The 144,179-nt window shown below is 38.1% G+C and overlaps 8 protein-coding genes across 13 annotated transcripts in view; 6 read left to right on the top strand and 2 right to left on the bottom strand.

Moving 5' to 3' along the window:
• Window positions 1-17,284: 17,284 nt before the first annotated feature.
• Window positions 17,285-18,136, top strand: LOC306869614 (GS homeobox 1-like; the record flags this gene model as incomplete). The annotated part of the gene is made up of 2 exons (XM_079416420.1): window positions 17,285-17,663; window positions 17,784-18,136. 2 exons carry the CDS (start codon window positions 17,285-17,287, stop codon window positions 18,134-18,136), a joined length of 732 nt encoding a protein of 243 aa, XP_079272546.1.
• Window positions 18,137-25,169: 7,033 nt separating this feature from the next.
• LOC306869610 (palmitoyl-protein thioesterase ABHD10, mitochondrial-like) lies at window positions 25,170-33,075 on the top strand. Of its 4 annotated transcripts, none has more exons than XM_079416414.1 (6): window positions 25,170-25,344; window positions 25,563-25,691; window positions 26,025-26,208; window positions 27,287-27,398; window positions 27,871-28,008; window positions 30,345-33,075. In XM_079416414.1, exons 2-6 carry the CDS (start codon window positions 25,613-25,615, stop codon window positions 30,684-30,686), a joined length of 855 nt encoding a protein of 284 aa, XP_079272540.1. In that variant the 5' UTR covers window positions 25,170-25,344; window positions 25,563-25,612; the 3' UTR covers window positions 30,687-33,075. The 4 variants fall into 4 exon arrangements, with proteins under 4 accessions (XP_079272540.1, XP_079272537.1, XP_079272538.1 ...); XM_079416412.1 differs by having other exon boundaries at window positions 25,281-25,457; XM_079416411.1 differs by lacking the exon at window positions 25,563-25,691 and having other exon boundaries at window positions 25,197-25,344.
• Window positions 33,076-33,526: 451 nt separating this feature from the next.
• On the top strand, window positions 33,527-40,854 carry LOC306869619 (uncharacterized protein C3orf85-like). Its single transcript, XM_079416426.1, has 6 exons — window positions 33,527-33,546; window positions 33,910-33,989; window positions 34,123-34,247; window positions 39,557-39,642; window positions 39,729-39,765; window positions 40,730-40,854. The coding sequence occupies exons 2-6, from the start codon at window positions 33,944-33,946 to the stop codon at window positions 40,781-40,783; spliced, it is 348 nt and encodes a 115-aa protein (XP_079272552.1). The 5' UTR covers window positions 33,527-33,546; window positions 33,910-33,943; the 3' UTR covers window positions 40,784-40,854.
• Window positions 39,820-48,103, top strand: LOC306869617 (transgelin-3-like). Its single transcript, XM_079416423.1, has 5 exons — window positions 39,820-40,996; window positions 41,478-41,707; window positions 42,487-42,661; window positions 44,213-44,315; window positions 45,700-48,103. The coding sequence occupies exons 2-5, from the start codon at window positions 41,528-41,530 to the stop codon at window positions 45,881-45,883; spliced, it is 642 nt and encodes a 213-aa protein (XP_079272549.1). The 5' UTR covers window positions 39,820-40,996; window positions 41,478-41,527; the 3' UTR covers window positions 45,884-48,103.
• On the bottom strand, window positions 47,883-78,628 carry LOC306869600 (uncharacterized protein). Of its 3 annotated transcripts, none has more exons than XM_079416395.1 (19): window positions 78,529-78,628; window positions 76,563-77,103; window positions 75,904-76,003; window positions 75,162-75,208; window positions 74,959-75,075; window positions 69,769-69,894; window positions 69,496-69,663; window positions 66,459-66,580; window positions 60,314-60,614; window positions 57,018-57,096; window positions 56,811-56,827; window positions 56,570-56,692; window positions 55,781-55,906; window positions 55,084-55,227; window positions 54,602-54,732; window positions 53,100-53,187; window positions 52,746-52,875; window positions 52,274-52,395; window positions 47,883-48,204 (listed from the first exon to the last, which is right to left on the bottom strand). In XM_079416395.1, the coding sequence occupies exons 2-19, from the start codon at window positions 77,094-77,096 to the stop codon at window positions 48,154-48,156; spliced, it is 2,526 nt and encodes an 841-aa protein (XP_079272521.1). In that variant the 5' UTR covers window positions 77,097-77,103; window positions 78,529-78,628; the 3' UTR covers window positions 47,883-48,153. The 3 variants fall into 3 exon arrangements, with proteins under 3 accessions (XP_079272521.1, XP_079272519.1, XP_079272520.1); XM_079416393.1 differs by having other exon boundaries at window positions 53,076-53,187; XM_079416394.1 differs by having other exon boundaries at window positions 53,076-53,187; window positions 76,563-77,136; window positions 78,529-78,625.
• Window positions 78,629-82,441: 3,813 nt separating this feature from the next.
• Window positions 82,442-94,318, bottom strand: LOC306870513 (cationic amino acid transporter 2-like; the record flags this gene model as incomplete). Its single annotated transcript, XM_079417820.1, has 11 exons — window positions 82,442-82,599; window positions 83,002-83,110; window positions 83,759-83,925; window positions 85,016-85,143; window positions 89,219-89,321; window positions 89,503-89,639; window positions 90,119-90,341; window positions 91,587-91,723; window positions 91,923-92,085; window positions 92,198-92,353; window positions 93,949-94,318. 11 exons carry the CDS (start codon window positions 94,316-94,318, stop codon window positions 82,442-82,444), a joined length of 1,851 nt encoding a protein of 616 aa, XP_079273946.1.
• A 23,673-nt stretch (window positions 94,319-117,991) lies between these two features.
• On the top strand, window positions 117,992-121,465 carry LOC306870515 (eukaryotic translation initiation factor 4E-1B-like; the record flags this gene model as incomplete). Its single annotated transcript, XM_079417822.1, has 7 exons — window positions 117,992-118,068; window positions 118,360-118,384; window positions 119,463-119,554; window positions 119,648-119,743; window positions 120,791-120,854; window positions 121,054-121,167; window positions 121,322-121,465. 7 exons carry the CDS (start codon window positions 117,992-117,994, stop codon window positions 121,463-121,465), a joined length of 612 nt encoding a protein of 203 aa, XP_079273948.1.
• An 11,580-nt stretch (window positions 121,466-133,045) lies between these two features.
• LOC306869438 (extracellular calcium-sensing receptor-like) overlaps window positions 133,046-144,179 on the top strand; it is a gene marked incomplete at both ends in the record, with an annotated part of 11,531 nt that continues 397 nt past the window's right edge. The window contains 6 exons of the mRNA XM_079416217.1: window positions 133,046-133,242; window positions 137,841-138,147; window positions 139,348-140,187; window positions 140,322-140,549; window positions 140,738-140,861; window positions 143,432-144,179. The exon at window positions 143,432-144,179 is cut by the window's right edge and continues 397 nt beyond it. Coding sequence (XP_079272343.1) covers window positions 133,046-133,242; window positions 137,841-138,147; window positions 139,348-140,187; window positions 140,322-140,549; window positions 140,738-140,861; window positions 143,432-144,179 — 2,444 coding nt within the window. The remainder of the gene's footprint in view (window positions 133,243-137,840; window positions 138,148-139,347; window positions 140,188-140,321; window positions 140,550-140,737; window positions 140,862-143,431) is intronic.

The raw sequence follows: 144,179 nt of genomic DNA on the forward strand, positions 1-144,179 counted from the left end.
ATTAATATTTAAATTGCACTGTAACAAGGACAATTTAAAAGAAATAGTCAACTTGATTTATTTCCAAAATTGCACTGACTGCTCTAAAATATGAGACACCAATGTTACAGGAGTTTAGGACACAGAATATAACTGTCACGAATCTGGTCCATGCTCTCCTGGTTTACCACCACCAGAGGTCACCCGTTCACCAAGGCAAGGCAAGGCAAGGCAAGGCAAGGCAAGTTTATTTATATAGCACATTTCATACACAGTGGTAATTCAAAGTGATTTTCATAAAAGAAAGTGAAATAGACATTAAAATCAATAAAAACATGGAAATAAAAATAATAAAAACAAGGAATTTTAAAATGATATAGAAAATGATTTAAAATAAATTTAAAGAAAATGATTATACATAAAATGTATTGCAGTCAGTTCGGACATATAGCACAGTGCTCATTCAACAAATGCACAGTTAAACAGATGAGTTTTGAGTCTTGATTTAAATGTGGCTAATGTTTTAGCACATCTGATCTCTTCTGGAAGCTGGTTCCAACTGCGGGCCGCATAATAGCTAAAAGCAGACTCCCCTTGTTTTGTGTGAACCCTTGGTATTTCTAACTGACTCGATCCTAATGATCTGAGTGGTCTGTTTGGTTTATATTCAGTGAGCATATCAGCAATATATTTAGGTCCTAGGCCATTGAGTGACTTATAAACGAGTAAAAGTACTTTAAAATCAATCCTAAATGTAACTGGAAGCCAGTGTAAGGACCTGAGGACTGGTGTGATATGCTCAGATTTTCTGGTTCTAGTCAGAATCCTGGCAGCAGCGTTCTGGATGAGCTGCAGTTGTCTAATGGTCTTCTTGGGAAGGCCGGTGAGGAGACCATTACAGTAATCCACCCTGCTGGTGATAAAGGCATGAACAAGTTTCTCCAAGTCTTGACTGGAAACAAAACATCTAATTCTTGCAATATTTTTGAGATGATAGTATGCTGATTTAGTTATTGCTTTGACATGACTACTGCAACTAAGGTCTGTCTCCAGAATCACCCCAAGATTTCTGACTTGATTTTTAGTTGTTTGACCCCTAGAGTCAAGGTATGCATTCACCTTGAGAACTTCATCTTTCTTTCCAAATGCAATGATTTCAGTTTTCTCCTTGTTTAACTGAAGAAAGTTCTGGCACATCCAACTGTTAATTTCATCAATGCATTGGCAGAGGGAGTCAATGGGGCTGTAGTCATTTGGAGATAAGGCTAGGTAAATCTGGGTATCATCAGCATAGCTGTGATAGGCAATTTGGTTCTTCCTCATTATCTGACTTAGTGGGAGCATATACAGGTTAAACAAGAGCGGTGCAAGAATTGAGCCTTGTGGGACTCCACATGTCATGGCCGTCCACTTAGACTTATGCTCTCCTATACTCACATAATAACCTCTCCCTTCTAAGTATGACCTGAACCATTTGAGTGCCATCCCAGAAAGCCCGACCCAGTTTTCCAGTCTCTCTAGAAGTATGTTATGATCGACAGTGTCAAACGCAGCACTAAGATCTAGTAGTACCAGCACTGACATTGACTCTCACACTACACAGCACACTGGACTACAGTTCCCACAATGCATTGCACAGATCACAGCTGTCACCATTCACTCATCACACACACCTGATGCTCATTTCACAATCACGCACTCACTATTTAACCTGGGACTTCCTCTTGCTCTAGGCCGAGTACTGATCTGCATTTAGTGCTCACCTAGCGCTAGCTGCGTTACCGTGCCATTCCGTGTTTCTGTTTTGTTCCTGTAATTGTTTTAGCATTTATCACTCTCCTAGCGATAGCTACTTTACAGAGCCATAATCATAGTCTTAGTCTTACCTTGTCTTTCTTGCCGTGTCTGACCCTGCCCGTGTTTCCTGGATTTACCCTTCGCCTCTGCCGTTTGGACTCTGTTCGCTCCCCGTTTGGATTATTGCTCTCGACTCTGGATTATCTCTCTGCCTTGCCCCTTTGGATACTGTTCGCTGATCGTTGACCCACGCTTGCTCCACGGATTGCTCTGTCTTGCCTCCACCATACCTGTTTGCCGATCTCTGACCCTGCCTGTCTTGACCATGTTGTTTAATAAAGCTTTGCAAATGGATCCGCACGTCTCACGTCTCGTCAGCCCCGTAACCGAATACTCGGCCACACAAGGATCCAGCGGCTTTTCAAAAGGACAGTGGCCAGGTATGGAGTCTGCATGGATGCTATTAACCCTCGAGCAGGGCTCGCGACCGCTCGAGGTTTATGTACAGGAGTACTTAGACCTTGCCTATTTTTCTGATCTGCCGGACTATGCACTCATAGATTTTTTTTTGCGAGGGCATCGTCACGTCTCGTCAGCCCCGTAACAATAACAAAAGCTTGTACAATAACTGCTTTATTTTCTATTTGGGTTTATGTATATACTTTATTTTTGAAGATTGTTTTTCCAAAGCCATTGTAATCCAGCAGTTTTTCCTGTCATAGCTATGCAAAGATTTGATTTCAAAAACAGTATCATATCTATTAGACTATATCTTGTTCTGATTTTAAATCAGTATTTAACTTCAGAACAATGTCAAAGTAAAATGAGATGCTAGAGTCTGATTTTGTGGTGGCTGTGCTTTAAAGAAAATTACTTTTTTTTTTTTTTTTTTTTTTTTAAATACTAATTCAAGTGATGAAGGATTTTGAAAGTCTGACAGTAATCAGTGTTGAGTACTACTGTAAGGTTAACCCTGCCTGTTTTAAATGTTTGAAAGTGAAAAACAGTTGAAAACATTCATTATAAACTTAGAAAAGTAATGAAATGTAATCAGTTACATTATTTATCTACTTATTACATTTCAAATAGTGTAACTTGTAATCTATTACATTTAATTCATCTTCCCAACACTGAATGTATGCTGAATGGCAATGGAACATTATTTCACCCATATTTTGACATAATTTTCACAAAAGTTATTTGTTACATTTAAAGTAGACATTTTGCTTGCATTTAGTATGCTTGTGTATAAAATCACTTTTCTAAAAATAGGACGACTCGTCTTTGACTTACACAGGATACAAGTAGGAGTCTGCAGGATACAAATTTTCTATTATTTGACCATGTTTTATTACATTTTGGTCCAGAAAACCATACTTTTTGTGGAATCCTGACTTTTTGGATCAAAGGTATTCCAGTCTTACTAAAATGTTTTGAACAAAAAAACAACAATCCATTTTCAACATTTGATCCAATCTGATAAACAAACTCTGATCATATTTCTTCTGAATTTGTATGGTAAGCCGTTTCAGCTAAATATGTGGTGATGGAAATACTCAAAGAATGCATGCTTAATATCTTTTTTGCACATTAAATCAGGTGAGTGTCAATGGTTTAATGGTTGGTTTGGTGATTGTTTTTTAAAAATCTAAATCAATCATTACCAAATCTTATGAGTTATATATGATATATTCCTGTATAATAATTTTAGGAAAGGCCAGTCCTTTGCATTGTCTTTGAGACCAGGCTTCTTCTTGTTTGTTGCTCCCCAACTCTTGCCCATGCTTGGTGTGTGTGTATGTTAATGTTTTGCCAATCTGAAGCGTGATTGCTCAGCTCTTGGTGAGAAGGGATTGGTGGATGTATGTTTGTGCATATTTAAGTGAGTGTTTGGTCAAATTGTAGGGAGCAGGTGATGGCTTTTTGGAGTGCACCCTTTCACACCCCTCTTATTTTGTGGTTGAGCAGCGTGAAGAGGTGGGAGAGGAAAAGGGCCTCCATCCCTCTCTCTCAGGGGCTGCACCTGCCCAGAGCCTGTGTGTGCATGCGCGTGTGTCTGTCTTAGACTAAGTGTGAGAGAAATGGTGATCTCTGACCAAATGACCTCAGGGCCTTGCAAACGGCAACTTGCCCTGCATAACTGTAACACACACAGATGCACTAACTGATGCCTTGTGTTACAATGATTTTACATAGGCCAGAGATGTTAAGTACAACATGAAGCAAAATAAATCCATGGTAAAGTGCTCATAAATCTATGATAAAACCATGTAAAATACAGCATCTCATAGGATTATTGCTTTTATTAAAAAAAAGTGATAGCAGCAATATGTAAAAAATGGTCACACTTTATTTTAAGGTCCAATTCTCACTATTAACTACTATTAATTAGCTTGTGCCTCAAAGTCCTAATTACTGCTTATTAATAATAGTTAGTAAATAGTTGTTTCGTTTAGGTATTGGGTAGGATTAGGGTTTTTTTAGGATATGGTCATGCAGAATATGTTCTTTATAAGTATTAATAAACAGTCAATAGTAATATGCATACTAATAAGCAAGTCGTTTTTAGTGAGAATTAACTAGATTAAACAGAAAAATGCACATAATAACAGAAAAAGACAGTAAACCCATCTTGATAACACTTTAGAATAAATAACACATATTTACAATTTTTTTCTTGAACAAACTAATCCTAATTTGTGGTTTATTTATCATTAGTAAGGTAGTTGTTAAATTTAGGATTAAGGCATCTAAAATATAGTCATGCAGAATAAGGCATTTAAAAAATGCTTTATAAGTACTCATAAACAGCCAATATGTTAGTAATATGCATGCTAATAACCATTAATTAATAGTGAGAATTGGTCCTTAAATTAAAGTGTTACTCCAAAGTCAAGCCCGCTAGCCGCTCCAGTGACAAGCCCGCCAGCCACCCCAGTGACAAGCCCACCGGCCGCTCCAGTGACTAGCCCTAGGATGACAGCAGGTCTCTCCTTCACACCAACCCAAAAAAGGAGAATGCGAAGGAAGAGACCGCTCCAGTGTCAGATCCAGACCCTGGCCAGAGTTGAGAGATGGCTCTAGCCCCTGACCACAGTTGAGAGATGCCACTAGCCCCTGACCAGTGTTGGGTGTAACACGTTACTTAGTAATTAAATTGCTGAAAAAGTACACTGAAATAATCCACTGAAAAAAGTACACTGAAATAATCCATTGAAAAAGTAAAGTAAGGGATTACTGTTAATTTTTAGGTAATTTAATTAGTTACTTATAAAGTACTTGCGTTACATACAGTAAATAATTTCAACAGTTCTAAAATCAATATTGAATTTGAAATCTAAATTTACCATCTAAAGATAAAATTGAATACAGCGGCTTTAACCCTCTGCGCACCGGCACGTTCACTTTCAGATTTTCCTGATTCACAGAGAAACCTTAAATACTCAGATACATATAAGACTAAAATCAATATAATCGAAATAGCTGGAAGTGTCTAATTTTAAATGAACAAATTCAAATCAAATACGAATATTCTCTGATTTTGTAATCCGTTTGAAAGTAAAGCGAGGTACAGTCTTTCCCGTAGGCTATAAGAAGCTTGAAGTGTCTACTTTTAAATGAACGAATTCAAATCGAAAACGAATATTATCTGATTATGTAATCCATATGAAACTAAAGCGAGGTACAGTCTTTCCCAGATCTGAGCTCATATATGTGTGCAAACGCCCTCATCTAGATACAAAAAATAAAGAAAATAGATAAAAAAAAAAAGTATCTAATTTTCATATTTTTTTAAAGAAGACCTGCTTTACCTCAGAAGAACAGCGTGATCTGACATGGCTTGATTCAGCAGAGAAGATCATTTCTGTAATTTATTCTTTAGCTACATTAGTTAAGGTGTTATTTTTACATAAACCTGTATGGATTTTACTAGTTGAGTTTTTCCTGAACATCTTGCCAAACTGAAATGTATTGTTTAACTTTTAAGCTTTTTTGTTATTTATTTGACTCAAATTGAAAGAATAAAGAGTTTAATTTCTATTAAGGATTACAGGGATTTTAAGATGTAGCCTAATTAGCATTTTGAATAATTAAGTTACTTATTGAGTAACTAAGTTACTTTTAGACAGAGTAATTGGTAAAGTAATTTAAATACAATATTGAATATGTAATTATTAATAGTAATTAATTACTTTTTGAAAGTAACTTACCCAACACTGCCCCCCTAACCACAGTTGAGAGAGAGCTGCTGTTCCCACGTTCTGCCCGGAAAGGGCTCCTGCCCCCACGTCAAGCCCGAAGAGGGCTCCTGTTCCCCAGTCCAGCCCAGAGCTGGCTTCTGCTCCTACGTCCAATCCAGAAAGAGCTCCAGTTCCCATGTCCATCCCACGGAGGGCCTCTAAACCCAAAATTTTGCCCAAGGAATTTTTTTTTGGGGGGGGGGGGGCTATAGAGCTCTGGCTGTAGAGGCCGGGCCGAGGCCAAGGCCACGGAGACGGCTCTGCCATGGCCCCCTGAACGGCCTGCTCCACCATGGCTCCCCGAGCTGTCTGCTCCACCATGGCCCCCTGAACGGCCTGCTCCAGGGCGCCAACCCCTGGTAATGTCACGCCTATGGGCCCGTTTTGTGTTTGTTTTCCTTCCCACGTGATCTCATGATCCCCTCGTTTCATCGTCCGGTGTTTATTGTCATTTCCCCATGTTAGTTTGTATTCCCTTTGGTGTTTGTTATTAAAAGTCTGTTTTTGAGTAATCTCCTGCTTCTCCTCGCTCCACACTCCCTTTGATGTGTGACAATCTGTAAACGTATACTACACAAAAAAAAAATGTCATGGAATTAGATTAAAATATCAAAACAAGTGATGTTTATTTAAAGGAACATAGCATAAGCACTTATAAAGGGAAGCTGGCTGTGACTGTAAATTTAAAAAAACTATAGAGCACTGCAGTGATGATGCATTTTTCATTTTTGTCGCGACAGCAGAAAGCTAAATGTAGGCCATAAATGGAGTCGCATGACTTTAACGTCACCACCATTAAGCTTCTGATAACTCTTATGGTATTTACTTAAAACATTCTCCCTGAACGTTTGAGTTAGAATAGTTTGCAAGTGTGTTATACACACAGTGAGGCTGTGAAAGTGACTAGTTAGTTAGTAATTAGTTTATCTGTTCAATGTGAGGATTTTTAATGTCCGACAATCTCTGTAGTCCCATTTAGATGCTTGTTAACAACCACATTTTTCAAGACAAGTAAAAGCTTTTCAGTATTACTGGTGTATTTTATGTCCTATAGAATAAAACATTAGAATATATTGAGCTAGTGTTCACTACAGACCTTATTTCTTGCATTTAACCAAAAACCCAATCAAAAAATCCATTGACTTCAAAATAATAGAACTGGAAGTGATAAAATGCTAACTCGTTTTTGGGTTTTTGCTTACAAAAATATGTAATTCCTGCAGACAAAAAAAAAAATTGGACAATTTCTGGTTGTCAGAAGTTAGTAAAACATGTCCACAGAAATGCGATAAACCACACCTGTGGTTAAGATACCTGAGGACCACACTTCCACTAAAAATCTCTTGGGACTAGTTGGTTATCACTTCTGAGGAAAGGTCTAGTATTAGTTTGGAGATGTGACCTGTTTTGATATTTTGTTATCCAGTGCAATGACAAACACTTTTTGTGGGCACAGTTTGTGTGCTATATTAGTGAATTATGATCTACTGTTGTATTCAGATAATATATTAAATAACCAGATACATTTTGTACTAATGGTTTAAACATTGAAATATAGTCATCAAAGTGTAAGTTTCATTTGTAAATTGAACAGTATGGTCTGTGTGTTGTTTCTCTGGTGTGGTCTATGCATGAGAACGCTGGCCGCGGGATACAATACTCATTTATAAGGTCTGTCGTTCTCATGACGAGCTGTCATGGCGATGCCGGCGGCTCTTGTTATGTCAGACAAACTGGGTACAAATGGGGTATTATTTGCCACACAGAAGTCTGTTCGAGTTTCATCTGGATCCGGGTCTGTGTCATTGCACCCCTGGTCTGCTCTGGTCCACTGAAAGCTGGTTTCCAGGGTGACAGAGAGGAGGAGGGGGTCGTCAGCGGCCCCTCCTCAGGACTGCGTCCCGCCGCGTGTCGACCCCTCAATAGAGCGCATCTGCAGAAAGGCAGGGAGCCTCTGCTTTTGCCCACTGACCCGTTCATACTGCAGCCACACAAAAACACACCCAACAAATTTTATACCCCAAGCACAGGCCTTCTCTGCAACGCCGCCTGTTGTCATAACTCAACACACACACACACACACAGAGTGAGAAAGAGAGAGAGTGAGCGAGAGAGCGGTTGCCCTGGTCATTAGTAAAGGGGAAAAAGTCAGATGCAGGAATGAAAGAAACCAGGGAGAAAAAAAATCAAAGGAAAAGTTAAACAAAAGGCAGCTCTAAAACACAAAACACTCCATGGAGATTTGGGAAGAAAAGGGGATATTTGGTTATGAAAATGAATCAGGGGGCTTTTATCGCACATGCAAATGGGGCTTTTTAGATTTCTCATTTATTACCCTGAGAGAGAAGCTTTCAGCCCGCTGTCCGTACAACCATTTCTATATAGTCTGATATATGCAACCCAGCTTTAGCTCTGCCCTGTGATAGCGCAGCATTACCACACAGTTTTTAGTGTGTTTTGTAATATTTAGTCTGTCATTTATAGCTCATTTCTTTCACATTTAGTCAAGCAAAAAGTTATCAAATATAAAAGGCTATTATACATGAAAAAACAATAAGGCAAATAACATATTACATGTTTGTTAACATTAATGATCAGCCTGACTGCAAATGATAACTTAATTTTCAAAACTTAGTGTGAAAAGGGAATATTAGATAATATGAGAAGAATAAATCTGTTTTAAAATCTTGAAGGAAACAACAACAACAACAACAAAGAAATCTGTCATTTACTCTCATGTTGTTCAAACCTGTATGAATTTCTTTTTTCTGTGGAACGAAGAAGATATTTTAACAAATGTATCCATTTTTCCTTTTTTTTCCACAGAAAAAGCAAAGTCAAACAGGTTTGAAACTATGAGTGTGAGTAAATAATGACAGAATTTTCATTTAATTTTTCTCATTAATAATTCTCATTAATCATCCACTGTTTAAGGCTAGTTCCCCCTTGTGTCATTTTCAAAATATAGGTAACCCTTTATTTTAAGGACCTATTCTCGCAATTAACTAGTTGCTTATTAGCATGCAAATTACTATATTGGCCGTTTATTAGTATTTTTAAACCACATGTTAATGCCTTATTCTGCAAGACCATATTTTAGATCCCTTAATCCAACCCCATACCTAGACTTAACAACTACCTTACTAATAAGCATCAATTGACGAGTTTATTGAGGATAAAGTCATAGTTCATAGTGAATATGTATTCCCTATTCTAAAGTGTTACCAAAATATGTCATCAGGCATATCAATGTATACTTAATGTTTTCAAATGTTTATGTACAATTTGATATCAATAAATGATATAATGTCACATATGTATAATATACTCTATTATTCAGAAGTATATTCACCCCCTCGCTAGTAGATATCAGTTGCAGATGACTAACTTCTTTAACTTGTTTTTTATGCAACTGGCCATGTAACAACTGGCATGGGCCACTGATACACCCATATTTTATCAAGTTTAACTTTAATATAAGAATTCAATTATGATCCTTTTATTAATTTGGCATTGGAACAGTAACAGCTCCCAAATCTCTCAAACGTGCTTCATGTGGTAACAGCGAAATTAAATGATTTTATCCCAGTCAAATAATTAGTTGAATTAAATAGTTCATTTGATTAAATCAAGCTGATACACTGAGTTACACCAACAATATAATTTTTTGGAACTATTGGAAACAACTCTTTAAGTACCAACAGCACATTTTTCATGTTACATAGTAAAAACAGTAAAATCGATTGATTTAAGCGTGGACATCAACTAGCAGGTGATTCCAATCAAACTCCCACCCATCCGTCATCCTTTAATCCTATCCTGTACCTCCCTTTTGATCCCTCTCTCTACTCCTCCCACTATCTCTTCCCAAAAGATGGACAGAACAAGTGAGAGGCAGATGCTGCAGGACAGGCCATTGAAGGGGAGATTTAAGGGAAAAACACAGAGGAGGTGGAAATATAATAAAAAAAGGAAATGAAAAGTCAAACACAGCTTTCTGTATGCTGCAACCATTTGAGGACCTTCTCGAACCGGTTTTGCTTGGGCAGACACTCTGAGAGGTGGAAAATGTGGTTTGCATTCCTTGACTTTTGTTGTCCGGGAGTGTTTTGGGCAGTGAAAAAGGAACTGGCTCAAATTGGGAGAACAATAGCGAAACCTTGGATGACAGGACCATCACTGCCGTCCTCAACACTTTGAACAATCTTGTCAATGGGGACTCTGAAGAGGTCTGCATTCTAAACATTGTCACATATGTGTACAAACCTCTTGAAAGAACTTTGCTGACCTGCCTATCTGCCTTTATGGGGGTTCAAATGGCAAAACACTTTCTTTGTGTTGGAGAGTTCATTAAATTCATTGGTTTGACCCACCATTTTTTTAAAGACCAAATGTCCACTGAATTGGAAACTAACTTCCATGGATAAAGACAAACCCCTTTTGAAGCATATGTCAGAGCTTTTAACACAAAATGGGGGGAAAAAGATGATTTCTCAATCCTTGCTGTACCAGAACTAATGGATTCACATCAAATGGCAATTCAGATTCACAATGAGATATTAAAAATCTTAGATATCATCTATCAATCCAACACTATAAAGTAATGATGGTTCCCTGCTTGATTTCATATTGGTTTTATAACAACACTAGTATGGATTTCTTACACAAGTTTATGAGGAAATTTCCACTTTAGCAAAGAAACTTTGGCATACAAATTATTTACCGAATTGTTTAATAAATATTTATAAAACAGTCCTGATGAATAAATACTAATCAGATTTATTTAATTATAAGACATACAGACTTACATTATGAAAACCAGTTTTACTCTTTTATTTTGTACATAAAAAAAAGAACATTTGCATAATGTTAGGGCTTATTCTTCCAAATCAATCCTCACAACTCCTGTTTTATTTTAATGCAATTTTGTACAGATTCAAAATGCAAATAAATGTTTGTTTTCATGTGTTTCAGAAAGTTTTTTTGTGTTTCATATACAATCTAAAAAGTATTGGGACATACAAAAAAAAATGTCTCATGCATTCAATAGAAAATATCTGCAAAAAATTCTTATAAAACATTTCTCAGAGCTATATCTTTAGTTTTCTGTGCCATTTTTGCAACTGTTTTTAACCGACTAGTCTCAGTGTGTCAGTGGATGTATGAAGTTAGTTCTCAAGTTTGCACAGGTGTCAGAGTATGACACATTTGATGACCATGCAGGAAGTGTCCAAATACCTTTGTCTTCAGCATATGTTTTTTTTTTTTTCCATGCTCGAAAAGTGTTTGTGCCAGGGGTGCATTTCCCAAAAGCATCATTAGCTAACTGTGGTTGCATGTTCCATCTAGCTCTTTTGGTAACAACAACTTGTGATCACAGTCGCACCCCAGGATTGGAAATTATATATCGTTGAAAAAAAAATGCCCCTGTACGAGTTCTTGTTTTTTACATTTTAAACAGACAGTATAGTTGAGCAATATCACAAGCAAATGCGCTGTTTTCCCCAATAGCAGCACAATTAAAACGTGATATTGCTTTTATACATCAACTAATATTAAGTGACTTACATTTTAGAGACAAAAATGATGTTTCGCCTGTCCCATGGCATCACTATCCCGTGATGCCATGGGACAGGATTTGTGAATAGCACTGAAATGAAGCAACTGACACTGGAAGGTCACATGACAATCACAACATGATGAATGTATACGTCCTGATTACATTCATACTTACACATGTTCATAATCTATAAAACATTTTTTAAAATGCATTTTATTTATGCATTTTTAACTGCTGTGTAAATGCATTCATGTCCTCTGAGCTAAACAGCCAGTGTAAATACATCTAAATGCAACTTCTGTGTCACCTCTGCAGCACAATAATGGATTTTGTTGGTGGTGATTTCATTTGATTAATAACAGCCCTATAATGTGTTATTTTACAAAATCAATTGTATTAAATTTAAGAATTTGACATAAAAGATTGCATATTTAATAAGGTAAAAAGTAAAAGGTATTTTAAAAAATCCATTTAAGGGCCAGATATCATGGAAAAGTTCATTTCTCTCAATCTCGGAAATAAATGTCATTTGGATTGATACTATATTATCTTATTCAGTGACACTGAATGAACAGTGAGAATGCACATGCAGGGTTGCATTTTTCATTGTGGTTTAAGTGTCCAAAATACATGTTCGCACAACAGTATGCCTCATGATGATCACTCTCCCAATGCTAGTGGAATTGATGAATAATAAACAGAATAATAAAGTATTGCATCTGCATTAGCTTGTTAAATAAAAATGGTATAAAATTATTCCATTCCATCAGTATTATTTTAATGGTATGTAATTAGCTCAAAATTAAGGCTACATTTGATTACCAATAAATGAAAATTTCATTATTTTGATGTACTTGAATGACACTTCAATAAGGCACCCCAGAAAAAAAAAAAAAAAAAAAAAAAAAGTGAGTATTTTTTTTAAACACGAAAAATTCATGGATGCACAGAAAGAAGATTATTTACATATGTATGTGTTTTCTTGCCATCTGGTGTTTAGTTGTGATGTCTGGTTGGGACTCCTAAGCATAAAACACACATTTAACAATGTAACACCGGTCTCAGTTAGCTATAATGAACTGCAACAAGGGCTGGTGGCTCAGCAGCATATGAAAGATACTTTTCAGAGCTTTTCAGCATCCATCCCTTATAAAAGCAGGGGAACCTGCAGCAGTCTGTGTCATAGCCCTAGGGGGAGATCTAGGAGGGGGACCCGCAGACAGCCACAGCGCCCCGTCCAGCTAAGGCAAATCCCAGTGGGACTCTAAATCCTGTTTCACTGTTAGCTCACGACAGATCCCTCCATACAGACAAGAGGGGGCAACAGGACCAGCATGCACTTCAACCTGTCTCTAACCAATACAGTCTCCAACCATGAATAATTCACACCATACGGAAGCCATTGACCCCCAAACCCAATGAACTTAATGCTCACTTAATTTTATTTTATTACTCACAATTGAGAGGAGAGAAAACAAATGGTGTGAAAAAGGAGCCCGGTGAATCTGGCAGCTGCAGGCCTGCAGAACAAAACAACATCCCAGAATAGCCCCAGGCATGACTTGAGTAGCTAAATGGGTTTTTATTATTGATATTTTAAACTTTTGTCAAGAATGAGGTATAAATTCATAAGCATAGAGATTATCAATGATCTGTTTTTTATTCATACTGTTGTCAGTTTGAAGTTCTGACCATGAACAATTTAACTTTACAGCTTTAACTGCAATCAAAAAAATGGTGTATAAATCATTTTCACTCAGAAATTGCTAGTAAATTTCACAAACAACTACAAAGAAAAAGCAATACATTAAATTAAATGTGAAATTTTGAAGTAGATCAACAGAAACAGTAAAAATGTATGTCCTACTATACACCTTTGATTTTCTATTATTATTATCATCATTTTTTTACAGTGTATCCACTTGTTTTACTAGTATTTCATTTCAAGTTAATGAAACTTTATAAAACATATTTTTTAAATGTCTTATATCTGATCAAATGTGAGTATATGCATTGTAGCACTGTAGAATACATGGTACATTTTGTGCTCTTGTGCAGATAGATTATAAATAGCCTATTATAGAACTAAAGTAATGCAACAATCCAAATTAGATTTAATAATCAGCTCATTCATCACAAATATTTAGTTTACTTTTATAATACAGTAAATTAGTCAAGAAACTAATTTATCCAATTCCATGTCATAACTGTACGAAATCATTTCGTGCCTCCTAGAACTGATGCATTTGATTAAATACGCAGATTAGCCAAACGCACTCCTTGGTGCGCGTCCTAGATGCAACATTTTTACAAGAAACAGTTCGCTTGCGCTTAAAAAGAACACCTCTGGAGGGCAGTCTCCATCTCCTCCGCGGAGGTCAAAGTTATTTGTCGGTCTCCAGTCGAGAGTACAAATGAGGATGAGCTTCCCTGAGCAGAAGCGCTCACTGGCTGATAAAGAGATTGCAGGTGCTTCGCCATGGGAACTACCGTGACTTATTGTCGATTTTCACTATAAAAGGTAATAAATTATTGAATGTGTTTTATTCAGTCAATTTCAATAATTAGACTGAAATACAAAGCCTGCCCGCATCAAAACCACGAATGAGAGCTTTTAATATCTCAAATGTTTCTGCAATGACATTAAGAAGAGAACAGAAGAGGTTTCAGAACCATGTCTCAAGCTTATAGGCCTGCCTTCCAGTACCGTGCGCTCTTAAAACGAACTCAAAACATTTCTCATCGAATTCTTTAGAATGAGACCTGGTCTCATTGGTTTCTATTTGTATTATCCCTAAGGAATTTAGGAGAACTATCTCCTGAGCTATGACACGAGCAACCTCTGAGCAATAAAACGATCTTCTTGTGGGGGTTTTATAACCTAACAAATCCCCAAGGAGACTCTAATGGCTGTAATTGATGTTATCAAAATAAAGCAAAATGTCTTTATATTAAGTCCGCTTTACATTATAATAACATCATCAAGCCATTTGGTAATTATTGACTAGGAAAAAACAAGGTCTGGTGGTGGGTATGGAAGCTCACTCTCCAATTAGTTAATGGTGAGCGCCTGGCACGCGGTGTCGAGGAAAATGAAAGGCTTAATCCCCCTATCTCACCATTCCTCTTTCACTCCCATAACAGGCTCTTGTCCGTGTGACTCTGTACCTGCCGCTTGTTTAAGGGTTTAATTGCTCCTAATTTGTCCGGCAAAGACCTGCTATTACGGTGCTGCAAAGTTGCAACCAAATTATACCCCTTAGACGAGTCGAGTGGTGATTCCAGTGGAGTGAGGTTTGGTGGGAGGGAGGGTATGGACGAGGGTCCCTCGTCATTTTCCAGAAAATAAAACAAATGGCTGGGCCTATACAGTCCATTACCAGGCTCGAGGCTTGGTTCTGAACACAAGAGCTTTCTATTAAGCGAGCCGGCTCGGTTCCGGGGGTATACAGAAAGAGGGCAAGAATAATTGTTGCATTTGTCAAGAACCATCAGTGTTGCCCGGACTGATATCAGCCGTGTTAGACGTATGTACAGGTCATACGTATACTCACTGAGTAGCTACGGTCCAATAAACTGCAGAGTTGCACGATCTGGTGTTTTGGTTGCCTCCATCATCCATCCATCCATCCATCCATCTATCCATACCCACCCATCCGTGGCGCGCATTAGCGATTGTCAAAGCTTTCACTGAAAGCTGGTTTGTAAATCTGTCATTCCGATTTTTTTTAGCAGGTTAGACTATTCTAGTGTTAAAAAAAAGTAAACTGTCCGTGAAAGAATTAAAATGACGTAAAAAAACGCCGATTATAACCTTTCAGATAATGTCTAATTTAGCCTAAACAGCAGGTAAACGCAACATGTTTTGTTGTCATGAAAATGATGTAGGCTATAGCCTACGAATGTATATATAGGCCTGCTGAAATTCAATTTACTTTAGTGACGTTTGTTTCTGTTTTAATTATCTGTTGTGTTACATTCGGTGTCTATGTAATGTGTTAATGACTAGAGTGATTTTGTCGAACTTTAAAATATAGCCTATTCCAAATAGAACGTTAAACGCACGTTTCGCTGTTTACTCACACATTAGTATCTCTTTTTCCTTTGAACATCTTGTTTAGCAAACCTAAAGTGAAAGAAAATGTTTTCCTATTACTTAATTCAATCAGGGCGCGGCGGGCAGGGGCTTTCACTCGCCGTGCATTCGGGCCCTCACTGACAGAGTCGGCTTTGTGCCACTTTGTCCGCCGCTGTCACACACTTTAATTCGAGCCTTTCTCTCTCGCATTGAAAACTCTCCACAATGACATTCAATAAGGGCTGGGAGAGTGAAAACCTGGTTATTTTTATATATTCCTTCCCGGACTCTGCGGGGGCCAGCGCGAAGGAATTAATCACTGTTTTTTAACCTCGCCGCTTTGAGGTTGTGACGCGACGCGTCTTTTTTCTTCTTCTTCTTTTTTTTTTTTAAGCTATAGTGGAAATGATACATTTCCCTCAGAATGGATACACGCCCTTAGAACTCATATTTAAAATAAATCTTATTGTAAAAATATGGTTAAATAGCCTATAGGCCTACTAATTGTAAAAAAAAAAAATTCAATAAAAAATTAAAATAAATAATAATAAAAATACTTTCTGTGCGTATGTGCACATCCAAAACAGAGATTTGCATAATTTCATTTAGCAACTGTAATGATAGATTGTCTATATGTGTGTGATGGTGTTTTGGTTGTTTGCTTTTATGTAAAGCACTGTGGGTAACCCCTGGGGTTCTTTTAGTAGTGCTATATAAATAAATAAACCAAACCAAACAATTAAGTAGGCTATTGTAATATCCTTAAGTAAATAAAAGTACCTGCATGTAGGTAAAACAATATAAACTGATACAGACTTAAGGGGGGGGGGGGGGGGGGGGGGGGTGTAAATAAACCCTTAATGAAAAAATACAATAAGATTAAAAAAAACAGCAGAAGAACCTAGCCTATCTGAAGAAATAAATTTGGTTCGAGAAGGGAAAGAGTTCCTGTTCAAAAACAAAACATTTATCAGATATTGACTGCTGTGTTCTTTCTTAGCTAAATATTATGTCAGTATCTTAGTCCTATTTATGAAACTCTCTCTCAGAAACAAGTTGTTTAATTGTTATAATAGTTAACGGTGGGCTGAGTTGCAGGTGGAACTGGGCCGATGAGCCTTGCGACATACGTCACATGCACCGAATGTCTAATGAGTTCACGCAGAACAAATGACGAACCTCTTTGAATGAAATTAATTAAAAGAGCAATAGTGTCCATGTGATCGCGTGAGAAAGAAAATAAAGTTTAAAACGACACTAAAGAGTAATGGTATAAAAGGAGTGGAAATTTTAAAAGGGAGAAGGGGCAGGACCGCCTCTTGCAGTGTGGGTGGGGCTGACAAGAATAGACTACATTATGCAGTTCATTTAGTTAACAAGTGAAATAATAGGGAAGCGTGCAGAGTGAATGCCGAGAGAAAAGGCACAAAACCCTATTGAGAGCTCTCAGCCGCTAGTAGCGTAACCGTCACATGGACACACTGGCTCTCCAACTATTTAAGCAGGAACACTTTCTCTTCAGCACCATTCCGCCATCCAGCCTTGGGTACACATCCTGGTACGAGACTGACAAAGAGACATTTTTACGAACTCTCAGACATTAGGTGAGGAAAACACAGGGCAGCCAAGATGCCAAGATCGTTTCTTGTGGATTCCTTGATTTTGAGGGAGAACAGCGAAAAAGGAACCGAGAACACCCCGCCGTTATTTCCTTACGCCCTGCATCCGTCTCATCCTCTCCACGGTCTCTCCGCCGGCTCCTGCCACTCTCGAAAAGCGGGTTTGCTGTGCTTTTGCCCGCTGTGCGTCACGTCTCAGCTTCACCCGTCGCCTCCAGCTCTCCCACTCATCAAGGCTTCCTTTCCTGCCTTCAGCTCCCAATACTGTCACACGGCGCTATCCAGACAGCACTCCGCGTCTAGCGGCGTAAACCTCAACGGCGGCTCAGGGTTATACCAAGCCACATACCCAGTTCCAGATCCACGACAGTTCCACTGCATATCCATAGGTAAGTAGGTTGTGACTGACGTCAGTCACCATAAAAAGTCTAATTTCGTAACTTAATTTCTGTTTTAATGTCACCCGTATCAACAAATGTAATTGAACTCCTTTCTTGTCTCTTCTACAGAGAATAACAGCAGTCAACTTCAGAGCAGCAAGCGCATGCGCACGGCGTTCACCAGTACGCAGCTCCTGGAGTTGGAAAGGGAGTTCACCTCCAACATGTACCTATCGAGACTTCGGCGCATAGAGATCGCGACTTACCTCAATCTGTCCGAGAAGCAAGTCAAGATCTGGTTCCAGAACCGCCGCGTCAAGCACAAAAAAGAAGGCAAAAGCGGCTCCCACAGGACGGGCTCGCACAACTGCAAGTGCTCGTCGTCCCTGTCCTCCGCCCGGTGCTCTGAGGAAGAAGATGACCTCCCCATGTCACCTCCGACATCAGAAAAAGAGGACGCAGATCTGTCCGTAAGCCCATGAACTCTAGCGCATTGCTCATGACCACCACCTCAAAAGACTCTGTATGCCACACCTGTGGAATCTTGAATGCAGCCAAAAATCGACGGTATCTGCGTGCGCCGTCACCTGTAAATAGCAAGAAAGAAAAAAAAAACTTTATATATGTTCGGGGTCTGCGTATCCCTTTAATGTTGTATATTTGTATACATGTTCTATGTTTGTAGTTTTTTTCTGAAAACAACTTAAGTCCATAGTTCCGCATCCAAATTCCTGTCACCAAAAGTTTTTTTATTTTTTAAATCTGTGTTATCAACGGTTCAAAATTAATTTGTACTTTATTTTTTTATTTTTAAGATATTCAGTTGTTTTGTTTGTATGGATGATGAGTACAGGGTAGCTTTAAGCACATTTTGGGGACGGAATGGAAATATGGGATGTATCCGATGTATAGTCACTTCAATGCCAGAATTTGTTATTGTACTTTTATTGTAATGAGAATATTTATTTATTTAAAAAACCTTAATGCTGAAAATAAAGAATATTTCTTAGTGACAAAATGTCTCATTTCAGTTTGTTTTAACCATTACACCTGAAATACTGAATTTTTAATGTTAGAAAGCAGCAAAAGACAAAAAACAAATGACTTTGTCTTTTTACTTCTAATAATACTGAGCCTTCCAAGGTTATGAGGCTTAATTTAAGGTTTTATTGCCTGTGCAATTCTTTTCAGTATTGTAATATTCCGCTAAAAACGTTCGCTAACATGGTATTTGTAAGAGCGCACTGCCCAAATAAAGGATGAACAGTCTGGAAAGGATGCAAAAGATGGCATGCACAAGTTCTGCGCATCTTCGTGCAATATTAAATATAACTATATTTTCTCAAAGAAAATTGAATTACAAAACATATACGCAAAACATACACACACACACACACACACACACACACACACACACACACACACATATGTATGTATATATATATATATATATATATATATATATATATACATACATATATATCTATATATCAGCATATGCTCAATCATGACTGCAAGAATAAGAGACACTTTGTAAACCCGATGGGATCACGTTGCTTAAGTACGATAATTGGGGAGAAAGCATCAAAAAAACGTGTCCAATAAAAGGTGTAATATCCTGCCTTTTCATATTAATGTATTTCATATGTAAGACGTATCTCTGGATAAAGTCTTCGCCATGGTAAACCTTGGGCGTAATTTAATAAAGCTCACCAAAATGACCAGCGCGTGTTAAGAGCGCGCCAACTCGTTTTAATAAACGTTTTTAAGCTCTTTAAAGGGATGAAACAGGAGTGTTTGTGACCGTCTGTAAAAGATCACTAGGATGTCTGTTTAAGTAAAGATAACAACTGATAAAAGAGAGATATAACGTTTACCCAAAATCCTGACTTTTAAAATACTCTAGTTTGGGAACGCTGAGAGTATGTACGGCTTATCTAAATCACAGATTCTCCGTGCTTCTATATTTACAACTCTAGTGCATCGGTATAGATCTCCGTCAAGAAGTCCAAAGAAACGCGTATTCATCGGGTTCCCTGTGGCATTCCCTGGGGACGCAGCTGAAAGCGCCTGGTATCCCCCAGGCGCGGGGCCTCTCCGTTAAACACTGAGCTATTTAGCGCACGGTTCTTAACAGTCTCGTGAGAGCGGGTTAATAAAACCCAAAGTAGTGTATTAATACACAGACAATAATGCGCAAATGAATAAAATATGCGAGTCAACGAGACAGATTAATCGATGTATGTATTTAAATTTATTTAAAGGGATCTAGACGGACACTTGGCGATGACGGTGATTATTGTGTTTGCATGTTGCGTTTGTGATCGGTGCTATAAGCAAAATAATTATTTTATCATGTGTATTTCAGAAAAAAAAACCGTGTGTGTCTATGATATGAATTGATAATTTACTAAATAATTAATTAGTTCATATAACTTTTTTGCTCAATATCTCTTAAATGAATTAGGCTATCATTCGAGTCGACTTTAGAAACTGATTCCTTTAATAATTTAAATAAATTGCGTGTGCTCTGTGGAGAAATAAATAAATAAATAATAATACACACTATTTTATTTACGTGAAAAAGGGCATTCCAATCATTCCATCCTTTTTAATTTTTCATCTTCTTTTTGCGCACCAAAACTGGAGCTCAGATTGAATTTTTAGCAACGCACTCCCACATTCTGTGATGCAGGTCTAACGCGCCCTACTCCATTAACATGGCGCTTTAAATCTTCATTGAAATCATTGAAAATGGTTTTAAATGTTGTTTCCTTTGCTGGGAATTTATCGTCAGCCATCGGTGTCAACAAAGGACCTGGTAAGATCATCACATTTACTAAATTATTCCAGTCATTGTGTCCTCGGGATACTGCACTGCTCTTGGAAACGCTCGTTTAATTGTTCACTTAAACATTTTAACAAAACTCTAATATTTGCATTTGTGAAGATACAGGATTAGGCCATTTTGTTAATTACACCATACAGTCTCATTTTGCACCGTGCGTCCTCTGCAAAGCGCCCTTTATCCATTCAATAGCCCGGGGTACGCGCCCTGGGGGAGTTTTACGCCTGGTGCTCAAAATTCCCAATTTATTTATTCTTAATTTTGCGCCGATCAATTCATTGAAGCAAAAAGGGCTACAGTGTCTGTTTAGAGTAAGAAAAGCGAATTGTTGACGTGACACTGACAGGGGCTGCTGAGAGGGCTTGCCTGACGCTCGAGGGCCGCTTGAGTCAACAGACCCCCATCTAGCAGACTCGCCCTTGTCTTTCTTCCAACTAATTTTTCATTTACGGCTTTTCTTAGACTTGTCTCTTATCTATCAGATTAAAAGAGCAGCTTGTAACAAATCAGTCTGCCTGATTTACAAGAGCATTAAAAGCGGACAAAAGAGGCAGGCCGTCAGTACCTGAGTCTGGTAGACGGTGAGGCGCTGCAGCTGATTCGATGAGTTGAAAATGCGCACGAAACAAAATACTTGAATCCTGAAAAAGAGCCTTTGTATGTTTCTTTAGAAATCAAGCAATTCTGCATGACAAAGGACAATTAATAAGCCGTCTTTTCACGACCAGCAGCTGGTTTCCCTGTCAAGGAAAGTTGGAAAAAATTCGGACTGAATGCGCGCAAAAGCCCTTTGCGCGCAGACAGCTACCCAAGGTGACCCATTTGGCACAGTTAAAATAAGCAGGCTGAGGCAAAAGCGAGGGAACTGTCAAAAACATTTAAGATGGAATATCTTGAAATTGCAAATCCCTTTATGTGGAGGGACGCTGCCGATCTGGGTTAGACGTACAATGGAGGTGGTTAAGTTGGAGAGGCTTTGGAAACGGACACGTGGCCTCTCAATGAGAGCTTCTTGGGAATCGCGTGGCTCGCAGCGCGTCTACAAACTTTAAACGAGATTTAAACTTGATATTTTCCCAGATTCTAAAAGAAAGATTTAGTTACAGATGGAGTTAAAGATGATACGATAATAAAAAATAAGTAAAAAATATACTATGTTAACTTTAATTAATGTAAATTTACTTATTAATCCGCATGTGGCAGTGACCCGCTGTAGCTTCTCCCTTTATCAGTTTCTCTGAAAAATAAAAATAAATATACATACATATATATATATATTTATATATATAGTACAATTTCAGACTAAAAATCAAATAAAGTTAGGAATTCGAGCAAAACACTACATCAGTTATAGTCCCCATTCGTTAGGGGTATAATATTTTAAATGTGTTAATAATGGACCTTTTTCCTACTCTGGAAATCTGTCAGTTTCTGGATACGTTTTGTGTAGATAAAGAGATTTTGAAAGTTTTAATATTTTTTTAGCATGTCTCTCAAAAGACTTGTCATATAGTGTTTTTTGGCAATAAACAGCATTTATTTTTCTCCACTGCTTGGTAAGAGAAGAAAATCACCAATACTGTTTTCTTCTTCTTCAAACTTTTGAATAAATCTGCTTTTTAACTAGTATGATATGCCTATAGGCTGCATTTGAAATAAAGTTTAAAATACAGCGGGCATAAATTATGATTATGTGTCCCTATCCAGTCAGGAAATTCAATAGCATCCAGCTGACCTTGTAAGTGCAGCTTTGTTTACCAGCAATTTATCTTTTACCCAAGTTTGCGCATACAGAAAAAAAGGAAAATAACCACAGGAAACATCTAATAAAATATTCCTTACTCAATATGGTATCGCGACTACAGTTCTCAGAAAGAGAGAAAAGTGTGACAAAATGAACACAGCTAGGCATTCGAAACTTAAAATGAATTCAGTGTTTGTCAGTGAGCGTTTTACTCAGTATCACACAGTTTGATGTTGTTCATGCAGAACTGAATCACTCCATACCACAGAGACAAAGCGAGGGAGAGAGACTGCTATTCGGATCTGCACCTGCAATGTCAAGAGGTCGAGAAATAATGAACAGGGCTGACTTAGAACTGTGCTTTCAAGTGTTAACTCTTGTAAACTGATATAAAGAGACAAGACATACAATAATGCAAAAAAAAAAAACGCGCACACACACTCACACTCGCGTATCCGCCTGTATGTTTTCAGCGGAGCTGTCCAAACTTTCACAGCCTTCTAAATTCTCTTTTTGATTGAATTTTGCACAGTTAAACAGTTCCAGCCACCTCCTACCCCCGGTGCCATTGATGTCTTTCTGACCTGATAAAATGCGCTTGGCTGCCGTCAAATGGGCCAGCTTTGCCTGTTCACATTTAAATATGGGAATTAGTCATGAGCCCTGTCACAAGCAGCAGAAATTGCTAAATTGTTGGCCTCTTTTCAGCGACGAGAGCGCTGGGGTCTGCATTCATTAGATTGAATTTAGCGTCGAGGTGAGAGACCTCTGTGGCTGTCTTTTACCGGGATGTCATAACAAGGAATCGTTCTGGAAATGAGGGGGCGTGCGCAAAAGAGAAGAGGAGGGGGTCGTCCTCACCGGTTGGAAGCGGCATCATTTCGGTTTTATGCGGATTCTGTCATTTAGTTGAACAAATTAACTCACAAACACTTCTGAGGGTGGGCACAGTGTATTAGTGAGACATGGAAACATAATTAATGTAGCTCATGTCACTTTCAAGAGCTTTTGATAGCCGACCGACAGTTAGATATCATCGACTAAATCGCAGAAACCACATTTTTAATGACAAAATGTATATTCAAAATTGCAGAGCGCCACGCGTCACAGTTGGCCACTTCAGAAGAGTCTCTCTCTCTCTCGATTACGCCCCCTTCTCTAGGCCTGAAGTTAATGTAGCAACTTTTAAAAACACATAGCCTACTGATACGAGGTATTCTTCAGTATAACCTTAAAGACCTTTCTGTCATTTTGTTGCATTTCTTTTTTGATGTTAGGAAGTTACCAAAGTTGTATTATTGTGTCAATATTATTTTGTGTCAGTATATTATTTCTCTCCTGCTGACTCATTGTCTGTCTACCATTCATAAAACAACTAGGTAAAATAATCATTTTTTAAACCAATTTCACATGCATGTAGAAATACGTATTTCTGTATAGACAGAAATGTAAGTTTATTCAGATAATGACTACAAATTGTAACCTCCAAGGCAAGTTGTGAGCCACACCAACAAATGAGGATGTTACAGCCTAAATGTATCTGCCAACCACTTTATTTCTAACAGGGAAATGTAGGTGAAATCATTACCTGAACTTCCGTTAGTAGGCTTCTGTCATTCTCTCTGCCCAGTGCCCATGTATCTCCTGGTCCATCAGTCTTCAGGCGCAGTGCCAGCTCAAGCATGAGAGAGGAACACTTGCTTTTTTAGTGGAGCTGCAGCGCCATCTGATGGTAAACACAAAAACATCTATCTATCTATCTATCTATCTATCTATCTATCTATCTATCTATCTATCTATCTATCTATCTATCTATCTATCTATCTATCTATCTATCTATCTATCTATCTATCTATCTATCTATCTATCTATCTATCTATCTATCTACACTATATTGCCAAAAGTGTTGGGTCACCCCCTTCTAATGAACATGTTTGACTACTTTAGTCATTTCCATGAGTACAAATCTTAATGTTTAAGCATATAAAGATATTCTAGGGAATTGTGTGCTTCTAATTTTATAGCAACAGTTTGGACAGGACCCTTTTCCATTCTAACATGACAGTGTCTCTATGTATCAAAGACACAGTTAAAAAAAAACTCATCCCCAAACACCAATGATTTGTATAAGGGTACAGTCATTTTAGACACTTTCAAAACAGTGGAACAGAGATGGAAATACAGTTTTTAAATACGTGAATTATGCTTCCATCTTTGTTGCCACGGTTTTGTTAGTGCCTTCTTCTGTACTAAAGAAGGGGGTGTCCCAATACTTTTGTCCTTATAGTGTCTATACAAGTCATTGGTGTTTGGTGATGAGTTTTTGGCTCAAGGTCTGCATTTAAAGTCACACCAGAGGTGTTCAGCTGGGATAAGGACTTGGCTTTCTGCAGACCAGTCAAGTTCTTCCACACTGACTGAATCAATCATGTCTTTTTGAACCGTGTCTTATACACAGAGGCTCTGTCATGTTAGAATAGAAAAGGGATCTGTCCAAACTGTTGCTATAAAATTAGAAGCACACGATTCCCTAGAATATCATTGCTTAAACATTAATATTTGTACTCATAGAAATTACAAAAGTAGTCAAACATGTTCATTAGAAGGGGGTGACCCAATACTTTTGGCAATATAGTGTATCTATATATAGTGATCCAACACTTTTGGCAATATAGTGTATCTATATATAGACAGATTGTTATATATATATATATCACATCCACATTTACACAGATTTACAAAAAGCTAAAATATTAACAATGTTTAGGAAACGGCAACAGTAGAGAGATCTGATTCCACATTCACACAGTTTTACAAAAAAACCCTAAAATTAAAACTAAAATAAAACGAAATTAATATAATAGCGAGAAGAAAACTGCCAATCTAACTGCTGATGTATCTCTGCTCCGCGGCAGTAGGCGGCAGTGCTGTGCAGGCAGTGCTCAGATTATTACAGTCTATTCGGATTGGATTCTTGTGTCAACCTCTGTGTCTCCGCAGAGAGCGGGGCAGTATGGCGTTAACTGTACTCAGAAATTGCTCAAAGGTTCTTCAAATAAACGTCCGGAAATTCACCGGTCTCCAGCACGTCTCTACGGGTAAGCTGAGCCTTTGCAAAACGTGATTATGCAAGAACTTCGATGTGTTGCGGCCAGGGGGCGTTATTAATGTGGAAGTGTGGCCAGTGTGTCTAGTGTAAGGATCAACATAGGTAGGGAAACGGTCTTTTGTAGTAGTTTCAGTTTTCCCATTGCACTGTAAATGTTAAGATTATAACAGTATGGTGCTTTGGTGTAACTCACTGTTTTCGATTTAGTGATTTCTGTGTGAAGTGGAGCTAACAAGGCGGAAGATTGCAAACCTGCTATGGACATGGCTGATACAACACAGGAGAAATCATTTGTTTTTGATGTCCTGTCTAAGCGCCACCAACGACAATTATCAAGTTAAATCGTTGTTGTTGTTTTTTTGTTTGTTTTTTACCAGTGCTTTTAAGGAAGAAAAATTATAGTGTACAAATTAATGCAAGAGAGCAGATCAATCCCAATTCGTTAATGTATCTGTTTTGGCAAACATTACAATATAGGATACTTTGTTTCAAATCTTTGTTAAAAATGCTTTTTCAGAAGATATATTAGAATCAATATCAGTAGAATGTAAAAGAATGTCACTCTCAACTCAAGCATTGCCTTGCATGTACAACCACTGAATCTCATGGATATACATGATACACCATAAAAAAGATTATGAAACCATGAATGTTTTTGCTGTGTTTTAGGTGTTCGACACAAGACCACGATTCAGTATGCTACACGGCCTGATTTACCAAAGCTGGGCTACAGGAAACTGAAAGGGAAGAGTCCTGGAGTGGTTTTCTTGCCTGGGTTTGCCTCTGTCATGGGTGGACAGAAAGCAGAAGCTTTAGAAGAGTTCTGCAAGTCTTTAGGTCACTCATACCTCAGGTAATTATCACTAGAGATAAACATAAGTCATTTGTAATCAAGTTTAGTTCATTTACTTGCCCTAAGACTGAATCTGTAACTTTTTTTTAAAGGTGTGGTTGATTATAATTTCACTTTTTCACTTTAGTTGGTGTGTAATGTTGCTATTGCATGCAAAGTTACAACGCTCAAAGTTCAGTGCAAAGTAGGGATGTAACTGTATGAAAATTTCTTATCACGATTATAGTGACCAAAATTATCACGGTTATCCGTATTATCACGGTATTGTTAAAATGTGCTGGAGATATTCAATAAGTACCGACACATAAATCACCAAGTTTTATATTTAAAAATCAACCAACAACAAATAAAATGACTTTTTGTTTGCATAATCACTAAAACAATAACATTACCAATAATGTCTGGATTTTAAATGACAATTTGACTGACAAATGTTTAATAGGATGTTCAAATATCTAAAGTAAATGTTCAAATAAAGCTTTGAAAAAGTTTCATAAAAAGGTAAACCTCACATTTCAGCTTTTAAAGAAAAGGGTTGTCAAAATGATAATTGATTAATAAATGATTATATGTATTTTATCTGCTCCATAAATAATTCTACATAACTTATCTTGCCCCTGGGAGCGACTATCCGTAATGGTATGACGTTTCCGGACAATGTGCACTGGGTGGTTAACGAATCACAACACAGAGGACCAGCTAACCAATCTGAGCCCGATTGCGTATTTCTGAGGGAGGGGCTTCATAGAACCAGGAATTTAACAGACTGTTTTGATGAAAACAGAAACAGTGGTGTAGAATAAAGGTAAAATATGTGAAAATAATTATTTTTTTCTTTTTTAAACGAAACATGAACACATGTTTTACTGCACCCCATAAACACAATCAAGCCTTTGAAAAAAGCTGATCAATCACCTCTTTAAATACGGGTAGAAAAACTTACATAACCATTTATTGTCAAGAATGGGAAATGCTGGAAATATTGGACCAGAATTATTACAGTGTCACTATAATCAGTGTACAGTGTCTTCTTGACGTTTTAACTCTTTTGCTGTTGTGATAAATGTACTTCCTCTAGGTTTGACTATTCTGGCTGTGGGTCATCTGAAGGGGAAATGGGTAACTACAACATGGGTGCCTGGAAGAAAGATGTCCTGTATGTACTGGATGAACTAGTAGAGGGGCCACAGGTGAGTGGATTAACAGCATGAGAAACACTGGATAGTCTGGACAAATTGAATTTTAATTTACATTTAAAAATTTAATTTGACCTAATATTCCTTGGATTACTTGAATACAAATTAATCAAATTATATACATAACCAAAGTAAAATCAACTCTAGCCTAGACTTATTTTGCCATGAGATGATGTCTATATATGCGGGTGAAATCGGATTTTCTCCAGTTATTGTTGAAAAAACAAACTTCATAGCTAGCGTTAGTGAAGCGGTCAGGGGAATCTTTCTGCCTCCAGCTAAGCCCCGCCCACAGAAAAACGTCACAAAAACAGAAAAAAGGGTCTATAGCACAGGACTGATATGACAAGTATCCCATGTTCACATTGCTGTTTTTCCGCTATAGAAAGGTTCTGACAAGTGTTTGGAAAGGACTTTTATTTTTATTTTTCCCCTTTTCAAATTGAGTTTCTCTTTTGTGCTCAAGATTCTGGTTGGCTCCAGCATGGGTGGGTGGCTGATGTTGCTAGCTGCTCTTGCACGGCCAGAGAAGACAGCTGCTTTAGTGGGCATCTCAACAGCTGCAGATCACTTCGTCACAGCCTTCAACTCCCTACCAATAGAGGTACGAAAATCTTCAATGTCATCTTGTAAACTTTTGAACATTTTGAAAATTGGTAAAATAATAATAAAACCAGTAATTTGTTCCAAATTGTGTACTTATGTAAATTTACTAATGGCGCTTTACAGGCACATATCACTAATACTGTTCCTCATATTTAGAGCATCGGCATGTGAATTAGTTTTACACTTTTTTTTTTTTTTTTTTTTTTTTTCTTCTCTCTCTCTCAAAAAATGTCTATTTCCCTTTCTACTCCCTGAAGGATGTAGCTCCACAGAAATGATCTGTACCAGACAACAGTTCAAAAAACATTTGATCTTAGCACTAAGAGTTCACCTAAATAAATAGTGGTTCAAACCTATTCACAAAGCTGCTTTTGGGTCTCTCAATGATTTAATCATAGAAAAGGACTATACAACTAAATTTACAAATTGAATTGAAAATGGTCATTTTCAGCTTTAAACAGTTTATTTTTCAATATGAAATGAAATTAGATGAAACAAAAAAAGACTCCATTATTACCTTATAATATATTTGATTGTCACATGTGGGCGGGCATGAAACATCCCTTTCCACAACCAAAGATCCTCTGTGTGCTGTGTAGACTGTCATGCACCTTTGCCACACAGATTTTGATAGCTGGACAGCTAAATAAAACAGGGTGTTTGTCTAACCGTAAAGGCCGATTGAACATGTTAAAGTGGTGGTTGATTGCGATTTTACTTGTTTAACATTAGTTAGTGTGTAATGTTGCTGTTTGAGCATAAACAATATTTGCAAAGTTACGACGCTGAAAGTTCAATGCAAACGGAGATATTGTCTTTTAAAAATTATGGCAGTTTAATGCCTACAAAAATGGCTCTTAGGGACTACAATGAGTTACTTCCCTGGTTTGTGACGTCACAAACCCTGATAAACCCAGCCACCAGGAACATGCAGCAAAGGGAGCGAGGCCATTTTGCGCTGCTTTAGAGAAGAGGAAGAGTTGTTGCCATGCCGTCAAAACTAGGGGTGCACGAAAAAATATTTTCATATATGAATCGCGATTCTGTCTTCTAACGATTCTAATAGATTCGCAAGTTTCAAAATCAATGTTCTAAAGCAGAGGTTCTTACTGTTCCTTGTGTCCCCTGCTCCACACACGCTCTGCATTTCTCTCTCTCTCTCACCTGATCATCAGCTCGTCAGATCCAATAAACTGTATTCGATTTATACACTTTGTGTATAGACAGGTATTTTTCACATAGCTATGAGACGCGTTAAACATGGCATGCGGTTGCAGTGCTGTGTTAAAGCTTTAATCAGGATAAAACCATATATTAAAAATTAACATAAGCAGTAGCATTTACAAATAACAGCGTATCTAAAAGTATGAGACAACAACAAACACAAAACATACCAATAAGAGCTACCATTGTTTACAATACAACCGGAGCGCATGCCACTGAGGTGAGGGGCGTGACGTTTAGATGCACAATGTCAGTTTAGCGAATCACAACACTGGGCCAGCTAACCAATCTGAGCCCACACTGTAAAAAAAATAAAAAAAATTTACCAACTTAAAATTTTAAGACAACCAGCTTCAGCAGATTTTTGAGTTCTCTCAACTTGTTGTTTTACGTTTATACAACAAAAAGTTGAGAATCTCCTACAAAAATAAGTTGAGAGAGCTCAATCTGCTGGAGGTGGTTGCCTTAATTTTAAGTTGGCTCAACTTTTTTTTTTTTCTTTTTTTTTTTTACAGTGCATCGTGTGTTTTTGAGGGAGGGGCTTCATAAAAGCAGAAAATCATCGGAGCGTTCAAAGGAGAAGGCGAGATGTAGAAGATCTTTTTTTTTTTTTTTTACGAAGCGCTAACACATTAGACTGCACCACGTAAACAAAATCAAGCCTAGAAAAAAACTAGTCAGTCACTCCTTTAAATCTGCGTTTGTCAGCCTTGGAACTTTTGAGATGTGATGTACTGTACTCTGTCGGTGCTGTGTGAATTGGCCTTATAGCCCCCACAATCACTCATTTCTGCTTATTTCATTTCAAATTGATAAACTAATTATCCAAATGTACACAGACTACATATCTAACATTACTTGAGAGCAGAAAAAATATACTGTCAACTTAATAAAAAGTAAACATTTTAAATGATATTTAGCACAAAGTACCTAGAGATTATATTTAGAACATTGACAATGAAGACCAGTTATCTAAATTTAGAAACTATTTTATGCCTTGCAAGGGGATCGAAGTGTTTTAAAACCTCTGATATATAGACTTGCCATATAAAAATAATTCTGCCATGTCATATGACTCCATATATCCATAACTTCTTTTCCTTTCTTTAGACAAAGAAAGAGATAGAGGAACAGGGCTTTTGGAAATTCCCAACCAAGCACAATGAAGAGGGTTTCTACACTCTTAGCACTGACTTTCTGAAGGAGGCGGAGAACCACTGCATACTCCAGAGCCCCATCCCTGTTTCCTGCCCCGTTCGTCTGATTCACGGGATCAAGGACTCTGACGTTCCCTGGCATGTCTCCATGCAGGTCGCAGAGCGAGTACTCAGCAATGACGTAGATGTCATTCTACGCAAACATGGGAAACATCGCATGTCAGAGAAAGATGATATTAAGCTCATGGTGTACACTATTGATGACCTTATCGATAAATTGACCACATTGGGGTGAGAATGGGTGTAAGGACAGTGTGAAAGATGGACTAGTTGGGATGGGGAAAGCAGTGTGTACAGGTATCAGATTTGGAGGTTAGGCTTTTAAAGAGAAAGAAACCAAATTAATTGAATGAGAATCACCAAAAAATTCTAATTTCTTTCCAGAGCCATATGACTAACTTCCATGGAACATTATACAATGTCCAGGTGCTGGCATGCTCAAAAAAATTAATTTGGACTTGTGTGCTATATTCCTTCTATAGTGACCTGAAGCCGTACAAAACCTTTGTAAAAGGGACAGGCCAAAATTTAAAAGAATAGTTCATCCAAAAATTTACATTTGCTGAGATTTTACTCGCCTTCAAGCCAGCCAAAATGTACAAGAGTTTGTTTCTTCATCTGAACAGTTTTGGAGAATTGTAGCCTTACATCGCTTGCTCACCTCTGCAGTGAATGGGTGCCGTCAGAATGAGAGCCCAAACAGCTGAGCAAAACATCACAATAATCCACAAGTAATCCACACCACTCCAGTCCATAAATTAACATCTTGTGAAGCAAAAAGCTGTTAAAATAAGAGTTTTTTTTAATCTGTAATATTGCTTTCTGAAGTGAAAAATAGTAAATATGCACAGATCAAGCACTATTTTCCACCGAAAAGGACAACAGGGGATGGACGTTTTCACTCTGAGTTTTGGACTGAAAGTTGAAATGCCTTTATGATGTTTATTTTTTATTTTTACTACAAACATGCATCTTTTGGCTTCACAAGATGTTAACTGATGGACTGGAGTTGTGTGGATTATTTGTGAATTATTGTGATGTTTTGCTCAGCTGTTTGGGCTCTCATTTTGATGGCACCCATTCACTGCAGATACATTTTTCCAAATCTGTTCTGATGAAGAAACAAGCTCATCTATATTTTGGATGCCCTGAGGGTGAGTAAATATTCAGCAAATGTTAATATTTTGGTGAACAATTCATTTAAATTGTGATTCACTGAAAATCTTGCCCTCTGCAGTAGCTCTCAAATATAGTGAAATGCATTATGCCAAGTTTGAATATACATTATTGAATTACAAGCATTATTGAGATTTAAGAGCTATGACAAGGCAAGAATTTCAGTGATTAATTGCTTCAGTAACACTTTACAATAAGGTTTAATTTGTTAACATTATTCAATGAGCAATGAGCAATATTTTTTTTACAGAATCTATTAACCTTGGTTAACTTTAAAATAATATAGAGTAATAAATGTAGAAGTATTGTTTATTATTCATGTCAACTAATGTTAACAAATGAAACTTTTTTTGTAAAGTGTTACCATAAGTTCAATTTCATCACAAACCAAAATGCTAAACCATTGTAGACAGTAATGAGAACTCCACATCCAACTTGCCTTGTTTTTTTTTACTATTGTTTCCTGTTACATTTTAATGTGATCATAATTGTAATTCTGTCACGTAGGGCCTATCCCACTACCAGAGGGATACACTTCTGAAGAACATAGTTAGAAAGCTATTGACAATATGCAGATTATTGTGAGCTGCTTACTCTGACCAAAATTATGCGCAATCTTGGACAAAGAAAATGTTTTATAGATTTTACCATTGAAGGAAGGTAGACCAAAATAAGGCCAAGATGGGACATATCACTTGGTGTATTTCTGTCTTTTATTTTGATCTCTCTTTGGGTGTATTTGAAAGAAAAATCGCTACAGGCATTTTTACATGCAAGAATGGCTAGAAGATGCTATTAATATAAGTAGGGATTTGGCTAATGGGACAGAGAATATTTAAGCATTTTGTATCACTTTGTGCACAAATTATGAAAAATATGGTAGAAATGTTTGTGCTACTTACTAAAATATATCAGGCTGGATTGGTGAACCACATAGTATTGTTATATAAAGCCATTTATTTGGAATAGATGTGGAATGCTGACTTACTTTAACTGGTAATTCACTGTGATGGTGGTGGTGTTGTTTTCTTCCTATGACTTCATTGCAGCACCTGGTTTTTCATCATGCACTAGTGCAAGGATGCAGCCACAGAACAATAATAGAGATGTCAGTGTCTACCTTTCAAGAATCTTGTTTTTTTTTTTTTAAGGGGCAACTGTCATTTATGTGCTAGTCTGATGATGATTCTTCTGGTTACAAAAGTTGTGTGTTCTTTTTACTTTTCATTTTTAGAACACTAATGTTCCCAGAGTTTGATTACCACAAGTATTATCACCTTTCTCTTCTCTTTGTCAGCATTAAATGCTTTATTATCTCATTCATTTGTATGCCTTCCCAATTTCTGTTAGCTCATATTAAACATTTCAAAATGTATCACGTCATGTTTTCAAATATGTATAAATCTATGTCGTATAAAAATAAGTCTTTTTATTATTAAACTGATGGTAAAAAAAACTGCTGCTTTTCTTCGGCATTTGATTTTCTATTTTGAGTTTGCAGCTGCACAGTGTTTCCTTTAAAAGCTTCTATAAGCATATGGCTGATATGAAAAAAGCAACCTGCTAACCATGTTTTTTTTAAGTAAATTATCTTCTGGTAAAAAGTTTGGAATAATTATGATTTATTTCTATAGAGTGATACTGTGACATTGTTTTAAGAGCATTTAAAAAATCAGAAATTGTTCTAAACCTTTGGCCTGTAGTGTATATTTATGCTAAACTGATATATTTACTTTAAGATATGTGAATGTTGATGCTGTTCTGGTTGAATTGTTAATATCTGTGGTCACATTTCCCACAGAGTTGTGTATTCAGATCTGTGCTGAAAGTGCTCTATTTGCTCTCACACCACAGCTCCAAATTCTACTCACTGCCTCTCGTGATCATTGCTCTTCAGACTTCAGCCTCCAACAGCACAGGTAAAACTCTGAACTCTGCAATACTTCAAAACTACCCAAAACATGGGTCAATTCGGGTTGCTTTTTATACTTTTTTTTTTTTTTTTACCATTTTCGTTTATGTGTGCCTTTTTTTAAAATGAGCTTGTGACTTTCAATAGTTGTAGTCAGTGTAATGTTGGTTACTTATGTTCTTGGGAGCCAGCTCTCCAAAATAATTTTCAATGTGCATATCTTGAGGTTTACATTTTTTTATACTTTAGTGATATGACTATAGTGTAATTTTATACAATAATATGTTTATGATTCCAGTTAGACAGTGTGCTTTGTCATACAGAGTTTTAAAATGTGTATTGATAATGTATATTGATTTTATTTACGTAGAGACCACAAAGACATTTTACTTGCTTGTGCACAAATGAAAAGCATGAGGCATATAGTGATTCTGATGACTCTCATAAGTGGTGAGTTAATCAGTGCAATTTAATTTTGCCTGTATATAGTAAATAACATTACAAAGAACTTACTGTGTGCATGTAAATGGGAATTTTATTAAACTTATTTTGTTAACAAATCAATAATCAAGATTTCTCATAGGTGCATTTGCTGCTCCATTTGTGAAGGGGGAGCAGGCCAAGAAATTTTTACATCTAAAGAGGCAGTCTGGCTACTGGGACCCCAGTTATGCCCAGAACCAATCGGGTTACACCTTACAGGAGCAGGTGAACACTAGCAACACTAGCCTCAGACTGAATGTGTTTGGTAAAAGCTGCTTGTATTGATCAGCTGATTATAGTGATTGTATGATGTGATGAGCGAAATGAATTAGTGAATTGGACCTAAAATACCCTTTACTTGCATCATATTTCGATTCTCTAAAAGCTATAGCACTATTTAGCCTGGTAAAAAGGTTCTATTTGTTCCCTTTCAGTCGGTCACTCCGAGTCACATCAGTGACCGATGAATTGGGATTCCCCCAGAGAGACCAATCCACTTCTAATGTAACTAAACGAGCCAATGGACATTGGTATGCGGTATTTCGAATCTGGCTGCCACACCCCGCAGCGCGGGTATAAGACGCAGCAGGTGCACCGCATTAATTCATGTGTTCGTTGAGGAGCCGAGCCGGTGACCCAGCAGCTCAGCAGTGGTACAGCGACTGTGGCGATGGGACATGACGCCTCCGTTCCCTCCTTCAGGGAACGAGGGTTACATACGTAACCAATACGTTCCCTTTCAGTCGGTAATTCCGAGTCACGTCGGTGACCGACGAATTGGGATCCCTACCAAAGCGCCAGAGGAGCTGCCCCCTCCAGTGCCCTGTGTTGGCCACCTGGTCCTTCCTATAAGGCAGACGATAGGACCGGGCTCTACACAGAGAAGGTCGACTACTGCTGTTCCTCGAGCAACCCAAACATGTGGAACTTGGATAACACTGGGAAAGCGTGCACTTATGGCCCTAGTAAGTGTACCGTGGAATAACATATGGGATCCCAACAGAGTCACTCACATAGGCACTAGCCTCACACCAGATTTCAATAATTCATTGGCTGAAGGTCTGGCGCCCGACACTCCGCCACATTTGGCCGCCGGAGTGCTGGAGGACTCGACAGGGTTTGCCTGGTCAGGGAACTCTCTAGAGATTTTAGGCTTTTAGGATGCCGCAAACCAACTCTGAACCGGGACTCTCAGTGCCACTACCTATTTGAGATGAGAACACAGGAAGAAATCGGTTCGACACGCAGGCTATAGAACCTAGCGAAAGTGTTAGGAGTCACCCAGCCCTCTAGATGTCTGCTAGCGAGGCACCATGAGACAGCGCCCAGGATGATGTGACACCCCTAGTGGAGTGACCACACAGCCTGAGCGGGCAGGGCACACCTTGTGCTTCATAGGCCAAGGTGATGGCACCCACTATCCAGTGGGCCATCCTCTGCTTGGAGACAACCTTCCCCTTCTGCTGTCCTCCGTAACAGACAACGAGCTGTTCTGAGGTCCTAAAGCTCTGAATTCTATCCACGTACTGTCGCAGTGCACGTACAAGACAGAGCAAAGTTAGGGCTGGGTCTGCCTCCTCCAGGGGCAGCGCTTGCAGGTTCACCATCTGGTCCCTGAAGGGAGTGGTAGGAACCTTGGGCACGTAGCCAGGCTGGGGTCTCAGTGTTGCACTGGAGTCAGCCGGCCCGAACTCAAGGCATGATTCGTCGACCGAAAATGCCTGCAGGTTCCCAACCCTCTTGATTGAGGCCAATGCAGTTAGGAGTAGGGTTTTCATAGAAAGAAACTTCAACTCGACTGACTGCAAAGGCTCGAAGGGGGCAGTTTGAAGGGCTCTAATTAGCACCAATGCCAAATCCCAAGAGGGTAGGGTATTTAACCTCCTGGCCCCCCTAAGGAACCTGACGACCAGATCGTGCTTCCCCACCGACCCACCGAGGAAGCAGGTGCACCGCATTAATGAATCTTTTTGCTTCAGAGCCGAGCGGTGGTGTATCACTACTGCTCTCCTGTCCTGCGAGTGACTGAGAAAGCAAGCGAGTGCAGGCGTGACGGCAGTTAGCAGAGGTGGTCACTGTCTCACAGGAAAAAAGGAAAGATTGTTTTCCGTGTAGACAGCCACACCAGGAGTATTTGGTGACCAGTTCTCCTGCGTGCTTCAGCACTAAAAAAGCATTATCTAAAAGAGCAACATGGGTGATCACGTCTTTTTAAAGATGTCTTATCACCCGTGCGTTTCTGGGTGTGGTCGTTTCCTAGCGTTTCGATCGCTGCCTCACGTGTCTGGGCATTCAGCATGCTGAGGAAGCTTTCGTGGATGGGTCATGTTCGTCTTGTGGGAACATGACCATCTCGGAGTTGCATAAAAGACTCCGCTATGTCAAACATGGCAGAGTCCCTCTGCCTCTGCCGCGATCCAGCGTTTGTCCCGGCACCCAGGGCGGTGCTACGTCCGGTGGAGTCAGAGGTGATCTTCTGGCCTCCACACCATGGCGTTACTGCAGGTCCACCAGGCTAAAGCCCTGAAAGACCTGCACAAGGTAGGTCACGACCTGGAGGTTCTACATGAACTGCGTGCTGCGATGGACCTCGCGCTACGAGCGACGAAGGTGACCGTATAGACTCTGGGACATGCGATGTCCATGCTAGTGGTACAGGAGCGCCATCTCTGGCTGTGTCTAGCTGACATGAAAGAGCATGAGAGGGTACAGTTCCTGAATGCTCCCGTGTCGCAGACCGTCCTCTTCGGCAACGCTGTCGAGAGCTTTGCCCAGCAGTTGCCTCAAGACTTTATCAGGCAGGACGGCTGTTCCACTGAAATAATTTCAGAGGCTCCTGAGGCATATTTCGACAGCTGTGGTGATAGTTCCGCTTGGTCTGCTCCATATGGCGACACGGTACTCACCGGGTTTAGATTACACCGGCCTGCCGCTCCCTTGTTCTTTCGTGCAGGAGTGCCCCTGTAGCAGGTATCCAGGCATGCTGTGGTATTCATGGATGCCTCGGCCACCGGCTGGGGTGCCACGTACAATGGGCACGCAGTGTCAGGGGTATGGACGGGTCGCCAACTGCGTTGGCATATCAATTGCCTCAAGTTTCTGGCAGTATGTCTTCCCCTGAGCCACCTCAGTGGGCGCCTTTGGGGCAGGGACTTTCTGGTCTGCACGGACAACACTGTGACCGTTGCGTATATCAACCAGCAAGGCGGTTTACACTCCCGTCGCATGTCGCAACTCGCCCGCCACCTCCTCCACTGGAGTCAGAAGCATCTGAGGTCCCTTCGTGCCATCCACATCCCAGGAGTGTTCAAACGGGCAGCCGACGAGCTGTCTTGAGCAGCACTTCCAGGGGAGTGGAGACTCCATCCCTAGGCGGTTCAGCTGATTTGGAGGCGGTTCGGAGTTGCTCAGGTAGACCTGTTTGCATCTCCAGAAACCACCCACTGCCAGTGGTTCTACTCCCTAACCGAGGCAACGCTCGGCATGGATGCACTGGCACACAGCTGGCCCCAGGTCCTGCACAAATATGCATTCCCCCCAGTGAGTCTACTAGCACAGACACTGTTCAAGATCAGGGAGGACGAGGAGCAGGTGCTGTTAGTGGCTCCATATTGGCCCAACAGGACCTGGTTCCCAGAACTCATGCTCCTTGCGACAGCCCCTCCTGGCCGATTCCTCTGAGGAAGAATCTGCTTTCTTAGAGACGGGGCACCAGACTTGTGGAAACTCCACGTGTGGTCCCTGGACGGGACGCGGAGGTTCTAGGTGACCTACCCAAGAGGTAGCACTTGCTATCGCTTCAGCACGAGCACCGTCCACTAGACAGGCCTATGCACTGAGGTGGAACCTGTTAGTCAAATGGTGTTCCTCTCACCATGAGGACCCCCGGAGATGTTCGATCAGAGTCGTGCATTCCTTCTTGCAGCAAGTATTGGAGCATAGACTGTTCCCCTCCACCCTTAAGGTTTACGTTGCTGCTATTTCCGCCCACCACGACCCCATAGAGGGGAGATCGGTGGGGAAGCACGATCTGGTCGTCAGGTTCCTTAGGGGGGCCAGAAGGTTAAATCCTCCTAGGCCTCCCTCCCTACCCTCTTGAGATTTGGCATTGGTGCTAAGAGCCCTTCAAACTGCCCCCTTCGAGACTTTGCTAGTTGAAGTTTCTTTCTATGAAAACCCTACTCCTGACTGCATTGGCCTCGAACAAGAGGGTGGGGGACCTGCAGGCATATTCATGTCCCATCACCACAGTCGCTGTACCACAGCTGAGCTGCCGGGCCAACAGCTTGGCTCCTCAGCGACAACATGAATTAATGCGGTGCTCCTGCTGCCTCTTATTCCCGTGCTGTGGGGTGTGTCAGCCAGATGCAAATGTCCATTGGCTCGTTTAGTTACACTCGAGATCCCAATTCGTTTGTCACCGACGTGACGTCTCTGTTCCCTCCTTTAGGGAACGAGGTTCTAAACATGAAATATCATTTTCTGGATTTAGACTTATCCTGGATGTTTGAATTAAGATGTTGCTTTATATAGTTGTTATTTAATTAGCCTACTTAATGAAATAGTTCTTCAATAAAATGAAAATATGTTGACAATTTACTCACCCTCAGGCCATTCAAGATGTACAGTAGATGAGTTTGTTTGTTCATTTGGAGAAATGTAGCATTACCACACTTGCTCAGCAATGGGTCCTCTGCAGCGAATGGGTGCCGTCAGAATGAGAGTCGAAACAGCTGATAAAAACAGAACATAAATTCACAAGTAATCCACATCACTCCAGTCCCTCAATTAACATCTTGTGAAGTAAAAAGCTGTGTTTGTAGGAAACACACCCATTGTTCATGCATTTTATCTTTAAACTGGACAAAATATGAGTCCATAAAAACGTCCTCCAGTGAAAAAAAAAATCTATCCCCTGTTGTCCTCTTACATCAAAATCCACCAACATGTTTGTAAAGAACTGTTTTTGGACTGGTTTCGCTTGTAAACAGTGCTCGATCTGTGCAAATGTCTCTCCTAATTCAGATAAAACTACTTTTTCAATGGAGAAAGCAATGTTATGCATGAAGGACTTGTATTTTATCCAATTTAAATGGTTTGTAAAATGTCTTAAGCATTTATTTCTCACAAACACAGCTTTTCGTGTTATAAGACATTAATTGGTGGACTGGAGTTGTGTGGATTACTTGTGTGATGTTTTTATCTGCTGTTTGGACTCTCATTCTGACGGCACCCATTCACTGCAGAGGATCCATTGGTGAGCAAGTGATGTAATGCTAAATTTCTCCAAAACTGTTCCCATGAAGTAACAAACTCATCTATATCAAGGATGTCTTGAGGGTGAGAACGTTTTAATTTTTGGGTGAATTATTCCTTTAAGACATAATCAGTCTTACATTTTTAAAAGCCTATGTATACAATAGTAAAATGAATGGAAAACAAATTAAAATACAGTGCAACACATGAATGAATAAATTCTCCTAATGACATTAGGCAAATTAGTATATCACAGCATCATGTTGTCTATGTGGCAGGCAAATGAATACTGGACTGATTTGAGAACAAATGCTCAGTATTACATGGACATGGGAAACCTGGTGTTTGACCGTTCTCTGGCTGAGTGAGTATCCTAAATAGTTTAAATTATGGTATTGAGAGCAATTCAATAAAATACCAAGGAAACAAATGTCTTCTTTCTCTCCTTAGTGAGACCAATAGGCTCTACATGGACATGCTGAGGGATGTAAGAGCACAGCTGGATGCACACACAGGCCAACAGTGATTGATATGGACGAAAACTATCGACTGATTAAGTCAGGGGCGAGTGCTGAGGCTGCTTTGCTGATCTCAGGGTTGTGAGCAGAGCAGCAGCCAATTTTTAGCAAAGACTTCTCTCAGAGATTGCAGTTAATTTGCGGCAATGCTTTTCAGCATAGTATAAAGCGCTTATACAGTATGAAGGACTAGGGGAGAGCACTTACAGTAAAAGTGAAATGAAGGAATCAATTATCATTGTATTAGGTAATTATTAAATATGTATCAGATAAAGAAAAGCGTTTGGCAAATGCTTTGTGAAAAAAGTAGTACAAAGTCTCTTTAAAATTAATTTTCATTTAAATTTTTACCACAAATCAAATAAACTAAAAACATAGATTTATTTATATTTGAACATTTATTTATTTACATTTGTATTTTTTGTTGGTTTAAATTTTAAGTGGCACTTAAACAGGTTCCATAGACGGCACGACATGCCAATCAAAGCAAATTATTTTAAACTATTTTGTACTGACTGATGGTTAACTGTAAAAAATCTAAAAAGGTTATTACAAATTAAAAAATAAATGACTAGAAATCGTTGTCAGCAACTAAAACACGCATAGGCTGTTTTCTTGATGCTGAAAAAGTTTATCTCTATTAGGCCTATTTGCCAACTTCCTATTTATATGATCAGTTATGTAGGCTGATATTTGCATTTACTTAATAAAGAATTTTGCATTTGCAGCTTAAAATATAACTAAAGATCAGCATTTCAAAAGCCTGTTGTTCATTAGAGGAATGTAGCCTAAAGATTGCAGCAATTGATACGCGACCATATTATTGCATCATCCCCGACTTTATTATAATACCGTGCTCTTAATCATGGCCTGTTTTTCTGTGTACGCACACTGATGTTTTCATCCACACAATTCTGCCATTCTTTCGAACAGCTTTCAACGCCTTTTTGGCTAGACGCGCTTTACTGCAACATGTCGCGCCAGTGATGCGCGCAACCTTCCGTGTTATGTAACACTGTAGAGCTCCATCAGCGAGGATGATGCGTGATGCTCTGCTTGGGCTGTTTCCACGTAATGACGGATGCTGAGCTGCGTCACACCCCCTTCTTCTGCCCCATACATACGAATGGTCCTCCATGGTGCCAACAGACGGACATTACGCGGCCCAGGAAAACAACAAACAGCCTCCCTCCATCACTAGTGAGTAGATGCATAATATCTCACTGCATTGTGGATAAATTAGGGGATATTAAACAATCGGTTAGCGATGTAGTTGCCTGTTGTCATTTTGAACTAGAGTCTGTGGGACACAAGTTGGCGTTTATGTCAGTTTCGTGATCAAATGGATACGCGGTCATTGTAGTCTATTTAACAGCGTCAATATCACTGTATTGCTGTTTCATGTCTAGGAGGGACTCACTCGACGTTTGTTGCATATCACCCACTGGAGGACAAATAGCCCGTCAGTTTTTGTATGGCTAAACAAATTAAATCTATCAATACTTGATATGCAATTAAGTTCTAGTTAGAAAAACAGGAACGGGAAAAAATCATTGGAGATTTAGTTGAACTCTCCTGTCAGTATGGTTAGTCACAGAGTAAGCTGTAGCCAATCTGTTTTAGTCTATTGGCATATAGTGCTTTAAAATAAGAAGTGTTGTGTTGTGTTTCCACCCTATAGGGGTTGAGATTTTTACCAGTGTAGGTTGGTGTTAATGTCCCAGTGCCGCCATGGCAAACAGGGGACCAAGCTATGGGCTCAGCCGTGACGTCCAAGAGAAGATTGAACAGAAATACAATGCGGATTTGGAGGCTCGGCTTGTGGAATGGATCCTGGCCCAGTGTGGCGATGATTTGGAGCGACCTGAACCTGGCAAACAGAACTTCCAGAAATGGCTCATGAGTGGAACAGTAGGTGTTGAATAACCAAGGAAATTATAGGGAGGTGTTTAAGAGGTCATTTACAATTGAAATATTAATGTCAGCTAATTTTTAACATGGGGAACTTAAAACAATTTAATTAACCTTTCCCTATATTTTACACATCTGAGAGCTGGAATCATAATCTGGAACGATAATCGCATTGCAGAATAATATAATAATCATGTGGCATGATTATGACACTGTACAACGGCATCGTGAATGTGGGAAAAATTTGAAACAATTTTTCACTCAGAAATTACTAGTATTTTAGAATTAATTACAAAGAAACAGCAATTAACAAAAATGTTGAAGTAGAATAGCTAAAATAGTATTTTCTTGTAAAATATACTTCAGTAATATTATTCACGTATTCTGGACATTTTGTATCAAATGAAGTGTACTTCACTTTGTGGAAAAAAAAATGAATCCTTGCCACTTTTGCATTTTTGAAAAAAGTTTGGGTAATATTAACTGAACAAGTATGCATGGATACACACTTCATAGATACACAAATTCACCGGAAATAGTTTGGCATTAATGCATGTCTGAGAAACACTGTACTATAATTTGTGAAGCACTAATTGTAAATTTGCTACTGCTATTTTAATAACATGCAAAAACTGAGATGGAGTTATTTTACAGGATACACCTTTCTGTCGCTTAGTTATTGTTTTAGTAATCACTAGGATGCATTATTTAGAATCTGGCAGAACTTAAATGAAATATGTTCCTCCTTTCACTCTTCCTGTCTCTTAACCCCTTCCCAGATTCTCTGCCGGCTCATTAACAGTCTGTACCCCAGTGGTGAGGAACCAATTAAGAAAATTTCAGAAAGTAGTATGGTCTTTAAGCAAATGGAAAAGATTTCTCAGTTCCTGCAGGCTGCTGAAGACTATGGTGTCAGTAGAAGAGACATATTCCAAACGGTTGATCTTTGGGAAGGTAGCACACGTGCACACACACACACACACACACACACACATACACACACAAATGCATCTTCCCTCCACTACATCTAAACCAGCACCCAAACTATGATCAGTAGATTTAAAGATGAGCATCTTTTTTAAACCTGTTTTACTAGTGAGGTTTCGCTCACATGTTTGAAAGGTTTCACTTCATTAATTCATTTTGAAATAGTGAAGACATTTCGGTCCACAGAAGTAAGTGCTTTACCTAAAGTATGATTTGATTTGATCTGATTTTAACTTATTTGGCAAGTTTACAAAACTATACAAGAAACGCACAAATATCCCATACAATTAAAAAATTGTTGAGGATAAAATAAACAGAATAAAACCTATGGCTTATTTCCATTGTGGTGTTCGGTGTTATCACAATGTCCCTATCCTATACTAATTTTAAAATAACACAAACATCACATACTATACATTTTTAAAAATGACCAAAACAACACATACAAAAAAAAAAAAAAAAAAAAAAAAGAACTCAAATGACTAATTTGAACAACTGCTGTACCAAAAAGGCTGCATAATTGAAGTGTAGTTGTATGGATGCACCTGACAACAACTTTAGGTATGAACATCCAGTAAATCCAATTGAATTCTACCGCATATTTTATTAAAAGCATTTCTACCTATAAATCCACCTGTTAAATTATTATCAAGAAGACATCCTCAATAATTCACACAATTCTCTGATTCTATAACCTTATCATCGAACTTCATCATAAATCAGCATTCTTATGCAGTCTCCCTCTTAAGGCAAAGATAATGACTGAGTCTTACCTAATGTAGGAAATTTAAGGAAAGTTTATTACCCAAAAACCAAGTGGACACCTCTTGTAACTGACAAGACTTTCTATCCTCAAGGTGTCTTTTCCTTTGATGAGACGCTAAAATTGCTGCATCATCTGAATGAAGAGTTCTGCCAAATATGCTTATTTAAGATAATTTATATTAGAAAAAATAAAGGACTTAAAACGATTCCTTGAGGAACACCACAGGTAATTGGTAACAAGCTAGACAATATACCTTTAACATCTACTCTCTGGCTTCTATTTTCAAGATAAGATTGTACCCACCAAATAGCCTCTTCATTGCCCTTAAATTATACAATAAAATGGAATGATCTATTCTACAGTATCAAAAGCCTTCTAATATCTAACATAATTGCATAATTTACCACTATCAACCATTGTTCTTATCCTATCAGTCATATAACATACATGTCTACAGATCATGCAGTTCATATTTTCAGTATTTTTTTTTAAATTATTTTCTGCTTTGCATTTTCATTATCTCTGACAACATGCAAAGGATAGAAATGGGCCTATTATTAACAATATCCACCTTACTGCCCCTTTTATATAATCTAAACTCTAAACTCTGCAGGAAAGTGGACCTCCAGGGCCAGAGTTGAGAATTCCTGATTTAACTATTGTCATTAACATGGTGTATATAGGACTGTACAAAATGGCAAGCACTGTGTCACAGGTATCATGTTCATAAGGCTTTTTGCTCTGTTTTAAAGGAAAGGACATGGCTGCAGTCCAGGGGACACTGATGGCTCTGGGAAGTGAAGCTCTGACTAAGGATGATGGACATTACCGTGGGGACAAAGACTGGTTTCATAGGTGAGCTGGACAAAGAAGGGTGTCACCCATTTGCACTTTGCCCATAGATGGACTGAGACCCCCGGTCAGGAAACTCTCTGGGTCTCTGCAGCAAAGCCGCCTTTCCTGGTGTAAAAAGTCTAAAAATAAATTTTGTTTATCTTTAATTTCCTATGTATATTCACTTTCAGCTCCTGATTATGTCCTTTGAGGCTTTGTCAGTGCACAAATGAAAAGTGGTGAAAGGTTATCTAATCAGAACTTAGCCATCACAGCCCGTGCAGAATTGCCAACCATGCAAACGAATAGAATCTAAATTCAGATTCTTCAGCCAATCAAATTGTTTTATTTGTACCTGGTGGGTGCAGTCTTTGCAGAGGCTATCTAGCTGGCTTTAAGTCAGTCATGCATTAAGTGATGTAGGTAATTAGAGTTTGAACAGTGCAAGAGACCTTCTGTAAGAACTGCTGATTCATTACAAATGGATTATTTTCATTTCAAATAATCATTGGTAAGTGCTTTTGATGTTATCTAAATTGGCTATTGCCTATATATCAATTTATGATTTATTGAAGTTAAAATACGTAGGCTTTCGTGACAGATCCATAGCCTTGTGGGCAGCAAAACAACAGTGTAGATGCACCTTTGGGAGACCCTCATCGAGCTCGAGGTCCTCATAAATATGAGATAAAAAGATGCGAGGATGACATAAAAAGCCAAAATAGATAATTTTTACGTTTCACCTCATAATTTCAACTTTTTGTCATAATGACTTTTTATGTCATAATTATGTCTTTGTATCTCATAATTTCAGCCTTTATGCCAATAATTTTTTTACCAAAGCATGATTTTTTTCTTATGTGACAAAAATGAGCTTATATACCATTTTCATGTCTTGAGCATTAGATTTTTTTTAGATAACCAGTGGCACCGCATTGGCTTAAACTAACTTAAAGGCCAAAATCAGTGACAGAAAATAAGAAAAAAAGCAGTTTTAATTTATACTTAAAATTCAGTGTTTCAACACAACATCTGCACTTTATGTGGACTATATAGGGCACAAGACAGTAGAGTGTCTGCAAGAGTCACAACTATGACATTACAAAATGCCAATGAGCACGTATGAAGAAAGAATTAGTTGCGAGGTTAATGGCTTTGGATCTTTGAAATACATTCTGAACATTCTGTCATGTTATCAGTGACAAAAACAATCTTTTTGTTATTTTTCAAAAGAAAGACCAGAGAAAATCAACACATTTATTTGCTGTTGTCTGAAAATTGGACCAGACTTTATGCCAACAGTCAGAAGTCTGGATCTACGGGACTAAATCAAATACAGCTACTCCAGCTCATGCAACATCTAAGCACAAAGTTCCTGCATTTTAATGTTTTTATTGTGTTTTAGGAAAGCCAAGGTCCACAAGAGGGAGTTTTCTGAGGAGCAGCTGCGTCATGGTCGCAGTCTTATCGGCTTGCAAATGGGAAGCAATCGTGGAGCATCTCAATCTGGCATGGTAGGGTACGGCACCCCACGGCAAATCATGCGGTATGACTCTCCTCGACACAATGGACATCAGAGCAATCCCTAAACACCATACAGTTTGGTATTTAAAATCTGTACTGGAGCCAAAAGCCAAATCTAGAGCTCCAGTAGAAGGAATGTGTGTGTATATAGATAAACTGTGGACTGTTGCTGCTTACAGCAGTCCTTGAATAACACACATTAGAGAGTTGTCCCTTTACCCACAATGCACCTGTGCCATGTGCAAAATAAGCCATTTAAATTGAAAATAGTATCAAAAGGCTCAACTCTTAAAGATGAAATGTGCATTTCTGTAAACATGTAGCTCTTTAAGAATGGTAATCTTACAATCTGGTACTTGAACGTTTATTTATAAATACGCATTTGGCTGATGCTTTTATCCAAAGCAACATAAAAGTCCATTTAAGGAATTGTGTGAAATTAAACCCAGAATATCGGCGTTGCAAGCCCATGCTTTATGAGTCGGGCTGAATTGAGTTGTGCATGCTGTGCAATAGGAACATTCTGAAAAAATGTCTACTTTTACTTAAAGCCATATGTAATCAATCAGTGTGTCAAGATATACAAAATAAACAGTGCTTAAAATATAAATGTATTTGAGTAAAGTGATACTGTGCTCAGTTGCTACAAAATGTACATTATTGTTGATGTATACTAACTATAAAGGTTCCTATTCCTGCTAGCAGAACGCGCCAAACTAATCGACTCATTCAATAATGTCTTCAAAAAATGTCATTGTTGTGCTGAAAATTCTGATGTCACTGCAACGAACTGATGCTATCCACCTTTTTCTTGCTGTAAAAATGGCTGCTGCCATTTGTAAATTCTATGGGTCTAGCTTCCAGTCTCATTCGCGTCCAGCTATTTTTAGCTGTACAAAAGTTTGTTTTGCTGCTTGATACTGAAAATTGGTGTCTTACCATATTATTTTAATGTATTATCTTAATTATGAAGACACTGATTTGTAGTGCAAAGTGTTACCGTTTACTGCACATTGTTATTCTTCTCGTTATTTACCTATAGCAGCTAATGAAACGGAAATCTCGCCCATAGGTTTACTTCCGCATTGAAGAAAAAGGTGGATACATTCCAGTGATATGAGAAAAGAATCGTGTGTTTAAGAGTTTGAATCAAGTAAAGAATGTGGTATTTATTAAAAGTCATTTTAAATGCAGCTATTTTCAACTTTTGTTAATTTTGTGCATGTTAAGTAAATGTGCTTCCGATGCTAGGACTGTATTGCAGATTATTATATTTATTTATTGTGAAGTTTCACATTTGTATCTATACACAGTACCTTTGACAATCAAAATACTTTCCAATTGTCATGACTGAAATGTTTGGCTGTTTAGATCTGTTTCTTGTTTTTATTTTTGTGGTTTGATTTTAAATCCATTACTTCATTAGAAAAAAATGTATTAACCAACATTTTTGCTATTTACTAAATGTCTTAGTTTAAATTTATTGGAATGTAGATATATTTTTTTTATTCAACATTGTTTGACTATTGTAAAGAGAGGACTAGATATTATTCTCAATTTTCAGTTACGTGCACAAATGTATCATTTCGATAATTGTTGCAAATATATCTTACTATTCACTGGTAGTTGTGTATGTGTTTGTGGAAGGTAAACTCTTCACCTGACCATTTTGTTTAAATTGGAACATTGGTTGATATATTTACACAAAAGTGAACAACTGTATTCACAAATGTGCCTCTACTTGTACACATCATTACACGTTCATTTAATTCTGACCTTCACAAACTGCAAGGTATAGTATATTAGTTTGTGGTGAGATACATTTGTAATGTCTGCTGAATTTATGGTAAATGGTAAACTCATTCATACAGTTTCGGGGCCAATTTCTTTACAAATAATTTAATACTGTGAGGTTTAGATTTCAGTGTTATGTCAAAGTAAACCTGCACTCTCACACACAGTGTATTTCATAACCGGCCATGACCACTGAAGAGGCCTGCATAACAAAGTAACCTGCTCTTGTCAAGGTAGAAATGGAGACGCTTTCATACAATGCATACAGGTGACAGTAAACAAACGTGAGTTTATTTCAAGAGCTCAGCGTAACATTCTCATTCAGCTGATATACATGTTCGTTCTGCTTACTGTTAAACATCCAAACCATCACAATGGCTTCACAATTTAATGCACAAAATCTGCCTCTCACACACACTCAGTCACTCTTGTAACACGTTGAAAAAAAAGATTTGAACAGAAAGAATATGGAAACTAACTGGAATGAAAACAAATAAAAAAAACAATGGATCAAAAGTACAATGTCTTTGTCGTCTTTAACTCAGCCATCTGGGTGTCCATCAGCCTCTTCCAACACTTCAGCATGTTTAAGCTGAAAATCAAAACAATATGTAAGTTCATCCACATAACCAGGACGAGAGGCATAGGAAGCATGTTGTTTCATTGGCTGGAAGATTGGATGCCAGCTTGTGCCATGCAGAGTTTCATGACTGGACTTAATAAATTATGGATGGCACAACACATACTAGTTATAATTTTGTTCAACATATTCCTTAACAGAACACTACTAAAAGGATAGTTCACCCAAAAATGAACTCATCCTCAGGCTATGCAAGATGTAGGTGTTTTTTTTCTTTAGTAGAAGAGTAAAAGGAGGTTTTTAGCTGAAACCGTGGTCCTTGGTGATTCGTAAAATGCAAGCTTATGGCTGCCGTCACTTTGAGAGTCAAAAAAGCATATACAGGCAACACAAAATGAATACCCGTGGCTCTTGATGATATATTGAGCTCTTATGAAGTGAAATTATCAGTCTGTGCAAGAAACTGAATATAATTTACAATATTATGTGTATATCTGTAATCCAGAGCCTCAGAAAAACGGGGAAGTCCAATTCTTTTTCACAAACTGGTTCTTTCAGACAGTTTGTTTCAATGAACTGGTTCAAATAACCGATGCACCAATTTATGTAATCAAGCAATGACTTCATATACACAATTATATTACTAAAGCACCCAATAATGATGCAAAACTTTAATGTTTGTAATGTTGTAAATAATGCCTCTTGCACAGACCTCAATATACAGGTCCTCCTGCATAAGACCTAAATATACAGGTCCTTCTCAAAAAATTAGCATATTGTGATAAAGTTAATTATTTTCTGTAATGTACTGATAAACATTAGACTTTCATATATTTTAGATTCATTACAACACAACTGAAGTAGTTCAAGCCTTTTATTGTTTTAATATTGATGATTTTGGCATACAGCTCATGAAAACCCAAATATGATGGGTTATTAACCTAATCATCTGAATCAACTAATTAACTCTAAACACCTGCAAAAGATTCCTGAGGCTTTTAAAAACTCCCAGCCTGGTTCATTACTCAAAACCGCAATCATGGGTAAGACTGCCGTTCTGACTGCTGTCCAGAAGGCCATCATTGACACCCTCAAGCAAGAGGGTAAGACACAGAAAGAAATTTCTGAACGAATAGGCTGTTCCCAGAGTGCTGTATCAAGGCACCTCAGTGGGAAGTCTGTGGGAAGGAAAAAGTGTGGCAGAAAACGCAGCACAACGAGAAGAGGTGACCGGACCCTGAGGAAGATTGTGGAGAAGGACCGATTCCAGACCTTGGGGGACCTGCGGAAGCAGTGGACTGAGTCTGGAGTAGAAACCTCCAGAGCCGCCGTGTACAGGCGTGTGCAGGAAATGGGCTACAGGTGCCGCATTCCCCAGGTCAAGCCACTTTTGAACCAGAAACAGCGGCAGAAGCGCCTGACCTGGGCTACAGAGAAGCAGCACTGGACTGTTGCTCAGTGGTCCAAAGTACTTTTTTCGGATGAAAGCAAATTTTGCATGTCATTCGGAAATCAAGGTGCCAGAGTCTGGAGGAAGACTGGGGAGAGGGAAATGCCAAAATGCCTGAAGTCCAGTGTCAAGTACCCACAGTCAGTGACGGTCTGGGGTGCCATGTCAGCTGCTGGTGTTGGTCCACTGTGTTTTATCAAGGGCAGGGTCAATGCAGCTAGCTATCAGGAGATTTGGGAGCACTTCATGCTTCCATCTGCTGAAAAGCTTTATGGAGATGATTTCATTGTTCAGCACGACCTGGCACCTGCTCACAGTGCCAAAACCACTGGTAAATGGTTTACTGACCATGGTATTACTGTGCTCAATTGGCCTGCCAACTCTCCTGACCTGAACCCCATACAGAATCTGTGGGATATTGTGAAGAGAAAGTTGAGAGACGCAAGACCCAACACTCTGGATGAGCTTAAGGCCGCTATCGAAGCATCCTGGGCCTCCATAACACCTCAGCAGTGCCACAGGCTGATTGCCTCCATGCCACGCCGCATTGAAGCAGTCATTTCTGCAAAAGGATTCCCGACCAAGTATTGAGTGCATAAATGAACATAGTGGACATTCTTTTATTGGTCGGATGAAATATGCTAATTTTTTGAGATAGGAATTTTGGGTTTTCATGAGCTGTATGCCAAAATCATCAATATTAAAACAATAAAAGGCTTGAACTACTTCAGTTGTGTGTAATGAATCTAAAATATATGAAAGTCTAATGTTTATCAGTACATTACAGAAAATAATTAACTTTATCACAATATGCAAATTTTTTGAGAAGGACCTGTATTGTGAGGAGCCACAAGTTAAAAATCATCTTTAAAGGGGTCATGACATGGGAAACCAATTTTCCCTTGATCTTTTAATACAGAAGAGGTGTTTGTATGCTTAATACATCCTGCAAGTTTCATGACTTCAAATGGCCTCATCATCAATAAAAAAAGCATTTATGTAATAATCCTCAGAAAACAGCTCGTTTTGGATCCATAGGAACAAGGTGACGTCAGCTGGGCACAGTCATTTGCATAAACACTACCTGCTCCAGAGCAACACATCGACACAGGCCCCGCCCACTGGCATTCAGCTGCTAACAGAAGGCACTTGATCACGCTGCGAGTGTTGCATTGCGTCAAAAGTAAATAGAAATTACAATCACTGACGCTATCTTGTCCACACTGGATACAGTATACAGATGCGCGTTCACTTTCTGACACACTCGAGTCTGTCATCAGGACAAATGGAGAGAAAGAACGTTCGCTTTAAAGTTAGTTCTCGTCTTTGTACAGATATCAGAAGGTTCCCAACGTAAGGAACAAGTGGATAGTTTGCTTTAATGACATTGCGGATCATGTCAGAGGACTGAGTATATGGTTTTGTAAACGAGACACGTGTCATGGAGAGTTCACAAAGAAACATTTGTTGTAAGATGAAGCGGTACTATATCTGCAGCTGCATCAACTATAAGTAGATGATTTAATAATGCTTTGTCTGGAAATGACGGCTTTATTTTGATTGTTGTCAAAACACTCACACGTAATAGCGAGGGGGCATCGATACTGACATTAGCTAATCAGAACAGTGGCAGATTAATGAGAATCATTAAAAGACCCACCTCTTAAAAACAGCCTGGTGTACCGACATTATGATGTTCATTTGTTTATTTTGTGCTTTAAGTAAATATGAAAAGACGTTCGGTTCACGTGTGCCACTTGAACTGAGGCAATACAGTGATCTGTCACAACACAATAAAGAGCCACAAAACGGTATTTATTGTTTGAATTTCTTAAAGATAACATTTTAAAGCTGAGACCTTGTTTCATACCAGAAGTAACCTGCTCTGTCTTGTCTGACGACTTGTTGCCAATTTCCTCTTTGCTCCGCAATGTATTTTTTACTGCGTGAGAACATGGTGTGTATAGTGTGAGAGAGGCATGGCTTGTCGGACATAGTAACTAAGGAGGGCGGGTTTTTGCAAAGGGTCAAATTGAGCATGTTTTAGAGCGAGATCCAATTCATGGACCAAAGGTGTGAATAAACTCTACTGAGATCAGGACATATCAACAATAAATTTCATTTCCAGTAACAGACAGTAGAAAGTTCAGGAATGAATGGCTTTGGTAGTAACAATTCACAACTGACAAATTTCTAGTGACTGGATTTGGCAACTGGAAAAAGGAGACGGAAAAATTAAACGAACATCAGAAACGCAGCATGTACATCTCTGGTTAAAAATTAAAGGCCATCAACAGTAAACACTTAAAAATGAAAAAAATATTACCATTTAAATCAACAGCAAGAGTCAAAGCTATTCTAGTTTGGTAAACGTTGGCAACGTTTACTGTTATTCTTGACTGTGCCGTATTGACAGCTTTTATGCTGAGCTATAAGGTATTGTTTTGATACTTGTAAGACTTTTTTGGTAAAGAAATTTAGCAATTTTTTCAGATGACTCGAGTTAAATGTCACCCATCCTCCCAACCTATTTTACTTTTCTATATTCATGTTAACCTTACCATACAATTCAACTGACATGTGGTAACAGGTGTCATTATTTCATCGCTCTTCTAACACTATTGCAGTCACCTTGAGGTTGTTGTAGTGTTCAAGGCTGCGACAGTGCTCTGATTTTGCTCTCTTCTCATCAGTGTAGAATGTGTTACACAGCTTGCAAAAGAAACCAGTTACTGGGATGACGTAGTTCACACCTGAAATAAGAAATACAGTTTTTTCTTAATTGCTTGGACACTAAAAATCACAATCCATTGGCAGAAGCATTTTAAACACTACAAGCGTTTTCACAGGTTTTCAACATGCTGAACCTTTTAGAAAACATTTTAGAAACTGAAGAAACAGACATTAAAGGCAATACAAATTCAAATTCTTTGGTCATTTTTGTTGTTTATGAAGCACAACATTTTAGGAAGTTACCACAAATTTTTGTGTTAAATGCATGTAAAGCAAAATTGTGAATAGTCAAATAATTATAGCCAATATAGACCCTACTCTGAAGTAGGAGCTAATTTAGTTCCCCGAAACAAGCAAGTGATGGACTTACCCACAGTTTGGTCTGGTTGATAAGGGTTCAGAGGGGTTTTGTCCAGTTCACTATCCTCTTCCGAACCTTTATTTTCACAAACTGGATCCCTACCAACAGCTTCACAATCCGGTAAAGAACTGTGCTTGTTCTGCACACACACATTTTCTCTTATATGATTTTTACCGACAGAGATATCATACATGCCTGACACTTGGCTACCTTTCCTTCAACTCACCCATTTAAAAACGTTTTAGTTCTGCATTTAAGCATGACTCTTTAAATCAAAATGTTTCTATTTAAAGCACAAGAGCAGATTTAGTCAAATGTGTCCAAGATGTTAATGTTCACCTCCTTTGCACCAGTCTTGATTACCTCGTCATTTTCTGTCCTTTCAGTGCTTGGTTTAATTTCTTTTGTTTGCTTTTTTAACTCTCTTTCCTCTGCATTTTCAGGGTATCTCCTATAATAAAAGAGCATAAATCGAAGATGTCACTACAGATAGAAAATAATCATTTCTTTGTTACTTTCCCAATGGTTGTTACATTACATGCACACTCATGCAAAAGCAGCACATCAAAAATGTTCCTGCACTAAGATGGTTTTCCTAGTTTCAAATTTTATATGAAAGTCTGTGTCTGCATTTGGCTCAAGTCATTTTGTAAAATGTAGTTAAGCTAGTCAGTTACAAAGAATGTTTATAAACACCTGAAATCATATTGCTGATAATATATTTACATAGTAGTTTATAATGTTTCCTTATTTCTGATGTCACCTTAAATGGCACTTAAAATGTCAGTGGCATTTATTAAAAAAAAAAAATAAATAGCAAAAGCAAACATATGTATCAAAAAAGCATTCTGTTATTTTCCAAATAAAACAACAAAACTAGTCTAACTAAAGAAAAAATATCTGAATGTGTCAAGTTGAAGGAAAAGCTCAAAACTGAAAATGTACTCACCTCTCTGACCATCCAAGATGTAGATTAGTTTGTTTCTTCATCAGAAGACATTTGGGGAAATTTAGCATTACATGATTTGCTCACCAATGGATCCTCTGCAGTGAATGGGTGCCGTTCAGAATGAGTCTAAACAGCTGATAAATACATCAAAATGATCCACAAGTAATCCACACAACTCTAGACCATCAATTAATGTCTTGTCAGGCAAAAAGCTGCATGTTTTTTTTTAGAAACAAATTCATCATCTAGATGTTATTAACTTTCAATGGTTGCTTCTGACAAAAACAAGTCCTCTAGCGATAATATTGATTCCTCCAGTGAAAAAGTTCTCTCGTCTTAATCAGGAGGGAAATATGCTTATATTAAGCAAATACGTCTGTGGTTTAAATACAACAGGGGGATGGACTTTTTTACTAGAGGAAGCATTTAATTGATGGACTGGAGTTGTTTGGATTACTTGTGGATTATTGTGATGTTTTTATCAGCTGTTTGGACTCCTATTCTGATGGCACCCATTCGCTGCAGAGAATCCATTGGTGAGCAAGTGATGAAATGCTTAATTTCTCCAAATCTGTTTTGTTGAAGAAACATTTACATCTTGGATAGCCTGAGGGTGGGTAAAGTTTCAGCATAATTTCATTTTTGGGTGAACTATTCCTTTAATGACCTGTTCTACAGAAAAGTGAAGTTAGTTCTAAAAACTGCTCCAGCAGGAATTGTTTGCAGATTTCTACTTCAATGAGATTTTTAAGTGTGCCCAAATACTGTCTGGGGCCAACTGTACATTCTTGCTATTGCCTCCGAGTCAACAATGGAAATGTATTTTCTCATTTGTGTATCCACTCTACTTAGCAATGGTTTTAATGAGAACCTGATTTCAACACTGCACTGTAATGAATGATCCACATGTACCTACCAGCGAATCAGAGAATCCCCTTTCCTACACATCGCTATCTTCAGCACCGACCCCCAAAATTTGCAAGGCCTCCGACTGTACTGTGCAAGCATTTTTTCAGCTGCCTTTGTACTTTCCAGTTGCATGTAACACTGAGAAGTAACAAGTAGAGGCACAGGAAAAACAAATAACATGAAAAGGTTATGATGACACTCAAGAAAAAGTCAATATTTGCAAATTTTGCTCTGCTGCTCATCACACATTTTTTGCGGAGCACAAAAAAAAAAGACTTTGCTTACTTAGTATTTTTGTCCAGTTTCTAGTCAAAATATCTAAAAAGTCTTAAATTAAGAGGCATTTACTAGATAAGCAAAATGACGCGGGGGGAGGGGGGGGGGGGGTATTTTACTTTTTGCATCAATTTAAGAATGTTTAGGTAATTTGAAGATTTTTTTTTTTTTTGCAGTACAGATATTGATGAGGAGAAATGTGTGTATACGTACCGTTCCTTGATACCTGTGCAGAGAGTAGCCAGTCAGTTTTCCAAAAGGTTTAGTCAGTTTGAAGAGGGATTTTTCGGTGTATTTCTGTCGTTGGTACCTCTGGTTGGGAAGACAGCTGATGAAAACGGACCTCCCACTAGGGCTCTAAACATGGTGTGAAGGATTGAAACCACCACAATCATTTTAATTTAATTTGGTAATCATTTACATTTGGAATAACAATATTCTCAAGTGTTCACAAAATATCCTTATCTTTCAATTATTTTGGCCATTACATTTTATATGGCAAGTCATTTCAAAACATATTGAATAATTTGTTTTTTCCCTACCGCCCAATATCTATCTATATATTGACACTTTTTTAATTTGTATTTATTTTATACTTTCTATTCATAACTTTTCCTGATGTTGCTCATGGATGTATAGCAGTCTTAACATTCCTCTAAATAATTTTTTCTGTGTTCTTTTGAGAGCACATGAGGGAAATGTTAGTTTTTTTTCTCTTTTTTACTTTAGTGAACCAAGTTGTTAAGGGAAGCAGTGATACAACTACCCTGGCAAACAAAAGTTAGAAATAATTATGATTTTTGAATGTTTTTGAAGTCTGTCATGGCTGCTCACCAGTTTTATTTTATTTGATATAGTAAAAACCATAATATTATGAAATCGTATTGCAATTTAAAGCACAAACACATACCTCTATTGTTTTCATGGTAAGGCACATGGAAACAGACACCGGCCTGCCACATATCGTTGCCTTGTGATTTCTGTAGAACTGCACCATTTCCTGGGCTTTTTCAGCTGTTTCCAGTTCAATCATAGCCTACAAGAACACAAACAAACATACCAGCTAAAGCCAAAACCTGAAAATTGTGTGAGAACTGTGATTAGTAAAATTGAAAGCATATAATGTGGTAGCATGGTTAAAAACATCTGGATAGAGGACAATAACTATCAAGAGAACCAACCACTGCTGTTTTGGTTTTAACTGTTTCAGTTATTGCATGATTAATTGATAGATACAGGGTGGTTTTTATATCAACTTTTTAATAATAGAATTATGTTTCTACTTCAATTTTTTGTTGAAATATGGCTGTTAATTTTTTTTAAATAAGTAAAGAAATATAATAAATATATAATAGAGTATAAACACTACCAGTCAAGATTTTGTTATTTTTTGAAAATATTTTTGAAAGAAGTCTCACCAAGGCTGCATTTTTTTAATGATTTCTGAAGGATTATGTGACATTGAAGACTGTGAGTAATGGCTGCTAAAAATCAGCTTTGCATCGCAGGAATAAATTTACCTTTTAAAATGCATTCAAATATAAATTATTTAACTGAAATTTTAATAATACAAATGACCTATTGTACTTTTGCTCAAAAAAACGCAGCCCTGACATGCAGCCTTTTTATATATCAGAAAACAAGCCCCCCCCCCAAAAAAAACAATTATTTGGTTATTTCATGCATCACTAATTTTTACCTCTTGTTTGAATGTGGATAAAGAATGCTTCACCATACTGCCAAACGGTGCAGACAGACTATAAAGATCCTTCATCAAGTCAGGAGTCTTCTTTACAGGCCACACCACCACTACTTTTCTATCCTGTGATTGTGCAATGAAAAATACACATTGCTATTGCTCATACTGTTGAACTGGAAAGATATATATGTTTATTTACAGACATCCAACATCTGATGTAAATGAGAGATGTGATGCTTACCTTTGGCACAGAAGAATCTGGAAAAAGGGAAAAGGTCTTACTGTCATAGACTTAAAGTACATCATAGGAGAAATGTACATGATTTGTACATGATTAAATTCGGCATGAAATGTAAGTTCACTGTTTTCTAAATGCACGTTACTGAACAATTCATAAATGCATACGTTTCTTTTTTTTTGTTGTTCATATTTAATCAAAATGAATCACCTCCTGCATTGTTGTCCAGCTCATCTAATGTAACGAAATCTTCTATGTTCTCTGGAAATTCTGCATCATCCATATCACCCTAAAGAAGTAAGACATAAAAACATTGCTTTTAGTCAGATGCCATCAACATGTTAATGTTGTTTCTGCATATTTTTCAAAAAGCCATATGCCATATGTGGAAGTACCAAGTGTGGAAGATGTGAGGTGTCAGTTTAACAGATGTAAGCTGGGCAAGGCCCTGGGTCCCGACGGCATCTCAGCACAGGTGCTGAAGAACTGTGCTCAAGAGCTCTCACCTATTTTTCACTTACTCTTCAGTGAGGCCAATTCACTGCCACCATACCTTCCATCTGGAAAATGTCCATCATAATCCCTGTCCCTAAGAAGCCACGGCCCACGGAGCTCAACCACTACCGACCTGTTGCACTTACATCTATAATTGTGAAATGCCTGGAGAAGCTATTGCTGAAAACTATCTTGCCAGCTGTCTACTTACAACTGGATCCCCTCCAATTTGCCTATAAGGCTAAAAGGGGCACAGAGGACGCTGTAGCCTGTCTGCTGCCTGCATCTCCTCCTTCAGCACTTGGATTCTCCTGGCAACTTTGCTCGGATACTTTTTGTGGACATCAGCGCTGCTTTTAATTCCATCCAAAGCCATCTGATGATTCAGAAGCTGTATCACCTCAACATCACCACTCGGCTGATCCATCTTATATACAATTTCCTCAGCAACAGGCAGCAAGTAGTATGGTTGTGTTCAACTACATCTTCTGCTCTTACTTATCAACACTGGAGCACCACAGGGCTGTGTGTTAAGTCCTCTCTTGAGCCCCTTTCACGCAGAGATTCCGGAAAATACACAGGTAATGTGTTCCGGCAATTGTTCCCGGGTCGTTAGATTTGCTGCATTCACACTGCCACTGATTTTCCGGAATCTGTGCGTGCTTTCACACACAACCCGTTAATGTTCCGGAATGACACGTGACGTCATCATGTGACGTATATAATATACTAAACTGGCGATACTAAACCTGTTAAAAGAGTTGCATGATAACACGCGTCATCAGCCTTTATGGCATTGATCCGGCTTTTGTTCACACAGCGCTCGTTCCGGGACTGAACCCGGCAATGTTACTAGGTCCCCAACCCGGGATTGATCCCAGAATCAATCCCGGGTCGTGGTTGCGTTCACACAGAAGGCACTCTGGCAATTTTCCGGGACCAACGTGCAGTGTGAAAGGGGCTTTGTATACACTTTACACAAACAACAACATTAGCCCATCACCCAGCATAAAATACTTAAAATATTCAGACGACACAGCCACTCTTGCCCTGCTTAAAGATAATAACTCCGTTATGGACTATCACACCACTGTCATGCACTTTTCTCAGTGGTGTGAGGGTAACTACTTGAATCTTAATGTCAGCAAGACAAAAGAGCTGATAGTCAGTTACTCTTCACCCCAGCACCCTATTGTTATTCATAATCAAACAGTTGAAATAGTGGACAGTTTCAAATACCTCGGCGTAACATTGGACAACACATTTACCTTTGATCAACACATTATGGACATCCAGAAAAGAAGTCACCAAAGACTGTCAGTTATTCATAAACTTAAAAGGACTTAATGTTGCTCCTCGATTATCATTGCTACTTTATCAAAGCATTATTCTGCCAATTCTATTGTATTGTTCTATTTGTTTTTACAATATGCTTTCTGTTAAATATTACAGAAATATTGTCCAATATTGCTGCAAAAGTTATTGGTCTTTCAACACCCAACCTCACAGAACTCAATAAAAGGGCTATTACACGCATTGCAATTTCAATAGAACAGGACTCCACACACCCACTTAATGAGTATTTAGTCCCACTGCCCTCAGGGCGCAAGTATAGGGCTATGAGGTGTAGGAGGGAAGAAGCCTGATTCCTTCAGCCATAACATATCTCAACAACAGACATTGCTGAAGTTATCTTAACTGTTTTGTTTTGGGTATATATAATATAATTGTATTATGTTTGTTATGCTGTGTGTCAAATAAGTGCAGTGCTGTGGAAAAGAATTTCCCTCTTGGGGGACAATAAAGTTAATCAATCAATCAATCAATCAATCAACCATAACACTAGAAAATATGGTGAAAGAATTTTATTTATTTTTTTGTCCCTTTCAAGCTTGATACACTGTAGGTAAATCTGACTGAATCCATATTACTGAAATTTACAGTAAGTGGTTGTTTGGGTTCGATTCTGCATTCAGAATTATTGACAGTTGCGAAACTAGTGAAGTTCATTCACATGGGTCAATAATTCAGTATATCATTCTTAAGGGTAAATAATGCAAAATCTTAAATGTAATTTTTTTTATATATACTTTGTTTAGACTGACCTTTTTCACTCCATTAGTACAAGTGGTTTCGGACTTTGTACTGACTCCTATTGGCCTGGATGGATTTGTTTATTTGTATATTTTACTGCTGCTGCTGTTTGTTATGTTGCTTTATGTCTATGGCTTTTGGTTAAGGCAACTGAATCATATAAGGATCTAATTTGAGTTAATAGTAACCTGGATTTGTGCAACTTTAAGAGAGAAAACAAGCATTTTATTATGTTGCTCAAGTTTGAGGTCAGTAAGATTTTTGAAAGAATTCTCTTCTGTTCACCAAGGCTGCATTCATTTGATCAAACATCTAATATAAACAGTAATAATGTGAAACGTTATATTAGAATAAATGTATTCTGGTTTAACATTTTAAAATGTAATTTATTCATGTGATGCTAAGCTGAATTATCAGCATCATTACTCCAGTCCTCAGTGTCACATGATCCTTCATTCTAAATATGCTGCTTTGGTGAGCAAACAATGTTTCTTACCACTGAAATAGAAATCTTTTGTAACATTATGTTGTTTGATGAATTTAATGCATCCTTGCTGAATTAAAGTATTAATTTTTAAAAAAAAAAATATCTTAATGACCACAAACTTTTAAACAGTGATATTTGCTGCATTTTTAAAAATTTTATTATTTATTTACTTATTTTTTACTTTGCAGTTAAACAAAATCCAGCACTTCATTTGAGAACGATAACTGCTAATGGACAGTCTCTCTCACATCTAAAACATTTTGTGGCACCTACACAACTGGTTGCAACAACAAACAGTGCACCATGAGCAACAGTGTTTACACTCCCCAGGTGTTTAAATCTATCTACGAATGGCTAACTAACTGTTTCTGCAAATTGCACTGGGATAATAGCATTTTAAAATGACACACTTCAGCTTCTATCAACTCACCTCTTCCTCTTGATTCTGCTCTGAATCTCTCTCTCTGTTCTCCTCCTCAGCAATGGTAGGTTTCTCCTCTTCCATCTTTTCCTCCTCTTCCTTTTTTTCTTTCTCCTCAGTTTTAACCACAATGCCTTCTGACCCCTCATCAAGCAGCCCAGGTTCATCCTCCAACTGAATTCCCTCCTCATCATTGAGAACCTTGTCTTTACTTTCCATCAGCTCTTCTTTCTCTGTGGCTTCCTGGTTTGAGCTGGTGCTTTTGTCCTTGTTGCTAGATGTAGACTCTACTCTTTGCCTGCTGTACTTGCTTGAGGAAAAAAAAAAAAAAAAAAAAAATCACTTATTTACTAATTTTCCCAAAAATACAACACTTATAAATTATATGAATCATGAATAAATTAAAACTAAAATTAAAATCTTGTTTACAATCGTTGCCATATAGAAATAAGATTGCGTGGATGTTTGAATTGAGATTGCAATCTTTTAACAATTAATTTTGCAGCTCTAAATTTTTGTGAATTTTTGGAGACTTTTGACAGTTTTTTCATAATTGTTTCAGAATTCTCAGACTTCACGAATCGCAAATGACTACGGTTTAACACTTTCATAATGACCACACAAATTACATAAATTGAGAAGTTAGAATTGACATTTATATGCCTTTATGCAAAACACTGGTTAAATTAGGCAAGGGAAGGCAATTTATTTCTAAAACACGATTAAAACAACAAGTTGACCAATGTGCTGTACAGATTCTAAAAACATAGATAAGCAGACAATATATGCACATCACTTACACAGCACAGAGCATCAGACCATTCAAAATAAAAATAAAAAAACAGTTAGTTTCCAACAACATGTCACTGAACAGCATTTTGCAAAAAAAAGCCTGGGAGAAAAAATTAGTCTTTAAAAGGGACTTAAATGACACCAAGGTGGAGGCAGTTCTTATGTACAAAGGCAAATTGTTCCAAAGCCTAGGGGCCAATACTGCAGAAGCACGGCACCCCCACAGTTTACGTCTGGTCAGAGGACCTAAGAGATCTTGATGGAGAGTATGGTTGCAACAAATCCGAAATATAAGATGGAGCAAGGCCGTTTAATGATTTAAAAACAAACAGCAAGATCTTAAAATCAATTCTATAACGGACCGGCAACCAATGTAAAGATGGCAAAATGGGAGTGATATGGTCCCGTTTCCAAGAACCTGTTAACAACCTTGCAGCGGCATTCTGGACAATCTGTAGTTGTGACAGGCCGGACTGACTAATCCCTACATACAGGGAATTACAGTAGTCCAGTCGAGAAGACACAAAAGTATGCATCACTCTTTCAAAATCACTAAAGGATAAAAACAGCTTAATCTTTGCAAGTGTTCTTAGTTGAAAAAAGCCAGATCGAACAACACTATTGATCTGTTTGTCAAATTTCAAGGCATCATCAAAAATTACACCACAATTTTTTACCATTGATTTACCATAGATAGATAAAGGGCCTAAATCAATATTAATAGACCCAGATGCATTGGAGGGTGCAAAAACAACAGTCTCAGTTTTACTTTCATTTAGGAAAGTAAAACCATGCCAACCATGTTTTCAAGTCCTTAAAGCATGCAAGAAGAGGTTCTAAAAAGTTGCCTTCCTTCTTTACAGGTACATAAATCTGTGTATCATCAGCGTAGCAATGAAACGATACGCCATGTTTACTAAAAATAGATCAAATTGGCAGCACAATGAAAACAAAATGAGTCCCAAAATGGATCCTTGCAGGATCCCGTATGTATGTATGAAAATTGATGATGGAAATTTCCCCAGGGTAATTGAAAAGCTCCTATTAAACCAGTTTAAAACAGTACCACGAATCCCTACCACCCATTTAAGTCGAGCAATAAGAATTTCATGGTCTATGATGACAAAAGCTGCACTGAGGTCAATTAACATCAAAATTGCAGTATCACCAGAGTCTACTGCTAGCAGAATATCACTGAGAACTTTCAAAAGTGCAGACTCTGTACTATGATGCTCCCTAAACCCTGACTGGAAAACTTCAAATAAAGAATTCTTATCAAAAAAAGACTGCAATTTAATAAGGACAGCTTTCTCCAACACCTTTGACAGAAAAGGCAGTTTTGAAATAGGCCTGTAATTTGCGTAATCCGTTGGATTCAATTTAGTATTTTTAATTAAAGGTTGTACTAAAGCATGCTTGAAAGATGCAGGAACAATCCCTGATGCAAGACAGCTATTTATTATTGATAAAATGCTAGGCCCAACTGCATCAAAAGTTTGTTTGATCAGTCTTGATGGAACAACATCAAGAGGGGAATCCGATGGCTTCAGTTGATCAACCATTTTAGCCAAGGTAGAAAGTTGAAGAAGTTCAAACCGATGAAACACAGCAGGGCAACAAGAAGGAGCAGAGGGATCACCAGCTACAGGATCTTTGACATAAAAAAACCCTCAAAATTCTCACAAGCCTCCACTGAAATCTCAGGTCCAATGCTATTTGATGGATTAATAACAGAATTTATAGTATTAAACAATACTCTGGGTCTATGACAGTTATTTTCAATAATAGCAGAGAAGTACTTTGCCTTCGCTGCCTTAACTGCTTTTTGGTAGGAATGCAAAGAGTCCCTCAAAATTTCAGAAGACGCATGGAGCCTGTCCTTCCGCCATTTACGCTCTGCTCTTCTGCAAGTTTGTCTAAGAGCTTGTGTAGTATCATTAAACCAGGGCTCTACCTTAGCTTTTACATGTTTCACCTTCAAAGGTGCAATAGAGTCTAAAATAGTTGAACAACCAGAGTTAAAAGAACTCCGTACAGGCTCAGGATCTAGATATAATGGAGGATTTTCAACGGTAGAAATATTATGATTTTTCAAAAATGCCCTTGGAAACTCACTAATAACACTAGAGTTCAACATACCACACAAACGCGTCAGTGGGCAAGACCTATCAGACTGACATGGGAGAGAGACACCAAAAATAACTGGATTGTGATCAGAAAAAGTTGCATCATAAGCATTCACATAGCCCAAATAAATACCATAAGATAAAACTTAATCCAATGTATGTCCATATTCATGTGTAGGAACCTTTACAGATTGTTTAAGATTAAAAGAGTCAATAAGATTCAAAAAGTCTTTCACCAGGGGGTCAGCTGGACAGCACACGTGAATATTAAAACACAATTAAAAACGTATCAAATTTCAAGAAAATGTCCCCTAAGAGTTCAGAAAAGCCATGAACAAAGTCTTTATTGAATTTCAGTGGCTGATAAACCAGCACAATTAGGAAGTATTTTCAATTGTTTTTGATCTGAACTAAACCAACACTGAACTGATTTGAGCTAAGTGACACTGTTGTCTTGAGCTGCTTTACAGCAGAATCTAAACTGACTGTCTAAACTAAAGCAGTACTTTAAATTTAGCACCATTACACTTTCACAGACTTTTTGCTCCACAACTAGGCATGTGCCGGTTTTCAGTAATGTGATACAGTGGGTACGGAAAGTATTCAGACCCCCTTACATTTTTCACTCTTTGTTATATTGCAGCCATTTGCTAAAATCATTTAAGTTCATTTTTTTTTCCTCAATGTAAACACAGCACCCCATATTGACAGAAAAACACAGAATTTTTGCAGATTTATTAAAAAAGAAAAACTGAAATATCACATGGTCCTAAGTATTCAGACCCTTTGCTGTGACACTCATATATTTAACTCAGGTGCTGTCCATTTCTTCTGATCATCCTTGAGATGGTTCTACACCTTCATTTGAGTCCAGCTGTGTTTGATTATACTGACTGGACTTGATTAGGAAAGCCACACACCCATATAAGACCTTACAGCTCACAGTGCATGTCAGAGCAAATGAGAATCATGAGGTCAAAGGAACTGCCTGAAGAGCTCAGAGACAGAATTGTGGCAAGGCACAGATCTGGCCAAGGTTACAAAAAAAATTCTGCTGCACTTAAGGTTCCTAAGAGCACAGTGGCCTCCATAATCCTTAAATGGAAGACGTTTGGGACGACCAGAACCCTTCCTAGAGCTGGCCGTCCGGCCAAACTGAGCTATCGGGGGAGAAGAGCCTTGGTGAGAGAGGTAAAGAAGAACCCAAAGATCACTGTGGCTGACCTCCAGAGATGCAGTCGGGAGATGGGAGAAAGTTGTAGAAAGTCAACCATCACTGCAGCCCTCCACCAGTCGGGGCTTTATGGCAGAGTGGGCCGACGGAAGCCTCTCCTCAGTGCAAGACACATGAAAGCCTGCATGGAGCTTGCTTAAAAACACCTGAAGGACTCCAAGATGGTGAGAAATAAGATTCTCTGGTCTGATGAGACCAAGATAGAACTTTTTGGCCTTAATTCTAAGCAGAATGTGTGGAGAAAACCAGGCACTGCTTATCACCTGTCCAATACAGTCCCAACAGTGAAGCATGGTGGTGGCAGCATCATGCTGTGGGGGTGTTTTTCAACTGCAGGGACAGGAGACAATCGAGGGAAAGATGAATGCGGCCAAGTACAGGGATATCCTGGACGAAAACCTTCTCCAGAGTGCTCAGGACCTCAGACTGGGCCGAAGGTTTACCTTCCAACAAGACAATGACCCCAAGCACACAGCTAAAATAACGAAGGAGTGGCTTCACAACAACTCCGTGACTGTTCTTGAATGGCCCAGCCAGAGCCCTGAATTAAACCCAATTGAGCATCTCCGGAGAGACCTAAAAATGGCTGTCCACCAACGTTTACCATCCAACCTGACAGAACTGGAGAGGATCTGCAAGGAGGAATGGCAGAGGATCCCCAAATCCAGGTGTGAAAAACTTGTTGCATCTTTCCCAAAAAGACTCATGGCTGTATTAGATCAAAAGGGTGCTTCTATTAAATACTGAGCAAAGGGCCTGAATACTTAGGACCATGTGATATTTCAGTATTTCTTTTTTAATAAATCTCCAAAAATGTCAACAATTCTGTGTTTTTCTGTCAATATGGGGTGCTGTGTGTACATTAATGAGGAAAAAAAATAACTTAAATGATTATAGCAATTGGCTGCAATATAACAAAGAGTGAAAAATGTAAGGGGGTCTGAATACTTTCCGTACCCACTGTATATCACGATAATGAACACGCATGATATTGTTATTGTGGGCACTTCAAAATACTGTGAATAATTATTTATAACAAATTATTTTGATTTTTTGAATGCATTAAAAGAATACGCTTCTCATCAACCGGTTAAAATGCACAACACCGAACTATGTAGCATCAAATAGGTATGCGGATCAGAACACGGATGAGAAGCACATGGTAGAACGAGTGAAGGAGGACTGAATGAAAATGCATATTCTCTCTCTGACAGCAGATGGTGCTGTTGGAACTGCAGAAATGCATCCGTTACCTCAGTAACCCCATAAACAAAGCAGCTGCACTACTTTCTGAACAGGATTTAAATGTTTGAAACAGCCATTCAGATTTATGTATTTGCAACGGTGCTCATAACAGATACTTACATGCTTAGATTTTAATAGGCTATTTATTTTCAAACTTGATTACTTTTTAATCTGGACTACAGCATGCCCTAGATATTGTTTGAAAATGTTTTGATTCTTTAATATTCAGTCAACCTTTACATTAAGGCTCCATTATTTAACATTAGTTAATTCATTAGTTCGTATAAACGGCAAATGAAAAATTATTCTAAGCATTTATTAATCTTAGTTTAGCACGTTGTTAAAATCAAATGTTGTAACTGTATTATTTAATGACTGATATGAACTAAGAGTTGTATTTTTTAACAAAGAATAATAACTTTGTAAAAAAAAAAAAGTGGCTATTGCTCATTCTTAATGTTAATGCGTTAACTAATAAAAGCTGATTGTAAAGTGTTACCTATTGTTCTTTATAATTCTTTTGCACTTTAATCCGTTTAAATCATTTGTTTACTTTTTAAATTTTTGTGTATTGCTTTATTTTATTTAAATGTTCAGTTCTTTTTGTTATAAGAAAAAAAGTTATTACACCTAAATTTCAATACCGTAAAAGCTTTAGCAATTATCGCAACATGAGAATTTGATACGGTCACAAACCTACCCACAACACACAGATCTAAGTACCTGTTTAGGGCTTGGGATATCAGAAGTCTCTTACCTCAGGGTTGTGATGTGTGACATGGACACTTTAACACTTTTACCCTGAATCCTCAGTGGGTTACTGTAGTAATACTTCACCATGATGTCAGCATCACGCCAGTCAACCATTTCAATCAAGGCCTATACACACATTGTTTTACAGGGGAAAACAAACAAAATTAATGCATACAATTAATTGAAAAAGTTTATTTAATAAACGGATTAAATTTAACAGTATAATGTCAGTGAAGTATCAATATACATGCAATGATCAGCAAGAACATTTAAACCACTCACAGGAGAAGTGAACAGCATTGACTATACTGTTACAGTGGCATCTGTTATGGGGCATGATACACTGTATTAGACAGCAAGTGGTCAGTTCTTGAATTTTGCATGTTGGAAGCAGGAAAAATGGGCAAGCAAATTATCTGAGTGACTTTGACAAGGGCTAAATAGTGATCGTTCGACAACTGGGTCAGAACATCTCCAAAACAGCAAATCACATGGGCTGTTCCCGGTATGCAGTGATTAGTGTTTGCCAAAAGTGGTGCAAGGAAAGATAAAGGAGCTACCGTAGCTTAAACTAGAAAGCTGTCAGAACACAGTGGACCACAGTTTACTGTTTATGGGGCTGCGTAGCCGCAGACCGGTCAGAGTGGGCATGATCAAAGCATCTACGTGAGCGTCAGAACTGGACCATGGAGCAATGGAAGAATGTTGTCTGGTCTGATGAATCACATTTTCTTTTAGATTAGACGGATGGCTGGATACATGAGTGTTTATCTGGAGATGATGGCAGCAGGATGCACTATGGGAAGAAGGCAGGCTGGCAGCGGCAGTGTTTTGCTCTGGACAATGTTCTGCCCGTGAATACTTGGGTCCTGACATTCATGTGGATGTTACTTCGACATGTATCACCCACCTAAATATTACTGTAAACCATAAACATTTCTTCATGGCAATGGTGTTTCCTGATAGCAGCGGCCACTATCAGCAGGGTAATGCGCTGTTTCACACTAGGGTTGTGACGGTGAGGAAATTTTCCCACTGGTTAATCGACGTGTGACAACACCGGTAATACCGGTATCACCGTCGTGGTCGTGGGGGAGGGTCAATTGAGTTTTCCCTCTTTTCCTCGCTTTCCTTCGGTTTTAAATAGCTTGTAAAAGCTTGGTGTGCGTTTAACTTTTGAATTTTCAAATTAGCAGCAATTCGGCATCAAGCAGTTTGTTTTTAGTTCGTTTGCGCTTTCCCACTTTCCCTCACTTAACTTGTAAAAGCACCGTGCACATTTTACTTTCACTTTTAAATTAGCGACAATTTGGCATCAATTGCTTGAATTCAATTCGATTTAGAAAACGATTAAGAAAGTTGGGAGGCACGGACTGCATACACCTTGATGTAAAATAATGGTGGGAAAATCACACAGTTTAAAATAAAATAAAAATCAGCAAATACTGTGGAACCAAATAAATGAGAAACGAATGCTAAAAAAACCTTCCAATATCACCTTAGATAAATGGCAGGTCAACAGGCTTTTCAAAATCCAAAATATTTTTTAAAACAGGCACTTTTACATTTAGTTTTGAAACTCTTCTGCCATCGTCTTGTCTGTCTCAGCTCACTCTTCTTGTCAGTCAGCTCAACTCTTCACGTGATAAATGAAATCTGATCTGATGCGCGACTGTCGTTCGTTCGGTGTGCTGCATCGAGCAGCAGCGTTCAGTTTTAATTGTAGTGTCTGTTCTCTAACTGAACTAAATTAATTTTATTGCCATTAAAAAATCTAAATGATGGTGAGGGACGGTGCCGCGGTGGGCAAGTGGCGTAACCGGTGTTGCGGCTTAACACCGGTATCACCACCAACACCGTCTAATCACAGCAAGCCTATTTCACCCTGCAAAAATTGTTCAGGAATGGTATAAGGAACATACAAAAAAGCTCAGTGTTGCTTTGACCTCCAAATTCCCCAGATCTCAATCCAACTGATTATCTAGAGCAGTGTTTCTCAAACTGGGGTACATGATGCAGGGGATACGTAAACAAAATACTGAAATGTACCGTACAAATTAAAGGGGTCATATGATGTTTTTTTAAAGATCATTATATTGTGTATTTGGTGTAACAAAATATGTTGACATGCTTTAATGTTCAAAAAACACATTATTTTTCAAATACTGAACATTATTGCCTCCGCCTCTCTCGCGTCGTTTTCTATAGAGCCCCTCGTTCCGACAAGCGCAAGTCTGCTCTGATTGGCCAACTGTATTTGTGTTACATGTGCACGTTTTCAAAATACTATAACTAATTTTCCTGCGGCTATAATAATTCTCATTGTATGAGAAATTGCAATTTATAACCACTAATTGGCTTATGAAACACTAAAACAGCAAGGTTAATGGGTTTTCTTATGGAGATATTATAAAATCACTGTTATAACATTTAAAATCACATTTAATTCAAGTTTACCATTTTGTTCATACAGATATGTCAGTTTTTACAATTTTGCCATATGATCACAGAGAAACCTGAAAATGACTATATAAACTCATTTATATTATATGACTATATAAGTCATTTACTCCCATCATCTGAGCTGCTGAAGAGGATTACGTTTGTTTTTGAAAGGAATGCATCCTCGATCTACCTAAATCTACCTTGCTCTGACAAGTTTTTGACAGGGTAACAAAGGTGTTACCAATGAAACATTTTAACCAAACTATGTTACACACTTTTCATTAAGACCCTAAAGAATAATATAAACTTGTGGAAAATGGGCATTACATTACTTTAAAGGATCTGCTGTCCATGTCTTGGTGCCAGAGGGCACAGGACACTTTCAGAGGTCTTGTGGAGTCCATGCCTTAACGCATCAGGGCTGTTTTGACATTACGAGAGGGACCTACACAATATTAGACTGGTGGTTTGAATGTTGTGGCTGATTAGTTTACATTTTCCACCGCCCTAGTTTGTACATTAAAAGATCCCACACTGTCTCTTGAGTTTCACTACATAAGTTGACAACACAAGTTCTTCAAGATTGTAATCCTCACCTTACAGTCATTGAACTTTGACTGCCACACCTCACCAAACATGCCTGCAAGCTCCAGCACTTCAGCCTCCACGCCCTCCCCCGTAGGCAACCGTGAAAAACGAACCACCGAAGGTGCATTTGAACGTTTTGTTCGTTTTGGTGAAGGCATATCAAACTTGGGTGGTGTCTGTCAATCAAATATATGCCAAGGAAAATGTCAAGGAAATCCATGATAAATGGATAAATTGTTAAAATAAGTATAGAGGGTGTGATTTGTAGGGTTTCTACTCACATAAATCCCTTCCACTGTTGGTGATAAGTAGACGATTATTGGGTTCTCCTTTATGAAGGCTGGTTTCAACTGGAAGTGATTGACCATATTCTGAGCCTCCTTGTGAGAATTAAACTCCAAAAATCCCTGTTACCCAGCAAACAAAATTAATGCACCTTTAACACCCATAAAAATAAAGATTAAAAAAAAAAAAAACAATGAGAGGGTTTTTAAGACCCGCTTCACATATACTAGGTGCATATGAGTGTGACTGGAATGTGAATAGGTGCCGTGCCGCCGTCAGAATGAGACTCCAAACAGCTGATAAAAACATCACAATAATCTACAGGTAATCCAGATGACTCCAGTCCATCAATTAAAGTTTTGTGAAGAGAAAAGCTGTGTGTTTGTTAGAAACAAATCCATCAAGACATTTTTAACTTCAAACCATTTAGCTTCCCGCTAACAATTTGATCCTTTATCCATAATACTGCTTTCTTCTGTGAAAAACTCATCTTGTCTGAATCAGGAGAGAAATATGCACAGATCAAGTATTGTTTACAAGCGAATACGGTCCAAAACAGTTCTTAAAACAAATATGTGGGTGGATTTTGATGCGAGACGACAACAGAGGATGGACTTTTTCAATAGAGAAATCATTACTATGGATTATGGACCTTTTTGGCCATAAGGGATGGTTTAAAGTCATAACGTCTTAATAATGGATTTGTTTCTTCATCGTGTGGATTACTTGTGGATTGTGATAATCATCTCATCTACTGTACATGTAGGATGGCCTCAGGGTGAGAATTTTCAGCAATTTATCATTTTGAGTTAACTATTCCTTTAATTTCACTCAATTCGAGTTTAGTCCAAATCACACAGACTATCTTTACGGCGCTATTTGCTAAACTTCACCTTTCACATTCCACAGAATAAAGTCAGTCATGCAGATTTGAAACAATGTGAGTGCTAATAAAAGATTTTTACATTTTGATGTACAAACCCGATTCCAAAAAAGTTGCGACACTGTACAAATTGTAAATAAAAACAGAATGCAATGATGTGGAAGTTTCAAATTTCAATATTTTATTCAGAATACAACATAGATGACATATCAAATGTTTAAACTGAGAAAATTTATCATTTTAAGGGAAAAATAAGTTTATTTTAAATTTCATGGCATCAACACATCTCAAAAAAGTTGGGACAAGGCCATGTTTACCACTGTGTGGCATCCCCTCTTCTTTTTATAACAGTCTGCAAACGTCTGGGGACTGAGGAGACATGTTGCTCAAGTTTAGGAATAGGAATGTTGTCCCATTCTTGTCTAATACAGGCTTCTAGTTGCTCAACTGTCTTAGGTCTTCTTTGTCGCATCTTCCTCTTTATGATGCGCCAAATGTTTTCTATGGGTGAAAGATCTGGACTGCAGGCTGGCCATTTCAGTACCCGGATCCTCCTCCTACGCAGCCATGATGTTGTAATTGATGCAGTATGTGGTCTGGCATTGTCATGTTGGAAAATGCAAGGTCTTCCCTGAAAGAGACAACGTATGGATGGGAGCATATGTTGTTCTAGAACTTGGATATACCTTTCAGCATTGATGGTACCTTTCCAGATGTGTAAGCTGCCCATGCCACACGCACTCATGCAACCCCATACCATCAGAGATGCAGGCTTCTGAACTGAGCGCTGATAACAACTTGGGTTGTCCTTGTCCTCTTTAGTCCGGATGACATGGCGTCCCAATTTTCCAAAAAGAACTTCAAATTTTGATTCGTCTGACCACAGAACAGTTTTCCACTTTGCCACAGTCCATTTTAAATAAGCCTTGGCCCAGAGAAAACGCCTGCGCTTCTGGATCATGTTTAGATATTGCTTCTTTTTTGACCTATAGAGTTTTAGCCGGCAACAGCGAATGGCACGGTGGATTGTGTTCACCGACAATGTTTTCTGGAAGTATTCCTGAGCCCATGTTGTGATTTCCATTACAGTAGCATTCCTGTATGTGATGCAGTGCCGTCTAAGGGCCCGAAGATCACGGGCATCCAGTATGGTTTTCCGGCCTTGACCCTTACGCACAGAGATTGTTCCAGATTCTCTGAATCTTTGGATGATATTATGCACTGTAGATGATGATAACTTCAAACTCTTTGCAATTTTTCTCTGAGAAACTCCTTTCTGATATTGCTCCACTATTTTTCACCGCCGCATTGGGGGAATTGGTGATCCTCTTGCCATCTTGACTTTCTGAGAGACACTGCCACTCTGAGAGGCTCTTTTTATACCCAATCATGTTGCCAATTGACCTAATAAGTTGCAAATTGATCCTCCAGCTGTTCCTTATATGTACATTTAACTTTTCCGGCCTCTTATTGCTACCTGTCCCAACTTTTTGGAATGTGTAGCTCTCATGAAATCCAAAATGAGCCAATATTTGGCATGACATTTCAAAATGTCTCACTTTCAACATTTGATATGTTATCTATATTCTATTGTGAATAAAATATAAGTTTATGAGATTTGTAAATTATTGCATTCCTTTTTTATTCGTAATTTGTACAGTGTCCCAACTTTGTTGGAATCGGGTTTGTAAAAACTAACCCTTTAAATATAACTGTAATAAAATTCTGTTTAAAGAAGTCATTAGTAAAGTGTTATAACGCTACAAGACACTGTTAAACATTTTTACTACTCAATCACAATACAAAAATAAACAGGGGTTAAAGTAAAAAAAATTCTCAACCATGAACTTTTTTTCTGTAGAGAGTGGACAGCAAAATAACACTACACAGGGTTATTTTGCAAACAAAAAAGAACATAATTTGAGAATAATTTTCCTTGAAACTAACTAGTAACTAGTAAACAGTATCTGCCATTGCCATCAGCCCTAGACAGGCACAGACTACAGATTATGGTGGGCTATTTGCAGAGGCGGACAGTAACTAAGTACATTTACTTGAGTATTGTACTTAAGTACACTTTTTGAGTATCTGCACTTTGAGTAGTATTTTTTCTGGAAACTTATGACTTTAACTTCACTACATTTGAAAGACAAATATTGTACTTTTCACTCCACTACATTTCTATCAACGTCCTTGAAGTAGAAAGTCGTTACTATGAAGCAGCTTTGAAAGGCAGAGGGTGATTTTTTCTTCTCCAAAACTTTCTTTTTTTCATACAGTTTATCAGTAATCACTCTTGTAGGGCTACATGAAGTGATTTCCCAGCATTTTTGTGAACACTGACCAGTTGCAAATGTGATATTTATTTACAACAATTCAATAATAAAAAGTTAATAATGTGGTACATCGACACAATATTGTCTGATTTTGCTAAATTGTGTACGTGAAAATATTACCTATAAAGCCACCGAAGAACTGTAGTGTGTCTCCTAATAAAATACAAAAGGTGTTGGACTAGAAGCAGCACTGCACGGACTGTTCTGTGTGTGACATCAAAGTACCGCGAGAGTGATTAGACAGCATTTTTGTTTTGAAGTCAAATAAGTTTCTGTTTTGCTTTTTTGTTAAAGCAGTGTTGCTGTTGTAAAGTTATACAGCTACAGTTGTGGTTTTAAACCAGGTTTGATTTTTTTTTTTCTTCTTCCGTATCACTCTGTATTTACAGGATTTCACTGTCCACTGTTTTAATGTGGATGAATGGCTACACATAGATGTGTGCACTGTGTGAGATCACTACCATCCTGCTTTTGTGGGGGTGGGTAGGGGTCTTAAATATTTAAGTTTTTTCCCCATGGGTTTTTAGCATTCTAAAAGCTCTTTATTCCAAAGATACTACAAGCTAGTCAGTGTATTCAGTAGGTGTAATGTATTGTAAGTTGGTTCAGAGGTATTGCAAGTATTACGTACAACAATAATAAAACAGTGCATTTATATAAAAAAGGAAATTTACTTTTGGAACTAAAGTACTTTTAAAAGCAAGTACTTCTGTACTTTTACTTAAGTAAAAATCTGTCTTTACAACTTTTACTTGTAATGGAGTAATATTTGATCAGCAGTATCTGTACTTTCACTCAAGTAATGGAGTTGTGTATTTTGTCCGCCTCTGGCTATTTGAAACCGCAACACCAGGTTATTCACTACAACAGGGGTACCCAAACTCGGTCCTGGAGGGCCGGTGTCCTGCAGAGTTTAGCTCCAACTTGCCTCAACACAACTGCTGGGAAGTTTCTAGTATGCCTAGTAAGAGCTTGATTAGCTGGTTAAGGTGTTTAATTGAGGTTGGAGCTAAACTCTGCAGGACACTGGCCCTCCAGGACCGAGTTTGGGCACCTCTGCACTGCAATATGGTGCAAACACATGTAACATTTAGGATGATTTTGATATCAAGTTTTGCCCTTGACAGGGTACAAGATGACCTACAATCTAAAACATGAAATTTCTGAAATTGTTCTGTTCAAAAGAAATAATGGTAAATTAAAAACAAGTAAAATTAATATAGAATAGGAAAAAGGCAGAAAACTACAGTTCAGTTCAATTAACAAAAACATTCAAATGCTCGAGGAACTGGTAACATAAACAGTGTTCATACAGATACTTCAAAATGAAATTCCAGGACTTTGAAAGAACTTTTCAAGCAATACTTTTTTGGTTTTCAATGACTAAAATCAGAGATCTCACTTATCAAACAATATTGTTATATTCTTTCAAATTCTAATATATAAACAAATAAAATGGAACAAACAAAGTGCAGCACATGCAAAGCATGCAATGACTGTGGCAGGTTTAACATTTGAAAAGATACTATGGCAAAGTTATCGCTTTCCTTATTCAAACTGATTTTGTTCCCATGAATGTATGATTGACCTCATAGATTTCATACACTTGGAAAATTATATCACCGCAACACTAGGGGTGTGACAATACACTTAGCTCACGCGACTCTGCAATTAGATACTATGCGCGTCTCTTGTTTATAAGATCAAAAACTTCTGATTGACTAGTAACGTATAAATAATGAGTGAAAGCTGTGTTCCTCTCATACCATTGGTAGGTGAACTCATGAACTCAAATGTGATATTAACAAGTTTTTTTTTTTTTTAAATGTAGGACTATCTTTTTTTTTCCCCACAGCCAAACACCGTATGCCGGAGATCCGGCACAGATTGTTGCAAATTTATCATGAAATTACAAACTGGTTCACCACTGAGAATAAATGTATAATGTCTTTCTGGTGTGTAATTACCTTTGCTGGGAACACCAGGTGTTTCACAATTGTGCCGAATGGTTTGCCAAGCTCTAAAAGCTCCCCCACGGCCACAGCACCCATAGGAAACTTGGCAACTACCACTCTTGTATTGGGCTGAGGATAATATAACCACATGAAAAAAGCAATTTGAGTGCAAAAATAACTGAAATTAACATAAAACAGCATACAACTTAAATTACCTTAGGAGGGTAGAGGTGGTCTGATGTGTTGGACATGTACTGATCCCCTAAAAAAAAATAAAAAAAGAAGTTAAATTTATGAATCTTGTGTAATTTAGTTGTTATAAAAATGTATACAGTACTATATATAAAATAACTTGGACAAGTGAAATTTAAAATTAAAATAAATTTTAAAACTTAAAACACCCTATGAATTGGCATGATGAGCCAGTTTTCTTTCATATGTTGATGTATTTCCTGTTCAGGAAGTTGGAGAAAATGATACTTAAGGAATTGGCATTTTATAAATAGCCAATAGGTTTTAGCTTATGTCACAATCACAGGGGCATTTAAATGGACAAAAATGAACCTATACAGAGGCATTTACAAGATCAATATTTTTGGTTTATCTCTTCTGTGAACACTAATAAATAAATAAATATATATCTATGCTTTCACTTCCCCTTAATCCCTCTCTGTTCTAGCTTGTACTATTCTAAACAATGTTTAAAAGTTTGTATTACAAGCACTTGTGTTATTTGCCTCTTTAGGTTGAATCACTTGTATTCCTCATTTGTAAGTCACTTTGGATAAGTCTGCAATTGAATAAATGTAAATTGTGGTTCAAGTCCATGAAAAAGGGGAAAGAAATTGCATATTTTCTGTAATTTCCTACATTTGTCAACTTCTAGGGGTACGCTAGCTTGTTGCAGATGTTAATAGGCATAAACTAAAAGACACAAAAACACAGAATTTTTCTTACATTCAGAGTTGAAGGGTCTTTTAGGGGGTGGAAATGAGCGAGTACTTCGTTCTGATTCACGTAGTTTGTGGCGGACACCTGAAAGATGGTCTTTCCATGTCTGACAGTCAAGAAAACAAAAACATGAGCATTTAGGATTATGATACAACAGATTATGATAATCACTTTCATCCAGAAAGAAAATCATACATCATGGGACGAGTATAATATATTTATCTAAATGAAAATGCCTAACTTTGGACATTCTAGTAAATTAAATACTTTTGTTTTTGAAATATTTTGAATTTATTTGGACCCAAAGAAAAACATTTCAAAATTATGATCGAATGAGTCAAGTCTGAAACCTTAAATTCTCCAATATACATACAATATATCTATGAGGGAACCAAAATGAAACTCCACTTCACATCATCCCTGTTTTGTCTTGACTTGTTTGGGTATTTTTGTATTCCCTCACTTCCTAATGTTAAGCAGTACTACCCGCTGATAGCAGCATGGATAGATTTACCTATAAAGTAAACTCTTTCGAACCACTGGTCACAACGCCCAGCCCTAATATGTGATTTTACAAAATATGAATCATTTCTAGGTATTTTTTGTTGTTTTACTTTAATTGTGGTACTCAATTTACCATGTGTCTTTTTATTTTTGCTAGCTACCTTCATGGAATTCAGCACACACTTGCAAAGAGTGCATTTGTGAGGGAAAACCATTGGGATGTCACCAGACTCCTTCTCCTCAGTCACATGATCCCCGCTTTGTCTTTCTCGGGATGACTTCCTGTAACCCTGGTCTTTTCTTCCTCCTGTGTACCTCTCAACCTTCTTATGCCCATCCCCTCTCCCATGATGCTCATGGCTCCCGTGGCTTCCAGAGCGCCACGCTGATCTGGAAGTCAAGGGGCTTTTGCATCTGTCACTGGTGCATTTTTCGGGTGTGTTCAGCTTGTCTTGTGAACTTCTGGACTTGTCTCTGTAGTTAGTGTCTGCGGTAGCTGACTCTTTATGGGCTCTCTTCGCCTTGAGCTGCATGATTAGATAAGGGAGGGTTTCTACACTGATTTCACTTTCAGGAATCTGAGCAAGTGCATCCACATCTTCTGATGACAAGCCAAGCGTCGCGTACAGGCTCGGCGCACCAACAGTCTCGGCTTCATTTGTGTCTTCACTGGCACCGCCATCAAATGTGTCCATCGCCAACCTTTACAGACAGTAAAGAGAATCAGACAGCAGTCTGAGATTTCACACAGTCAGAACAGAAAAGGCAAATCTATTACGTTTGATTACGGATTTCTTAAACTGAGAAGATGGCACCAGAGATGATCATTATACTACAACATCACATGGATGATATTATTATATAAAATATTTTATTATATAACATGTATATAGTTTTTGCACTGATTTACACAGAATGGGACAAAAAAAGAGCCAAGAAATATTGATGTGTTAACACTTGAAGAATAGTGTTACCAATCTGACCATATAATTAATATTACTTTGTTTATATTTATTGCCATTAATGTGATTAGGCTAACAGTGGCACCAAGTCTTTACAGAGTTCTATTCAATCAAACCCTTCCAAGGTTTCCAAGATTTTCATTCTATATGAGAATTTTTTCATCATTGTGATACTAGGACTTCTGCATCACCATAACATAAAAATAATACACAGTGAAATTAATTTTAATTCAGAAATTAAAAACATGTACGTGCATTGAAGAGGCGCATTCGCTGTATGTATTAACTACAAATTAATTAATAGAATCACATCACAAACGCATTTGAAACTAAATTATTTCATTATCACTTCACACAGCTGGTAGAGATTAACAAACTGACACAAGTGAAGTTAACGCTCATGTTAACTACACATTGCTTATTAATCAATGTTGATATAATATTAAAAGGCCAGATATATGCCGGTTTGTTAATATATATAAACGTGTCAAGATTAGAGCTATTTACAACAGTATAAAACTGGCCTAATATCACAAGTTTAAATGATACATAAAGTACAGCTTTCCAATTGTTGTAAAATAGTAAATCAATCAGACAAGAAGTGCTAATTGCATGGTCCCATCTCAGTCTAAATTCATGTGAAAAATACTAAATTTGGATATTTTTAACTTAAAAATGGCAGGATCTCTCTGCTAACAAAGTCATGGCCCAACCCCTTTTATGTGGCAGGCTTGAGGAATGTTCTTAGGTTTTGTGTCTAAAAGAATTTCTAGGATTGGCTATATGGGCATTATTATTTTGTTAAAATTGCACTTTAACATGAAATATATCTTGCAATGGTTTAGAATAATAAACCATCAAAATATGACCGTAACCAACCAGTTAGCCGCGGAGCTAACCCATAGCTAAATATATGTTTGTCAAAATCATCTTCAAACGCTAAAACTGCCGGAAACAATTAACGTTACATTTGTCGTGATGGCCCAGATGTAAACACAAACACGAAACGTGATAGATAACCGGTAACTTCGCCAAATGGTTTGATTAACTTTGGCACTGTTGATTATATTTCATTACTTTACACCTAACAAATAAAACGACTACAAAAGAACATTCTATAATTGCTCTTACACAACAGAACAATACAAACAGTTTTAATAATCACCCAAATATCCGTCAAGAAGCGCTCCTTGATCAATTCGTAAATATCGACAGGACCCCTGGATTTCTTCTGAAATGTGTTGGTTGCGACTCACTCGAATGGTGCAAACACTGCCACCTACCTCTCTGAAGCAACAAATAACAGAGGGACCAAAGGGTCAAAGATGATTTAATATGGGCACCAGTAACTTATGGAGTTTATGAAGTATTTACAATGCACAATATAGAATGGTATTAAAACAATTAAGGACAGAAGAGAATTAAGTGCAAGGGGCAAGTAAAGTGTCACAAGCAGCATAGTTTTAATTAATGTTAAGCCTATATCAAGCCTTAGGGCACCACAAGACATGTGCAGGTATTTGAACCCAGCAATGCTTAGGTAGGAGCTAAAGCAGTTTAGGTAGTTCTGTAATCATCAATCTTGTGATTGTAGGTCAAATGCAGCGCTCAAGGTCTAGTGAGCTACAACTGACAGGTTTTCGAAAAGTTCTTATTAACTTGCTGATTAATTAAAACTGTTAGAAGGGTCATTTCTGCTTGATTCTTCTGGGAGTTTGACCCTAGAACCAGATTTGAAAGTTTTAAGATTATAGTTGGTCTGTATGGACATCCTGTTCACTTACTTTTTTTTTTTTTTTTTTTTTTTTTTTTATAATTTCTTATTTTATTTTTTTAAACGGGAAATAAGAGACCGGGTTAATTCCTGAGCACAGAAGCAGATTGCTTCAGATTGCTTTTTTCAGAAACCAAAACCTTAACGATTGTCATGACTGCTGTGCCAAACTTTGGAAAATTTACCTGCAGATGGACTGATTAACAATAATTATGATGTATGGTAATAAAAAACAACACTGTTTTAAGGAATTTAGGTGCTGTTGTTGAGATAATTATTTCACCATGTAGTGGTGCTATTACATTTCCTATGTCCTACATTATCACTTAGGGAAATAAAGGTAGAAACAAAAGGGTTTTTTAACCATGGATATCATTAGGGTGCTTCTCAGTACCATAATCGATGTTCCCTCATTTAAATTCTGAACTGCGAGAAGGAAAGAGAAAGCATGAGTTTGAAGATGCTATAAACACATGCTTTTATGTCAAAGCACCTGATGTATACATACATTCTCCTCCTCATTCACATATTTCTCGATAGTTTTAAGTCATGCTTTGTGGTTTAAATAAACCAACATGTTTATTAGATCCTGTACCCACTAAATTACTGAAAGAGTTGTTACATGTAGCAGAAGAACAGCTTCTCAAAATTATTAATGCGCCATTATCTCCTTGTCATGTCCCAAAACCATTCAAGCTGGGGGTTATTAAGCCTCTTATTAAGAAACCACAACTAGATCCTAGTGAACTGGCAAATGAAAGACCCATTTCAAATGTCCATTTTATGTCTAAATTTTTTTTAAAAGTTGTGTCTGCTCAATTGTGCTCCTTCCTCCAGAAAAAAATATATATCTATGAAGAATTTCAGGTTTCAGGCCCCATCAGAGCACAGAAACTGCACTTGTTCAAATGACAAATTACTTGCTTGCATCAGACCAAGGCTGCATCTCGTTGCTAGTTTAACTTGATCTTAGTGCTGGTTCGATGCTATAGATCATGACATACTCATAGATTGATTACAAAACTATACTGGTATTCAAGGGCAGGCTTTAAGATTGTTTAGATCCTACTTGTCCTACCTTGTCTATTTAAACAGGGAATCCTCTCAATTATCACCAGTAAAGTATGGAGTACCACAAGGATCTGTCCTAGGCCCTCTGCTATTTTCAATATACATGTTGCCCCTTGGTAATATTATTAGAAAATACGGTATTGGTTTCCATTGTTATGCTGATGATACTCAACTATTTATTTCAACAAGACCAGATGAAACATCTAAATTATTTAAGTTTACAGAGTGTTTTAAAAATACAAAAGATTGGATGACAATTATTTTCTCCTATTAATTCAGATATTACTTATTGGACCAAAAAAACAGTACACAGAATCTCTTAGATTACAATTTGCATCTAGATGGATGCACTGTCACTTCCTCTACAGTCAAAAATTTGGGTGTTATAATAGACAGCAACTTTTGAAAATCATATTTCCCATGTCACAAAAACAGCATTCTTCCATCTTAGAAATATTGCCATGCTAAGGAACATGCTACCTGTTTCTGATGCAGAAAAGCTTGTTCATGCATTCATGACCTCTAGACTGGACTATTGTAATGCACTGCTAGGTGGTTGTCCTGCATCTTCAATAAACAAGCTACAGGTAGTCCAAAATGCATTTGCTAGAGTCCTCACCAGGTCAAGAAAATAAGATCATATTACCCCAATTTTACAGTCTTTGCACTGGCTACCTATTAAGTTTTGTATCATTTACAAAATATTACTACTTACTTATAAGGCCCTTAATGGTTTAACTCATGTGTATCTAATTAGTCTTCTATCACGCTACAATCCATCTCGCTCTCTAAGGACTCCTGGTAGTGCCTAGGATAGCAAAGTCCACTAAAGTAGGTAGAGCTTTTTCACATTTGGCCCCTAAACTCTGGAATAGCCTTCCTGATAATATTTGGGGTTCAGACGCACTCTCTGTTTAAATCTAGATTAAAGACATCTCTTTAGCCCAGCATTCACATAATGCATCTCATAACCTTGTACTTCAGTTATATCTGATCGAATATACATTATAATTCTTTTGCTTGAGTTAAACATCATTTTTGATTGGTTGAAATAGCAGCTACGCTAATTTTGTTTCTATTTGCTTCTCTGTTTTTGCCACGGGATTGGCATCCCGAGGTAAATGGGAATTAAACAAGCTTCTGTCCGGATCTAGCCCTTACAAAGACCTGAGATGACCGAACACCTGAGAAGACCATCAGGTGGACCTCAGATGATTTGTGGCCTGTTCCAGTTGGTCTGAATTGTTCCTGTTGGATTTCTCTACAGATTATTTGTCTAGTCCTGTTCTCTTCTCTTCTTTGGCTGTCAGTCTGTCTAGCCCAGATAAATCACCTTCTCTCCAGCATAGTCCAGTTGAGTTGCTCTCTTGCTCCTGCTCTCTGCCATTGTCTCTATTGTCAAAAAATGGCAGTTCTGTATCTGGGTCCTCCGTTACACACCCTGACAGCTGAGGCTTATGAAATCCTTTTTTCACTCCGAGTGTAATATTAAATCTATACTCAGTTAAATTTTCCACAGTTAAAAGTATTTATTCTAAAGGAAATTAATTTCTACATATTGCAGTACACAACACTGAATGGCATGCTGAAATTTTTTAATTTTCAACATTGTTCAGTATGCGATTCAACAGGGAGTACACTCAGATGAGATAACAGTCATAAAGGCCTGGAAAAAGTTTGTATGCTACATAAGACAGGTCATGCCCACAGTAGAGCCAAATGAATAAATTTGACAACCTCTTCAAGCTCAACTAGAAAAAAAAAATCATACCATTTTTTTTTTTACAGATACAAAATATTATTTTCACAAAGCATAATAACTAACTGAAAATAATGTGGTGTGCAATGATATTTTGATGCTAAGACCATTTATATAAATTTACCATTGAACATATCAGTGGTAGTAAAGAAAGATAAATGTCATTGGTTGATGCATAGTGGTACCTGATTTTCTGTGTAATTGATAGGCCTTATGATTAGTAACAACAATAATAATAAATATATAATAAAATAAAAGCTCATTAATAACTACTGACACTGGGGCAGTACTTTCAAAGGTACCAATTCTACTATATATAGTATATATACCCTTACCCTTAAGTTTCACACTTTCCTCACGTTTTATAATTTGTTACGAATTCATCATTATACTAATTCAAATTTCAGTACAAAACAAAAATCATATTGTAGTTTTTCTGTCTCAGCAACAAGGCACTAGGTATTAATGTTGGCTTTAAAACTTGGTTTGTAGCGATGGTGTAGTAGATCCCATGTTTTTCTTGTCCTCCATTTTAACATCAGTTGTCTCAACAGTGACGGGATGTTTGGAAGACTGGTTCCGTTTCTTCTGTACACTGAAGTGCACTCCATAACAGAAGTAGATGAGCAAGCCTGTTTTGTTAGAAAATACAATTGCACTTATTATATACAATGATTGGTTTAAGCTGAATGCATACATGTCAAAAGTTTGGATAATGTTGGTAAAACACTCCTGCCAATGATATTAATTCATCACATGGGTCCTGGTACAGTGAAGTTTGTGTTCATAAATGCAACAGTTGTATGTGTCATTAACTTGGAGATTTAAAATGTTACAGTACATGGTATATTTGTCTATTCATAACCTTGCCTTTTAGTTTGAAGCCTATTAAATAATATTTCAACATGTTTGCTGGCTGAATTCTGATTGAAATAGTTTCATAAGATTTATTTTCCAAACCACATCCTCACACACTCATTTCCAGACAGTGCTATATAAACTGTATATAGGACTCTATAGTCATGTTTTCTTACCCACTGCCATCCACACTGCATAGCGAATCCAGGTTTCACCCCCCAGCTGGACCATTAAGTAGACATTTATGAATGTACTTAAAATTGGGAGTAGTGGCAGAAGTGGGACCTACAGAAAAATGTGAAAATGTTTCTGAAGACCAAAGACCAAAGAACTACTTCTACATAGAACATGTCAATGTTCTTAACAACAGTAGTTCTCAATTTTTCTATGGCAACCCAAAAATGTTTAATGTCTCTGGTGAAAAAGTACACTTTAGCATACTTAAAATAAAAATAAAAATAGTACTTTGAAATAATATACTTTACATACAGTTCGCACTGAATTATTTCCTATTAATGTTTTTGGATACTGAACTGCATGTTAATTGCAATTAAATTAAAATTAGTTATACTGCCAGGTTATGGATAAATTTAAGAAAAAAGAAAAAGCAGCATAGAGTTTCATTATTTGGCCCAGTGTTCATTTCATGTTAAATTGATGTAAAGCACATTTCTGCTGTAAGCAATGTTAATGTAAAATTGATCATTTTATTATTTTGACTTATGCATGGCAATATTAACACATTCAAGACTTAAGTTTAATGAAATGTTTGTTCTTGATAAATTATTTTTGTGTTGGGCTGTTGAATGTAAAATCTGGGCTCCGAAGCAAAACCACTTGAGAACCACTGTTAGAATACACATCTATGCACATTTTATGCATTACTTGTTGCTAAAATGTAAAAAAAAAAGTAGCTTTTTTCATCCAGCTTACCATAAATGCAGCTTTGGTTCCATTCTGTGGCTGTCGCCAAATAATAATGGTAGTAATGACAAACGCCACCGAAACCAAAGTGATAATCAGAATTATCCACCATTCCTCAATCAGACCAGCTTGAACACCTTTTGTGATGGTCACGCTTAGGATAACAGCAAACACAACTAGAAATCACATTAAAAGTAAAAATGAAGTGGAGAAGAAAGAGTTAGCATGAAATCATTTTAGCATACATTTAGGTTAAATGCACTTGATTGTTGATCTGGTTATGTTTCACTTTCTTGTCCTGGTATGACATTGGCTATTTATGATAATTTGCTTTCATTTTTTACTGTGCACCTGCTCATTTGATCAAGAGTTGCAGTGGCTTTTCATTTGTAGCATAAAATTGCTAAAACTATTGTTAATTATTGCCATCACTGGTGCATTTATGTCGAAATTATTTTATTTACAAGTTTAGCACCCCCATGCAGTCATAATTTCCAGAAAAGTAGTTACTTTAAATTTTCTTTAGGTTTGAAATTTCCATTAATTTTAAGGTATTTTCCAAAGAATTTTGGCTGCAGCAAATTGGTAATAATTAATAAAAACATACTACATATGCTACTATTTTATTTGCGTGCTACTTTTAAATGATAATGCTTTTTAGAATAAACTATTTATGAGAAGACAGGCTTGTACAATTAAACAACAGGACATTTCCCACCATTCACTGTGACTGTGCAAGAATGATAATATTTCTAGATACAGCATATAGTCAAACCAAAATTTATTCAGACACCTTCAACATTTCTCACAGCTTATTTGCTATAGTTTAGAAAATGGTAATAAAATATGAGAAGAACTATGTCAGAAAAAAATTTAGCTTGATAATGTCAGATAACTTTGATAGATAGGTATGTAATGAATAAGGTTGAATAGCTGCCAGCTGTCAAATTGAAGTACACAATTAGTACTAATTTAGGACAACCAATTACCAAGCAATGCTTAATTTTGTGCCCTGCACCCACTAGTAAAAAGATAACAAAAATTATATCTGGTGTCTGAATAATTTTCGGTTTGCCTGTCGATTACATACTAATTTGCATCGTTTGCTCTTTTTTCTAGTTGCATAGACCTGCTGTCGGTTTTAGACCAGATGAAAAAGAGAGAAAAAATAAATGGTGCCAGCATGTCCAATTTATGCATGCATTAGCTACACTTCCTCAACATAATCATACATTGATAATAAAATGATAAAAAACTGAAACTCACTGGTAAGTATGGTTAGCACAGACACAGCTTTAGAACTTGTAGCTGAGGCATATTTAGGGGGGCGAAAAAGATTCCATTTCTTCTGAACTTCTGGTTTCTCATTGATCTCAGCTGTCTCTGGTTGGTACCTGTGTGGACAAAAATCGTTTCTTTTAGTTCACAACTGTTATTATTGTCAGTAATGTATATCAAGCACTGCTGCCTGAACATTTGTGTTTTCTCTGAATATTGTGAAAATGTATTTGTGCATTGCACATTGTCAGTACAAAAAATCTTTTGGGGGAAATACTAATGTAATATTGTAGGAAGGGAGGTGAAGGAGAAACTGAGGTGTGATTCAAAACATAGCTTGAAAGATGGAGATAATTCAAATAAATGTAGTCCAAGAAAAAAACAGCTTGTGAAAGAAATACAACTGACAGAGGAGCATAAATATACAAGATAATAATTGACTAAACTAGAAACAAGTGACAAACATGATCAGAAATTATAGAAACAAACAAGGGCATACTGAGAAACCAGTGGAAGGTAGATTGAACCACAACTGGGGAATCACTGATCAAATGCCCAAGAAGTAGCTGCTGGAGAAGGCGGCAAAGGTGGAGCCAGTGGGAGATCAATGGCAGAGACAAAAAAAAAGACTACTGTGACAAAATGATGGAGGGCCAAGGCACATGCTGCAAGACTTAAATCAGTGGATCAATAGACCATTGCAAGGCTGGAAGTACAAGGGTCCCCAGTGGAAGGACCACAGTGGAGACAAGGGACCAGACAGCCATGGTTGTGGTTGTGCCGATTGAGCCGGCGGACTGAGGAGCCAGTGAGAAGTAGTCAGAACCAGTGGCCCTGGACATAGCCAGAGAGGCTATAATCAGGTGTAGAAACCGCAGAGGAGAAAGGGCCATGGACCTGAACAGAACTGGAGAGTCTATCGTGCTGGACAGAACCAGTGGAGGGGATAAGATTAGGTAACTGGACAGAACCAGAGAGTGTGTAGAGCTGGACAGGACCAGCAGAGAAGGTGGCTCCAGATGGAACCAGGGAATCCAACAAGCTGGATAGGATCAGTGGATGAGGAATGGCTTTAAGGCTTTAGGAGTCCAGGATGACCAGGTCAATTAGCGCTGGCTTTTGGATGGCAGGTGCTGGCTCCAGGACAAACTGAACATGGGCACTAGCTCCGAGATGAACCGAGCAGCGGGTTCTGGCTCTTTGATAAACTAAGCAGCAGGCACTGCTTCCAGGACAAACTGAATGGCAGGACAGACTGGACCCTCTGGCTGAGGGTCCATAGTCGTCATAGGTGTATGCTCAGATTCTGTCTATGATGGGGGAGGGGGGAGGGGGTACAGGGTGATTGTGTTCCTTTCCCCCCAACAGTGAAATGCTTAACTGGAGGGCCAAATTGGACAATTAACACAGCGTCCCTCAAGGAGCATCAGTGGACAGCCATGATTTGAGAGGCTTATTAAATCCATCATAAAAATCTAAATGCAGCACTTTATTAACCAAACAAGATGAAACTAATCCAAATAAAAGTAGTCCAAGAGAAAACCATATACAGAAGGAAGTAAACACAGAACACAGGAGGAAAGGAACAGAATAAGCTTTAATAAAACTCAAATAAAATTCCTAGAACAGTAATAAAACCAAAATCAGATGTGACAAATTATTGATTACTGCTGAGGAATAGCTGCTAAAACTTTTTATAATATGTCATCAACTCTGTCTTGAAAATATGAACATGAGTTTAAAATGAATGTGGATTGTCATTAGCATCACTCCCGTAATGTCATTTATTTTGATATTACATAAGTTCAAAATTAATTGCATTGTAGTAATGACAAAGAATAAATGCTTACTCAAGGAAATGAGGTTTACTTAATTATGTTTTGTTTTCTACAAATCTTTTGAAATATTGTTTAAGCAGATTTCAATTGTCAATTGAAAACAAAGCGATGACATAAAATTTTGGCAATTATGTAATATTTTTCATATTGTGTGTCATGTAAATTAAAGGGTTAGTTCACCGAAAAATGAAAATTCTGTCATTAATTACTCACCCTCATGTCATTCCAAACCTGTAAGACCTTCGTTCATCTTCAGAACACAAATTAAGATATTTTTGATCAAAACCTGAGAGCTCTCTGACCCTCCATAGCCAGCAAGGGTCCTTACACGATCAAGGCTCAGAAACGTAGCAAGGAGATCGTTAAAATAATCCATGTGACATCAGTGGCTCAATCATAATTTGTTTCAGATCAAAGTGTAAACAACGTAAACAACATATCCGTGTACATAAGTTGCATACGTTGTTTATGTACAGTGCCCTCCAAAAGTATTGGAACAGTAAAGACAAAAATGAGTCAAGGCATTTGCAAATATGATTAAAAGATGAACATGAGACAAAACTACAGAATGTCCCATTTATTATTAGCCGTTTCAACATGTTTTACCAAATAAAAAGAACAGCACTTTTAGAGTTCATCTCACTCATTGATGTGAGCATAAGTATTGGGACAGTTGAACATAATGCAGATATAAAAGATTAAAAGCTATTATTTAGTTGCAGATCCCTTGCGCACAATCACAGCAGTGAGTCTGTGACCCATAGACATCACCAGACTCTTGGTCTCATCCTTTGAAATGCTTTTCCCAGCCTTTAATACAGCCAATTCCAATTGTTGCTGGTTTTGGGGAGTTTCTGCCTTTACTCTCCTCTTCAGCTGGTGAAATTAATGTTCAATCGGATTTAAATCTGGAGATTGACTTTGGCAATCTAAGACTTTCCATTTCTTTGCCCTTATAACTTCCTCGACTGAATTGGCAGGGTGTTTTGGGTCATTGTCCTGATGCAATATGAAGCACTTCCCAATTAATCTAGTGGCATTTTCTTGAATATTGGTAGGCAAGATGGTTTTGTACCCTTCCAAATTCATTCTGCGACGGTCATCATACATTAAGTCATCAGTAAAGTTGAGAGGGCCTGTTCCAGAGGCAGCCATGCATGCCCATGCCATGACACCACCTCCACCATGCTTTACAGATGAGGCTGTATGCTTGGGATCATTGCAGTTCCCTTTTTTTTCTCCACATTTTTGCTTTCCCATCACTTAGATAAAGGTTCATCTTTGTCTCATCGGTCCATAAACACAGTTCCAAAACTCTTCTGGCTCACCTTTGTGCTTTTTTGCAAACTCTAATCTTGGCTTTCTATTTGTGGTGCTGGTCAGAGGTTTGCATCTTGCTGTGTAGCATCTGTAATTATGTGTCAAAGTCTCCTGAGGACAGTAAATTGTCAGAGCATCACCCCAGCTTTCTGGAAGTTGTTGGGGATTTTACAGACACATCTTTTAGGATTAATTTTCACAGCTTTTATGATTTGTCTGTCATCAACTTCTATTGTTTTCTCAGCCGATCAGGTCGTTGTTGGTTGCTGGTGGTTTCCAAACTCTTGATTTCTCCATGCTCTTTGTTTTTTCTAGAGCTCTAACTGACTTCCTCTTTTCTTTTAGCATCCATGCTTGCTTTTCTCTCAAAGTCAGCTCCCTTCATCCTGGTTTGTGGGAGTCATCATCGAATTCAGGATTCAGAATGCAGAAGTAATGGATATAACTGATACAACACATTCTCTGCTTTAAATATCTGAAGAATGAATGCAACAGGACACAACTGATCACTTAGAAAGCCCTGTGAGGCAACTGTTCCAATACTTTTGGAGGGCACTGTATGGCACCAGGGTGATGCGGAGGAGACGAATTGTTGAATAAAGTCATTATTTTAGTATTTCTTTGCACACAAAAAGCATTCTCATAGCTACATAAAATTACGGTTGAACCACTGATGTCACATGAATTATTATATCTCCTTGCTACGTTTCTGGACCTTGATCGTGTTAATTATATTGCTGTCTATGGGAGGGTCAGAGAGCTCTCAAAATGCATCAAAAATATCTTAATTTGTGTTCTGAAGATGAACGAAGGTCTTACAGGTTTGGAACGACATGAGGGTGAGTAATTAATGACAGAATTTTCATTTTTGGGTGAACTATACCTTTAAGGTGGCATTACATATTTCGGTGTGAATGTAATTTTTTGTGTGTGCTTTATAAAATTGGGAATTAGGCATAAACAATCATAAAATCTACAATACTGTTCATTATTCTTTATATTCTTTAAATTATGTATTGTGTTGGAAGCTTACCGAAGAATTAAGATGCAGATGGCTACAAGGGTGTAGGCAAAGAGCGTTCCAATAGACATCATGTCTACTAGAGCCTTCAGGTCAAACACCAAGGCCATTATTGCTAAAAACACAAATAGTTCACTAATAGAATAACAGAGGCAAAAACTAAATGAAGAAAAGAGGGTGGTGTGGTTATGACAATAAAGAGATTTGATTTGATTTGATGTTACCTAAGGTATGTCATGTAGATTAGTTACTTTTATCATGGTGTATCACTGGCATGTGTTCTCAAAGAGAATTACCTGCTATTATTCCAGAAGAAATTGTGGCGATGACAGGGCTCTGTCTGGAACTCATGTTGCTCAATGGTTTGAATAGCAGTCCATCTCTGGCCATAGCAAACAGCACACGGGGCATAGGAAACATGGACCCCAGCAGACTGTCGAGTAGTAAACAAATTGCATTACAATATTTTTTCTTTAGTTTAACCCTGTAATTTTAGTATTTTGCACTTTTTGAGAAAATTACTTGCTACTTTCTCATATTTGCTCTTTTTACTGTGTACAGTACTGTTTTAAGCTAAAAAAAACTTATCTTCCATAGAGAACCTAGTGATCCTGGATGTACAATAAAACAGATTGTTAATGATAAAAAGGCCTGTTTTGACTATATCCACTACACATGTTAAATAATTAACTTCTGTTCTTATATATCCTGCATCAACATCAATCCTTGACAACGGTGTTTGACAATAGAGTCCTGCATTATGTACAGTACATTTGATTTTGTGATGTCAATTTCACCAAACTGATGAACAGCTTTCCTTTTTAGTTTATGAGCATCTTCTCTTCTATCCTCTTACTGATCACACAACGCCGCTTTTTATAGTGCCTTATGGGTCAACATGTGTTGCATCACCTTGTTGAGAGAGCACACAAAGATCCGACAGCCACAGCATACTTTGCAGGATCCCAGCCCACATAGGTGAAGGCTACAGGTAAGGGACTCTGAAGACTTAGTTGGTAGTAGGGCATCATGAGGGTGAGAGCAGCCGAAACACCGAAATAAGCCAAGAAACAGATGAGAAGAGAAGCCACAATTCCTATAGGGATAGACTTCTGAGGGTTTTTGACCTCCTCACCTAGATAAAGGAGACAGAGATTTAAAAAAAAAGATAAAACATGCACACACACACACAATATTGAAAAGGTATTGAAAAATGTACTTTAATACTATTATGCTCCAAGACTTCTGAAGCGGTTGTTGTAAGTAACTATCCAACACCAATGACTTTCTATCTAAATATTCCTTAATCCACAAACAGAAATATCCAGGATCACCTCCAGGAGGACATACACACAATGATAACTGACCAGGAACTGAACTAAACAGGGGTGTAAATACACAGGACCTAATGAGTAAATTAACAAGAACAGGTGGAAACAATAGGTAACCATGGAAACAAAGAGGCTCACACTAGGAAACTAGCCCTGCATCCCAAAGTTCATGCTATCCATCCTAAATAGTATGCGAGATTGGAATAAGTGTGTCCCAAAGCATAGTATGTCGAAGGATTTGATTCAGAATTACAAAAACAAAAAAAAGTGTTAAAAAAAACTACAAACATGGTGTGACCAATGGATGGTTTGAGTAACTAATAATCAACATTTAACCCAGTAAAACATATTTATTTAATGTTATCTGTGTTATATTTCATCTGCAACAACAATGTGAACTTTTCTAAGCGTCCGTTCGGCCATTAACTTTTAAATGAATCATTATGCAGAAAATATGAGGAGAGTTCTCCACATGAAAGACTCGCAGCTGGCAGATCAGCGTGCTACTTTTCTTTCCAATACGGTAGAAAGTTAAATAATAAATTAATTTAATAAAGGAAAAGAAATGTGGAAACTGTGACAGGCCAGTTTACAGTGACTGTGCGTGTAACAGGTGCGACAGAGCGTATGTTAAATACGCAATTGTAAGATGCGATAGTATGTCCAATGCTTGCCTACACTTCTGCTACATACTCAAAAGTGTGTACTTTTTCTTCACCAAAAGAGTATACTTTAAGGTTGTAGTAGCTGAGGGGGTGTTTATAAAGAAATTTTAGGGGCCTGGAAAAAAAATGGTTTCAAAGTGCAAGTTTTTGAAAACTTGTTGTCTCTGTTTAAACTACAAAAACACGATTTTGTTAAAACAGTGATGTCATTTGCATGTGTATTACGTGTTCAGTCTACAGGAATGTGTATGTGTGCAGGTGCCCAGTGTTTCTCTACTTTTCATTTCATTTAATTAGATATTGCTATTGTTGCACTGCTGGTTATACTCTGTATAATTGTGTATGTGACAAATAAAAACTCTTGAATCTTGAATCTTGAAGTACCTGTGGTTGCAATGCAGTCAAATCCCACAAAGGCATAAAAACAGGTTGCGGCTCCAGCAAAAGTTCCCTCAAAACCAAAGGGAAAGAATCCTCCAGCTCCAAAACTGGATAAAGTTTCATTTGAAGTTGAGAGATTTCTAAACAAAAGAGCAATGTTAAAAACTTTTTCAATGTATTGTGGTAATTAAAAAAACAAACAAAAAAACATTATATATAATGTGTGTTAAACAGTCTCTCAATTTCCCAGTTTAATTTTTAAAGCTGTTGATCTAAAACATGCATTCAACGGTTTTACCATTACCACAAAAGCTCGGTAAATTTTATAATGCAACATACGCAGTTATTGTGTAGTTCCAAATTTCCTCCTCTGTTATCTGCCAGTTTCCAATGTCACCCTTGATGAATCCAGCAATGATAACAAAAACCAGAACTACCATATTTATAGCTGTGAATATCTTATTGACAATGGCAGACTCCTTCACCCCAAATGCAAGGATACCTAAAAAATTGAAACCGTCAACGTAAATCTAACTCATGCCGATTCAAATGACTGTATCTTAACAGAACTAATTTACTGACACTACAACAAATTTACTTTAAATCTTACTTGCCTGCCAAAACCAGGATAAGGCCAGCAGCAAAGAAGTCTGGATAGGGAGCGAGGCCAGATAGATTCATTGGTATATTTTCTCTCAAATAAATGGCAATCTTATTTCCAATCAAGTCATCAAAAGTGCCACTCCATGCTCTTGCCACACTGGATGTCCCTGTCATAAAGTCATTCAGAACAAGCAATTCAGTTATAGAAATTGATAGTGGTTCTAAAACAGGGTTATAGGGCATATAATTATAGGCATAATAATTTAGTGAGTCATGCATAAAATCATAAAATAAATAAATCTTTTAAGATTCATATCACTGATTAAAATGATTGGAGAATGTTAAATAGTTTATGGAAAATCTTATTTGAGCTGAGCTGCGTTTGCTAAAGGCAATGCGAGTTCATCTTTTTTAGACTAAAGCTACACTATGTAACTTTTTGCCCACTAGCAGTTAAAAACTAGAAAACTAGAACTGCTTGCATCCACCATTGTTTTTGTTGTGCTCCGGCTCTGCTTCTCTATTCGGATGAATGTGACTCGAGGAAAAGTTATACATTAGTACAGGGAGGAAGGATACATAAATATCGCTTTCGTGATCTGTGGTATTTTTTGACAACCGGAGCCGGAGTAGTGCAATTTCTTACGAAAACCGTTCCGACTGCTCTGAAACAAATTATTTAAAAGTGTATTTGGGTAAAGACATGTAAATGATACTTATTATTATTTATTCATTCTTTTTTTTTCCAAAAAATATATAGTGTAGCAAGTCCTATATTATTACATCTTTAAGGGACAGTTTGCAGAAATATATACATTTTAGTCTTAATACACTCATGTATTTACATCCCTTTTTATTTCCTGCTGCAAAACACAAAAGGAGATATTAGGCAGAATGTCCACACTGCTCTTCTCAGTTGACCCGTCGCAGGGTGTTTGATTGACAGGCGATCTGAACAATCATAATGCTGAATCTGCCATTTTTGTCTGACAAACAAACCAGACAAGATTAGATTAACATCGGTGGACTTGAACTTGAAAAATAGTGTGCATTGACATCTCTCCGTGGTTGAAACGTGAAACCTTCTGATGTTCATTCATGTTTATTTCATGCTATAACTAGTAAAGAGGAAGAGATGATCGGTTCATGTGTTGCTTGAACTGAGGTGGTACATCGATCTGTCACGAGACATTTATGAATTTATTGTTTGAATTTCTTAAAAAATGTCCAAATTTGAAGGCTGAGACTTTGTTTCATACCTAAAGTAACCTACTCTGCCTTTTTTGTCGGTGCATTGTCAGTTTTCTCTTTACTCCGTGATGTATTTTTTACTGCTTGAGAACATGATGTGTGACGTGAGAGCGCCATTGGTTTGTCGGACATAGCAACAGTAATGGGGGGGGGGGGGGGGGGGGTCTTTGCGAAGGGTCAATTCAGAGATTTATGCTTCCAGTCTTTAAAAAGGGCAAAAACAAAAAAACAAAAGTTGTTTGTATGACTTTTGTGAGTTTTTTTTTTGTCCTTTTGGCAGTTTAAATCACCATTTTGTCTTGAATGGAAGAATTAAAGTCAATAATGTCTGGAATGGCATGAGAGTGAGAAAAGTGGAGCCAGAATTTATTTTGGTTGAATTTTTGGTTAAATTCCTTCAAATATCTAGGTAACAGGCATTGTTAATATTAATGAACAACAACAGCCAGCTCAAATAAAGCATACTGTTTGAATGGACTGTTAATGCTGGGCATTAAATGTTTGTTCTTGCCTATGATGTATGACAACAGTAAGTTCCAGCCGGTGATGAAGGCCCACACCTCTCCGACAGTGACATAGCTGTACAGGTAGGCAGAGCCAGTCTTGGGCACTCGGGCGCCAAACTCTGCATAACACAAGCCCGCAAACACAGATGCCACTGCTGCAATGAAGAATGAAACAATGATGCTGGGACCAGCTACTGTTCTGGCAACCTCCCCAGAAAGGACATAGACCCCAGCACCAAGTGTACTTCCCACCCCAAGGGCCACTAGGTCTAGTGTGGTTAAGCAACGCTTGAAGTTGGACTCTTCACCATCAGGCTCCAGTGGCTTTCGCCTCGATAGGCTCTTCAAAAAGGACAGCACCTTGTTACAGAACATCCTGAGACAAATAATATAGGTGATTATATAATATTTCATACATGTCTGTTATATGTTAATAAGAAGAGAAACACATTTCTCATCCTGTGCAATCTGTAATTAAACAGTTGCACTTCAGACATTTGCTTTTCATTATTTTTTACAACGTAAAAGTTATTCATTTGTTATTCATTCAAACCCATTTGGTCATTTCATTTTTATCAGTTATGTTTTTAAGTCCGCTAATTAGTAACTTCTCAGTGTATGAAATGTGTTATGTCAATAAACATGCCTTGCCTTAATTATTCAGTGTGCAGCTGTGAAAGACTTAAATGTGCACATGTGCAGTGCTTCCTTGATCAGGAGATAATAATAATAAATTTTATTTGTATATAACTTTTCGCATATAAAATGCAGCTCAAAGTACTTTATAGATCAGTAATTATTTATAAGGAAATCATAAAATCAAAACAACATCTATGGCAATAAAAAAAAAAAAAAAGAAAAAAAAAAGAGGAACTAAGGGGGAAAAAAAATTAATCATAACCAAAGGGATGTAAAATATATAAAGCATTTGCTCTTTGTTTTATTACAATGTACATCTTTTTTATTTATCTATTGTATTTCGTTATTATTAATTCCTTTAAACCCATGTTAAGAATGTCCAGCGCTCTCTCCACCCTCAATACCACGACTGAGGTGCCCTTGAGCAAGGCACCGAACCCCCAACTGCTCCCCGGGCGCTGCAGCATGGCTGCCCACTGCTCCGGGTGTGTGTTCACGGTGTGTGTGTGTGCATTTGTTCACTACTCACTGCTGTGTGTGTGCACTTGGATGGGTTAAACGCAGAGCACCAATTTCGAGTATGGGTCACCATACTTGACAATACGTCACGACTTTACTTTTACTTTACTTTTACTTTAAGTTCATTTCCAACCATTAGTTTTCCATAGACCCTTTTAAATAATTTTTTATGTTTAAAAATAATCTGCCTACTTAAAACACTCAAAATTACACACTTTGTATGAAATGTGTTTTATGCAAATAAGTTAGCAGAGGGTAAGAAGAAGAACTACCTATCGTACATAAAAATGCAGCTCTAAAAACTATTTAGAATAAGGCATAAACCATAAAAAATAAAAACAGAATGTAAAAAAGTGAAACAATAAATAAATAAATGACGAGGAGTTGAGTGGGAAGAAATACAATGAAAACAAGAGTAATAAAAATATAAAGAACAAAGCTTTTATATGCTTAGAGCATGTATCATTTCATTTAGTTGAACATTTTGGGGCATAATGGCTACAAACAGCTGTACTTTTATGGTTTACATCAGTACATTTTTACTGTAATTTTATTCATCTTTTTTTTTGTCCACTAAAATGTTCAAGTCATATAACTTATCTCCACCATTTCCTTATATGCACAGAATATCTGGATACTGTTATCTTGCTTTTATGATGTTCTCTTGAACAGACTAATGCATGTGTTCCCTAAAGGCAATCAGTTCACTCAGTGAATGCAACATTTCTTTCTTATTAAAATCTAAAGGGTATCGTGAAGCATAAAATACTAAAACCCTTGCCAAATATTCAAATATAAGCATATTTATCTTCACATTAATCGCAGTATCTTTTCGTACATTAGAGATTAAGTGCTTACCTGTCTGCTCAGAATCCAGGCGTGTGTGAAGGCGTGATTATGGTGTGTGAGCTGTGGTCCAAGTGTTCCTGAGCACAGCCTATATCAGAGGGCCCCTCCTGTAAACTCTCACATGTCCAAAACGCCCATGTGTAATTTTTGACAGACTCTGTTACATTTAGAAGAATTGTGTGATTTCTGGAGAAGAGATCACTCATAAAAAAGAATTTTCCAGTTGTAAGCCCGACATATACGAGGTATTTAACAAAAGAACTCTAAAAGTGTATCTTGAGGAGGTTATGATTTAAAAATCTGTAAAAAACATTAGCTATTAAAAAAAACAACAGTCATGACATTGTTGAATGTTGACCCCGTGCAGAATCAACAAGGTGCTTACTTAATATTTTCAGTAATACTTTGTAATGCCAAAAGGTTATTTCTTCAAAAAAAAAAAAAAACACCTACAGGTAAGAGACAAACAGCACATAAAAGAAAACGACTTGAGCAAATATTTATGTTCTCCTAATCTCCTAACATCCAAAAAAGCAATTTCAAAAAAAAGTATTCAATAGTGCTAGAAAAAATAAAAACATTAATATTTAATCTTAAAGACTAAAAGAGACTGGAAACTAATTCAATGCTAAAATTAATTTGCAGCGACAAAGAACAGTTAGTAAAACATGCTGTAAATGAACCATATTTTTCTGTATTATTTTGAAATATGCTAATGTTCTCTAACATGGAATGAAGGAAATAAAGATGACAGGCTGATGAATCACGAGAATACTGAGGTTCACTGTCAAATCTGATACTATGGCTGTTTGAAAAGATAAGGGGCAAAATCTGTTATTTCTTGCTGACTCTTATTATTACACTACCAGTGGCTGAAGTCCATGGCTATATCCTGAATAGCAAACTACCACACTGTTAGTATTACTGCCGCAGGAAAGAATCCTGGGTTTTCACTCCCACAGTGTAATGCAATTGAATGGAGTTAATAGTTTCTTTCTTGACGTTTCATATTGCTTTTATAAAATAGCCCGAAAAATGTAAGTAATATTGAGTAGCTTCAGAAAATAACTGGCCAGTTAGTTTGTTTCTTCACCCCCAAAGAAAATCGGTCCAAAAGAAGCAATGGCACCAACACTAGTTGCATGATGTGTTTGGTTTCACATAGCAAAGGTATTATACAGTATATAAAATACTTAACAGAACTGTATATTTAGCAGTAGCCTCACAACAGATGGCAACCTGCTATTAAAATGAAGCACTGGTGGTGGTTTTGCACTGCCACCTTCAAAACGTCTTAGGAAACAGTATTTATGCAAATCAGTCGCATTCAGCTTCAACAAGGCAAAGGTAGGATAATCATTATTACTGTTACATTTTACAACTTAACAACCCACTTACCACAGGTGCGATCAACCTGACTTGTAATGCGTGTTAGAATGACTGTCACTAAGGTATTTTTTCATCTTTCAAGTAAATGTGCTTAAGGAAATACATGTTGTATTGTGTTAGTAGAGAGTTGGAGTGACTCTCAGAATCACTCTAAGGTAAGGGGATCATGTGGAATGATGTAGTTATTTGCTGAAGGAAGCAAAACTAAAGCAAAAAACCCTTCAGAAAATGACCAAAGGTCTAATATGCCAACTAGAATGCAAAGTTAAAAGACCAATCATTAATTTTTCTTAAATAATCTGTAATGATGGATCCCCAATGCTTTTCTTCCTAATGAATGTAATTTGCCTTTGCTCTTATTTATTTTATTCCTTTGTTTCTTTTATATTCCATATTGAAAGAGAAAACAAAACAAAAATGAAGCCAATAGTCCAAAATCAGATTTATTTCTGGGAGGTTTTGGGCCACATTGATCTTCAATCACCTTACCCACGTTAAATGGGGATCCAATTATCCAGAGAGCCAGATCTAAAAATTGACACAAAGTCTCTTAAGAGCCATCAGAAGGCAACTAGATTTTAGGGGCTTATTAAGGCCAGCATATATAAAGGACATGAGGGAGCAATTGGGAAAGTCTACCTGGTTAGCCAGAACTGTTTGGTCCTCAAGGAGATGTTCACCCTGGGTAAGGATGAGCTGAACTGCTGCTAAATCCATATTCCATTGTGGTCTGTTATGTAACGGTTGCAGGACAAAGAGAATTTAAGGTGAGGATCTAAGTGCATCAGGTCTTTAATAATAAACAAACAAAAGTAATCCAAGAATTCTAAATAATCCAAAAGGTAAATGCAAACATAACAGCATTGTATAACAAAGTCAACAACTGACAACTCAATGAGCAAACACAAATATATACAAACCCGATTCCAAAAAAGTTGGGACACTGTACAAACTGTGAATAAAAACAGAATGCAATGATGTGGAAGTTTCAAATTTCAATATTTTATTCAGAATACAACATAGATGACATATCAAATGTTTAAACTGAGAAAATGTATCATTTTAAGGGAAAAATAAGTTTATTTTAAATTTCATGGCATCAACACATCTCAAAAAAGTTGGGACAAGGCCATGTTTACCACTGTGTGGCATCCCCTCTTCTTTTTATAACAGTCTGCAAACGTCTGGGGACTGAGTAGACAAGTTGCTCAAGTTTAGGAATAGGAATGTTGTCCCATTCTTGTCTAATACTGGCTTCTAGTTTCTCAACTGTCTTAGGTCTTCTTTGTCGCATCTTCCTCTTTATGATGCGCCAAATGTTTTCTATGGGTGAAATATCTGGACTGCAAGCTGGCCATTTCAGTACCCGGATCCTCCTTCTATGCAGCCATGATGTTGTAATTGATGCAGTATGTGATCTGGCATTGTCATGTTGGAAAATGCAAGGTCTTCCCTGAAAGAGACAACGTCTGGATGGGAGCATATGTTGTTCTAGAACTTGGATATACCTTTCAGCATTGATGGTGCCTTTCCAGATGTGTAAGCTGCCCATGCCACACGCACTCATGCAACCCCATACCATCAGAGATGCAGGCTTCTGAACTGAGCGCTGATAACAACTTGGGTTGTCCTTGTCCTCTTTAGTCCGGATGACATGGCGTCCCAGTTTTCCAAAAAGAACTTCAAATTTTGATTCGTCTGACCACAAAACAGTTTTCCACTTTGCCACAGTCCATTTTAGATAAGCCTTGGCCCAGAGAAAACGCCTGTGCTTCTGGATCATGTTTAGATATGGCTTCTTTTTTGACCTATAGAGTTTTAGCCGGCAACGGCGAATGGCAAGGTGGATTGTGTTCACCGACAATGTTTTCTGGAAGTATTCCTGAGCCCATGTAGTGATTTCCATTACAGCAGCATTCCTGTATGTGATGCAGTGCCGTCTAAGGGCCCGAAGATCACAGGCATCCAGTATGGTTTTCCGGCCTTGACCCTTCCGCACAGAGATTGTTCCAGATTCTCTGAATCTTTGGATGATATTATGCACTGTAGATGATGATAACTTCAAACTCTTTGCAATTTTTCTCTGAGAAACTCCTTTCTGATATTGCTCCACTATTTTTCGCCACAGCATTGGGGGAATTGGTGATCCTCTTGCCATCTTGACTTCTGAGAGACACTGCCACTCTGAGAGGCTCTTTTTATACCCAATCATGTTGCCAATTGACCTAATAAGTTGCAAATTGGTCCTCCAGCTGTTCCTTATATGTACATTTAACTTTTCCAGCCTCTTATTGCTACCTGTCCCAACTTTTTTGGAATGTGTAGCTCTCATGAAATCCAAAATGAGCCAATATTTGGCATGACATTTCAAAATGTCTCACTTTCAACATTTGATATGTTATCTATATTCTATTGTGAATAAAATATAAGTTTATGAGATTTGTAAATTATTGCATTCCTTTTTTATTCGTAATTTGTATAGTGTCCCAACTTTTTTGGAATTGGGTTTGTATATATATATATATATATATATATATATATATATATAGAATGTATTTAACACAATTATCCCCTTCAATTTAATTTTGTCATTATTATGTGAAATCTATGACACGTATTGTCTTCTCACTACATCTAAAACAGTGTGTCCACAGAGAAGTGTTCAATCATTCATATGCTATAAAATGGACAAAAATGTATCAAAAATGTTATCAAAAGTAACACTTACTAATATCTCATATCAAAGCAAGGATGTTTTTCAGTGACACATGCATATTTCAGAAGGTTTAAAAGTTGTCACTTTTTGTTAACACCGTCAGACATTCATTAAAATGTAATAAATCAGGGAATATCAGGGGCAGCTGTCACTCTAAAGGACCCCCTTGCCACATTCCTCCTCTGCAGAGTACATCACTGTCAGACAGGCTCTGGTCAGTTTTATGGTTTTGGAATATTTTAAATCCTAATGTTAATATTTCTTGGTCACAAGATATGTCAACACCATCTTCCATTTTCTGAGGAAATATTTGGAAATATTTAGATCATTTTATTCTCCTGAAGCAGGTTCCATTAGCATCTAGCATCAACAGAAAAAAACTAAATGGCTACTACATGAACTCCATTTGTTTTGTGAAAGAAATGCCAAATTTATTAACATCGTTAGATATCACCACCATAAGATTTTGCGTTCCAATGATATATCAAAATACTTAAATGTGACTCTTGAATAAAAGTTTTATAAACAATAACATACTCGCTGTTTGTTGTGTTTGTTTTAATCCAGTAATTGATTGATTCAATGTTTTTGATGGTTAAAATGACTACAAATTCAGGTTTTCGTCACCACCGTCAGATGTTACATGTTATATATTTGGATAATATTTCATTATGGTATTTTAATATTTGTTGTGGAATTGTTGTTCACATGTGAAAGTGTAATCGCTCAGCTAACATGAGAATGTGTTTTGAAATGTTAACAACATCTTGAATGCTGAAATTATATTACACAGTCCAAGGTAAAAAGCACATTTTGTAAAAAATAAAAAATAAAAAAAAAAAGGTTTTGAGGTTGTATCAAAGCATTGCTCAGTACATATAAGATACATAAATTTAGTTTAATTTGTCTGAGTACAAGATTTTATTTTTAAAATTTTGCACCCTGTTTTATCCCACTTCTCAAAATGAGTAATTATTAATTTTCTTCTGAGTTTAACGAACTTGCCTCTAAGGCCCTAAAAGTATATACTCTTTTTGAGAGGAGAAAGTAGATACTTTTGAGTGTGTAGCAGAAGAATAGGCAAGCTTTGGGATATACAGTTACATGTATTCAGTGGTGGAAATGGGGGGGGACGCGGGGGGACGGAGTCCGGGGAGTGAATTTCGAGGGGGGACGGCGTTTCATTTCCAATTGGTTAGATTTATTTGAAAATTTAAATGATTTCTATGTTATATCCATTCAAAAGACTACAAAAGCGATCCCAGTTCTGCATAAACCGTAGTGCAGTGCAGACTAAACAAAATGTAGCGGGATATTTGTGTCTATGGTTTGCTGGGCAATGCCGTCTTTGATTGGCCACCAAGAGCAGACTGCAGCCAATGGAAATGCTTCTCTATTGCTGCACATGCTGCTCCTCACAGCACAGATCCTGAAAGCAGACTGCAGTTTGTCATTCATTGTAACAAAGTGTAGAAATAATAGATTCAGTTTGCAGTGTAGAGAGCTTCATTCACTAAAATAGAAGTTTGTGAGATCGCGATGAACTTAATGATTATAAAGAGTTTGCAAATGTGAAATTGAATTAATACAACAGATTTATACATTATTGATTTTATTCAAAAGTTAATATAAAGCGACTTACATTTTAGGAACACTTGTCTGATCTGTTGAGAACTATTTTGTTGATGAAATAAAGTCACAGCTGAGCCACTGCGCATCTCCAAGCAAACAGCGCTGTTTCAATTACGAATGAATCTTTGTTTTTGAACAAATCTAGTGAGTCGATGATTCTATGATCCATTCATAAAGAGAGTCACTTGCTTCATTCCTTAATGAATCAGCAGTTTGAACGAATCGATTAGATGAATGATTCAGTGACAGACAGTGGCTTGCTGCCACCTACTGGGAGTTTCATTTTTAAAGAATACATTTTAATTGTTTAATGTTTCTGTATTCAATCTCATAACATTGTTTTAATTAAATGTATTAATGCCACCTCGGAGTCTTGTTAAAAAGTCTGTAAATATTCCACATTTGTGCTCTTCTGTTCCGTGCAAAGATTAATTGTTGATGCTGATTTCCGGTCTTCCTGATTGTATCTTATTATTTTAAATGAATTTATTGTTTAATAATTTATTTATTTTTTACAAAAAGTTAATAAATCTAATTTTGGCACAACATATGACATACATTTAATAAAGATAAAAATGGCATTACAAAGGTTAAAAAAATACTTTGAGTCAAACATCATCTTATAATAGTAAGTTTAATTTCTGTCATTGATCAGAAGGTGTTCCTAATTTCTTTCTTTATTTTTATAAGTAGAAGCACTAGTGCTCCTGAAAAGAAACGTAAGTGTAGAGTCCTTAAGAATGTAATGTTACCTTTTAAAACTAATTGAAAAGGTTTTTGCAAAGTGTAAACTATTAAATATAATCTACAAATCATGCAATACTGTACCGCTAAATAAGACGTGTTTTGAGGGCTTAGCTAATCAGGCCAATGAGAGACAATCATTCTAATATTTTATGAAATCATTAGTTCATTTCACTAATCAATGTTTTTTTGTTTGTTTTTTATTAAACACAAGAGGTCATTAATAATAATTATATTACAAGATGCACAAATTCAAACACAACGCATCTTTAATTTGGGCAGAATTGCAGGTGCCTGTCTTAATGTACAAGAAGGTTTAGAGAAAATATGACATAAATTCTTAATAAATGTTTTCATAGATTATAAATGTTTTTATGATAAAATACATCCGAAAGGTAATCTAAAATTACCATTGTTAACCCCCTCCCCCACCCCCCTCCAAGTTAGAGTCCCCCCAGTAAATATCGGCCATTTCCACCACTGCATGTATTATCTCACTGTAAAGAGCCTGTCAATCATTCTGTCACAGTTAATACCCTCAAATACACACTCCACCCATTATATAATTTAATTTTCATTAATCAAGCAATTCTTCCTACAGATTTGGAAAGAAAACAATGTTAATCTGCCTGCTTTTTTGCATAATGATTCATTATGCAACAGTTAATGGACACACGTTTTGTTATTGTGCTGTTTGTATCCTTACAAAAGTTCTCAATGATGTTGAAGAGGAAATATAAGGTTAAATATTGATTAACAATCCTTACTTGCTATATAACTGTCCATTACACAAACATCCTCCATGTTTGTAGTTATTTTTATTTGTGTTTGTAGTTCTGGAATGAATCCTCATCCAAAAAGTAATGGGTTGTGGGCAATATTATTTATTAGAGCAGGGGTCTCCAACCCAGCTCCTGGAGGGCTACAGATTTCAGCTCTAACCCCAATCAAACACACCTAAACCAGACAATCAAGGTGTTCAGGGTTAATAATCACAGGCAGGCCATTTTTGCCCAGTGTGATAACGACCCGAGCAGCCTCAAGGAGGTTCACAAACACCAGAGCAAAGTTGGCGTCCAAAAAGATGTTTATTTAGAGCAGAGGTGCAAAAATGTGCAAATAAATAGGTTTGAGAGTTTAAAACACAGATTGATATAAAAACAATCATACTAAGAACAATACTAACTCCCCTCCAATTCACTGAGGCTAGAGTTTTACATGCTTCACAGCACAATCCCATTCACAAGCTCTTTATCCGTTCCCTTTGCAGTAGTGACGGCCATCTTAAATACACAGTTTCCCGCTCTCTCCCAAATTGGAACAAACCATTTCTATAATTATAAAATAAACTCTTGACTTACGTAATGATTCATACGTGAGATTTAGAAACAATCATTTTTATTATATGTAAATAAATACAAATAATAATGCAAATCAAAACGAATACATCAAAACATCTGAAATGCACTCGCTAAAATTAACACTTTCTCTCTATCACACCCAGTCTCTTTCTTATGGTGGAGTCATGAACACTGACCTTAACTGAGGCAAGTGAGGCCTGCAGTTCTTTAGATGTTGTTGTGGGGTCTTTTGTGACCTCTTGGATGAGTCGTCACTACGCTCTTGGGGTAATTTTGGTCAGCCGGCATCTCCTGGGAAGGTTCACCACTGTTCCATGTTTTCGCCATTTGTGGATAACGGCTCTCACTGTGGTTCGCTGGAGTCCCAAAGCTTTAGAAATTATTCAAACACGTTTTCACACAGGGCCATGTGTTTCATTAAAAAAACCTTCATTTAAAAACTGCAGGTTGTGTTTACTTGTGTTATCTTTGATTAATATTTAAATTCGTTTGATGATCTGAAACATTAAAGTGTGACAAACATGCAAAAAAAAAAAAAAATCAGGACCCTTCACCAGGCCAACACTTTTTCACACCACTGTACTATGCTTTGGGAAACTATTTAGAATGGATAGTATGCACAATGGGACACAGGGTAAATATACTTTGTGTTGAAATCACTTTCTTTGTGATGAAAATCACCTTAGCCTTGAGCTGGAGGTAGATTTATTGGTTATCTGGTGAAGCAAAGTAGGGCTAAGCCTGCTGTAGATGGGAGACCTTTTGGAAAAGTTAATAAACTCAGGTTTTGAGTTAGATTTAGATTTTGTTCTACACTAACATTAATTGGACTTGAAATATTGAGTAAGCTAACAATTTGATAGCACCTACAGTCTTCTCAAACAGATAAAGAGCATGATAGATTTACTGCTGTCATGTCTGGTTTGGTTTAAATTCTGTTGTCCGTAGTTTCTAAGTATGATTTTTCTTTTATTTCTATGTTTTTTTTTTTATTTGTTACATCCGTGTCTTGTTTTACTGCTGTCATGTCTGGTTTGGTTTAAATTCTGTTGTCCGTAGTTTCTAAGTATGATTTTTCTTTTATTTCTATGGTTTTTTTTTTATTTGTTACATCCGTGTCTTGTTTAATTCCTAGTTATAGGATATAACCCTCTCTTCATTGAGTTGTCAGTCACTCTCTTTGTTATACAGAACTGTTACATTTGCATGTACATTTTGCTTTCTGTATTACTATGATTTATTGGATTACCTTCTTTTGTTGATTAATAAAGACCTGCTGCACTTAGAACCCCACCTCAACCTTTCTTTGTCCTTCAACCGGTACATACCAGACCGCAAGTACAACCCGAATTCAGGAAATTTTTAAAATTTGAATAAAATGAAAACTAAAAGAATTTCAAGTCAAGTCAAGTCACCTTTATTTATATAGCGCTTTTAACAATACAAATTGTGTCAAAGCAACTGCACAATATCAAAATAGGCTACGCAAGAAACATCTCATGGATGCACCCTCAGTGATGTCTCCTGGGATCATTGGGTGTTTTGGGTCTCGCAACATCATACACCCTCGCCCAGGCGACCCAGCCAGGGTTGATCAAGCCCCGACTTACGTCCCAGTAGCAGTCCACGGATCAGCCCTCTTAATCCAAAGCCACCTTGTAGCCTTCTCTGCGGCTTCGCTTGCGGATTGAATGGACCTCTTCTTGGCCACCCCGTAACGCCCAAACGACTGAGGACTTTGCAAAGTGAACGTCCTGCAAAGCCTCTACAGCCGACTTCTATAGGCTCATAGAAGGTTCTCCAGCCTCTCTCCCTGCACTCCTCCACCAGTTCCTGGTACTTAGCGTGATTCCTCTCATTGGCTTCTTCAATACGCTCTTCCCAGGGCACCATAAGTTCCAGCATGATCAGCTGTTTTGAAACCTCGGAGGTAACTATCATATCTGAGCGGAGACTGGTTGTTACAATATGCTGAGGAAACCTCAGCTGTTTTCCCAGGTCAGCCTACAGCTGCCAGTCCGAGTCTTTATGGAGGAGGCCTGTTGTTAATTGTGGGCGTGCCCGGGGTTTCTCTCCTGCCTTGATGAAGAGAACTGCCTTCTTTGGAGCATGATGGTACTTACTGGTGCTAATGGCTGAGGCTAAACTCTCAGCAATTGCCTTGAGCACCTGGTCATGGCGCCAACGATAGCGACCATCAGCCAGAGCCTTTGGGCTGCTGCTGAGGAGATGTTCTAAAGAGCCTCTTCCAGAGCAAAGAAGGCAGGAAGGCAGTCTCGCTCTTCCCCCAGACATGGAGGTTCGCTGGGCTTGGCAGGACATCATAGACAGCCTGAGACAGCCTTTTCCTGAGATGGAAAACCAGAACTTGTCAACCACCTTCCCCTTCTTCAGCACCATGGACCTTGATTTGGAGGGCTTGAAACTCATCCTTGCCCAGGTGATGAGTCTCTCAAGTCCTTGTAGAATCCACCTGCTCCCTGGGACCGATGTCGTTGTGATGGTAAGATCATCCATATAGGCTCTTATAGGGGGCTGTCGTACGCCTGACTTGGTTAAGGGCCCTCTGCATTCCACCTCAGCTGACTTGACCACCGTGTTCATGGCAAGAGCGAAAAGAATAACAGACATGGTTATTATTCCAATAATAATTCCTGTTATTATTCCTTTCCCAATACGGTGCCAGTCTGATGTTTCTGACCCAGAAGTGACCCGCATCCTGAAATTATTATAGTAATCCAGGATCAGGTCCTTAATCTTACTGGGAACATGATGGAGGTGTAAGGCGAGCTTATGCGGTATGGACCCATAGGCATTTGCGGAAAATAGTGTGTCAATAGTGTAAAATGACAAGGTTAAACACTCAATTTTCAGTTAAAAGCATTTCATTATTGAATTCAGTGATGTCATCGTCCAGCTCAGTTCAGTTTAAATACTGTCTGGGCAATCAGGTAGACGATATCGCTGGAAATGAAGTGTCCCCAACTAAGTAAGCCAGAGGCGACAGCGGCAAGGCACCAAAACTCCATCGGTGACAGAATGGAGAAAAAAACCTTGGGAGAAACCAGGCTCAGTTGGGGGGCCAGTTCTCCTCTGGCCAAACGAACCAGCAGTCTGTTCCAACTACAGCAAAGTCAGATTGTAAGGGCTCAACTGGTTCCAGTGGTCTTTTCCCGATGGCTGTCTAGGTGGCAGGGTCCTCACTGGGGATCTGTCTCTGGGGCTCATTTAGGTGTCCTGGTCTCCACTGACGTTCAAGGCTGTAGAGGTCATCTCTGGGTGCTGATCCACCATCTGATCTAGATACAAACTGGATCTGGTGATTGCAGTGACCATCTGGGCTGGATACGGACCGGTTTGGGTGGCTACGGTGATCTTGGAATAAGTGAGAAACAGACTAATATTAGCGTAAATGTCAATCTTATTACGATGTAACAAGTACATTGTGCGTTATGGGAAGTGTTCCCGGTTCCGGTTGACCTAATTACTGCAGCCTATCAATCCTTTAACGGATTTGAATATTAGAAGCGTATTAGTGTGTTATGTGTAAACCAGGTTAAAGAGATGGGTCTTTAATCTAGATTTAAACTGACAGAGTGTGTCTGCCTCCCGAACAGTGTTAGGTAGATTGTTCCAGAGTTTGTGCGCTAAATAGAAAAAGGATCTGCTGCCAGCAGTTGATTTTGATATTCTAGGTATTATCAAATGGCCAGACTTTTGGGAACATAATGTATGTGGAGGACTATAATGTGATAAGAGCTCACTCAAGTACTGAGGAGTTAAACCATTCAGGGCTTTATAAGTAATTAACAAGATTTGAAAATCTATACGATGTTTAATAGGGAGCCAGTGCAGTGTTGACAGAACCGGGCTAATGTGGTCATACTTCCTGGTTCTAGTAAGAACGTCTCGGTTTTGTACGTAACCCTCGTTCCCTGATGGAGGGAACGGAGACGTTATGTCGTGACGACATAGGGGATTTACTTGGAAACCCCAAACATCTCTGACTTAAGAGAAAACGCCAATGAAATTGGCTAGTGGATTTTGCATACCTGAGCCACTCCCCATACATACGGGTATAAAAGGGGCGACAGGTGCATCCACTCATCAGGTTTTACCCGCTGAGGAGCCAAGAACGAGTCCTAGGCAACAGCGATGGTTCAAGATTGTGGCATGGGGACATAACGTCTTCATTCCCTCCATCAGGGAACGAGGGTTACGTACGTAACCGAGACATTCCCTATCTATCGGTCACTACGAGTTATGTCGTGACGACATAGGGGTCATATGGAAAGCGCCACAACCTGAACCCCGTCACGACCTTGTGGCATGCAGATCTTGACAGGCTAGCGCGTGACAGACAAATGTCATGCGAAGGTCGCAACCTTCCCATCGCCCCAGCGCAAATTCGCTAACCTTGGTGCCCGCAGGGACCACTGAGTACATTGCTCCTGGAGACCGCGCCGTGACTTGCAAGAGCAAGAGCAGCCGTCAGTTTACAGGCTTTGGACGGGAGACACGGACGATTCCTCCAAGTGGCGGCGTTTCGCGGGCACAAGTGCACCGCGGCTGCTCTCTCCACCTGGGGAATACCCCCTGGCAGCCCCACCATCGAGGGTAGTGAGGACGGAGGAGACAGACGAGCGGCTTCTGGTCATGAAAGGGGCCATCCACGACTTCGTCAGCTCGTCATGCACCTCAGGCTCGAGCCAGAGAGACCGGGACGGGTGGCGGCAGAGGGTGCCAATCCTTTTAGAAAGGAAAGGCGAGATCACAGCGATGTCATGCTCACACGCCCACAACAGGCGCATGAGTCATCCACGAACGCAGCTTCAGCATGCTGGAGACCCAGACACTGAAGACAATGATCGTGTCCGTCATCCGCGGACAGAAAACGACCGCAACCAAGAGGACATGGATGAAACGGCATCGTGAAAAAGACGCGATCGTCCGTGATTTGCTCTTTTAGATTTGCTCTTTCAGTTGAAGTGCCCAGGGGAATCGCTGGTGAAAGGGACTCCGCTGTCTGCACAGTGACGCCAACCAGAAACAAAAACAAAGATGAGTCTTTGTGGAGAGCAGCACAGTCTTCATCCACTTGGCTCCGAAGCAAAAATCTGATGAGTGGATGCACCTGTCGCCCTTTTATGCCCGTATGTACGGGGAGTGGCTCAGGTATGCAAAATCCACTAGCCAATTTCATTAGCGTTTTCTCTTAAGTCAGAGATGTTTGGGGCTTCCAAGTAAATCCCCTATGTCGTCACGACATAACTCGTAGTGACCGACAGATAGGGAACTCTAGCTGCTGAATTTTGAACCATTTGTAATTTGTTTGTTAAGCGTGCAGAACAATCGCCCAATAAAGAATTACATAATCTAACTTTGAGGTCATAAACGCATGAATTAACATTTCTGCATTTGACATGGAGAGCATAGGTCTCAGTTTAGATATACAGGTCCTTCTCAAAAAATTAGCATATTGTGATAAAGTTCATTATTTTCTGTAATGTACTGATAAACATTAGACTTTCATATATTTTAGATTCATTACAACACAACTGAAGTAGTTCAAGCCTTTTATTGTTTTAATATTGATGATTTTGGCATACAGCTCATGAAAATCTCAAAAAATTTGCATATTTCATCCGACCAATAAAAGAAAAGTGTTTTTAATACAAAAAAGTCAACCTTCAAATAATTATGTTCAGTTATGCACTCAATACTTGGTCGGGAATCCTTTTGCAGAAATGACTGCTTCAATGTGGCGTGGCATGGAGGCAATCAGCCTGTGGCACTGCTGAGGTGTTATGGAGGCCCAGGATGCTTCGATAGCGGCCTTAAGCTCATCCAGAGTGTTGGGTCTTGCGTCTCTCAACTTTCTCTTCACAATATCCCACAGATTCTCTATGGGTTTCAGGTCAGGAGAGTTGGCAGGCCAATTGAGCACAGTAATACCATGGTCAGTAAACCATTTACCAGTGGTTTTGGCACTGTGAGCAGGTGCCAGGTCGTGCTGAAAAATGAAATCTTCATCTCCATAAAGCTTTTCAGCAGATGGAAGCATGAAGTGCTCCAAAATCTCCTGATAGCTAGCTGCATTGACCCTGCCCTTGATAAAACACAGTGGACCAACACCAGCATCACTGACTGTGGGTACTTGACACTGGACTTCAGGCATTTTGGCATTTCCCTCTCCCCAGTCTTCCTCCAGACTCTGGCACCTTGATTTCCGAATGACATGCAAAATTTGCTTTCATCCGAAAAAAGTACTTTGGATCACTGAGCAACAGTCCAGTGCTGCTTCTCTGTAGCCCAGGTCAGGCGCTTCTGCCGCTGTTTCTGGTTCAAAAGTGGCTTGACCTGGGGAATGCGGCACCTGTAGCCCATTTCCTGCACACGCCTGTACACGGTGGCTCTGGATGTTTCTACTCCAGACTCAGTCCACTGCTTCCGCAGGTCCCCCAAGGTCTGGAATCGGTCCTTCTCCACAATCTTCCTCAGGGTCCGGTCACCTCTTCTCGTTGTGCTGCGTTTTCTGCCACACTTTTTCCTTCCCACAGACTTCCCACTGAGGTGCCTTGATACAGCACTCTGGGAACAGCCTATTCGTTCAGAAATTTCTTTCTGTGTCTTACCCTCTTGCTTGAGGGTGTCAATGATGGCCTTCTGCAGTCAGGTCGGCAGTCTTACCCATGATTGCGGTTTTGAGTAATGAACCAGGCTGGGAGTTTTTAAAAGCCTCAGGAATCTTTTGCAGGTGTTTAGAGTTAATTAGTTGATTCAGATGATTAGGTTAATAGCTCGTTTAGAGAACCTTTTCATGATATGCTAATTTTTTGAGATAGGAATTTTGGGTTTTCATGAGCTGTATGCCAAAATCATCAATATTAAAACAATAAAAGGCTTGAACTACTTCAGTTGTGTTGTAATGAATCTAAAATATATAAAGGTCTAATGTTTATCAGTACATTACAGAAAATAATGAACTTTATCACAATATGCTAATTTTTTGAGAAGGACCTGTATTTTTAAGATAAAAAAAGCAGTTTTACAAATGCTATAGAAACGTGGCTGTCAAAGGAGAGATTGTGATCAAATAGCCCACCTAGGTTCCTGACTGATGACGAAGAATCGACAGAGCAGTCATCGAGTGTTAGACAGTGTTCAAGGTTATTACTTGTGGGGGTTTTAATTAACACTGATAATTAACACCTCTGTTTTTTCCGAATTTAGCAGTAAGAAATTACCCGTCATTCAGTTTTTTATAATGACTATGTATTCAATAAGTTTCTCAATTTGGTGTGTTTCACCAGGTCTCAAAGAAATCATGCACCTTCGACACTGTAGACCATGAGGTACTTCATATAAGAGAGCTGTCAAGAAAGCCAAGAACACCTATTTTTCTAACCTTATTGAAAAGCATCATTGTTCTCCTAAAATACTTTTCTCTGTTATTAACTCTGCTTTAAATCCTCCTACTAATTATTTTCAAAACTCTTCCTTTGTTCTTTCTGAGGACTTCTTGAGACACTTCAGTGACAAAGTTACAAATTTGAGGGCTCAGATACAGGTAACTGATTGCGTTGAGTTGCCACCTACAAACCCAACACCTCCCTGGACTACATTCAATCCGGTATCCTTACAAACAGTCAAGGAGGTGATTACAAAATTAAAACCCTCTTTCTGTCCCCTTGATTTAATACACCCTCGCTTTTTGAGGCAAATTATCGATACCGTTGGTCTGGGGCTGGTATTACTGTTAAATAAATGTTTGAATTCCGGATCTATTCCGGACGACTTGAAAATGGCTATGGTTACCCCGGTTCTCAAGAAGCTCTCTCTTGATGCCTCTGTTTTAGATAATTACCGGCCTATATCCACCTTACCGTTTATATCAAAAGTAATGGAAAAAATTGTGCTCCTACAACTTCAGTCTCTTTTAAATGATAATCACATCTTCGAAAAATTTCAATCAGGGTTCAAACCACTCCACAGCACTGAAACCACCCTTGTAAGAGTTTTAAATGACATTTTAATGACTACTGATTCTGGTGTTTCTGCTGTGTTAGTGATGCTAGACTTGTCATCTGCCTTCGACACTGTAGATCACAAGGTACTCATTTCTCGTTTGGCATCCCATGTGGGACTGTGGGGGGTGGGGGGGGGGGTTTAAATTGGTTTAGATCATTCTTAACAAATAAGAAATTTGTGGTAAAAACTGGAAATTTTTTCTCGACCCCAGGCAACCTAACCTGTGGAATTCCTCAGGGTTCTATTTTATCTCTGGCACTCTTTTCTCTTTATCTTCTTCCTCTGGGGTCTATTTTCAGGAAACACAACATCTCCTTTCATTGTTATGCCGATGACCTACAAATTTACTTGCCTATGGCTAAGAAAACAAAGTCTGCCTTTGATGCCCTTACTGCTTGTCTTGCTGATGTCAAATCATGGCTTTCTAAAAACTATTTTTTTAATAAAAAGTTATTTTTTTTAGTCCATCTGAACGTGGGGCAAGTATCCAACCCAACCTCAGAAACTTAAATTCCTCTATCTCTCCCCATGTTCGGAATCTGGGTGTGGTGTTTGATAATTATTTAAAATTTCATAAACAAATTAGTGCTGTTGTAGGTTCTAGTTTTTTCCATCTTCATTCGCTTTCTAAAATCAAGCCATTTCTCTCAAAAAGCTCTCTAGAGGTTGCTATCCATGCCTTTATTACATCTCGGCTGGATTATTGCAACTCCCTCTACTTTGGTATATCAAGGTCTCAAATCTTGCGGTTACAAGTAGTTCAAAATTCAGTAGCTAGATTCTTGAAGGGGTGTAAAAAGTTTGATCATGTATCTCCCCTCTTGCGATCTTTGCATTGGCTGCCAGTACACTATCGCATTGAGTTTAAAATCCTGCTACTTGTCTACAAATCTCTTCACAATCAAGCACCGTCCTATTTGTCTGATCTACTCCACCCCTACACTCCGACGAGGGCTCTAAGATCAGAGGGTAAACTTCTCCTCCAGACCCCTAGACCTCGCTTAAAAACCAGAGGCTCTAGAGCATTTGAAGTGGCTGGCCCTACCCTCTGGAACAACTTACCAGTCCACATTAGAATGGCTTCCACTTTATCTGAGTTCAAGTCATATCTCAAAACGCATCTTTTCTCTCTGGCTTTTAACACGTAGTATGTGTGCTTAAATGGTTTTAACTTGGTTTGGTTGTTGTATTGGGTCCCTAAATGGCCCAAAATGGTTTTAATTTGTTTACTATTCTCTCTTCATCTTATATTATTATTTGTTGTGCAGCACTTTGGTCGGCCTTGTCTCATGCTTAAATGTGCTCTAGAACTAAAACTGAACTTGAACTTGAAATATTATAGAGCTGAGTATCATCAGCATAACAGTGAAAGCTAACCCCGTGTTTCCTGATGATATTTCCCAAGGGTAATATGTAAAGTGTGAAAAGTAACGGCCCAAGTACTGAGCCTTGAGATACTCCATACTGCACTTGTGATCGATATGATACCTCTTCATTCACTGCTATGAACTGATGGCGGTCAGATAAGTATGACTTGAACCATGCTAATGCACTTCCACTAATGCCAACAAAGTTTTCTAGTCTATTCAAAAGAAAGTTGTGATCAATAGTGTCGAACGCAGCGCTAAGATCCAGTAGCACTAATAGAGAGATACAACCACAATCAGATGATAAGAGCAGGTCATTTGTAACTCTAATGAGAGCAGTCTCAGTACTATGAAATGGCCTAAATCCTGACTGGAAATCCTCACAGATATAATTTTTCTCTAAGGAGGAATATAATTGTGAGGATACTACCTTTTCTAGAATCTTTGACAGAAAAGGGAGATTCGAGACCGGTCTGTAATTAACTAGATCTTTGGGGTCAAGTTGTGTTTTTTTAATGAGAGGCTTAATAACAGCCAATTTAAAGGTTTTGGGGACATATCCTAATGACAAATTAATAATAGCCAAAAGAGGATGTATGACTTCTGGAAGCACCTCTTTTAGTAGTTTAGATGGAATATGGTCTAACATACATGTTGCTGGTTTAACTGATTTAGCAAGTTTACACAATTCTTCCTCTCCTTTAGTAGAGAATGAGAGGAACTGTTCCTCAGGGGATCTATAGTGCACTGAGGCGATACTGTAGCTGACATCTGCATGGTTACAAATTGAATAAATACCTGGGGTTATGTTTGTTTTCTTCTAAAATAGATGAAAAGTAACCAGATCTAGCAGTTTTTAATGCTTTTCTGTAGAATAGGGTACTTTCCCGCCAAGCAATACAAAATACCTCTAGTTTAGTTTTCCTCCAACTGCGCTCCATTTTCCGGGCTACTCTCTTTAGGGCGCGAGTGTGCTCATTATACCACGGTGTTGGACTCTTTTCCTTAATCTTCCTTAAGCGTAAAGGAGCAACCGTATCTAGTGCTAGAAAAGAGAGAGTCCATAGTTTCTGTTACATCATCAAGTTTTTCTGCGCTGTTGAATATGCTGAGGAATTGAGATACATCAGGAAGATTACTTACAAAGCAGTCTTTTGTGGAAGAAGTTATGGTTCTACCATATTTTTAAGAAGGAGTTGAATTTACAGCTTTAGCTATATGGAGTTTACACAAGGCTAGATAATGATCTGATATATCATCGCTTTGCTGCAGAATTTCAACACCATTAACATCAATTCCATGTGACAGTATTAAATCTAGAGTATGATTTCGACAATGAGTAGGTCCTGACACGTGTTGTCTAACCCCGATAGAGTTCAGAATGTCTATGAATGCTGATCCTAATGCATCTTTTTCATTGTCAACGTGGGTATTAAAATCACCCACAATTAAGACTTTATCTGCAGCCAGCACTAACTCTGATAGAAAATCATCAAATTCTTTAATAAAGTCTGTATGGTGCCCTGGTGGCCTGTATACAGTAGCCAGTACAACCATCAGGGGGGATTTATCATTAATACTTTTTTCTCTAGATAATGTTATATGAAGCACCATTACTTCAAAGGAGTTATACTTCAAACCTGTCTTCTGTGAAATACTGAAAATATTGCTATAAATTGTAGCAACACCTCCCCCTTTGCCTTTTGGATGCGGCTCATTTTTATAACAATAATCTTGAAGAGTGGTGTTTTGACCCGCGACTAGGCCGCCTCGCAGTCACCCAGTTGCCCTGCTGCATGGGCTCTAATACCGGAACCGGACAATGTACAGGACTCCCTGAGCTAGTCGCATCCAAAGCAGTATCTACAGCCCTCACATTCTTACTGTCCTCAACTAAAGTTCTAAAACCTTCTCTGTCAGCCTAACCATTTCCCTGTATTTATCACATGTGAATCCCTCACTGCTGACAGAGACAGATAAGCTGTACATGTGGCAAACAGTGCAAACAACAATAGCAGGAGAAGAAGGCATTACTCACCGTGACTGATGAATGATACCGACTTAACTTACCACTTACCACTGTTGTTTGATGAACTCGTGAAAAACGGAGCGAGAGAAATTAAACGGAGCGAGAAAAAAGAAAACAGTAATAGGTGCCAGTAGAAACACTTATGACAAGCTAACCGGCTAACAAATGCTAATGCGCTGCACGCGCGGTGCACTTGCGGTTTTAGATTAAAAGCGAACGATCAAATTAGTCAGGTTAGTTTGATAGATAATATCAGAAATATGGTGGAAATTAAGTTATATTTGACCACTTAAACAACAGAGAGTGAAAGTAAGATAGAGATTCAGAAAAGCAAAGCTACACTGAGCTACAATCGCAAACCTCTCAGCAGCACGACAGACAGGAACAGACAGAAGCAATTAAGCACGTGAGGTCCTATTCTGCCCTTCAAATCACATAAGCCAATATTTTATTCACAATAGTACATAGATAACATAACAAATGTTTAAACTGAGAAATGTACAATTTTTTGCACAAAATGAGCTCATTTCAAATTTGATGCCTGTAACCCGGACTCTTCTACTACGAAGCCATGCTGTTGTAATAGCTGCATGTGGTTATGCATTGTCCTGCTGAAATACACGTCATCTGGAGGGAAGCATATGTTGCTCTAAAACCTTTATATACCTTTCAGTATTCATAGTGCCTTCCAAAACATGCAAGCTGCCCATACTTATGCACCCCCACACCATCAGAGATGCTGGCTTTTGAACTTAACGCTGATGACACGCTGGAAGGTCTCCCTCCTCTTTAGCCCGTGGGACACGGCGTCCGTGATTTCCAACAAGAATGTCAAATTTGTCTGACCATAGAACACATTTCCACTTTGAAATGGTCCATTTTAAATGAGCCTTGGCCCACAGGACACAACGGTGCTTTTGGACCATGTTCACATATGGCTTCCTTTTTGCATGATAGAGATTTAGTTGGCATCTGCAGATGGCATGGCGGATTGTGTTTACCGACAGTGGTTTCTGGAAGTATTCCTAGGCCCATTTAGTAATGTCAATGACAGAATCATGCCGAGGAGTGATGCAGTGTCGTCTGAGGACCCGAAAACCACGGGCATCCAACAAAGGTCTTCGGCCTTGTCTCTTATGCACAGAGATTTCTCCAGGTTCTATGAATCTTTTGATGATGTTATGCACTGTAGATGATGAGATTTGCAAAGCCTTTGCAAATCGACATTGAGGAACGTTGTTTTTAAAGTATTCCACAATCTTTTTACGCACTCTTTCACAGATTGGAGAGGCTCTGCCCATCTTTACTTCTAAGACATCCCTTTTATCGCTAATCATGTTACAGACCTGATGTCAATTAACTTAATTAGTTGCTAGATGTTCTCCCAGCTGAATCTTTTCAAAATTTCTTGCTTTATCAGCTCTTTGTTGCCTCCGTGACAACTTTTTGAGACCAGTAGCAGGCATCAAATTTGAAATGAGCTCATTTATTGGACAAAAGTGTAAAATTTCTCCGTTTAATCATTTGTTATGTTCTCTATGTTCTAATGTGAATAAAATATTGGCTCATGTGATTTGAAAGTATTTTAGTTTTCATTTTATTCAAATTTAAAAAACGTTCCAACATTTCCGGAATTCGGGTTGTAGTTTTTTGACACTGACTGACAATTATTGTAACTGTCATTTGGTTGTATTGAGTAGGGGAATTTAAATAATTCAAATTAAATTAAATTAATACTGAGTATTTAGAACTTTCATTTTCTTTTATGTTTAATGAATTTGTTTCATAATCACAGGACCAGTGATGTATGAGACATTTGAGGAACCTGTCTGCGATATCTGTCTAATAAGTTACATGTGTCTTCATTCTGAGTTATCCCTGTGTGTATGAAGGAATGAGCCCTCTGTTTGCGGAGTAGTTGGTCATTAACTTTGTTAAATAGATCTATTATGTTTGCATTTACCTTAATTGGATTATTGCAAATTATTGGCTTGCCTACTTCTTGCTTATTAATAAAGACCTGCAGATCCTCCCCTCAACTTCTCTCTGTCATGCAATCTTTACATAACAGATCGCAGGTAGTTATAGGACCCTGACTGACAATTAATGTAACTGGCATTTGGTTCATCTGCTTTTTGCTCTTATTTATTGCATTCATTTTTATTTTATTTTCTCCTCCATTTCTTTGTAAACTCAAATACTCAAACTTAATTTTAGGGGTAGTAGGGGAAAATTGAATCATACAATTAAGTTTAAATTAACACCGAGTATTCAGAACTTTGTTTCTTTTGAGTTGAATATACTTGTATATAAATATATATGAACAAATTTTGTCAGAATTCCTTGTAATGATGATCAGCTACAGAGAGGAGGTACAACAACCTGTCCCTGAATGTGGACAAAATAAAAGTTGGCAAACCCTGGATACTCAATAGCTAGCTAGTAAACATCTATCAAAGTTAGCCGGCAGCTAGCTAGATTGTTAATACACATATCATTAGGAAACCATGACGATAAGCTTGCTAATGTTTAACATGTACCAACATCAGCTGCAGCAGAAACATTACCTCTAGCAGGTAACTCACTCAATTCAATATGCCATTTGTCAAAATTAACTATTATGCTCCATCCACTGCTGCTTCTATTCATCTCTCTTTTATGGTCTCTGGACCCCGCTGAAGGCCATGGTGGAGCAGAGAGAACGAGGAGCCATGGTGAAACTTGGAGCTTGGGCTTGGAGGGAAGAGGTGGAGCAAGTCCCAGACTGAGGCCATGACTCACTCCAAAGACCACGGTGGCTGGCTAGGAGGGTCCACTGAGCCAGGGAGTCAGACAGCCAGGCAGAACCAGTAAGGGGGGAGGAAGCCAAGGAACTAGGCGAGAGAAGGATGCGGAAACAGACACAAGACCAAGTAAAGGAGGTGGAGACAGGGAAATCTGGACAAAAATATTTCAAGTCTGGTAGATTTCGGCTGTGTAAACATGATAGGTGTAATGTCACTGTTTTTGTCTTATGTAATGCTCAGATTCCTAAACTTTTTACTTTTTTAAATATTTAATATTTACCTAAATATTTACCTAGCCCCCCTGGGATTTTAAGATAATATTTCAATAATTTAACAATACATGTTCAGGTTCAGGTTCTCTGATATTGGTGACATGCAGGTAAACAAATAATATATTCAATCTTTTCAAGTTTGATTTTTCAGTCTATATACTGGAATATATTTTTTTTTATTTGCTGTTATATATTTGTATGAAACATTTATATATACATGTAAATGTAAAATATATAAACGTAAAATATTTTATAATTTTATTACATTTGACAAATAAATTTAAATAATAATGATATATTATTCATATAATAACTATAGAAATGTACATACATTTAAAAAGGCCTTTTCTAAGCATAACATAAAGGACTGATCAAAAAGTCATTAACATTTTTTTAATTAATATTGAAAACTGAATTGTGTAACACCTTTTTGTCAATTTCAAAAAGCGGGTGACAGAGACCTCTGGTGGTGAGATGAACATACTGCACTGGATGACTTTAAAATAACAAACCATCCCGTCACTGATTTAGATGAGACAAAACATGTCCTACTGTTGACCTCCCATTAGTTTTTATTTACAGCAACAGTTCTACTTTAAAACCTAATCAGATGATCAATTAAATGTTCTAACCATGAGTGTTTATCATGTTATGCTCAAATGAATCATTTCACATGACTTTCTCTTGATCTTTTAATTCAAATATATAAAAATAAATGTATACATTTTTTAGGCAGAAATGCATACAGTGCTGACCCATAGTAGCCTAAGTGGGGAGGGGGGAAAAACAGAAAGAGGGAAAATATTATTTTGTTATAAACAAAATACCCAATCAGGTTTGGAAAGCATTTAAATGGAGAGTAAAAAAGTTAATAATAAAATAAAATAAATGATTCGTTTTATGTTAAATCATCATTTTAAAACATCGCTGAACTTATAAATGCACGCGCTGGTCAGGAGTAGTCACTCTCTCGCGCTACAGGACTGACATGGGGTTGTGTGCTGTCAGAAATATAATTAAAGTACTCATTTCATCGTGCACACACGTGTCAGTCTAACAACATTTGTTTTATTTTACCTGCAATAACTTATAAAATCTGTTGTTTATTTAGCGAAGCGATATCTTTAACGGCATCGAAGATGGTGCGGTTGTCCCCCGCCAATCATTTCTTTTGCATTTTACTAGATTGACAAAGTAACAAGGAAGAAGGTTGAAAAACTGAAATTTGAAACAAACATTTTGAAGGGCCCTTATATGAAGCACCCTTTACAAAACAGGTGTGTTGAGAGTACTAACGTTCCTGCATTCTCTGTTGTGTTTACTCTCCCTGCTCTTCTTCCTTGTGTGTCTTGTTGTTGTATTGTGTGTAGATGGGGTCTTTGGTTCTACAAGAATGATAAGAGCAAAATGTGGCAAGACAATCTAAGGCTCATCACCAAGTTCGACACAGTTGAGGACTTCTGGGCATAAATTTAAGATCACCAATAAACCAAACTGGGGGAAACAGTTGTCCAGGTGCTTGGAAGATTTTGAAGATTAAGATTTGTAATATTTTGTAACCATACACTACTGTTCAAAAATGACCTTTTTCTTTTCACGTGCACCTCTCATTTCACCAGATCTGTAATGAGAAGTGTTTATAAATCTGTTGCCAACCAGGAGTAGCTTTAATATTATTTTTGTATTCTGTACAATAGTTATTAAAATTATATGCACAATTATGTGATTAAATTCCAGTAACCAGTTAGAAATTCCTCAATTAAAATTTATACTTGGAGTAAACCACAGCCAGACAGAGCACTGGAAGTTCATTACAAGCTAATTAAATATTTTTTTTTAGAATAGTGTGTTTGTAACTTTAACTGATATTTTGTTTTTACTCATGTATAATAGTTCTTACCTATTTTAACATGAGCATGAAAATCATCATAAATTTGCTATAAACAGTTTTTTACCACTTAAACACAGAGCGCATTGTTTAAAGAACAATAGGCAATACTAAAAATATCTCTTCTGTATTGCGAAGTAAACCTAAATAAACCAATATTTTCTTCAGTTATTTTTTTGTTCAAGACAATTTCAAAATAAACGTCTTAAAAAGCAGTTATTGCATTTGTGTGGAGAGTGTGTACTTTATCTTGTTGTCATCCTGGATATCTGTGCAGCAGCAATATGAGATGATAAATCAGTCGCACAATATGATTTTTGGCCAAATTATGCTGCCCCAGTAAAAACCACAGCAAACCTGAAGCTCTTAAGAATCACAGTTTTTAAATCTCAGTTTTCGTTAGAGAAATCACAATGACTTATTTTCCCCAAATCAGAAATATAATTGTGTTCATAGTCCTAGAAATCTGGTGACTTGAAAAATTGAAAGTCACTAGTTTCTTCACTGGAAGGCCTCATAAACTTTACACTTGACAGACATTGTTTTTAAATTTCTCTAAATATTACAGTATTTGTCAATTTCTTCTTCAAAGTATGTTTTTCTGATTCACTTTCAATTGTTTCAGATTATACAACAACATACAGCCGCCAAGCAAACTCTCCTCTGGCTGTGACTACTCGATGTTCAAGGTGAATACTTTATTATTATTTTTTAACTGTCCTGTTGATGACTAAAGTATGTTTGACAGTTCACATATCTGTCTAAAGTCAGTTCTGTTAATATGCTAGGGCTGTGCTGAAATGGATTAAATCATCAAAAACTGTAAACCTATGAATAATTCGGATTACACTTATATAGTGTCTCTTTGTAAAGCATTTTCTTTGTTGCTTTGGCATTGAGCCCATGTGGGAAGACAGGAGTAATAAATGCGGTGGCCGCTGGTTGATTACACTAGCCAAGCAACATAGACGCACAGAATTTGACCGTTTTTGGCTGGAAACGGTAAGAGAAAATATACTTGCTTGCTTTAACCTTTGGATTGAATTTATTTTGTCTGTTGTGATTCACATCATTCTCATTGTATCATGTAAAGGAAGTCGCTTCATATACAGCATAAGAAAGATTACGCTGAATACATATTTTTTTCTTGTGGCAGCTGTTGTGTCTTATTGGAGAGGAGTTTGGCTCCTTCAGTCGGGATATCTGTGGAAGTGTAATCAATATTCGTGCCAAAGGGGACAAAATTGCCATCTGGACCTCCAATGCTGAGAACTGTGAGACAGTGACATACATTGGGTAAGCATACTTTGAGTTTCATTCAAGCATAAGCATGAGCTGGCCAACATGCTCATTTTTGCCAATTAACCTGTACTAAACTTTAAACAGTATGTTGTACAAAGCATTTATGATGCTTTGCTGAACTTCAGATTGTGATTGCTTACATTTTGCTCTGCCTGTGTTTGCTCAAAAGATGCTCAATTATATTATATACTGTAGTATTACGTTATATTACATGGGTGTGTGTGTGTGTGTTTGATTTTATAGATTTTAACATCTTTTGAATAATGTGAGGCAGAGCCAGATGTAAGCATTTGACCACTCATGGTGCTGTAAACATTAATGATCATGGAACAGGAATTTGTGCCTAGCAACCTAATGAAGCTAATTATCCATCATATCAGACCGGTCTGCAGTCCTCTGCTGCTAGGATATATTGTACAGCTACAAGATTCTCAGTGGACTGGATCTATGCAGTGAACACATTTGTTTTCTACTAGATCTAAAAGATGTATTCTGAAATTGTTTAACAGTCAGAGCAGATTAGGGTTTGTTTTTGCTTGGGGCACATACTTTCAGACCACAGAAATCAGGAGTAAGCATTGTAGGTTGAAGAGTGCAGATTTCTTAACTGTTCTCCAGAAAAGCATCAGTACTTTGAACTTAATGTGGGCAGCAAACGGCAGCCAATGGACTGAGACACAAGAGGTGCGATTTGGTGGTATTTTTGAAAAGATAAACATGCAGACACTGCAACTAAGAGCAACTCCATAACCAAAAACAAGTTTGTTGTTTAAAAAGTGGGCTTTAGTTTGATGCTGTTGCAGAGGCCTGGATGTTTATATTGGTGAAAGAAAAATCTGTGTGGCTGTAACTTATGACATTTAAACTCACCTTGATAATATGCAAGACTTTGTAAATGTTTGAGTTGTACTTTTTGTGCTATAGAAGGGATGTGTCTAAACTGCTAAGACCTTTTTCTTTGAAAATTAAAATGAACTACTTTTGCAAATGTTTCTGTGGCTTCATGCATGTTAAGAGAAAATACTTTGGCTTTCCTTTGAAGTCCTTTCCTTTAAACAAGTCTTAAAAGACAAACTGGACTGCCTTTCAAAGAATCCACTTGTATAGATGGATTTACTTAAAGGTGACATATCATGAAAATCTGACTTTTCCAGGTTTTAAGTGCTATAATGGGGTCCCCAGTGGATCTACCAACCACGTAAGCGTGAAAAGGATTAACCCAGTAACTTTGTTTTAGTAAGCCTTTTTCTGCAAGCTTCTGAAAAAACGAGCGCGTCTGATTTCGCTCCCTTGGTGACGTGTCAAAGGGATCTCATTGTAATATTACTGCCCCTTAATCTGTTGGTTTCCACCCACGGTGCCGTCGTTTTGATTTGGCAAGCGACAATGGTGTACCAGTTTTAATGTCATGGTGAAAGTTTGAGCAAAACATGCTAACTGTTCTGCTTTTGGCTGCACAGACGAGCACAGAACACTATTTAGTCCCAGCCTCAGAGGAGACAAGAGAGCAGTGGATTTATTGATTTATTTACTGTATGCTGCTGCCACACAGATCTAAAATAATCACGCGATTTATTTCCCAGCTGTTTACCTTCACAGACATAACAGACTGTTTTTGTAACTCGTGTGTTTTTAACGTAGACTTGTATGTGAATGAGAACTTGGTTTACTCGCATGCTGTGACAGCCGCTTTCTGTCCGTGTGCTTCGGATGTGTGCGCTCCGAAAACCGTATATCAGAATTTTAAACTATTAGGGGTGGGCGAAATAGCCTCAAAATTATATCACGATATTTCAAGAATATTTGCCATTAATGATATTTATGACGATATACAAAAAAATATGAAACAATATTTTATTGGTGATTGCAGCTGGCAGGCAGCAGCATTTATTAGTGCAAACCAGGGGTGGGTGCTATTAACGTGACTACCGGTATTATGTTGTGCCATGATATGGATTTTGCTATACCGTGGATACCGTTACATATTCATGGATTTCATTGGATGGACAGACAAAGATTTATTTATTTTTTCCCCACGGTCAAAACTGCGTCATCAGAGAGAGAGATGCCCCGCTTGATCGGACCTAAATCAGAACCGGATAGTTTTTGCTCCAAACACACGATCGGCTTTTTGGGATTGCACACAAACTGGATTACAATAATTTCCCAAAATGTAATTTGTGTGGTAATATTACTAAGTCTGTAAACGGCCGTTAGCACAGGACAGAGATGCAGAACACGGACTCAAGAGAGAAAATACTGGAGCAGGCAGCGCAAGATCCCTTTAGTGACTCCCCCCCCGTTCAAAAAAGCACCCAAACCTTAAGTTTCTGAGACTTGCTTTCCCAGCGCGCACCCCCCCCCCCCCCCCCCCCCCCCTCTCTCTCTCTCTCTCTGTGCGTCTGCATTGTTCAGCAAGTGGCGAAGAGGAGCAGCGCTTTCAGTTAAACACAGATATTATGTTGCTTCTCTAATTTTACATGCAAGTATAGCCGAAATCACAGCACAGCTATTGTCTTTATCTTATGTGTATTTAATTTCATCAGAGCTGGTTATGTAGTCTTAATGGGTTGTTTCAATCACTTTTTCACATTCATTCTGTTGTCTGACAACAGAAACAGTAAAATATATTAGAGCCCTGCACGGGCCTCAAATTTAGGCCCTAGCCCGGCCCTGGCCCGAGACGCTCAGGCCCCAGCCCGGCCGACGTCCGACAGCTTATCAGAATTACCGGCCCGAGTCCGACCCGAGCCCGTCTTTTTTTCCCCCTTCTCCTAAAACAGTTTATACTACTGTTTCGGCTATTAAAATAGTTTAGTTTTGTGTGTAATGGCAAAATTATTATATTTCGTTTTGTTTATTAAGTTAATTTAGAAAAACGTTTTGTTTTTTTTCTGAAAAAGGTAAGAGTAATACATCATTCGGACCTGTAAAGGGTCTACTTGTATTTGTGTGCACTCACAATACCAACAAAAGGTAGTTCTTTTATAAAACAAAGAAAACAAACATGATGCGTTTTCTGCCGTCTTGAACAGGAGCGCTCAGAAAAATGAACCGAAGCGGAGCAAATACATGCCTCACAGATATGATAAATATATCTATTGAAAGCTTTAAATTATCACTTAATGAAATAAAAAAAATTAAAACAAACTATTTTATTATATTCTTAATCATAATCAATAAAAATGCAATTCTCTCTAAAGGCGCGTCTAATGAGGAGACCGCGAGTCAGGATCAGCAACTTCATCCTTGCGACACAGACTCAGAAAACATTAGTTTATTAGTAAATAATTCAAATATCTCCTTACTATTTCCCGCAGACACATTCATGGTTATGTTTGCTGGGGTTTTTCAGCAAGCTTTAGCCTATTGCGTGCATTTGAACGCAGAACTATTCAGCTGCGCTGAACTCACTTGCGCTCTCTGCTGCTGCTGCGGGACACTAAACACCATCGAGCTGCTCTCAGTCACGGCAGCACGGTCTCGTGTTGTTTCCACCAGCGCGTTTTTTTCATCGCTAATCGATAGATGTCTACAATATAAAATAAGGAGAAACCCAAAACAGGCCCGATGCCCGGCCCGCGTCTGAACTATGACGTGGAAATTGGCCCGAAGCCCGGCCCTAGAGGCGTAAAAAAGTCGGGGCCTGTCGGGCCCGGGCCGAAATGCAGGGCTCTAAAATATATCAATGAAAACAGTTTTATTGAGAATTTAGCTGCATAAAAATACAGTATGTGGGCACAGAGAGACAAATAAATGTAATAAATAATAAATGTACGATTCGCATGTTCAGAAGAAGTGGGCTGCCCTGTCGTGCAAAAAAAAAAAAAACTGTAAACAGGTTTGTGTAAGTAAAGTGCAAAGAAAGAAGTAATGGGAACCTGGTATTTCTTTTTTCATGTGTCTAATAGACAAGAAGTTGTTTGAAAAACATCTATGACCTTTGAAACATGTCTAGTCTTCCTGCTCTGTTGACTATGGTTTCAATAATAATAAACATACATTTGCATAAAGCATCCATATGTGTCCATGCCCATGTTGATTAGAGTATTACAAACATGAGAAAAGTATTAATTTCAAAAGCATTCATGAATTATAACAATTTAACTTTAAATAGTGCAGATTAAGTTGTGATTAATCACAAGTTAACTCATGACAATCATGCGATTTTTAAATATTTGAATCGATCGACATCCCTAATATATATAAATGTGTGTGTGTGTGTGTGTATCGTGTAAATAAATGTTCTGAAACCTTACGGTTCTGAGCATGTTGAGTAAAGTAGTATTTCGATTAGAGAACACTTCTCATTATTTTTAGCAGATTTTTTTTTTTTTTCCTAACCATATTTGGGACCGGAAAAGCATGCTTGAGAAAAGTCTTTAGATACTTCCGATTGGTCATGTACATTAATACTCCTTTTGATGCAACACAATTGAAAAATAAATCAAACATGTTGACAAGCTTGGATGTTTTTCTTCCTTTTCTTTTTTGATTAGAACATGGATCCTAACTACAAGTGAACTTGTATGAATATTAAATCCTAAAAAAATAATGGTTCAATATGTTTATGAATTCTGTGTAATACTTCCTGCCTGTCATGATCATTAAGATTAACCGAGGGAAGCTTGGATTAGCACTTTTAAAACTAGTATAGCTACTAATGGATCCGGTTTTTGTTTTTTTCCCCCACAATGGGAAAGTAGATGTTTTTTTTCGTAAGGAAATCATCTTTAGACTCACTTCAACATGTGCATATCTGCTTTAAACAAAATGCATTGCATTTGTTTGGACTGGAAATATGTTGACCATATTAAATGATTTCAGACATGTTGGTGGAGATGACTGAAATAGGAGTGACTATAACCAGCCAGAGGAAATGAACTGATCTCTCTGGTTAATGTTTCACCCTTCACATAGGAACAGCACACAATCACAGTGCTCAGCATTAATGGAGGAACGCAAAAAACGATCTAACATCAGAACTAGAGGCAAAGTATGAAAGCATGCTAAATTTGGTTTGCTTATTACAGAGAGTTGGTTGCTTCGGTTATAAATTGTCTTTAATATTCACTGCGAATCGTGAATAGTGATCTGGGTTTTGTCTCTTTGTATGGAATTCGTGGCTTGATGCTTTTAATAAGGTAAGTACCTTGGTTTTGCACATCTGTTTTTAATGCTTAGTAGTGAAAGAGTCAAAGTGTGAGTTATATTCAGCCTTTTTTTATTTATTTTTTTTAAGGAAATTGTTTTTTGTAGGGGGAAAGACAATATAGTACTGACCACTAAGTTTGAGAGTCCCCCCCCCCCTGGAAGTTAGATATAACCTGTATGTGGGTTCACTGTAACGCAAAGTCTGGCATGTCTTGCATATATTTAGAGGTTTTTAATGTAATCATCAGGGTTGTTCTTTGGCCTCATTCATGAAACTTTGTGTAAGTTTGTAAAACCCTTCTTAAAGTCAGTTATTACAACAGTCCCAAAAAAATTTGCAGACAAATTATTTGTTGCAGTACTTCAGTTTTGTGAAGACCCATTGTATTTTATTTAATAAACAATTAGATTCTAAGAGACACTGTACAAAACCTACATTGAGTATGGAATTTTTATCATCAAACTTAACTGAAACTTTTATTCAGTGTGCTCTGTATGTGCAGCTCATGCACCCCATTCTCTTACATAAACCACCCTTAACCTTTTTTCCAGGGACATGACCGGTGTTTTGTGGAATAGCCAGGTCCTGCTGGAGCATATTTCCAGAGTTAATTAGCTGAATTCTAAAACACTACACCTGGGAAGTGAGTCTAAACTGGCCATAGTATCTCACAGAGATCCAGCAGTGGGAAGGTTAGCCATGTGGAACTTCATGTGGATTTGTCTCAATAACTTACAACTTAAGAAAAACCATGGGGCTAGTTTGAACAAAAGTGTGAACAACAGGTTTATGTAAAAAAAAAAGAAAAAAAAATGAAGATCTGCTTTTCAAGCATTTTGTGATCAGATAAGATGACGATTGCGCCTTTAGATTGTATTGTTTTGAAAACATTACAATGAATAGTTACACCAGATTATAATTTTTTATAGTTATTTATTACCTTATCCATTTAATTTAATAAAAATTGTCAATAGAATTTGTCTTCATTGTAATGCTATTAAAGAAGTAATTGTGAATGATTTATGAAAAACGTGTGTGTGTGTGTGTGTGTAATAAAAAAAAAAACAGGAATAAAATAAAGTCAGACTACATCTCTCGTTCAGACTTGCTTTCTCATGCAAAATGAGTGAAGCTGTTCACTTAGAATCTGGGCATGATTACAAAATGGCCGACACTTGGAATGGTATGTAAACGTTGGTCCTGGAGTGCCGATTTCCTGCAGAGTTTAGCTCTAACTCTGAAAAAACCTCACCTGCCTGTAGCCCTAGTAATTCTGAAGACCTTGATTAGCTTGTTCAGGTGTGTTTGATTATGGTTGGAGCTAAACTCTACAGGACAGTGGCACTCCAGGACTGACATTGGCGACCCCTGGTATAGGGAATAAAATAGGGAGTGGTTTTGGCCACAAGGGTCAGTTCAAGTTTAGTTCACACATTTCTCTGCTGTGGAGCTAATGGTTTGAATCATGAAGGCTACAGTATCTGGGCCATTCTACAGAATTGGTCCAAACTGCTGTCCCACAACCAAAAAAAAAACAAAAAAACAAAGAAAAACACATTTAAAAAGCATTTAAGTATTCAAATCTTAGATGTTTACTAAGCTCCATCTATTATCTATTGAAACCCATAATAATATTTGAAATATTAGTAAGCTTAATATATATATATATATATATATATATATATATATATATATATATATATACACACATCCATACATACATACTGTCCAATCATCATTTTTTTGGGGTACTTTCAATTGGGAGGTGGCTGTCCCGAACCCTAACCCCTAAATTTTCTTATGAAAATATTGAAATAATTTTTGTATTTTTTTTCCACTGTTGTTTTTAAAAGTATCTTTTTGATTCTTTTAAAAAGTGACATTTAAAAAAATATATATATTTTCTTGGTTTAGTGTATTGGCCGAGACTGATTTTAACTATACCCCTAAATTTGTGATCAGGAAATATTCCTGAGTCCCACTCTTTCATAGCTACAAGGTGTGAGTAGACAGATCTCAACATTTTGAGGTAAATTGTTTTCAAAAGTCTGAAAATCTGTGTGTACAGTGGTGGACAGAATTATTGACACCCTTGATAAATATGATTAAAGGCGGCTGTGAAAATTAATCTGCATCATTAATCCTTTTGATCTTTTTATTAACAAAATTCACAAATCTAACCTTTCATTGGATAATAAGAATTTAAAATGGGGGAAATATCATTATGAAATAAATGTGTTTCTCTAATACACATTGGCCACAATTAACGGCACCCTTTTATTCAATACTTTTTGAAACCTCAATTTGCCAGTTTAACAGATCTACATTTTCTCCTATAATGCCTGATGAGGTTAGAGAACACCTGACAAGAGATCAGAGACCATTCCTTCATCCAGAATCACTCCAGACCCTTTAGATTCTCAGCTCCATGTTGGTGCTTCTTCTCTTCAGTTCACCTCACTCATTTTCTACAGGGTTCAGGTCAGAGGACTGGAGTGGCCATAGCATTTTTGTGTTGTTTTTGAGGTTTGTGTTTGGATTATTGTACGGTTGGAAGATCCAAACATGGACCATTTTAAGATTTCTAACAGACTCAGTCACTTTTAGATTTTTTTATCTGTTGGTATTTGATAGAATCTATGATGCCATGTGTCTAAACAAGATGTGTAGGACCTCCAGCAGAAATATAGGCTCACAAAATTGAAAATACAGCAGTATATTTCATTGTATACTTGGGGTACTTTTTATCCCTGTGTTCACCAAACCCAGCAATTTTTTTTAGTTTCATCTTACCATAGAAGCCATTCCCATTTGAAGTTCCAGTCGTGTCTGACAACTGAATATGCTGGAGATTGTTTTTTTTCTTGAAACCCTCCCGAACAACATGTGGTGTTTGACAAATTGTTTTAAAAGGTTTTCTGACCCCGAGACACAACTATTTTCTGCAATTCTCCAGCTGTGGTCCTTGGAGAGTCTTTGGCCACTCAAATTCTCCTCCTCACCGTGCTTTAGGACGATATAGACACACATCCTCTTACAGGCAGATGTGTAACATTTTTTGTTGATTGGAATCTCTTAATTATTACCCTGATGTTGGAAATGGAAGTTTTCACTGCCCTAGCTTTTTTTCTTAAAGCCACTTCACTAATTTGTGAAGCTCAATTACCTTTTGCTGCACATCAGAAACATATTCTTTGATTTTTCTCATTGTGATGGATGATTAAGGGAATTTGGATTTAGTTTTTTCTCCTATTTATATTTCTGTGAAACAGGAAGCCATGGCTGGATAATTCCATGTTCATAATCCCCCTGGAGTGCTCAAAATTGTAAATATGAATGGGAATATACTTCAGAGATATTTAACTCATAATAATTTCTAGGGGTGTCAATAATTGTGTCCAACGTGTATTTGAGAGAAACATTTCAAGCCTAGTGATGCTTATCTTTGCCAACCTGGCAACCAATATGCGCGCTGTCTGCACTGTGTATAAACACGCTTTTTAGCGATCTCCACTTCAATATTTTATTCTCAGAAAAGTGTAATTCATCAAGTGTTCACCGATGATAGAGAGAGATGCTGTGTATGAATTACCACCGTAAAATGCGTCTTTAATCCCTTTAGAACCAGTGATGTTACCAGCTTCTTGTTGAGAAAGAAAATGTAGCTCTTGAGCGATTAAGCTGTTTCATTGATAAAATTGAGGGGCAGCGCTAAAAAGTTTGTTGCTGAATGTCTATGTGCGGCCAGAACGTGACTTGTGTGTGTGTGTGCGGTAGATACAGTGAAGACACCGCATTAATTTAAAACTCTTCCCATTTTTATTTTTTAAATGTAGAGAGTGTTAATTTGTGCAATGATAACCTACCAGCAATGTTAAGATGATTTTTTTAATGAGTACATTACAATATAAATTTATTAGAACGAGTACATTATTATTTATGGGCTTAAAAACAAGATGCAAACAATCAGAATATTTTACCTGGTGGGGAGTGCCCAATGTAAACATTAAACATATGCCATTACCTATATTGTACTGTGGTACAGTTATGGAGGCCCTTCATAATGCAGAGGTCAACAGCCTGCTCTGCCAATGGCCCTATATTATGCAGTGTTTAATTAACAGCTGTTTTACTAAATTCTTCTGAGGTGAAATTCAGTGCAGTCCTGTATCGTGATATGTATCGTATCGTGACTTTGCTTAGTGATACACACCACTAGCGATGAGTGCTATAATAATTCATATATTTAAACTAAACTGCGGATCTCATGTTATGATAATTTTTTTAGTGAGAACAATGATCAATGATGCTCTTACTTCGATTTTATGGCAGACACTGCTGGATTCGGTGGTCCCGGTTTGAATAATAGCTACTGTACGACTGCAGCAGCTCCACAATATTATGAAAAATAAAATTTTTGAACTATTTGAAGGATTAAATGGGGGGGGGGGGGGTAAGATTTACCTGTTTCCTTTTTAAAATATTTTGTCAGTGACAATTTTATTTGATTTGAGTTTAAAACAATTTAAAAACTATTTGGTCAGGGGAAGAATGAGGTCAAGTATATTCTAAAATAGGCTATTAATTTGAGAACTAAACAGTTTTGTTTTTATGATATTTTGATGTATTCTAAAACATTCTGGATGATACATGTCACGTGGATGGGAATATGCATGGAAATGATATGTAGATGAGGATTATGCATCATAAAACTAGGCGTGGTAAGCTCCATATATGGTGATTTCTGGAAGGAGACGGGGTGGAGATGCACATACACACAATCTTCCCCTGACTGGGATTTATAAAGGGATTTTTGGGCATGTTCTGGCGTGTGCATGCTTTTATAAATCTGAAAACTTTTGTGCATACGCAAAATCTAGCTTTTGTGCGTACGTACACTTTTATGATGAAATCTATGGAAAGTTTGATATATGAGGCCCCTGGCCCAAATTCAATACATGAGTCATCAATTGAAACTGCCTGCAGGTCTCCAACTCACTTAACAGAGGCCAGCACGAGCAGGAGCGCTGTCTTGAGAGAGAGAGAGAGCGCTCGCAAACTCTCTGATTGTATGGGCTCGAACGGGGGTCCCGTGAGAGCGTCAAGCACAAGCGCCAAGTCCCAAGTGGGTAGAGTAGAAGGGCGAGGATGGTTCAGCCTTCTTGCTTCTTTTAAAAATCTTATGATCAGGTAATTTCTGCCGATCGTGCGATTTTCGATATGCGCGTGACATACACTTTCAATGTGGATGGCATACGACCACTATCAAATCACTCTTGAAGGAAGGCAAGAATTATTGGTATTGGGCAGTTGATTGGGTCTTCGCCCCACGATACGCACCAACTTGAAAAAACTCTCCATTTACGTGCGTAAAGACGCCTCGTGGAAGGAGCATATAGCCTCAGAGATAGTGTTCAACATAGTGTCTACTATCTGTTACTGGCAAGCTCCGTTGAGCAGCCAGACATGAAGGCTCCATGACTCTGGATTTGGGTGCTATATTGTTCCTTGTGCTTGAGAGAGGAGGTCTCTCTTCAGTGGGATAGTTGAAGAATCTCTGGGAGAAAGCACTCGAGCGCTAGGTGTACAGCACAGAGCTCCAGACAGTTTATGTGCCACGACTTCTCCGTTTCTGACCATGTCCCGAAGGCTGGTCTGCTATCGCATACGGCTCCCCAGCCTGTGCTCGATGCATCTGTCGTAACATTCTTTCTCCTGATCACTTGGCCAATATGAACACCCCGGCGATACAGAGTCATATTGCGCCAAGGGGTCAGCATATGCAAGTAGTCACTTTGATGCGCAAGGTGCCCGTGCGCCATGCTTTCTGTGGCACCTGGCTCTTTAGCCAGAGTCGCACATGTAGGAGCCATAGTTTGCACACTGTCGAGGCAGCAGCCACTCTATGCTGCTCGGCCAATCAAATTCAAAGACCGGAACTACTGTAACTGTTGTATAAATATAAACATAGTTTTTACTGTTTTGTTAATGTTACTAAGTGTCCCTTTATGTTTTTTCCAGAAATGTCCAGCATTCAACCAAACACTGTGTGGTGAATCATAAATCAAACACTAGCTACTTTAAGTTACTTTCATGGGCTGTGTTTTCCCCAATCCATCACATAATGAACAGGAGAGACATTTACTGGAGGAAGGAACAAAAGAATCTTCATCTCTGCAAATAGACCCATCTATTATCAGCGATGCGGGTGGACTTCTCATCTCCTTCTCTGCTCAAGAATGTGTTGGTCCATCTGACACTCTATACATATTGTCTGTTGATTTCTTCAACTAAGGGAAGAGCATTTTAAAATAATTTTTGACAGAAGAGGCAATTGACGAAACTAGTGGAAATTCCAAAACCTGACGCTCTGCCAACGTCTACCTTGCCCCATGAAGACCGCTTCAGAAACCAACTGAAGCAATGAGGTTTCATCTGAAGTTTTACTGGCGCTACCTGGTTTTGCTGGGTTTCAGTGGTGTAATTTCTATCTATGGCCCACACCAGAGGGCCCAGAAGACCGGTGACATACTGCTAGGGGGGCTTTTTCCAATACACTTTGGAGTGACATCCAAAGACCAGGATCTTGCCGCGAGGCCAGAGTCAACTGAGTGTGTCAGGTATAAACACAACATGATCAGCTTCTCCAAATGTGATAACTGGCTTTTGGTAATTAACATATTATTTAGTGACTAAAGCCCGATTCGGACGGTAATTGTTTCAAGATTCAAGATTTTTTTTTATTTGTCACATACACAATTATACAGAGTATAACCAGCAGTGAAATGTAGGTCAGGTCCGCTCCAAGGACAGTGCAATTATAAAGTATACAAATATTAAGAAAAAGAAAAGTAGAAAAAAGAAAAGAATAAAATAAAAATATAAAAAATATAAATATATATGTGCAAAAGTTGTATATATGTGTAAAAGTTGTACAGGGTATTTAAATAGCAGTAATATGAGGTAGAAAAAATTATGAATAACTTATTGATATAGTGATATTACATGGAGTCAAGTGATGTTATGACACAAAGTTAGAGTTTAGGAGCCTGATGGCCTGGGGTAAGAAGCACCTCCTAAGTCTCTCAGTTTTTGCCATCAGGCTACGGAAGCGCTTACCAGATGGAAGCAAACTGAATAGACGGTTACCAGGGTGATTTGAGTCCTTGATGATTTTGACAGCTCTACCTTTGCAGCGTTTGAGGTAGATGTCCTGCAGAGAGGGGAGAGCAGACCCTGAGATGCGTTCAGCTAAGCGCACTACTCTCTGTAGTGATTTACAGTCCTGATTGGAGCTGTTTCCATACCACACTGAGATGCACTGAGTCAATACACTTTCTATGGTCCCTGAATAGAAAGTTTTCAGGATTGCTGGTGAGACCCTGAATTTCCTCAGCTGTCGCAGATGGTACAGTCTTTGCCTGGCTTTCTTAACCTGTGTTTGGATGTGTGTAGTCCAAGTCAGGTTCTCGGAGATGTTTACACCGAGGTACTTGAAGCTACTCACCCTCTCCACAGGGGTCCCACTGATCATAAGAGGAGTGTAGGGCTGCTGCTGTCTCTTCCTAAAGTCCATGATCAGCTCTTTAGTTTTGCTCACATTCAGAGAGAGACAGTTGTCCTGGCACCATGATGTGAGTCTCTCTACCTCATCCAAGTATGCGGTCTCATCGTTGTTGGAGATGAGGCCCAGAACCACAGTATCATCAGCGAATTTGATGATAGATGTGGAGCTGTGAGAGGATACGCAGTCATGCGTGTAGAGAGAGTAGAGCAGGGGACTCAGGACACAGCCCTGTGGGGCTCCTATGTTCAGGGTGATGGAGTTTGAGGTGAACTGGCCAACTTTCACCACTTGAGGTCTGCCGGTGAGGAAGTCTTGAATCCAGTCACAGAGTGAGGAGTTTAGGCCGAGGTCTGTGAGTTTAGAAGCCAGCTTGATGGGGACTATAGTGTTGAAAGCTGAGCTATAGTCAATGAATAGCAGCCTTACATAATTCCCATTGTTGCTGTCCAAGTGTGTGAGAGAAGAGTGGAGGACGTGAGAGATGGCATCGTCAGTGGATCTATTTGGGCGATAGGCAAACTGAAGAGGGTCCAAAGTATCAGGTATGGAGGAGCAAATGTGGTTCTTAACAAGTCTCTCAAAAACCTTCATGACTATAGATGTGAGGGCAACAGGGCAATAGTCATTCAGGCAAGAGGGTTTATTGTTCTTTGGCACAGAGATAATGACAGATTTTTTTGAATGAGGTGGGAACCACGGCGGTAGCAAGGGACTCATTAAAAAAGATAGATGTGAACAAACCAGCGAGCTGATCGCCGCAGGACCTCAGAACACGGCCGTTATCCCATCAGGTCCGGCTGATTTCCTGACGTTCACTTTCTTTAGCGCCCTCCGAACCTCATCCTCCGACACGGTGATTACAGGATCATCGCTGCTCTGCCTGCTGCTTCCTGACGCACTGGTCAACAGAGACGCGCCGCCGCTGTTGCAATCGAAGCGGCCGTAGATGATGTTTAACTCGTCGGCCAGCAACGGATCTGCTCTCACCTCAGCGGAGGATTTGTTTCCAAAGGCACAGATGGTCCTCAGTCCCTGCCACATCCGTCGAGAGTCATTGAGCTGGAAATGAGACTCAATTCTCTCTTTGTATCGGTGTTTGGCGGCTCTTACTGCGCGTCGGAGAGCATAGCACGATGCTTTGTACTCGCTCCTATTCCTGGTCAGAAGAGCCTCATTGCAAGCTGCAGTGCGTGTGTTAACCGCAGCAAGGATTGTTCTGTCCACCCACGGTTTCTGATTGGAGAATGTCCTTACAGTTATTGTTTCTGTAGCTTGCTCGGTTAGCGTGTTTACAAAGCTCAATGCTACATCCGTGAACTCGCTGACGTCAGAAGAACTCGGCCGGAACATGTCCCAGTCGACGTCATCAAGAGCCGCCTGCAGCATAGCCTCTGAGTGGGAGGACCAGCGCGTCACTACTCTCTGCACCGGAGGATCCTGAACGAGCCTTTCTCAGGGGGACGTAATTGATTTTCACCATATACAGGGGTTAGTTGGTGATTTTAAAGCCGTCCGAATCCAGGACGTTGGTGTTTTTCTCTCACCACCCCCGTAAAAATCCCCAGCCGAATTACCTACTGTTTTTTGACAAACACCAAGGTCGTGTGCTAATTTAATTGCCATCCGAATCCACATCTCTGAGTTTACGAGAAGAAATCAATTAAAAATTCAGCATTTAAACCCTTTTTGAACACTCCCGAACACCGTACGGTAACTGTTGTACATCGGTGTAATTTGCATACACATTTATTTCTGAAATGCTGGAAAGTATTTAAAAGAATACTTCATAACTGCGCCACCACAGAGAGTGAGAGCATAAAGAGAAGAAAAGCATGTAAACATTTGAAATGGGTCTTTATTATGGCAGAAGAAGGTATCAGGGCTCTCAAGTTTTGAAGACAGGCAAGAGTGACATCTCATCTTGAATCCTGCTGGTTCCATAGCGAGAGCGGCGCGGCCAGAGAAATGTTGGGCGCTGCGGTATATTAAATATATTATAAATAGTTTTTTCTGCGTGAGAAATACAATGTGTGGCGGGAGTGCGTGACAATAGACCGAAATGAGTGACTGTCACGCTCAATGCGTGACACTTGAGAGCCCTGAGGTATGCAATACAATTTTAAAATGTGTATTATAAACGGATATATATCGGGTATAATTATATACAACTATAGGGCGTATTTTCCTGTTTTTAAACAGGAGATTTAAATAATCAAATAATAAATAGGATTATACATTATAAAATATGCTTGGAATAATAAGAATAAATTTTACATAAGTATTTTTAAATACATTTTACACAATAATAAGAAAAAATTTGTAAATAAAATTAATTTTATTTACAGCACACAATCATGTGACTGGCCACGTGAGCAGCGCGTTCTCTGGTTTGCAGGATCACAGAACTTGCTCCTCCACTGTGAATAAATCATCATCCGAATCCATGAGTTTTATCACTGAGGTGATATCTAAATTAATTTTTACAGACGTCCATATGAGAAACAATTACCGTCCGAATCGGGCTTTACTCTAAATGTAATGTTGATTAATTTAATGCACCTTTTCTGTGTAGATATAATTTTTATACCTGGTCAGTGTTCAGTAAATTTAGTAATTATATGTAAATTTAGATTTTCACATAATTGTGTCACAGATTTATGAGTTTTATGTATTTGGGAAAACAAAAAAAGATTTCCAGATACTCTTAAGGATTAAGAGGTCAGCGTAGAAAGCCATATTTAATTTGAGGTTGTCCTGTGTTAAGTCACTACAAATTTGTTTGGAAAGACAAATTTCCAGTGTTTTGTTAGCTTAACAGAATAACCTACACTCAAGCAAATCTGGTGTAGTAGCAATTTTCACAGTGAATTAAACATGACATTTTAAATAGAATGACTGAAATAGTATTTTTTTTGTTTGTAAATGTACTCCAGTGCCCTTTGCGGAGTGTCTATATACACAAAGTGCAAACTGCCTTGTTGGCAGAAGCTATTTACACTAACTCCGCCCACCAACGTGTGATTGGGCTAGTCAACACTACAAAAGAGGCTTATGCAACAATGGATTCAGTGGCTTTTTTTCTCCCTTTTCAAATCTCATATAACTTTGGAAAGGCATTTATTTTCAATAAAAGTGAATGAAACAATCCAAAAGTTGAAAATAAAGTATCAGGTAGGGTTAGGTGTAGGGAGGGATTTATTGTCCCAATAAGGTGGCATCCATTTAATAAATTGAATTAAAATGATAATTTACTCTCAATACGTTATTGCATACTGTTTTATAATGTACTACAATAATGAGATGCAGATAATTGCCATTATTTCCAATAAGTAGTATAGTTTAAACAGTGTGAATAGAATCTGTAGCTATTTGCACTTAGTGTAAATAGCATCTATCGCTAAGAAAATATGCTATTTTCACTTAGTGTAAATAGCATCTATTGTGCAAATAGCCACCGTCTAATCTTTATTTTATTTAGAACTTAACACAATTTTACAGTGTTTGTCTTGATTTTGTCATGTCATATTAAATATTTTTTGTCAGTTCTAAGAACTAAGAACTAGTCCTTGTTGTTTAACTTGCCTAAATAATAAACGTGGTCCAAAGTATCCGTCTTTATGTTGTAGAAATATAGGCTACTTTCTTTTTCAGATATAATTTCCGTGGATTCCGTTGGCTACAATCTATGATCTTTGCTATAGAGGAAATCAACAACAGCTCTACTCTTCTTCCAAACATCACGCTTGGCTATCGTATATTTGACACATGTAACACTGTCTCGAAAGGCCTTGAGGCGTCGCTAAGCTTTGTTGCACAGAATAAGATTGATTCACTCAACTTGGATGAGTTCTGTAACTGCACAGGGAACATCCCATCAACCATTGCAGTGGTTGGGGCATCTGGATCTGCAGTATCTACAGCAGTGGCTGACCTTCTGGGCCTCTTCTACATTCCTCAGGTTGTTTTGTAATTTCCAAACCATCTCTAAGTGTTTCATTAGAATAGTTTTTGTGAACAATTACAAGTAGTAAGAAATATGCTTGGTAAATGCAGCATGAATAAATTCATTTTGAATGCTTGTAAAGACAACGGTTGCATTGCACTCATCTGGATAATCTCATTTACTTTTAAGAAATGCTTTAAAGCAAGACACCATAGGTGAATAGGGTAAAAAAAAAAAACATACATATTACAGTATAGTTTTGTATTACAAGTTTTCTGAAATGTTATGAATAATATGCAAATTAGATGTTTTAATTAAATACACTCTAATTTGCATACATTTCCAGAACAGAAATGTGGACATTGGACAAAGCCAGGTTCAAAATTACGGTTTCATTTTGATGAGTTTTTACAGAGAAAAAGATGAAAGATAAAATTATTAGATAAAATTGCAAAGTAAAAAATATATATAATTTTGGAAAACAGCCTATTTGATTGAAATCTAATGTACAGACACAATTAAATAAAGTGCACTTAAACAGTTTTTTTTTTTTGGATGTTTCGAAGACGGTATGGAAAAAATAGCTTAAAATCTCAAAATTAGTCAGTGCATGAACAAACAATGGTTGTGTCCAGTGTTGGGAGTAACGCGTTACAAAAGTAATGCATTACAGTAACGGAATACTTTTTGCTGTAATGCAGTATTAGGTAGTAACGCAGTATAACGCGGTAAAACGTAGTATTAGGGCAGGGCTCTAGTACATTTTGTAATTTTACAATGTTAAGTTCTACTTCTGTAGATATTTTGGTGAAAGGAACTCAAAAGTAATACAGGGGTCATGTAAACACATTACAATTCTGAGACAGTAATATTGTAAGGTAAGGAATTACTTTGAAATAACAGTAACAAGTAATCTGTAATGTATTACAGTTTGGAAGTAACTTGCACAACACTGGTTGTGTCTGTAGTGTCTTGCCTTAAAAATTACTCACTATTACATAATTCTAAACCCATGTCCATTTTTTATGTGGAACACAAAAGGACAATTTTGTCAAAATGGGGTATTATACATAATTTTTTTTTTTTTTTTTTTTTTAAATGAACAGGTATGGTCAATATGAGCTGTCATTTTATATAAAACAAAATTATGCATGAAAAAATACACTAAAAATAAGAACTAAATTATCTTAAAATTGTCCCTCTACTGTTTTTCAGATCAGCTATGCTTCATCCAGTCGACTTTTGAGCAACAAGAATCAGTACAAATCCTTCATGAGAACTATCCCCACAGATGAGTATCAGGCTATTGCCATGGCTGCCATCATTGACCACTTCCAGTGGAACTGGGTGATTGCTATCGCCTCTGACGATGAATATGGCCGTCCGGGTATTGAAAAGTTTGAGAACGAAATGTTTCACAGGGACATCTGCATCGATCTTAATGTTTTAATTTCACAATACATTGATGAAGCTGAGATTCGCCGTCTGGCGGACCGCATCGAGAACTCAACCGCTAAAGTCATTGCCGTGTTTGCTAGTGGACCAGATATTGAGCCACTCATTAAAGAGATGGTGAGGAGAAACGTCACAGATCGTATATGGTTGGCAAGCGAGGCGTGGGCCAGCTCTAGCCTGGTTGCCAAGCCAGAGTACCTTGATGTCATGGGAGGAACTATTGGCTTTGCACTGAGGGCTGGCCATATACCAGGCTTTAAAGAATTCTTACAGCAAGTGCATCCAAAGAAGTCCAGCCATAATGAGTTTGTGAGAGAATTTTGGGAGGAGACTTTTAACTGTTACTTAGAAGATAGTCCAAGGAATGAGGACAGTGAAAATGGCAGTACAAGTTTCAGACCACTGTGCACCGGTGAAGAAGATATTGCAAGTGTGGAGACGCCATACCTGGACTACACACACCTAAGGATTTCTTATAACGTGTATGTGGCTGTTTATGCCATAGCACAGGCACTTCAGGACATACTAACCTGCACACCTGGAAAAGGATTGTTTGCTAATGGTTCTTGTGCAGACATTAGGAAAGTTGAAGCTTGGCAGGTGGGTTACTTATCATGCTACATTTATATTTGTGAGGTGCACAATAATTTTCTATTGCAGTATTCCAGAAGGTTCCCTTCTGCTCTGCTCTTTCTAACAAAATGATATTCACATGCCTCTTTTTATTCTAAAAGGTTCTGAAACAACTGAGACACCTCAACTTCATAAACAGCATAGGGGAGAAGGTGCGCTTTGACAATGGCAGTGAGCTCTCAGCAAATTATACGATCATAAACTGGCATCGATCACCTGAGGATGGTTCTGTTGTATTTAAGGAGGTTGGTTATTACAGCATACATAAGAATGGGGCCAAACTTTCCATTGACAAGACTAAGATACTGTGGAACGGCCATCTAACTGAGGTGAGTAAGCATAGAACATACAGTTCCTAGTTTTCTTGCCTCTTAGATGATTTATTTCGCCTAGGGTTCATTAACTAATGGAGTACCCAAAGGATCACATTGTTATTCAGTCAGTTACAGCAACAAATGTGACTTGTTGTATAGACCTTTAGCATGAGACACTATATTGCTTCTCTTTTCTCTGCCAGGTACCATTTTCCAACTGTAGTGAGGAGTGTGAACCTGGAACCAGAAAAGGGATTATTGATGGCAAGCCTACATGCTGCTTCGAGTGTACAGAGTGCTCAGATGGGGAGTACAGTGATCATAAAGGTTAGCAAATTTAGGAATTAGCAACTTAATATCTATTAGAAGACTGTCAACACTTTCTTTGCTGGTGGAAGCAACAATGGTAGAGCAGAGTTTATCTCTAGTCCTAATTAAACAGGATTACTGCACTTCTCTTTCTTTTTTCTGGTATCCGTTTGCACAACTCTAACAGCAATTCGGTGATAGGGTATAATGCAGGAGTGTCCAACAGAAAACACTAAAATTTTCAGTTAAATTCAGTTCATCATTGATTCAGTGATGTCATTGTCCAGTTCAGTTCAGTATCTGTGCAATCAAATCGACGATATCGCTGGAAATTAAGTTTCCCAACTAAGCAAGCCAGAGGTGACAGCGGCAAAGAACCAAAACCCCATCGGTGACAGAAATGGAGAAAAAAAAAAAACCTTGGGGGAAGCCAGGCTTCTCCTCTGGCCAGATGAAAATAGCAGTTTAATTCCAGGCTGCAGCAAAGTCAGACAGTGCAGAGGATTCATCTGCTGGCTGTGGTCTTGTACTGATGGCCGTTTAGGTGACGAGGTCTTTGCTGGGGATTTGTCTCTGGAGCTCATCTAGTTAACATGGTCTCTGCTGGCATTCAGGGCTGTAGAGATCACATCTAGGTGCTGATCCACCATCTGGACTGGATATGGACTGGAACCGGGTGACTGCACTGACCATCGGATCTGGATACAGACTGGATCTGGGTGGCTATGGTAACCTCAGAATAAGAATGATACAGAATAATATTAGCATAGATGCCATTCTTCTTACAATGTAACAAGTACATTGGGTGTTATGGTAAGTGTTCCCGGTTCCAGATGACCTAATTAATGCAGCCTAGCAATCCTTTAACTGATTTGAATAACAGAAATGCAATAGTGTATTATGTGTAAACCAGGTTAAAGAGATGGGTATTTAATCTAGATTTAAAGTGACAGAGTGTGTCTGCCTCCCGAACAGTGTTAGGTAGATCGTTCCAGAGTTTGGGCGCTAAATAGGAAAAGGATCTGCCACCCGCAGTTGATTTTGATATTCTAGGTATTATCAAATGGCCAGCATTTTGAGATCGTAGCAAACGTGAAGGACTATAATGTGATAAGAGCTCACTCAAGTACTGAGGTGCTAAACCATTCAGGGCTTTATAAGTAATTAGCAAGATTTTAAAATGTATACTATGTTTAATAGTGAGCCAGTACAGTGTTGACCGAACCAGGCTACTATGGTCATACTTCCTGGTTCTAGCAAGAACATTTTGGACCAGCTGGAGTTTGTTTATTAAGTGCACAGAGCAACCACCCAATAAAGCATTATAATAATCTAACCTTGAGGTTATGAACTCATGAATGAATGTTTCTGCATTTGACATTGAGAGCATGGGTCATATATATATTGTGAAGTGAAGTGACATTCAGCCATGTATGGTGACCCATACTCGGAATTTGTGCTCTGCATTTAACCCATCCAATGTGCACACACACACCGTGAACACACACCCGGAGCAGTGGGCAGCCATTTATGCTGCGGCGCCCGGGGAGCAGTTGGGGGTTCGGTGCCTTGCTCAAGGGCACCTCAGTCGTGGTATTGAGGGTGGAGAGAGCGCTGGACATTCACTCCCCCTTCATTGTTAACTGAAGTATAAACTAATGCTAAAGGGGTCATCATATGCAAAACTCACTTTTACATGTTGTTTGAACATTAATGTGTTGACTGTGTGTGTACACAACCACCCTATAATGATAAAAATCCACCCAGTGGTATTTTTTTAATCTCTATAAGTAATATCCCCTTTTTAAAATCAAGCCGTTCTTAGCTTCTTGGCTGTGTGAGAATGTCACACAGACCAAGGCCGTTTTCACGATAGTTGATTGACACTGGTGTTTTAACTTAGACCCGCCCTGAGTGAGATGTCATCAGTCTGCCATTGTTTCGACGCCGGAGCAAGGATGTAGACAAGAATGGCTCCTAAGTGATTGAGGTGTTTTGTTGTTGGATGTAATAATGAACTCCCGACATCTGAGCTGCTGAAGATGCAGAGGATTAACGTGACTTTTTTTAAAGGAATGCGCCTTCCAATCTATCTAAATGCGCCTTTGTTCGTGCGAATCATTCTTGATCCAGCTTCACCTACAGATGAAATGAGTATAAGGGTTTTGTAATTTTATGAATCTTTGTAAATCGATTTTCCTATTAATGCTAGTTAGCCAGTTTTGTGGCTAAATGCAGCTAAATGCGGCTACAGTAAACAGGACGGCTCCATCACCCCACAGAAGAGAGTGGCGGGTGAGCATCGCTCATTAGCATTTAAAGGGAAATGCAACCAAATGGGTTGCTGTGAAAAGAGCTGATTTTAACAAGGTAAAAAGGGTGTTTTTTTTTACACTACCATTAAGAAATTTTAACCAAAGGATGTTATAGACTTTTCATTAAGACCCTGAAGAATCATATAAACTTGTGGAAAATGGGCATCCGATGACCCCTTTAACAATTGAATAATTGTACAATTGAGTGTTGCTGTAATTATCGCAACAGGATAAATATTGTATGTTTTCCTGATTCTTTTCTTTTCTCCACAGATGCCAGTGTTTGCTCTAAATGCCCAAACAACTCCTGGTCTAACGGCAATCACACATCCTGCTTTCTGAAGGAGATTGAGTTTCTGTCCTGGACCGAACCATTTGGGATTGCTTTGGCCTTATTTGCCGTTCTTGGGGTTCTGTTAACAGCTTTTGTGTTGGGTGTTTTTGTGCAATTCCATGATACTCCAATTGTGAAAGCATCGAACCGAGAGCTGTCATTTCTTTTGCTTTTCTCACTCATCTGTTGTTTCTCTAGCTCTCTTATATTCATAGGTGAACCACAGGACTGGATGTGCCGTGTACGGCAACCAGCTTTTGGAATCAGCTTTGTGTTATGCATCTCTTGCATTCTAGTTAAAACCAATCGTGTCCTACTGGTGTTCGAAGCCAAAATCCCCACCAGTCTCCACCGTAAATGGTGGGGACTGAACCTGCAGTTCTTACTGGTGTTCCTGTTCACATTTGTGCAAGTGATGATCTGTGTGGTTTGGTTGTACAATGCTCCACCAGGGAGCTACAAGAACTATGACATTGATGAGATCATATTTTTCACCTGTAACGAGGGCTCCATGATGGCATTGGGCTTCCTCATCGGTTATACGTGCTTGCTGGCAGCTGTTTGTTTCTTCTTTGCATTCAAGTCTCGGAAACTTCCTGAAAACTTCACAGAGGCAAAGTTCATAACATTTAGCATGCTGATTTTTTTCATTGTTTGGATCTCCTTCATCCCCGCATACTTCAGTAC

The sequence above is a fragment of the Barbus barbus genome (genome assembly GCF_936440315.1).
Source record: "Barbus barbus genome assembly, chromosome: 5".
Classification (NCBI taxonomy): domain Eukaryota; kingdom Metazoa; phylum Chordata; class Actinopteri; order Cypriniformes; family Cyprinidae; genus Barbus; species Barbus barbus.

Excerpts from the sequence above, each read along its gene's own strand:
- LOC306869610 (XM_079416411.1), top strand. The coding sequence starts at position 25,260 with ATGGCGTTAACTGTACTCAGAAATTGCTCAAAGGTTCTTCAAATAAAC. Across the intron at positions 25,345-26,024 it reads TCTCCAGCACGTCTCTACGG|GTGTTCGACACAAGACCACG; the intron begins GTAAGCTGAGCC and ends GCTGTGTTTTAG. Across the intron at positions 28,009-30,344 it reads TCAACTCCCTACCAATAGAG|ACAAAGAAAGAGATAGAGGA; the intron begins GTACGAAAATCT and ends TCCTTTCTTTAG.
- LOC306869619 (XM_079416426.1), top strand. The coding sequence starts at position 33,944 with ATGAAAAGCATGAGGCATATAGTGATTCTGATGACTCTCATAAGTG. Across the intron at positions 34,248-39,556 it reads GTTACACCTTACAGGAGCAG|GCAAATGAATACTGGACTGA; the intron begins GTGAACACTAGC and ends TCTATGTGGCAG. Across the intron at positions 39,766-40,729 it reads ACATGGACATGCTGAGGGAT|CTTTCAACGCCTTTTTGGCT; the intron begins GTAAGAGCACAG and ends TCTTTCGAACAG.
- LOC306869617 (XM_079416423.1), top strand. The coding sequence starts at position 41,528 with ATGGCAAACAGGGGACCAAGCTATGGGCTCAGCCGTGACGTCCAAGAG. Across the intron at positions 42,662-44,212 it reads AACGGTTGATCTTTGGGAAG|GAAAGGACATGGCTGCAGTC; the intron begins GTAGCACACGTG and ends TCTGTTTTAAAG. Across the intron at positions 44,316-45,699 it reads GACAAAGACTGGTTTCATAG|GAAAGCCAAGGTCCACAAGA; the intron begins GTGAGCTGGACA and ends ATTGTGTTTTAG.
- LOC306869600 (XM_079416393.1), bottom strand. The coding sequence starts at position 77,096 with ATGGACACATTTGATGGCGGTGCCAGTGAAGACACAAATGAAGCCGAG. Across the intron at positions 57,097-60,313 it reads AGCAGAATCAAGAGGAAGAG|GGTGATATGGATGATGCAGA; the intron begins GTGAGTTGATAG and ends TTACTTCTTTAG. Across the intron at positions 54,733-55,083 it reads TGCACAGGTATCAAGGAACG|TGTTACATGCAACTGGAAAG; the intron begins GTACGTATACAC and ends GTTACTTCTCAG.